The 111,943-nt window shown below is 32.3% G+C and overlaps 4 protein-coding genes and 1 long non-coding RNA gene across 6 annotated transcripts; 3 read left to right on the plus strand and 2 right to left on the minus strand.

Moving 5' to 3' along the window:
- Positions 1 to 552: 552 nt before the first annotated feature.
- LOC127702337 (uncharacterized) lies at positions 553 to 9,166 on the minus strand. The gene is made up of 4 exons (XM_052206512.1): positions 9,031 to 9,166; positions 5,545 to 5,641; positions 3,474 to 3,612; positions 553 to 1,241 (listed from the first exon to the last, which is right to left on the minus strand). The coding sequence occupies exons 1-4, from the start codon at positions 9,118 to 9,120 to the stop codon at positions 887 to 889; spliced, it is 681 nt and encodes a 226-aa protein (XP_052062472.1). The 5' UTR covers positions 9,121 to 9,166; the 3' UTR covers positions 553 to 886.
- A 9,198-nt stretch (positions 9,167 to 18,364) lies between these two features.
- On the minus strand, positions 18,365 to 52,627 carry LOC127700280 (coiled-coil domain-containing protein 178-like). Of its 2 annotated transcripts, XM_052203727.1 has the most exons (22): positions 52,463 to 52,627; positions 50,056 to 50,176; positions 48,766 to 48,825; positions 48,102 to 48,299; positions 47,595 to 47,759; positions 47,171 to 47,374; positions 44,679 to 44,829; positions 43,404 to 43,473; positions 42,517 to 42,659; positions 40,342 to 40,495; positions 39,752 to 39,847; positions 38,482 to 38,618; positions 34,673 to 34,856; positions 30,093 to 30,224; positions 29,557 to 29,676; positions 27,360 to 27,452; positions 26,631 to 26,744; positions 24,120 to 24,265; positions 23,337 to 23,422; positions 22,512 to 22,585; positions 21,263 to 21,412; positions 18,365 to 20,227 (listed from the first exon to the last, which is right to left on the minus strand). In XM_052203727.1, exons 2-22 carry the CDS (start codon positions 50,171 to 50,173, stop codon positions 19,928 to 19,930), a joined length of 2,895 nt encoding a protein of 964 aa, XP_052059687.1. In that variant the 5' UTR covers positions 50,174 to 50,176; positions 52,463 to 52,627; the 3' UTR covers positions 18,365 to 19,927. The 2 variants fall into 2 exon arrangements, with proteins under 2 accessions (XP_052059687.1, XP_052059765.1); XM_052203805.1 differs by lacking the exon at positions 29,557 to 29,676.
- Positions 52,628 to 52,677: 50 nt separating this feature from the next.
- On the plus strand, positions 52,678 to 88,052 carry LOC127700193 (putative Polycomb group protein ASXL2). The gene is made up of 12 exons (XM_052203631.1): positions 52,678 to 52,848; positions 57,208 to 57,290; positions 58,457 to 58,565; positions 58,943 to 59,042; positions 60,204 to 60,443; positions 63,718 to 63,884; positions 64,326 to 64,436; positions 68,554 to 68,663; positions 70,238 to 70,311; positions 79,849 to 79,925; positions 80,502 to 80,533; positions 82,029 to 88,052. Exons 1-12 carry the CDS (start codon positions 52,747 to 52,749, stop codon positions 83,914 to 83,916), a joined length of 3,093 nt encoding a protein of 1,030 aa, XP_052059591.1. The 5' UTR covers positions 52,678 to 52,746; the 3' UTR covers positions 83,917 to 88,052.
- Positions 72,614 to 77,928, plus strand: LOC127702921 (uncharacterized). Its single transcript, XR_007982579.1, has 2 exons — positions 72,614 to 72,886; positions 75,049 to 77,928. It is a non-coding gene; the product is annotated as an uncharacterized LOC127702921 (long non-coding RNA).
- Positions 88,053 to 94,987: 6,935 nt separating the features above from the next.
- LOC127701847 (peroxisomal biogenesis factor 3-like) lies at positions 94,988 to 111,151 on the plus strand. The gene is made up of 13 exons (XM_052205851.1): positions 94,988 to 95,191; positions 99,213 to 99,297; positions 100,581 to 100,627; positions 102,201 to 102,282; positions 103,036 to 103,079; positions 103,797 to 103,918; positions 104,730 to 104,802; positions 105,412 to 105,466; positions 106,124 to 106,277; positions 107,504 to 107,559; positions 108,116 to 108,226; positions 108,518 to 108,614; positions 110,392 to 111,151. Exons 1-13 carry the CDS (start codon positions 95,113 to 95,115, stop codon positions 110,479 to 110,481), a joined length of 1,095 nt encoding a protein of 364 aa, XP_052061811.1. The 5' UTR covers positions 94,988 to 95,112; the 3' UTR covers positions 110,482 to 111,151.
- The last annotated feature ends 792 nt before the right edge of the window (positions 111,152 to 111,943 follow it).

Here is a 111,943-nt window from a genome sequence, read left to right on the forward strand (position 1 = left end):
GAAAACGATCAAATCTTTGTTTAAACAAATGATAATTCATATTTGTAATTGGTATAAAAAAAAAGAATGGATTTGCATGACTTATTCCGCTTTACTTTGTTTGTGAATAGTGATGGTTCAATGCCATAGGATCTGATTATTTGATGATACCACACCGAATAGTTTCTTTTAATAATCTGTCAGTCCTGCATAAGTTTTATGTCGATTGAAAAGTTAAGATTCTCTCATCTGATTTCCATTAATTTTTATGCACAGTCATATCTATAAAACGAAGATCCTTGGTGATTTTTGTAAGAATTGGAAAAAAACATTGTTTAAAAAACCGCAGGAAGGAAACACTGGTAGACTCTTGTCGTATCAAGTGAGTAACTGCACTTTTATATTCTTTTGGGATTTGAACCAGGATCAACATATTATTAAGCTTATATGTGCATCCTCTCATCTATGGAACCAGACAACAAATTATTTTGAAAATAAAACCCAAGTCGCATCAAAAGAAAAGACCTTTAACATTTATAATAACAACAAAGAACGGATTGTATTTTTCCTGAATCTTGCAACATACTGTAACTAAACTTTTAGTCGCGATTTTGGCTTGGACTGATCACACAAAACAGAAACGCAGAGATAACTTTGATCAGCGGCGCTGGCAAATTTATATTATAGAGAAAAGCTGTGCGAAAAAAGTGATAATATACAGTTTTAAAATTTTTACATTCATCTATAGCACAAAAAATATGTTATACAGAAGTTATCAGATAGAATCACAAAGAATCAAATATCTTATTTCTAGATTTGTCAAAATCAAAATTAAACCAGGTGATCATATCTAAAATTTCTCTATCGTTTTACATTACAAATATACGTAGAAGTCATAGTTAACTTTTCATAAAAACGAAATTGGTTTAACTTTACATGATCCTCTTTGAGTAATGACTACTGCTTTGTTTTCCATTGTTCTATGCCAAAATCGACAATGTAGCCTATTTTGTGGATCACCTAAGTACCGGGAATTTGCTACATTGCAGGCCACAGCCAGTTCATCAAACACTACCATTGCACTGTTAGGACTTGTCATACGTAGATCTCTGATTTCTCCATGTCGGGAAAATATTTTATACAATGAAGACAAATCATAACCAGGTAATATTCTTTTCAGTTGCCATCGAACCGTTAGTGTTGCCAGGGGGCGCTGGTATCGTTCGTTTTCTTTGACAAGATTCTTGGTTTCCTTCATCCATCTGAAATCGGATACGGTACTTCTTCAGGTCAAGATAAAATATGCATATCTACGGAACTCCATAAATAGAAAAGTTTGAACAATTTAGGATATCAAATTTATATAAACGTGTAACATTAGTCTTATATTATGGCTTAGATATTTAGTTGTCATGGTGATATCGTGATAAATAACCTCTATAGGAGTCTTTGAATATTGCCTTTATCGGTATTAACATTGATTTTGTTTTTGATAAATTAGAATATAACAAACTGTGTATTGACATAAAGTTATGAAAAAATGTGGTGCTACATCCTGTTCATATAAATAAGAAAATACTTAGTTTTTGGCAATACAAGACGTCATGCATTCTGACGTCTTTACACTAAATCAGTAGTGTAAGTTGGTTGTGTAATGATTGATATTTCCGTTTATTTCGTAGTTGACATTGGAATTCATCTCTAGCTTTATGCTAAACAAATAGTAGACATTGGCCGCTTACTGGAAGGAGAAGTAACGTATCGGTATTGTTTTTTGTCTTTTGTAAACTTTTTTTTGCTGCGTGCCGATCTGATGAATTATGTTCCTTTCAATTGATTTTTACATTTCGTTCTTGGTTTGTCCAGGTTTTGACACCACAGATCCATGTTAGGGGACATTTAAGTTCACAAACATGTTTAACCCCGCCACATTCTTTATGTACCTATCCAAAGTCGGGAGCCCGTAAGTCAGTAGATAATTGTCGTTGTATAATATCTAATGAATTTTTTCGTTTTGCATGCATGCTCATAATGTTATTATTATATATACTTATATTGTAATATGGAGAAGTCGTCATAAATAAAAAAGAAGATGTGGTATGAGTGCCAATGAGACAACTATCCATCCAAGTCACAATGTGTAAAAAGTAAACAATTATAGTTCAAAGTACGGCCTTCAACACGGAGCCTTGGCTCACACCGAACAGCAAGCTATAAAGGACCCCAAAAAGACTAGTGTAAAACAATTCAATCAGGAAAACCAACGGTCTAATCTATATACAAAACGAGAAACGAGAAACACTTATGAACCATACCAACAAACGACAACCACTGAACAACAGGCTCCTGACTTAGGACAGGTGCATAAAAATGCAGCGGGTTTAAACGTTTTAACAGGCGCCAACCTTCACCCTAACCTGAAACAGTGGTATAACATCACACCATAAAAAGACACACAATAAAATATCATTTGAAATGGCTTAACTCGATCAAAAAGACAATACACATAAACAAGTAAATTTACATTGAACGAATAAGTTTGATCTTTGACACAATATAAATAAAAAAGATGTTTCAAAGTCAAAAAGACAACTTTAACCTAGGACAAAATGGCGTTAAATAAAGTAACGTACACAAGTAAATTAATATATAATAATTTTGTTGTTAGGAGTACAGAAACATTTTTTACAAAATAAATATGTTGTTCATAGTACGAGTACAGAAGTGAAAATGTTTTCGTCATATTAAATACTTATCAAAGGTGGCACATATTAAAAATAGTAAGACGAGATATAACACAAAATAAGTAAACATTGAAGAACAGAAATGCATTACAAATTGTGTCAACAGTTCAAATTAACAAGAAAGTACGATTTGAGAGTACTCGCAGTTACTGAAAGCTAGTTAAAAGCCAAAAACAATTAATAATAAAAAATCATGCATCAGAGACTAAAATCAATTAAACACATCCCAGGCAGGGATTTAATGGACAGTCAAAGAAGACATGACTTGTGCAATGCCAAATAAAAGTAACGACAGGCAGTAGGATAGTAGGATTTAACCTCATAATAAATATGTATGATGTTATGTATAGATAAAACAATTTCTAAATAGAAAATAAACGTGGATGTGTACATATACATCCCAAAAAAAAAAACATTCGAAAAGAATACAAATTTAGTTATGTTTTAATTTGTTGATGACAAAATCGATGTTAGTGCCAAAGAAAACAAAGTATGATTAACTTGTGTCTCATCCATTTTGCTGATATTTAGCAAATAAAATATGTTTAAACTAATTGTCGTTGGTTGCTGTTTGCCATAACTTTATTTTCGTTTATAGCTTTTAACATAAATCACGGGCCGTTGTTTTTTTTTTTTTTTTTTTTTATTTTTTCACATTTTGTCATGCTGAGGTCTTTTCTATCTTACTACACTTATGGGTTTTGCTCGTTATTGAAGGCTGTACGGTGACCTGTTTTAAGAGTTTTCTACCTATGGGTTTGTTGATTTTTCATCAGTCTATTCATCATTGGTGGGGTGTAGCGGCATACCTCACGTACAGCATGTACTACATTATCAAAACACGTACATTTGAATCCTTGTTTGCTCGGCACATCAACTGTTGGTATATCTACAAAAATGAATTAATATCTTATAATTCTAAATTTGACGAGAAATCGCATCGTATACGTATTTATACTAAAATGCAGTCTATTTTGTGCATGAGGAGAGGTAACAAGATATTGAAAACGGGAGTCGGAATATATTAAGTCGCAGTACACCTTTTCTCATTTGTCTAAAGAAAATAATATTATTTATACTATTGGCAACATGTTCAGCGTGGTATTCCTGTTTGTGTTAAAAGTTTTAAAATAAGATATAAATATTTCAAAATAAATGATCATAAATCTGTTAGATTTATTACAGATATGGGAAATAGAACTTCTGTGAATTTTAATGTACTAAATAGCATTGTTTTTTTTAATGCAGAAAATAGAGTCAAACAACTAAGACTCAACCATGTACGTAAAATGTTTTATAACAAAAGCCCTTACTACATGCAAGGCAATTTTACTAAGATCAAAGATTGTTATCATTATTCAACAAGATCTAGTAAATACATTTTTTTTATACCACCTATACAAGGGCAACAGACTTTAACATTTTATTATGCTATAAAGGATTGGAACTTGTTGCCAAATGAATTAAAGAGCAACACAAATTTTGAATCTTATAAATCTGGTGTTAAAGATTTTCTGTCAAAAAAGGAAAGCAACGATTTTAATAGGAAATTTTTATTTTATTGATTGGCTTCAACATTCTAGCCATTGTCATCGTAAATTTTAATTTTAACATAATTAGTATAAAACCTGCCAAAGGCATGATTTCTTATAACTATTTTTAATATTTTTAAGAATGTAACATAAAGGGACCCCATTGGAAATAAGCCGTATGGCTTTCATGGGCAATCCTGTTTAGGTATCAGCAAATTGTTTTAAGATTTTATGATTTTAGTATGTTTACATGTCTGCCATTGTTTTATACTACTTTTGTAATCAAATAAATCTTTCTATCTATCTAGTCTACTGTGTGCTAATGACCGAATACGTTATATACGGGGGAAGTAAATTCCATATGGGGCGAGAGCTAAAAGTGTATAAGAGGTAAGATAATGGCTCATATAAAGGGATGGGGTGGATAAGGGGATGAAAAAGTATACAACAACATCATCTTACTAAAACACTTTTATGTAATCATTCATTTAATTCTATAATAATTGTTTGTAATGATATATGAAAGAAAATAAAATTTTATATTTAACGTGTCACTGTATGTTGACTTACAATGTACTTTTTCACAGGTCTTTCATCCATGTACATAGCTTAGGTCACTAAACACACATAAATAACTGTATTTGTTTTATTCTTTTCTTATTCTATGTGCTAGATAATTGGACAGACTTACACTTTAATAGAAGAAACCCTTCATTGGAGTATTCTTCACTTCGTATTGGTGGACCGAGGAAAATGTATACTTGCCCAGACGACACTTTTCTATGGAGTATTCTTCACTTGGTATTGGTGGACCGAGGAAAATTTATACTTGCCCAGACGACACTTTTCTATGGAGTATTCTTCACTTGGTATTGGTGGACCGAGGAAAATTTATACTTGCCCAGACGACACTTTTCTATGGAGTATTCTTCACTTGGTATTGGTGGACCGAGGAAAATTTATACTTGCCCAGACGACACTTTTCTATGGAGTATTCTTCTTTTACTTGATGATATTGGTTGACTAAAGTAGACTTATACTTATAACGGATTAACCCTTCATTGGTGTATTCTTATCTTATTTGGTTGATTTTTTTGGTTGACCTAGGTAAACTTATACATTTATGTACTTGCCCAGAAGGCACCTTCCATTTGCGTATTCTCCTCTTGATTCGTTGCATGGTATTGGTTTACTTGGGTATACTTATACTTGCCAAGAAGACGCTCTCCATTGGAGTTTTCTTGTCGTATTTCGTTGGTAACGGTTGACCGAGGTATAATTATACTTACCAAGAAGACAACCTTTGTTGACGTATTTTTCTCGAAGTCTAGGCACTGGTTGGTTGGGGTTGACCAGCCGTTTGTATGTTTTCCATGTATCTGGAAACTACAATTCACAAATTGATAATTAGGTTAGTATGGAAGTGCAGAAGACAATACTAACTACGCCTTCTATCGATAAAACGTAAAACAAACTACGCAATTCTTTGCCTTCTTAGCGACATTATCTATCAATGAGGTTGATTTGTTCATATAGCACTCAAGTGTTTAATCTATGTACAGACCTGCCAACTATCCCGATTTATTGACCTGAATTTTGAAATTCTTTATTATATGAACTGAACACCTCAAAATAGGCATTCACATGAGTTAGAAAAGTTTTTAAACACATATATACTCATTAAAAAAGCATAGTAGTAGAAAAAACACTTATGACAAAATAAGAAGAGCATTTTGTCCTCTTGCGATTAAAATCCCCCATGGAGATTTTGAAAAGTTAGTAGGTATGTATGTAACAGGTGATTCATGACATTTTTGTCATTGTTGGAATCAATTAACACAAAAAAAAAGGAGAAAAAAAAACACGTACCATACGTTACAGACTTATCACCGGGTTTTTATTTACATGAGCAACACATGTGGAGCAGGATCCCCTTGCCCTTCAATAGCACATGAGATCACCCCCGATTTTTAATGGGGTTCGTGTTAATAAGTTTTTAGTTTTCTATGTTGTGTTTCGTATACTGTTGATTTTCTTCTGGTAGTTTTTCTTTTTTTGCCATGGCATTGTCAGTTCGTTTTCAACTTATGAGTATCCCTTTGGAATCATACGCCTCTCTTTTACAGCAGCCACCAACGGTTACTGGGGAATAGAAAGACCGACAATAAAACCCTTGCCAAAGTGGGGCGTCTCGCCGTCTGTTTGACTGTGCATGATAAACAAGTAGGCAGATACGTTCGGTCAGAATGGGGACAATAAATCCGATGCCCCATTTAGAGAGAGCTATAAGCTCTCTGCACGATGAGAACACTTGCAACAATGCTTTAAAGGGTCCGTAGATGACTTGGTGCAGGGCTAAATATCTGTCCCTAACCAATATACCCTCATTTTCCAGTGGCAGTCAAAGTTTGCCCGACCTTCATTCAGGACGAGCTCTATTACAGGACCTACCTATTGTATTAATTGTTAATTTTTTCTCGTCCTGAACATGCATTAAATATTTGCCAATGGAAGTTAAGCAACCAACAGAAGTGTGGCTGTCAAAATCGTTTGTTTAGTTTTCCCAAATACCAACACTGTACCAGCCAGGTTTTGAACCCGGGACCCTAAGACATATATGCCACCGCACTACCACAACGTACTAATTAAGAAGTTGGTATGCATGTGACATATTGTACAAGGCGTCCCGGATCGAGACTGGTAATTTGTAAAGATTTGCATTCTCTAATTTTATGCATGTCACACCTAACAAACAAAAACAATTTAAATTTTTGTAGAAAATACTCAGTCAAACAGTATAGTAAAGCTGTAATTTGAGAAAATGCACTAGCAAGGATATGTAACACTGCATAATAGTATAAACAACAGAAGCCGCTCTCCATTTCTAAACCTTTCTTCATTTGTACTGTTTATAGACCACCAAATTCCCTTCAGTCCTGGATAGATCTTTTTGTGGAGGAATTTAATGCAGCTCTTTCAGAAAACAAATAAATCATTTTAATGGGGGACTTTAATATTGACTTGATAAAAATTGAAAATAAAAAATGGATGAATTTCATAAACCATTTTAATCTTCAACAATAAATTTGTACTGCAACACGTATTTGTGACAAATCAGAAACTCTTATTGATCATATTTACACTACTAATCCTGAAAATATTGCTCATTGTCATGTTATATAAAAAATGTTACATATCGCTCAATCAGGTTTCAGGCAAGGTAATTCATGCCAAACAGCGCTGACTAAACTAATTGATGAATGGTTAAAATATTTAGACAATGGAGAAATAGTTGGTACTGTGTTTTTAGATTTCAGTAAGGCTTTTGACCTTATTAACCATGCCATACTTTTAGAAAAGTTAAAATTTTATCATATCGGAGAACATATGATAGATTGGATAAAATCATATTTGTCTGAGAGACAACAAGAAGTTCAATACGCTAACATTAAATCTGATAAATCGTTTGTAAAATATGGAGTGCCTCAAGGTTCTATTTTAGGTCCTCTGTTATTTTTAATTTATATAAATGATTTACCACTTCATGTTAAACAATCCGACATGGATTTATATGCTGATGATTCAACATTGCATTTTCATAATAAAAACATTGAAAAGATAAACAGCATATTGCAAAATGATTTAAATGCTATACAATCTTGGTGTAACAATAACAGTATGAAAATTAATGCACAAAAAACAAAGTGTATGAAAATGGGTTCAAAACAAAAACTTACACAACTATCAGAATTATGTATTACCGTCAATGAAACATGTATTGAAAATGTCCATTCTTTCAAATTACTTGGAATTGACATTGATGAAAATTTAAGCTGGGAGGATCATGTTGATCGTATATGCAAGATTATCTCATCTAAAATATCACTTTTGTTTAAAATTAAAGTATATTTGCCTAAACACACAAGACAACTATTTTATAATGCATATATTCTACCATATATAGACTGTTGTAGTTCAGTTTGGGGAAATTTATTACAAAAAGATTCAGATAGAATCATTAAACTTCAAAAAAGAGTAGCAAGAATTATACTTGAATGCGATTTTTCTGTTCCATCTAATTTTATGTTTTCATCTTTAAAATGGCTATCTTTTACAAAAAGAATAAAATACCAACAATCAATTCTAATGTATAAAATTGTAAATGGACTAACACCTGATTACTTAACAATGCTAAATATTAATGATTTGCAACACCACAACTTACGATCTGTCTCTAATAATGATCTATTTGTTCCAAGACCAAATACAAATTTTTATAAAAAATCTTTTCATTATTCTGCAACAAAGGTATGGAATAATTTACCACTCAAAATAAAAAAAATGTCGAAATGTGGAATTATTTAAGAAACATTGTTATAATCATTTTCTTGAAAATTCTATGCAAGTCGAATAATTTGTTTTCTTTCTTTTATTGTAAGAATAAGAAAATTTAATCAAACTTTACCAATTATTGCCATTTATTGCCATTTGTATGTTTGAATGATTGAATTGTGTATATATACTAGTAATATATATTGTATTTTAATGTATGAATGTATGAATGTTTACTGTATACATGTATTTTGTTTGAGGGCCTCAATGAAAATTAGACTACTTCTAATTGAGTTACCCTCTTTAAATAAAGAATTTATTATTATTATTATTATTATTATTACATGAGATGCTTACGATATTGAAGAGTTATAAGAAAAGCCCATATGAAACACCGAAAAATAATTATATCAAAATACACTGAAGTACTTTTTCATACAAACCTGACTTGATTTTGTATGTAATCTCTTTCCTATCTTTGGCACAACTTTTGGAATAACAACATCAAGTTTCTTTGTGTTACCCACCAGCATCCTGCCACATTTTTATCTGGAGTCGGAATTGTTTGTCGTTAGTAACATACTCTGTGGTATTTGTGACGTCCCATATAAAATATTATGACGTTTCTAGACCTGAGTTCTCGATGCACTGTCTTCGTAGAAAGTGGTGGTTCAAATGGGAAAAGAAGAAAGAGAAGAAAAATAATCTTCTCAAGAACACCAAAACTGAATTAATTTTGATATGACCTAAGGCCAAAAAGCTTTTTTTCTTTATTTTGCTTTCGTTTGCTGGTATGTTTTTGATGGTCCGAGGTTAAAAAAAAGACTCAAAATATATTTAAGAAAATACTCAATATATATTTAAGAAATCATTTGACCTCAGATAGGCATATACCATGCCAATGATACAACTATCCATCAAACGTACCAAATGACAAGAATGCGAACAATAACATGTAACCCTATGTTGTAGTCAAAACCCATACTAAACTACATGTTACCGTATAGTAGCCAAAACCAATATTGAACCACATGTAACCGTTTATAGTAGTCAAAACCCAAACTGAACTACATGTAAAAGAGGGACTAAAGATACCAGAGGGACAGTCAAACTCATAGATCGAAAAACAAACTGACAACGCCATGGCCAAAAATAAAAAGACAAACAGACAAATAATAGTACAGATGACACAACATAGAAAACCAAAGACTAAGCAACACAAACCCCACCAAAAACTGGGGGTGATCTCAGGTGCTCCGGAAGGGTAAGCAGATCCTGCTCCACATGTGGCACCCGTCGTGTTGCTTATGTTATTACAAATCCGGTAAATAGTCTAATTCGGTAAGTCACATTCGTGAAAAGGGAGGGTATTGTAGTTACGACATAACCGTATATAGTAGTCAAAACCCATACTGAACTACATGTAACCGTATATAGTAGTCAAAACCCAAACTGAACTACATATAACCGTATAGTAGTCAAGCCCCATACTGAACCACATGTAACCGTATATAGTAGTCAAAACCCATACTGAACTACATGTAACCGTATAGAAGTCAAAACCCAAACTGAACTACATGTAACCGAATAGTAGTCAAACCCCATATTGAACCACATGTAACCGTATATAGTAGTCAAAACCCAAACTGAACTACATGTAACGGTATATAGTAGTCAAAACCCATACTGAACTACATGTAACCGTATATAGAAGTCAAAACCCATACTGAACTACATGTAATCGTATATAGTAGTCAAAACCCAAACTGAACTACATGTAACCGTATAGTAGTTAAACTCCATATTGAACTACATGTAACCGTATATAGTAGTCAAAACCCATACTGAACTACATGTAACCGTATAGTAGTCAAACCCCATATTGAACCACATGTAACTGTATATAGTAGTCAAAACCCAAACTGAACTACATGTAACCGTATAGTAGTCAAAACCCATATTGAACCACATGTAACCGTATATAGTAGTCAAAACCCATACTGAACTACATGTAACCGTATAGTAGTCAAAACCCATATTGAACCACATGTAACCGTATATAGTAGTCAAAACCCATACTGAACTACATGTAACCGTATAGTAGTCAAAACCCACAATGAATAGTAAGCTATAAGACCACCGCCCTATACAGTCTGATTTATACTAGAGCAATAAACAAAAACAAAAAAAAACGTATGAAAGAAAGCAATTAACGACAACCACTAGCTGAGACAGGCATAATAGATATTGCGGATTTAATATAGAAATAAGGAGAAATATTTTAATTACCCCCCCTCCCCCCCCCCCAAAAAAAAAACAGTTGCTATTCACCAGAGTTTAAATGACGTAAATGTATGTATCTATATGACACCATACGTCCTTCAACAATGAACAAACTCATACCGTATAGTCAGCTAAAAAAAAGCCCAGACATGACAAAATGTGAAACAATAAAAAAAGAACCCCAGCAACAGCCTAATTTATGACAAACCAAAACTACAAAAACAAACAACTATGGCAAATAGAACCAAAAACAACAGCTGAATTACAGGCCCCTGACTTGGGACAGGCATATAAAGAACGTGGCAGGTTTACGTGATCCTAAATCTTAGTTTCTGTAGGACTCTTTTGAAAATTGTCATAGTAAATTCTTTTGACACATCATGAATATGTATACTAGGGGTTGATTCATGATTTTTCATAGGGGGCGTAATTCTTTAAACGTGACAGAATAAATACCGCCGAGCGTAGCGAGGCAAACATTTTGTTGGGCGATTTTGTGTTAAAAAATGGTATACATTTTCCAATCAAAGAGAGCGTACGCCATCTGCGCCTCCCCTGAATCCGTCTCTGTATACGACTAAATATATCACAGTTCACATGTTTGGGTTGTGATGCAAATACATCTGGAGGTAATCACCGATGGTAGCTAATCGTCATAAATAAAATGAACTGGAAAGCATTTTTTTCTGATTATCAGATACAATAAATGTCAAGCGGTAAAATCGAGCTCGTCCTGTAAAACCTGGTCATACTATGAAAAAGTATGTTCCAGTTACGTATAGGCAATTTAAAATAATTATATTTACTGACAAACAAAGGCCGATAATTCAGAATAACGAGTGTAAGTTCAGCCAAATCGATTTTATAGCTATAAATACGTTACCATCATAAATTCTGAGTGTAACCCCAATTGCGTCATAGGTCAGATGGAAAATCCCGACTAAAAATAAACGTACTCTCACTGGTCCTGTTTGCCCATATTCTCCCATTCAATTTCCATCTGCGACATCGGTCACACGTGCAAATTATTACAGATTCAACAGAGAAGTGTTTAGTTGTTTGTAAAGTTTTTTGAATAGCTTAACTGCTTTTCATATATTGTGTATATTATTGGAAATTTATTCCCTTGTTTAGTTTGAATTTCTAAACAAATTATTTGTGTTTTTTTTTACTAAAGTAAATTTTATTATGGACTTTAATTTGAATAGTCCTTACTTAAATATTCCCGGTTCAGACTATCTCCTGGATGGGTCACTACCGTTAAGTCCCCCCAAACTACCAGTACATTGACCGGAGTCTCGACAACGGTGTCTGGTAATGCGACCTATCCGACCCTTTCACAGTTTTTTGCAGTAGCTCCTTTTACCACCGTACCTGACTCTCGAGCTCAATCTTCTAGCTCTTCTCATGGTACTCAGGGTTCTGAACATGCATCATCTTTGGATGGTTCTCAGAAGTTACTTTTGGACATTGATGAGTCTTTCAAGGCTGAATTTAGTACTCTATCCAGTCGTATGTCTCTACTGGAGAATACAGTTTCTTCTCATCAACCTTCTCCAGCTAAGTCTGTAGAATATGATGAAAGGGAGGATGACGAGCTTTCTGTTTCCACTGGGAGTCATGAAAGGGCTTTCCTCACTGATGAGGATGTTGAAAGTTCTTCTTCTCCCAAGGTATCGAAGACGGCCCCTGAGCCTTCTTCTAAGTCAGCTCAACAACCTCCCACCAAGGAGACTGAGGATCCTCCATCCTTGAAGGATCCTAGGGATAAGGTGTTTACCTTGATGAGGGATGAAGCACATATCCCTTTTGCCTCTCCTTCCAAGCCCAAGAAACCTTCTTCAACTTTTGAAGCTTCCTGTGGTATTTCTCAGGATACTGTGACTTCTAACAATTCTTTTCCTGAATCTGGCCATATGGCATTTGCTTTACAATTTATTAATGAAGGTATCGCTAATTCTGCTAGTGAAAAGGTTGCTAATAACAAAATCTCTGGATTTGGAATGTCATCCTTTTCTGATCAGGTTAAGTACAAGGATTTTGATATCTTTGATCCTTCACTGGGTAGACTTGTTCCCAGTTGTGACAAATCTCTTTCATCTTTATTGGGAAAAAAACCAGTAGATGGTCTTCGTCTCACTCAACTCAACCTGTTTGGTCAAAGACTAAGAATCTCCTTCGTAGTGCTTCTCAAGTTCTTGGCACAGCCGAACATTTTCTAGCTGCAACCGGACATTTGCTTAACAGCGTTTCTTGAAAACATTTCTGTTGCTGAGTCTTTGAAAGATTCTTTACTGAAATCTCCAGTTACTGACAAGATGTTTGGTTTACCCGTACAGCGGGTTCAAGAGGAACTCAGCAAAAACCCTCCTCCCGTCAAAGTTAATGTACAAGTTAACAATGACAAGAGGTCGGTTAATGCTACATCTAGTTCTACTAGTACTTCTGCTTCAGGTGGTCCTCCTTCTTCTGCGAAGAAAAGGAAGAATAACTACGGCAAACCGCAGAACAAATCCCATAACTCCGGTAAAAGGTCAGGTAAGCCTTCTGGTGGTTTTAAAGGTCCCAAGAAACCTGGGTCTAGTACCTAGGTTCTTGCCCCCTCGTACGTTATTGACAGCTTCACCAGGGGAAAATTTACAACAAGTTCCTCAAAAATCAATACCAGTAGGGGGGAGGTTAAGTTTTTTCCTAAATCAGTGGAAGAAAATTACCCCAGACTGTTATGTGCTGTCAATAATTCGAGACAATGTTACAAAAATCTACAATAGAGGAGGTGTCGCTCTTAACTCTGTCTCCGGGATTTTATTCCCGTCTTTTTCTTGTTCCAAAGAAGACGGGAAGAATGAGGCCGGTCATAGACCTATTTGTTCTGAACAACTTTCTTATTGTTCCCCATTTCAAAATGGAAACCAACAGATCAATCAGGACTTCAATCCTTCCAGGAATGTGGACCACTTCTTTGGATCTTTCAGATGATTATTTCCACATTCCCATTTCCCATACTTACAGGAAATACCTTCGCTTTGTTTGGAACAACAAAGTTTTCCAGTTCAAGGCTCTTCCTTTTGGCCTGTCTACAGCCCCTTTGGCTTTTACCAAAATCATGCAGGCAGCTATAGCTCACCTACATTCCCTGTCTATTCAGAATCAATCCTACCTGGACGATTCCCTTCTCAAGGAATTTTGCCCAATCAAATTGAGGGTTCAGACAGATGTGGTCATCAATTGTTTTCTGTCTCTAGGCTTCCTCATCTCCTGGAAAAAGTCAGAGATGGTTCCTTCTCAAGGCTTTGTTTTCCTGGGAGAAGAACATTTCCTAACCAATCTAGGCCTAGTTCTCCCACCGGAGGAAAAATTTACAAAACTATGTCAGAAAATACATTTATTCCTGACGGTTCAATCAGTTACAGCACGTCAATTCTTGCAACTTCTGGGTCTATTGAAGTCTCTGGCAGATGTAATTCCATTGGGACGCCTTCACATTCGTCCGCTTCAGTTTTATCTGCACAAGTTATGGATTCCAGCTTCACAAGAATGGGAAGCATTGATTCCAATCACTCAGCCTTTATTTCCACATCTTCAATGGTGGTTAGTACGGAAAAATGTAATGAGGGGCATATGTCTGTCCCCTCAAGTTCCCAGTCTAACATTATTCACAGATTCCTCCACCCTCGGTTGGGGAGCATATCTGGAGGAGCTTACAATCTCGGGAGTCTGGAATCCAAATATTTTGGAAGAGCATATCAATGTATTGGAAATGAAAGCAGTTCTGCTTGCACTGAATCATTTCCAACTGTCTCTAAAGAATCAGTCAGTCATTCTGGCCACGGACAACACAACAGTTGTAGCTTATCTAAAGAATCAGGGAGGAACTCATTCACCTTCTCTTTATCAGATAGCCAGAGACATTCTCCTTCTGTGTTTTCAACTCCAGGTTCATCTAGTGGTGAGACATATTGCGGGCACCTCAATATTCTAGCCGACACTCTATCCAGATCCCTTGCTCCAGTAAACACGGAGTGGGAACTACTTCAAGTAGTTTTCAAAGCTGTGACTCTTCATTGGGGGTCACCTCAGATAGATCTGTTTGCGACCAGTCTCAATCACAAACTTCCAACATTTGTGTCTCCAGTTCCTGATCCAAAATCTTTTGCGGTAGACGCAATGAACATATCTTGGAAAGGAATGTTCGGGTACGCCTTCCCTCCTTTCAAGTTTCTCTCCCCAGTACTTCAGAAAATAGCAGGAGAAAATTGCAAGATCATAGTTATTGCTCCAGCATGGCCGAAACAGTCTTGGTTTCCAGACCTTCTGTGCCTATCATGTGCTTGTCCTCTAGTTCTACTTCTGAGACCAGACCTTCTGTCTCAAATCAAGGGCAAGGTTCTTTGTCAAAATCCAGAAAAACTTCATCTACACGCCTGGCTTCTCTCAGGGTAAGCCTCAGAAAGAGAGGTTTTTCTGAAGGAGCAACCAAGCATCTCACAAAGTCTGCCAGAGACTCCACTAGCATTGTCTATGATGCAAAATGGTCAATCTTCTCAGATTGGTGTAGTGAGCGGGAAATTGATCCTTTCCAAGTCACTGTACAACAATTAGCAGACTTTCTAGTTTTTCTTTTTGAATCCAAAGGATTATGTCCCTCTACTATTAAGGGATATAGATCAGCTATTTCAAGAACTATTCATATTTCTGGTGGCCCAGATTTTGGAAACAATGAGCATATTTCTCTTTTTGGTTCGTAGTTTTAGTCTTGAAAGACCAAGACAAAAAACTTTAGTTCCTAAGTGGGACCTTGGACTAGTTTTATCCTTTTTAAAACTTCCTCCTTTTGAACCAGCAGAAACAATAGATTTAAAGTTTCTTTCCTATAAATGCTGTTTTCTTTTAGCTTTGGCTTCTGGACGGAGAAGGAGTGAAATTCATGCCTTCTCTATTTTTGATGCTTGCCTTCGATTTAACAGGGATAAATCTTCTGTTACTCTTTTAACTGATCCTGCTTTTTTGGCAAAGAATCAGATTCCGGATAAGGGTGCAGAACCAGTCGTGATTCCTGCAATCCCTAGCGATTCTATTTCTGTAATTTTATGTCCAGTAAGAACCCTTTCTATTTATCTGGATAGAACGAGTAGTTTACGTTCTGTTTCTAGCTCAAGACTCTTTATTCCTATTAAAAAAGGAATCTCAGATCTTTCTGTTAAAACTATTTCTACTTGGATATGCAAATGCATATCTTTAGCTTATGGTTCTTCTAAGGCAGAACTTTTGAATGGTTTTAATGTTAAAGCTCATGATGTTAGGGGTATCTCTACAGCCTGGGCTCTGTTTAACAGTGCATCTTTAGAAGAGGTACTGTCTGCAGGTTTCTGGAGAAATGAGAACTCTTTTATCTCTCATTACCTCCAATCGATGGCTACTTTTGCCGAGAGTTTATACTCTCTTGGACCTGTAGTTTCAGCACAAAGATTGAACTTTCCTCCTGTTTTTTTCTGTTACAGGGGATTCAGCTTTACGTTAGATTCTGTTACTCAGAATTTATAGCTATAAAATATTCAAATTTTAAAGTAAATTTTGATTTTATTAGATAAATACTTACCATCATAAATTATAGGTCTCACCCGCCTCCCCTTCATCCCCTTTCCTTACGTTTCTGTCTTGAGGAAATTGAATGGGAGAATATGGGCAAACAGGGGTATACAGTATGTCCGGACCAGTGAGAGTACGTTTATTTTTAGTCGGGATTTTCCATCTGACCTATGACGCAATTGGGGTTACACTCAGAATTTATGATGGTAAGTATTTATCTAATAAAATCCAAATTTACTTTAAAATTTGAATAACTCATCATTTAGTTAAAGACCCATACTATATACCATGATTTTCAGCGTGGAAGTGTCGGGAGAAAGTAAGCTAACCGTGACGAGAGAGTGCTTCAATTGGAATAAATAAAATATGAAATGATTTGAGATTCTTCAATGAGGCGGCAATCCAGATAGACAGGATATTTGAAAATGAGCTTCTGCATGGAGTTCAACATATGACAATCAACAATGATCTAAATAACACCTATCAAGGTTGGGCAAGTTGTAATTTATTTCAACTAAGAAGACAGAAGATATGACACTATAACAATGAATTTCGTAAATGCCAAAATAAGTGACTTTCGGTATATCCTGACTGCTTTTGAATCTTATAATCATGAAGGGATTTATAGGTGATATGTAGGGGAACCGAGTGCTAGATGGTACCAGTTCCACCCTGCTGATGTTGAACAATGGTCTGTTCCAGAGATTTAAAATACTTGTTCTAATTAATGACAACTTCACACTAGCACTCTACAGGTGTACTAGTTCGAGACCAAAAAAATATAGCAATGTTACTGTAATTCGAAGCATCCAGTCACATCTATGTTTAATGATTATTCTAGTGACTTCACTTTAGACCTTTGACATCGAATAGGGTTATATGATTCATTTTGTACAGAACTATTCATAGTATGATGTCTAAGACAGATTGGAAACAGAAGTCAATATTTCTGTGAACTTTTCCCCCTGATTTGAATTAGGTATGGTTAATGCCTTAGATTACTATGAACAAGGATTCTATTCAGTTTTGATATAACTCTGACAAACGCTCTTTAACCTTGCTGTAATAGAACATTTTACTTTACACAGTTTAGTGCCTATCTGTAGTAAGATATCAGATTGCATTATTTTGTTTTGCTTCAGGTTTTTACCCTTTATGTCTGCTAATTTTTTGCTTCAGGTTTTTATCCTTTTAGGCCTGCTATTTTTTTGCTTCAAGTTTGTACCCTTTTAGGTCTGCTATTGGTAGGCTATTTTATGCTTCATGTTTTTACCCTTTAAGGTTTGCTATTGGTATGCTATTTTTTTGCTTCAGGTTTTTACCCTTTTAGGTCTGCTATTGGTAGGCTATTTTTTTGCATCAGGTTTTTACCCTTTTAGGTCTGCTATTGGTAGGCTATTTTTATGCTTCAGGTTTTTACCCTTTTAGGTCTGCTATTGTTATGCTGGGCAATTAATGTTTAACTTTTAGGTGTCAAAGTAATATTATGGTAAGAGTTTTACAAGCAGCAAAGCAAAATTTATTTTCTTAGTCATGACATTGCTTGATATTTTGTATGATCTTGTTTAATAATTTTTTCCACATTCTTTCTTTTCCAATTGTGTGTTTTGTTTGTATCTAGTTTTTTTTTACCTCTTACATGTGACTGTATAATGAATATAAAAAGATATTCTTTTCTGCTAGTTAGTTTTTGCGAAAACAAGATGTAGTGTGAGCCACATCTCACTAATTCATACCCCTCTCTTGATTTTGAGTGAAAGAAAATACATATAGCAAGGAATGGTAGAGGTAACCTAGTATACCCCACTCCGTTGTTGAAGCTGGGATTTATTGGCTTCCAATCTTACATGCATTGTGATTGAGGACAAAACTTGAGATTCCAATAATAAGAATATAACACAATCAGACATTTTTATCTTTTTATTATTACATATCAACATTAATAGCACAAATTTATCACAGAATTCTAAGTGTTGAAACACTCATACATTGGCAATGCTTGAAATAAAGGAGCACATAGTAAAAAATCACAATTAGGCACTTTCAAAAATGCTCAAAGGACGGAACAGTGTAAAAATTATTGATTGTTTTAAAAATTATAAATTAGACATTTGGTTCATTATGAAATGGTTGATAGCTATCAACTTTATAACCAATCAGAGATAAAAAGTCAATCATCACTTTTGTACAGGAATCAATAATCCACAGTTAAATCATGTATAAATATAAATTGCTTTGTTTATTTGTAAATATTCTGAAATTCAAATAACACCATCTTTTCTATTAAAGTGATAATAAATATTAAATTAATACAAATAAGTTTTAAAAAAACTAATGTTCTAACTTAATCTGGTTGTTTCATAAAATACTACAAACTGTTTCAAAGAACTAGAATTTCATAGGGAAATATGTGCACTTTTATCAAAGAACACCATTATTATCAGAACAAAAATATAAAATTAGCAGTTGTTTGAAGAAAGATTATTCATATATCTCACAACACTCTAAATGAACCCAGTTTCATGTAAGCTTGAGGTATATAATCCTGTGACAGCAGTTGCAAGATTTTTTTATTCCTTCACAAAATATATTTCATATAGTATATATATTATAATTGCACAAACATTGTTTCTGAGAACCCTGATAGTACCAAAAAAGTCTTAAGAAAATACATACCAACAACTATAATTAATAATTCTCAGAATAAAAAGTTCTTATGAATACAAATACATGTCCCTCGGGAGCAACATTACAAAGGACAGATAACCATGCATGCATAAGAAACCCAGGATATCTTTAAAATGCTCCTTTCAATTTTTTTTATAATTTTTCTTTATCCTAACCAACTTTCTCAACTATTCCATTTAATATGTTTCTATAAGATATCAACAGCAAATATTCTTAAATATATACTGTACATACATTGTCGAAAAGAAATTTATTTATGTGAGCTTCTAAAACAGGAAGAAAAGCAAGGCTTGCAAGGCTTTTTTCTGTTTTGAACAGAGTACAGTTTTCGGACATTGTCTGCATATTGTGTTATCCTCGGATAAATGATATGTGTTACAATTCCCTGTTATCTATTTTTTTTTTTCTAAGAAGTCAACATAGCCTTTGCAGACACAATAAAGAGGTCACAAAACATGCTTCATAATTTGAATATGATCGTTCCCTGACAATAGAAGCAGGATACATGAAGACAATATTTCTATACTATACAAATTTTGTACTCCTGCTTTGAATAGTAAAAATGGCCTTTGCAGGATAGATTCCATTTATTTTGTTTCATATAAGATTTTTTAGAAAATATATGTATAGTTCAATACTACTAATATTTGAAATTTGGACAAAGCAGACTGTCAACAACATATTTCTAAAAGTATTTCTGAAAAAAATAATGGCTTTTAAAGCCTCAGTTTCACACAAAATGTTTGATCACATTTCAGTATAATATTTAAATGCTATAACTTATGCTTCAACAACAGTTGGTTGTCTACTAGGAGGCTGTGAAAGTCCAACTCCTCTTGAAGTTTTCCCTACAGACCCCCATGCCACACGTTTAGCTGCAGCACCACCTTGCACTTGAGTCTGGAGGAACTCTGTGATTTGTTTTATAGCCTCGTCCATCTTGACCTGTAGATGTTGTACTTGTTCACTGTTTTGGTCTGTCTCTGTCTCCATTCTGTCCAGTTCAGATCTGTTGTAGAGCCCTCTATACTTCAAGTAAGCTAACATGGCTACATGCATCCTCCTCTGTAATGCTTGTAACTATAATAACATTTAAAATTATGTAGAGGTTTCTTATCTATTAAACAAATAAAAATGATGAGAGTATATGTTCATGAGACAGCAACCCAACAGCAAAATAACACCAGATGTTTTTAGTGACATTGGGTTTGTGTCTCATTGACGTATACACACCTCTTTTTATTCATAACTAGGTTAAATTACTATATATTTGGTATTTATATAAATTGTATATAATGAAGAGACTAACTATCAATTTTATAGGCAATATTGATGTTACAACACAATAATCAATACATTATTGCTGTTTGGTTTTGTATTATAATAAGTTTCCATAGGTATCATAGTATGCATATGAAAATTTACATTCCAATGAAAACTGAAATACCTGTTTCTGTTCTACAAAAAATTAATCTAACAAAAATAAGTTCCCTATAATCTATTTGATTCAAAGATCATTTTAACAGAAAATTAAAACACAATTCAGGAATTTTTTAATTGGCATAATAATTAAATTCCCTGTTTTCAGAAAAAAAGCAATTAATTAACTTTTTATGTGTTTGATTAAAGCCCCTTTTGTTTCCCTGTCTGGATGTTTTGTTTAGTTTAGTAAATTAGTAGATAGTAGGTGTCTAGAATATATGATTAAATCAAATACCAAAATATGTATTTCTCTAGATGCCTTTTTTAATTATATAGGTTTATTATTTGCTTTCTCATTTACACATGTTAACCGTCCATCAATTAATCAATCATTTACATGTACCTGACTCCTATGTAATACTTAGGTAGGTAAAAAAGAATGTGTGGTAGATGAACATGAGACCATATCTATATATCAAAGGAACAACACTTTTATTGGGAGTTCTTCATTTCGATTGTTATTTGATGGTCTTCAAACATGACAGATGCTAGCAGTGACTGGTGGATCTCTTTAAGAATAGCTGCTATTAATTTATGTTTTGTTTAATACTAAAATCAATGTTATGCTTATCATAGTATCGTTGAAATATAGTCCACAATATATTTCTTTTTTGTCAGAATTATTAAGCATACCTGTGTTGTGTCTTTAATTTGTACTTCAATCTTAACCCTGTCATCAAAATTATTCATCATTTTATCTTTGACAATCATGTGTTCATTCTGTAACCGTCTATATTTAGATGCCAGTTCTTTATTAATCTCTAGTTTGTGAGATTTCTGCACCTACAATAGTATTTTATAATATGAAAAGAGGGGGAAAAATAATGAGGATAAGGCCAAGGCCAGTTGAACCTTGTCAAATCATGGAAAGATACAACTTACAATAGTTCTATAGACACATTATAGTTTAGCTATAACTTATAGTTACTGTTAAATTGACCTGATAGCAAAATCTTAAAATAGTTCAATAAACCATGAAAATAAAGTCTATATCACATGAATCCAGTCAAACAGACATATTCAGCTAACAATTGTTCTATTACTTTACAGTCCTTTACCATAACAGTTTTGGATATTTACAAAAAAGTTAAGGTAATATTTATTGAATTCCTTTCTACAAACAGACAATTTTGGTAGTCAGTATATAGAGAAAATGTAAGGTGCGCTTGACCAATGATACATTCGTTACAAGAAAGTAGCGACATAGAAGTTAGTTTTGTACACCATGTCTACCTTTTGTTTTTTTTCTACATTATATAGGTAAGAAAAAAATTATTTTGGGATGAGTGAAACGAGGCATATAGATGGCCTATTACTCCTAGCATTTGAAATTATCCCCAAATAAGGAAACTGAATGTTGATCAATAAAACTTGAAAATTGTGACTAATGTCAGTTGAAGTGTTGTCAGATGAACACATACACCTTTTAATCAGTATACAGAAAAATACAGTTGATATTTTTTTAACAAGAACTGAGAACCAGACCGTACCATAAAAAACTTGCTGAGTATTGAACCAATAAAATAAAAGCATGATCATGTTTCCCATATGATATCAGACAGACATCTACACCTTAAAAAGATTCTTTTGATCAAATATGGTTAAGCTTTTAATTGTAGTACCTGAATGAAGCACAAAATTTGGAAACTTGTATATTCTTGTTATTCAGTTATTGAACCTTCAAAATGAGGTCAAGGACATGAAACATATTTTGGACAACAACACCAAACTATAAGGTATCTGTATACAAGATATGAATTACCAAGCTGTTCACAGTTTGAATGTAAAGTTTTATAAAATTGGTTTATAGCAATGAGCAAACTTCCTCCCAAAAAAGAAAAAAAAATCTTCCTAAAATGAATACACTTGTGTGCATATTTACCTCTGAATCCCCTAAGAATTTCTTTCTTTCCTCTATCAATTTTCTGTGGGAAGCTTCATTGTCTCTGATTCTTCCTAAAATTAACATAATTAATTATCAAGTTTTATATTATTTGTAATACATGTTATATAATGGACATAAAAATACGTAATAAACTGTTGAGACAGAGATATGTCTCCCTTTTTGATATTTTGATAGTATAAATGCATGCAAATGTTGAAATTAAAATGGCAATATTTGAACACATAAACTGCAAATCATTCAAAGTCAATGAACCATGACTGAAGGTTCAAATAATCTCCATAGAAATGTGAAATGCCAATGCTTATAAAACTGCTTATCAAATACCATTGACTCATCGTATGTGGTTCCCTTTTAACTAACCTAAACACAAACTTTAACTTGTAAACTATGTAAAAGTTTCAAAGTCAATGAACCATGATGAGGGGGTGGGGCCATTTAATCTCCATGGAAATGAGATTTGCAAATGCCAATATAACTACATACCAAATATCATTGACTTAACAGGTAAATAATGCAAAACATTCAAAGTTAATGAACCATGAATGAGGGGGAGCCAAACAATCTCCATGAAAATGAGATGTGCCAATGCTAATACATCTGCATACTAAATATCATTGACCTACCACTAATAGTTCCCCTTAAACTGACCTAGTCACAAACTAATACATTGTTGATGCTGCCTCCATCGGAAACAGCACGCCTTTGTCTCACTTTTTTTCGACTTCATAGACATGAGATAAAAACAAAGAACATATGAAATGAAAAGATATACACTACAAAGACCGATTTAATTTAATTTACCTAGGACTTCTTCATAGCTTTTCTTCAGGTCATCTTCAATCTTTTTTAAAGCTTCCATTTGTAAATCTAGTTCTTGTCTTCTTTCTCTGAAAATTGAATCAAAGGAGCAGTTGAAAATAACATTAGCTAATCCCCTAACCTAAATAATAACATAACATGTATCAAAATAAAATAGATTAGTTTTTTTTAAGGTTTTCATGACCATGGAGGATATCATTCATTTACATATTTGCTGCTTAAATATGCAAGTCGTTAGAATTACTTGTTTATAAAATATAGTATCAACTAAAAGTTTTGAATGCAGTACTTCACTGCTTTCCATTTTAGCAGATAGTTTCCCTATGAGCTTATATGTACATTGTACCTTCAAAACTTTTAAAGATGTTGCTATTGACAAAATGATTACCAGAACTCTATAATTTTTGTTGCTTATATTTGAACTGTAATAAAAAAAACCATTCAGAATGTAAAATATACTAGTAGTCATGATAACCAAGTTTAAACATGGACACCATCATTCCCCAATAAATTGTAATTACTTGAGCGTAAGCCAAAGAAAACAGGTGAACACATGAACAAAGAAATCAACAAATTCAAGCAAGACAAAAATGCTATTCATCCCTCCCTCAACCCTTAAAGAACATGGGACAATACAAAATATTGCTGTTGCACATAAATAATGCTTTAATATATATCTTAAAACACATATATCATTATAGCTTGTTTCTAGAAGTTGATGAACCATTATGAGGCAAGTAAGACATAAATAACAAATAAACCTACTCTAAGTCAACTATGGCTTTTTGTGCATTGTCCACCAGTTTTTTAAAGGTAACCTCTTCCCTGTCCATATCATGTATTTGTTTGTTCATCTGTTCTGTCTTCCATTCCATATAGTCTAATCTCTTTTCTAACTTTGTCACATCATCCTATTCAGAATTAAAACGGATTTAATTTAAAGATCAAAATGAACATATAAAACACATCTGAAATTATACATTCAATGTATTCAAATTATAGTGTTAGGGAACTACTTTGAAAATTAATTCTGTACTAGAGTATCAAATAATTTCCAAATTTTGTTAAACAGTAAACACATATTATTTTACATTTTTCATTTAACTTTGTGACTTAAAATAGCAATATCAATAAGTTTTTATATAATCAATGAATTCCTTTAATGTATATATTTTGAAAAATTAGAATTCATGCACTCAAAAAATAATTCAACGGTAACTTGATATATGTAATAAATGTAAGCATTAACAAATAACTCAAATAGTTTAAACCAGGAACAAAATTTAAACTGTAATCCTCAATAAAAATCAAATCAAGCAGGAAAACAGATTTGATAGATTTTTACTCAAATCTCAATTAAATACTTTACCGTGAATGTGGGCTGTATTATAAAAAAGTATATTTTTTCATATATATTTTTTTTTCAATATTCTGAGTATAACTCCTGCATCTTACTTCTACACATCAACACGCCACTCTTATAACTTGGAATACATGACTTTGCAGAACTCAAATGAAATGTTGTAACATCTATTGACTAGTTAATATTAACAACCTTTTTCAAATATTATACTTCATTAGAATAAAGTTAACAATCCATTGCAGTTAGAACACTGTTTCTAAAATGGTCATATAATTGCCATACTTGTTCTGAAAATTTCATAAATATTTGTTTGAAATTGAGGCCAAACATACCCAAAAAAGATGGTTTTAATTTTTTTAATTGAATCAGTCATTAAAAACAAGATTTGACAAATTTGGACAGAAAGTACTGTTTAGACATAAAAAAACATCATTGTAGGCTGTTTTCTTTAAATTTTTCAGTTACAGTTTAGTTAAAAACAGATACTACAAAAATCAGTACATGTACAATCCTTGAATGGTCATTCTTGGTTTTTTTCAGTCTACAGAAATCAATATGTGTACTTCAGTTATATTTGGTGTGAAGATATATGATATAATAAAAAATAACTTTGAATAAGACATTTCTATGTTTCAGACTCTCTTTATTTACCCACTAACTTTACAACATATATAATGGGGCAAGCAATTGGGGAAAACATAGATAAGTGTAATTGCATGGTTAAGTAAATTCTTTAACATGTAATAGATCTCTTGGATGTCACATATTCTGTTTCTGTTATTTCTGTTATCTCTGACATTTCTGTACTGACATAAAATATCATTCAGGCTGTCATTTTCTGTCAGTTTACAGTTCATGAAATGTTAAAATCATTCGAAACACTAAGGTTTTTCTACCACCAGGCAAAGATTGATTGATTGATTGGTGTTTTAACGCCACTTTCAACACTATTTCGTGGCGGTCAGTTTTTATTGGTGGATGAAGCCGAAGTGCCCAGAGAGAACCACCAACCTTCTGTAGGAAAACTGACAATTCTAGTCAATTAAGATTGGAGTCAAGTGCACCTGCCCTGTGCAGGATTCGAACTCACAACCTAAGTGTTGACAGGCTAGTAATACAGAAGTTCGACTACTAAGACCACTCACCTACCAGACAAAGATGACCATAGACTTTAGAGATAATTGTATTGTATTTGAAGCTTTGCAGACGTCCATCGGCAAGTCATTCAAGTTTAGTCATTATTTCAGTGTAAAATATTCATTAAAAGAAAATTCCGCGAAATGATGTTATCTTCTTTGGCGCCTAAACTAGGTGACGTCAAAAGTATGCTTCCGGCATCAAACGTAAACAACGGACGTTTTCTGGCTTCTTGTCCGCTTCAGAATATAATAAAACTTGATAAAAAGAAGATTTCTAGGTGCAAAATGTGAGTTTTTTGGCTTATTATTGAAGAAATCACCTGTCAATACATTCGGGTATTCAAAATGTCGGCTTCCTTAGTTACAGACAGGGAGATAGAAAATTTTACGTTTATTGTCATCAAATCAGAACCATTGATACAAAATAATTGCATTAGAATAAGTTTTATCTACCTACCAGATCAGGGATAAGCACCCATTTTTTCTAGTGCTTTATTGAATTCAATATACGAAAAGCACACACTGAACAAGTCTACTAATGTTCTACACTGCATGTGCTGTCAGTTAAGAGAACCCTTATCTAAACAAGTTAGTCATTTCCATGTGTGACCAAATTCTTCGATGTTCCCATGGTTACATTGGTTGACTTGATGTTTGTTGTGGCAAATGCAAAAGATAGAAAAACATGATAGAAAAAAAAAACTTGAATAAAGAGCACCAATATTTAATTTGATGATATACAATCCAAAACCACTATACTGCAACTAAATATACCTTAAGATGAGTATGGTGAGGTTCCAAGTTATTAATTTGCTCCATAAATTTATTCCTTGATTCTTCTTTTTGTTTTTCTGTCTCTTCCATCTGTTGCCTTATTTTGTCCTTGGCCTGAAGAAAAAACATATAAAGTTCTGATAATCAAAGAAACAATTTGTCACATTGCACATTTGTAGGCAAATGAAATGAATGGAATGTAAAGTTCAAAGGCTAGTATAATATATAAAATTTCATCATTGAATTTCCAGTAAATGTTACTTTTACATTTTTAATGCCGTATAATCTACAAAATATTATTCTTTCAATAAATGCAAATACATAAAAATACTAATTTATTTTATTATTATGTCATATATTGAATGACAAACTTATAAATGCAAGTAAATATTGTCTATATACATAAACTTTAAAGCATTCATGGTTCTAAAAAGTCCAAACATATTTCAACTCTACATTTAAAACAATCTATTTTTATTCAAAAAGTTTTTGGTCACAACTAAAATGAAACAGAAATAAAAATATAAAAAAAAAAAATTCAGATTACTGACAAGCATCATATGTATATGAAAATGTTTGCGAAATACAGAAGTATAATAAAGAAAGTATTCATAATATAAATTATGTTTAGTCCCTTGAAATTTTTGGTTGTCTTTATAAAGGTCATTTTGAAACTGTCCATAACATCAAAAATTGTAACGAAACAAACAAATCTGTTTGAGTTTTTACCTCTGTTTTTTCCTTCTTTGTTGATCTGAGTTTTTCTACTTTAGTTAAAACAGTATGAACAGCTGTCTGCACTTCATTGGCTACTTTCTGTGCCTGTAAATATATATATCATATGTCTTTACTTCATTGAGACACTAATTACTGCTAAATTTCTTGGACTGACAATAGAGGTGAAATAGCCAAGTTGGAACCAAGGTATTTGAAAAACAAATGTTTAGTATTTTATTTGCACCAATAACAGCTCCAAAAGTAAGACAAATACCTTTCTCCAATCACATTTTGAAACCAAAATGATAAAATATTTCAGTTATTTGTAGCAACTTTGGCCATGATCTTTGAACTAGTTAGCTCAAACTCCGCAAAAGTTTTCATCTTCTCATCAACATTATCCATTAAAATTTGCTAAAGATTTGTTGCATGATTCAAAATGTACTATCTATTTTTAGCTAGTGTGCCCTTATCCTTAACCTGGTAACCTTGAAAAAGGGAGAGGTCTGCCTCTCTTTGTAGAAAAAAAGATTAAGGGTAAAAAATAATGACCCATGCCCTCCATGTTGACACCTGGACTGACATCATTTATCATATTACAAGGGAGATAATCCATGCAATTTTTGAAATGATTCTGAATTCTTTCTTAATAACTTTAATAATCCTCAATCTTTAAGTACATTGTTCAGAAATTAATATGAGGTTTTTATTAATGCGAATAATGCAACTCCTTGAGTATCGCAATACATTGTAATAAGAACTCGCATTCTGATCTTTGATACATATTTATGTATGAAGCTTTTCCTAAAATCCCAATAATTAAACTTACGTTTTTGTCAATTCTTCAAAAATCACAATAATAAATGCACGCAATAATTTCTGAATTTACAGTAATTCATTCAATGTCAATACCAAAACAAAACAATATTTCAATTTTCTGTAATATTGAATGATTGGAATAGAAACAAAAAAATGAATGATCAATATAAAAAAAAAAACATGTGATAAGTATTTTCTATGAACAGTAAGAAATTTTGAAAGCATAAGACAATAATTTTTATCAGCACATTTAATAAAAATTGCAGCCTTTGAACAAAAGTATGCACACATAGTTAATACTTCATAAAGAAAGTGTTAGTCATAAATAGTTAATCCATGTACTGCCTTCAATGTATTAAAACCACTAAATCAAACCTGAATCTTATCAAACATAACAACAATTCACACATACACATGTATAACAAGTAAAAAGCTGGCAATGCCAACTAATGCTTCACAAACTGCACATTTATTGAGAAAAAACAATTCTATTTTATAGTTTAAAATATTAGTATGCTCAGAGGGACAAATAAACATGTTCTATTATTGCTTATTTTTCGCCTGTATAAATGTGCTACAATTCATGGTGGGATACAATCACGAAACTAACTTTAAATATATTTCTTTTAATAACAGTGACCTTGACCTTTGACCCCAATATCAATAGGCTTCGTTCCATTCCCTATACCTTCCATCTGTACAAGTTTCAGTGCAATCAAGTAAGGGAAACTCAAATTACCATCTGGAACCCAATAGTTTTTTCTTCTATTTTTAGAAACAGTGACCTTAACCTTTGACCCCAAAATCATAAGGAATCTTCTCTTCTCAAACAAAGGAAACTTAAGTTACCATCCAGAAACCGTTATTCTTAAAATTTTATTTTTGGTAACAATGACCTTGACCTTTGACCCTCAAAATCAATAGGCTTTTCCCCCTCCTTTTATATTCTATCATTATACATTTTCTCCAGATGAAGCAAGAGATACTCAGTTATCATCTGGAAACCGTTTGTTTCAGACAGAGCAATTACTTAATGCTCCCAAATTTTTTATGGGAAGCATAATAATATTCTAAACAATCAATCAATCTCAAGTCTTTCTATAAAACTGCTACTGTTTTCACACTTGACAAAACATACAATTGTTAAAACACAGACAAGGACATCTTATAAAATTTCCTAACAGCAGATAAATCTAAATACTGGTTATACAGCTAGGCATTGTTAGAACACATCTACCCACAACTTGCCCATCCCAATAATACAGACAGACATAGTTATAACACAATTACTGAAAACTGCCCAATAATACAGCCAATGTTATAACACAAACGCCTGATCACAGTAATACAGTTTGTCATAATTAAAACACAGATCAGCATTTTTTCCTACTTTAGCTGCCTCATTATTCATTGAATCAATTTGTTTTTGAATTTCATCAACCTCCTCTTCCTCCTCATCACTTTCCTCAGAGCTAGATGCTATCTCCTCTAAAACTTTTCTTCTCCTGAACTAAAAGTGTCATGCTAACACTGTCAGTTTTAAGTTCAATAATACAGGTATAAGACTATCGTAACAATTATGTTCCTAGGAAAGAAGTAGTATTCAGACTTATTGATGAAATTTTACATGTGCAAGGTCAGGTTTAAAACATAATGTAAATTATCACTAATGCTGACTGAGCAATGTAACTATCAAGTCTGGTTAAATGCTGATTCTCAAGATTATTTCATCACTTGTTCACTGTCTGAGGGGATGTGCGAAATTTTTGTCTTTTTGAAATCTAATTCTGCATTTTGTAATGGAATTATTATCCATAATAAAAAATATCATTTTAGAAATGGGAAAAGAAGAAAATATTTTAAAAACAAGTTTTTCCAGTATTTCCTGACATTCAAATACTGCATACAAAGAAAGCAATATTTTACCTTATCTCTCTTTTGTGTTGTGTCTTTCTTATACTTGACTAGATCAGTGGAATCAGAATTAATCCTGGCTACAAGGACAGATTTAGTGTGTAGTTCATCCTTCACTTGTCTCCTTAGTGTTTCAGCAGTAGCCTAAAATACACAGTGTACACACAATTTATATAGTTTTTATACACAAGATCTTTTTTTAGTTGAATGATTAATAATGTGTAAAGCAGTGCATGATATTGTTAATACCATGTAAGGGAATAGTGCAAATTATAATGGCAAAGTTATAATTAACTAACTTTAATGATACTAAGAATCATTTACAATTGGAAAAGGTCTATCTATAGCAGTAATGATTTAATGTATTTGGCATATAATGTTCTTTGTAAAAAAACAGCAAAACTAAAAGCAGTTTCTCAATTAAAAGTGTTTTGAATAAAAATGGTTTCCTGAAATAGTAAGTTTAATTGTATAAACTGTTCTAGATCATTTTTTTTCCTGAAAACTATTTACCTTCCATTATTTCTGAAACATCATAACATATGGAACATAGACATTAAATCGCTAATCCTTTACATGGAGTAATTTTTAAAATATTCACATGAAATCACATATAAAATTACACTGAATTGTAAAATTTAAAATAATATAAGATATTTCAAAACCTTTAATCTGCTATTTTTGTGTATCTAATTACATGTATTATTATTCAGTAACAAAAAAAATGGTACTACCCTAGAGTATAACAAGTTATACATGGTTGTTGGCCAAGATATAGAACTTAATAACTGATACCATATATATGTAGAGAGATCTTTATCAAAAAGATTGTAAAACTGAACCCGTCTTATTACATGAGACAAACTGTCACTAGCAAAGATGATCACACAAATGTCAACTGTTTATAATATATGTGTAAAACTGCACAGAAAAAGGGTGTGTAGTAATAAACTGAAATGGAAGAAAGTCAGCAAAACAATGACAACTGATGTCAGGTTCTTAGAAGAGTATAGCTTAGGAATAAATCTGTCAAATTCAAGATCTAGAAGAACAAACAACTGGTGTCAGGTTCTTAGAATAGTAAAGCTGAAGCATAAATCTGTCAAATTCAAGAAGAACGGGAAACAGTCAAAATCAGACTAAGAGTAATTTTTAGCATTTATACACTTTTTCGTGTCATTTCTAATGTCTAAAATTCAACCCCTGGTGATGACTAGGAAAATCTTTGCTGCCATTTAATATAAAATTAATGGTCATTTCTGAGAATTCTTAGTTGAACATTTTTGGACAGAAGGACATAAACAATAGAGAGAGGCCATGTGGAGATCAAGACTTTCAATAAGAATTGTCAACAACTGGGATTAGTTGTAAAACTTGAGTCTGATCCATTTGTCATTTTAAAACAATAAAATATGTTTAAACTAACTGGGATAAACAAATCATCCTCCTGATAAACACCTATCATAATAATACCTTATATTTTGTAAAATATCTCTGTTTAAATAGACTTCTCTTGTTATCCACATGTATACATATATATTTGAAGTCATATACTTATTTGCTTTTGGTAACTGAAGAAACAATAAATAAGTGGTATTTTTTCACATTATTTGACTCTAAAACTCTTTGTGAAATTTTAGGAAAAACAGGAGTTTCAAAAGAAACAAGACCAACAAGAACATCATGACCAGTACATCATCACTTTTAATCTTTATACCTTAGGAAACGATCCCTCTCAAACTGACAAGACTGGATGTTAAAACTAAAATTTTAAAATTTCAATGATGTACAGATTGAAACTTTCAACTTACTTTCATATTAAAAAACTTTTACAGAAAATTGCTTTGTTAAAATATTATTCTATAAATTTTGTTGAGTTATCTAAAGATTACAGGTAACAGTTTTCTTTCTGTTAACCAGATATTTAATATGAAGAATATGCAGATAAGTATAAGGATTCAGCAACATTCTTTGGTTGGGATTATAGATTTACAATACAGAAAGGCATAAAGAAAAAGAGAGTTGTATATTTAGATACATATCAATATCATCATTTAAATAAATCTATTTGCCAATGCTAGACCAACCTTTTTCTTACTCAAAAGAAAACTCAGAAAGCAAAAATAACTATTGAATAAAGACAGTTATTACAAACTATCAGTGGTCAAGATGAGGCAAACAAACATCATTTTATTCTTTGACTAAAAGCAGATTTTATCATGCATAGATGAAAGAAAATCAGTATTAAACTTAAACTTTACACTTCTATTGTAAAATGAATAAATCTAATATATCTGTAGTTACTAAGATGTCTAACTTTAAACATATCACATAATAAATAAAAGCAGTGGATATAAAATCTAAATTAATTCACTTCTATTAAATTATATTCGTCATTTCTAAAAAAAAAATTTACAAATATGTGTTTTTTTAAAAAAAGTTCTGAAATAAAAGAGTGTTAAAAATTTGAAAGGCTATATTTGAAGCAGATCTGGTCATACATACCCTTCTATGCTGTTGTATATATGTATTAAAATATAAAATTAAAAATGTGTGCCTTTGTGCTGTTTGACTTTTCCAGAAATATTTCTACAGGGAATATAGAAGGCATTTAGTATCATGAATTGGATAGTAATAAATCCCTTTTTTAAACCAATTATCTTTAAAAATGTTGTAAATTGCCTTCAACTCCTGTAAAAACCTTTTCCCTGGAAAAAATCATATCTTTTCAACATGAAATATAATAGCAAGCTTTTAAAATACTGAAAATGATATCTAAACATATATTGATTGTAAAAAATTTCTATATGACTGGTAGGTTTTCCTTCATGGGCTAGTCAACCCCATAGGTTAAAGAAGACGTTTTTAAGTTGAGAAACTTGTGTCTGAACAGTTTGTTCTTTAGAACAATATAATATTTCTAAACTAACCCTATAAGTTCCAGAAAATAAAATTAATAATAATAACATTATAAATTGATTTTTATAGAATATTGCCAAAAAAACCTGATGAAGCTAATGAGTATAGTGAAAAGAACATACAGGGATGATAAATATATATACCGTAGGTAAACTTTCATCTAACTGATTATATCATAAGTAGGGAGAATATTATGGTAACATAATTTTTTTATGATATATTTCTGCTAAAACAGTTATGTATCATATGAATAATGTATAATTCCTGTGACCTCCATGTTACTCAATTTTTTTCAGTATGACCTTATCTTTCAATGCATGTTTAGTGTGGTTATTTACTTCTCATGGGATTTACTTAAAAAAAATATGTATTTGTAATGTATTGTTAGAAGGCTGAAGTTATTGAAATATTGAATACAGTTAATGCTTATTTTCTTAGTTCACATTCTTTAAATAGAAACATCTTCAGAAGCTATGTATCATGCATTCATGTGCTTTGTACCATGTCCTTTAAGCTGGCAAGAGAAAAAAATCTAGGTACAAACAAAATGGTAAGTGTATTATATAATACAAATAATTTTTTAGAAAACTGAACTCAAGAAAAGATCTTAATTTTTTTTTATGCTGATCAGCTATAATGCTTGTAACTATGAACAAAGCAATAATTCATGTGCAACTGACACTATATAGCTTTGTTGTAAAGGCTAGTTGTAAATGGAATAAATTTGCTTCTAAAAATAGCTACAGTAAAAAATTATAGGATATCATATTCTCTTTCTGCTGTGCTTGCTAAATAGGCAAAATGATGTACAATTCAGTACTTTATAAGTAAATTTCTATTCTACTAGTAAAATATTAAGGTCAAAATAAGGCCTAACTTTAGAAACCAAATTTAGTAGAAGATAAAAAAAATATACTTAAAATAAACAAAAATAGTTACTAATGCATTAACAATAGTGTCAATACCTCATTAATTTTTTTTGAAAGTTGCCAAATATTTTCGGTATTCCTGTACTTTTCCGAAAATTGCAAAGTTGGGAAATTGCTTCTGTATATGGGACAAGATCAAACATTACAACATTTTATTCTTCAAAATAAGATGTATCCACCTAAACAAAGCATAATCTTTAATACCAAATATACAGTTGTTTCTCAAATGTGGAAGTAACTTTACAACCCAATAGGTGTAAAAATAGACAAAAAATGTACTTTTGTACTTACTTCTATTTCTATGTCATTTTGTTGTAATGACAGTTAAAAGAATGTGAATATTCTTTTCTTTTTTTTAAATAAGTTGTTTTAATCTTATGATAACAGCTGTTTCATTACCTCTTTCATTTGGAAAAAAAGTCATGTTTTGGACCAAATAAGACCCTTACTGTCTCTTATCATTTTACAGTTTAATTTAAAAGTTATCAAATCGGTTTAAAATAAATAATAGAATTCTACAGAGAAATTGTCAGAGCTTATTACAAGAACTGTAGTCATACATATATATGTTGAAAAACTATTTAGAACTTTTATAAAAAGTTATCATGCATATATATAAAAAGATTTCACGACAAACTAATACTGCACAAAAAATATACATTGTATGTATTGAATTACAATTTTAACAACAGTCTTGTCCAGAGGAAAATATCTATAGAAGGATAAATAGTATGATTTGTATACCTTGAGCGATTCCTCCATTTTAAATGCTTTTTCCTGTTCCCCTAACAACTGATCTCTAACAGCAGAGTTAATGATTGATATTTTTTTATATTCATCCTCTGTCACAGCCATTTGTTGTTGTAACCTTGCTTGTTCTTTGTGGATACGAGAGATGTTCTTCTCATCAGCCACCTTCTGTCTTTGGCTGTCAGAAAAAAAAAGGTGATTATGAATATTTCAGGTTTATCAATTTTGTTTAAAAAAAAATTAATTGGGACTTTTTTTCTTAAGGAATGAAATAAAATGCAACAAAACAATGCACAAGAATAATCATTAAAATGGGAAAAATTGTTTTCCTTTGACCATGGAAGTAATATTTAAAAGGAATAACACCGACTAATTAGCATGTATTAACAGCCTGCAGAGCTCTATACTAAAGTCACATGATTTTATCCAATTATAGTCTCAGCGGCAAGACCCCTTTGGTTACTATCTGTGATACTGCGGTTGTAAAATGGTATCTGGAATTTCTTATCAGTCACGTGATTTTATCGAGTACGGTAATTATAAAGCACCTGTATGAAATCCGAGGTTTATTAATAAGAAGGTTGCACTGTATCATATAAAACCTCTACCTTCAGAAAGAAGTCGTATGATGTAAAAAACTTGAAAAACGGACGAGAATTGTTCAACCTACAACAGTTTAGCAAGGAAAATTGTATTTAATTTAGCATATTTTTGCTTTTTACCGTTTGTTTTAAACTGTTCTAAAAGTATTTTCCGATTAAAAGCGGATCCCGAGTAAAACAGTTAAATATCGATGAATCGATCAGGTTTCACATGATTTTTAACAAAATAATGTAGACAAATCTAGACATAGATTTTTTTACTGTTGAAATGTGCAAAGTTTATCGAGAAGTATTCTAAATTTATGTATATGTCATAAATGTCATTGATTACATTATTGAAACTGGACAGCTAAAATAGGGATAATATGTTCGTAAACATATATTTTTTTAAAAAGTGTTTATTGTGGAATACTTGTATTAATATAACAAGCTAAAGCAAAAATTAAAACAAACCGACAAAATGAGCTTGACGCTATCTGTCTTACGGCAAATTTATTTTTACACGAATTAGTTTATGTATCAAGGACTATAAATTAAAGGATAGAACCGTTTAGAATTGTGAATATTTGAATTGACTAATACACGAAAGACTTAGATTATTCGTATTTAATAAAAGGGGGTCCAAACGTATTTTTGTACAATCATCTTCTTAACTTACGGTAATGGCTTTTTAACTGTCGGTAAATGTTAAAATTGAAAATGACCCAGCCTTGTTCTCCAATTTCATATGTGATAGCTGTCGGTACTATAAAGATCGAACTAACCAGAAATAGGAAAATCGGACTAAAATAAAAATTGACCGAATGACTATATTCGGCAGCGTACATCAACGGAATGTAACGAATGGACTATTGGGGTTACTTCGCACGTATATACGACAAAAACTTGTCTGTTCGTAGTTTTCCGTGAACACGAAAATGACCGAAAAGTGTCAGTGATTTGATCGATCACATGCGGAGAATCAACTTCCATGCCAGATATTAAACCAATTAACAGGTTATTGAAAGATGGGCGGTAACGCAGATGAAACCTTAGAAGTGACGACGTTGTTATTCCTTTTAAATATTACTTCCATGCTTTGACCAACCGTCATTATGTCTAAAATGTTGACACATGTTTCAGTGACTAAAGTCATTATGACTTTTGATTACTGTATATATTATGTTCTACAATTGTTAAAAGACCAAAAATATTTGAGATATTTTTATTTTTCATTTTTGCAATGAAAGTCAGATGGGGTCATTGCATTAAAGAATCATCCATACTAAATTACCTCTAAGGAAAAAAAATGTATTCTACAGCATTTGATTTCTTATGGCAACCGAAAATAAAAATCAGACGGCTAGCAAATAAAATTTAAGTTTTTCAGAAAGATTGTAATAAATTCTAAAAATATAATAGAAAATGCTACAACTGAAATGGTCATCAGTTTTAAACTTACATTAAAAAATAAACCATTCTACAGCTATTTGACATCCTACATACATTAATTTGTTTTTTTATCAGTACTTTGGCATTCACATTATTTGATGAATCTATTTTGATCAATTGTTGGTTAACAGAGGATAACGTATAATAAGAATCATTATTTGGCCCCTGTAGTTGATTGATTGATTGATGGTTGCTTTATGCAGCATCAGCACAAAAAGGCTATATTGCGTCTAGCCCTGTATCAAAAAATGGATCATCTAGTTCAATCTCTTTAGTGCAGTGCTGCCATTTTTTTACATCACTGTGACCTTATAAACATGACTTGATGGTCATATCTAAAGAAAGCTGGTTGTTTTACACAGTGTTGGTCTACTTTCAATATGAGCAGTTTTACAAAGATCAACATTGCTGTATTGAACATATCTTATACGGTAAGATTGATGCCTTAATCAAACTATCATTGAGACGGTGTCATTTAAGGAAATTACATTAGTATTTGTAGATTTAAATTGTGACGTTTTGAAGACTAAAGTAATATCAAGACAAAATTTACATATTACTACTGATAGCAGATGTCTTGTGAACATCTGATGATATTTTGTTTTGCAATATTTTTTAATTTTCTAATTTTAAGAACAAATGCACCACTTATATGAACTTTGGCTTTTCTTATTTTGAAAGATGTGTACATATTCTAAATTCGTTCATTACTAAATATAAACTATTTAACTATAACTCTTGTTGAAATTATCCTAGTAAGGAAGCTGTACCATAATTGACCCAATGACCCCTAAAAAGACCAGGATGTAAGTAAAAAGTTCATGATTTCTGTAAACTTGGGATTTCCTGAAAAAAATTGAAACATTTTCTACAGAATGTTAATACATGTGAATCTATTTTGTTATGGTAAAGTGAAATCTGCCAATGCTCATAATCTCTTATGTTCCAATCTTTTTCATTATGGTACAGAACCCTTAAGAATCTAAATAAACAAGTAAGAGATCTTACTTAAGTCACACATCTACTTACGCTTCTATCCTTTGATTGGAAAATTTTTCAATTTATGATATTTCAGTTCATTAATTTCATCAATATTTTTAATAAAAAAATCCCTGAATATTTTTAAAACATTTGTGGAATTGTTTTTCTTAATTTTTTTCTTTTTTGTTAGCATCATTAAATCAGATATTAAAAATTTGAAAATATTGAAAACATTGAAAACATTCAGACAATCTTCAAAGGCCAAGATAAAAATCTGTTCTGTTTCCAATCAGATGAAATGTGGATCAAACAAAGTTGAGAAAAAAATGTCCTTTGTTAGAGATTATAATCGTTATGTATTTTATCATGTAAAGTACTATGCACAGCTGAAGTCCAGTTGAAAGTTTTTGTCATCAAAATCTTATATCATTTTATTTAATATTGGCAGTTGTAACAGATAAAAAAAATTATCTTGCTTTAGCAAGACTGATATAACTGGCATTTTTTTCATTTTCATAATCTTCATAAAAAAAAAGTTTTAGTAATAAATTGATATCCCATCAAACAAATAAAAAAAAAGAGTTGGTTGGGCAACTATAAACACCAAACATTGTGACACTGTTATTACCCTTTGCAGGGCTTAGCAACTTAAAATAATTCTGTACCACACTGACTGATGGATATGCTTGGTTTTCAAACAAATCAGTCTTCAATTTAAAAGAAGCTGATGGATAAACTTGGATTTCAAACAAATCATTTTTCAATTTGAAAGACATTACTTAAGCCTACCAGTCACTGATTTTATCCATATAATCCTGGACTTCCATTTCAGCCTCTTTATTCTTTAATGTGATGTTTCTTAGCCTAGCATCTCTAACATTGGCTCCTCTTTCTAACTCTGATATTCGTTTGTTCATTTTATGTTTCTACAATGTCAACATATAAAAAATATAAAAAAGTCTGTCTTATTCACATTTGAAGGAAGCAAACAAGAATAACAGAAACAAATTTGAACATTGCAACTATTGATGGTAACATTTTCTAATATATGAAGTCTCTAGGCAATACTGGGACTTTGATTGGTTTTTAATTCCTTGACATGATAAGAAATGTTAAAGTGTTTTTATCTTAATACCATATTTTTTAAAAATAAAACAGTGCATTATAGTATAAGTTAAAAAAATGTGCCTTAGTCCATATATGATACATGTAAATCTGTCAACAAACTTTGTAACAATAAATTGATGATACATAATTGCTTGTTGCACGAATCACTAATCAAAGCTTTCTTTTCATTTTCAGAGCATTTAGAGAATATTCCCCCACATCCTCTTTTACTCATATTCAAGTCTTTTAATATTGATATCTAATTACAGATCATTGTGACTTATTTTTAATACATCAGAAGATTCATGTCCTGAACACTAGTTCATATACAAAAAAATGTAGAATGTGTCCATGGGACACAGATGATGCCCCCGCTTGCATATAAAGTTTTATAGGGACATAACTCAAGAACGGTAAAAGTGACACCACCACAATTCGAACTTAATCTGAGTTTTGTGGTAAAAAGCATTGTGTATAAGTTTCATAACATTTGGTTGAGGCAAACTTAAGTTAGAGAACTGAAACGAAAATTCATCAATTTTTCCATTTGTAAAGAGGCATAACTTTAGAACAGTAAAAGTGACACCATCCACACCTTCATAGCATTTGGTTGAGGCATACTAAAGTAAGGGAACATAAACCACTTTAGATGTACGTATGGACATACAAACTGTCAAGGGTAACACTTAATGCCCCCTCCGGTGACTGCTCCATCACAGCAGGGGCATACATATATTTTGTACTGTATTTCTTTTCTCTGCGTTAAAAAATCATATAGTGCAGAATTGTTTTTGTAGTTTTATTTCTAGAATAGTGCAAATGTTCATGATGATCTATTTTTAGTGGAGTGACTGATTTCCCTGACATTTCTTCTTGGGATATAAATGATAAACTTGAAGTAGACTTATTTCATTAACCTATCTTTACCATTGAGAGCTATACAACTACTTACTCTAGTATCCAGTTCACTCTGTAACTGTAAATTTTCATTATCAAGTCGATCATGTTCAAATTCAGCTTCCGTGATCTGTGTTTGTAGTTCCCTAACCTGTAAATCATTAATTTGCTGACTTTTAACCTTTTATACATATTACAAACAGATTGTACCTTTGCAAACAGGCCTTAACACTATACAAGAAAATTTAAATTAGACTTAACTCAAAATATATTTAGTGATCTATGTCATTGATAGAGCATGAGGATTAAAAAATAACTTCAACTCTCCTTCTTTTACATATAAATATATGAAATCACGCCTGTTATCCTTTTTAAAAAATGATTGGACCAGAATTCCAAAATCTAAACAAGCATTCGTATCATGAAAGGAAACAAAATGTTTTGAAATCTCACAAGGACTGGTTTAACAGAACAAAAGTTTTTCCATGAAAAACCAGTATCCATATACGAATGACAATGTTGTTGTCAACAAACCAATACCATATTGTCATTGCATATAAGATCATATAAACATTATTCATTTTTTTATCAAATTGAAAATTAAAACACATTCAAAATACACTGAAATATTTCCATTATTTTTACCTGTTTGGCCTTCATTTCCTCAGCAACTTTAGCATTTTCATTTTTGACATGAAGGACTTTAATTTCCATATCATTTGCGATAAGTTTGGCTTTGATGTCATTGATCTGTTTGATGTATGTATCATATGTCAATCTGGACTGAGCATAATCATCACTGAAAAAAAAAGGTCTTTGTATTGATTGCTGTTGATAATAGTTGTCTCCCTTGTTCGTTTTGGGAGCAAAATCTTGTTTGTTCAAACAAATTGTCTTTGTTTCTAACCAGATGTCTGATAGCCTCCAAGAAAAATTTACAATCATCGGATTATCAGAATTATTTATCTTTTCAAAAAATCTTTATGCAGTATTCCATATTTTTATAACCTTTCCCCTCTCAAAGGTTATTTTTTATGACTTTCATCCATGTGCCAATGTAGTAATGGCTTGAAAAAAAATAGTGAAGCAGAGTGAAATGCAGGTTATATAAAATAAAATTATAATATTATAGAAATGCTTTGTACTAATGTTGTTTTGTTTTATCAACTTGAACTATTATGCAAGAAGATATGTTGTGAATTGCTTTTGAGAAGAAAAAAAAAAATAGCACAAAATCTGGTTGGACATGTTGTTATAAAAACTCGTAAGGGTTCCACAGAACCCAGTGTCTCGCCTACTTTTTCTGTTAATCGCAGGCTCAACAAAAATGAGGAAGTAAATCAATAAAAATATTCCTCTTGATACTATCTTTTGATTGAAAGAAGCTTCTGTCCAAGTTTGGTAAAAATCCAGGATAGTTTATGAATCTAATAAATGTTTAAAAACTTTAACTGCAGACTGAATGTAATGTTAACTGGAAGAAAACAAAATTTCCTTCTAGATACTAGCATTTGATCATAAACAAGCTTCTGCCCAAGTTTGGTAGAAATCCAGGATAGTATAAGAAAGTTATTAAAATTTTAAAAACTTTAACCACAGAGTAAATATGTTGTTTCCTGGCAAAAAATCGAAGTCCATTTAAAAGTAAAATACGGAAAAAATGGATTTATTTTTTTACAAAATTTCCTTCTAGATACTAGCTTTTGATCATAAACAAGCTTCTGTCCAAGTTTGGTACAAATCCAAAATAGTATAAGAAAGTTATTAAAATTTTAAGAACTTTAACCACAGAGTGAATGTGTTGTTTCCTGGCAGAAAATCTAAGTCCATTTAAAAGTAAAATAAGGAAAAAATGGATTTATTTTTTTACAAAATTTACTTCTAGATACTATCTTATGATCATAAACAATCTTCTGTCCAAGTTTGGTACAAACCCAGGATAGTTTAAGAAAGTTATTAAAATTTTAAAAACTTTAACCACAGAGTGAATGTAATATTTCCCAGTAGAAAAACTAAGTCCATTTATAAGTAAAATACGGAAAAAATGGAATTTTATTTTTACAAAATTTACTTCTGGATACTATCTTATGATCATAAACAAGCTTCTGTCCAAGTTTGGTAGAAATCAAGGATAGTTTAAGAAAGTTATTAAAATTTCAAAATCTTTAACCACAGAGTGAATATTTGTGGACGCCGCCGCCGACGGAATGTAGGATCACTATGTCTCGCTTTTTCGACTAAAGTCGAAGGCTCGACAAAAATACAATGGTAAACTTTGGAGTCAAAGTTTAAATGGTTAAAATCATTTTATGGGAAAATCACTATCAAAGAAGTACCAAAATCTGTCTATAAACAAGGATGTGTCCATAGTACACGGATGCCCCACTCGCACTATTATTTTCTATGTTCAGTGGACCGTGAAATTGGGGTCAAAACTCTAATTTGGCATTAAAATTAGAAAGATCATATCATAGGGAACATGTGTACTAAGTTTCAAGTTGATTAGACTTCAACTTCATCAAAAAGTACCTTGACCAAAAACTTTAACCTGAAGCCGGACAGACAGACGGATGGACGGACGAACGAACAGACACACAGACCGAAAAACATAATGCCCCTAAGTGGGGTATAAAAATCCAAACTCTTTAATATTGAACTTTTTGAGAAAAAAAGGAATACTATCACAGTGTAAAGTCCTGATGATATCCAATTTCTTTAGATGATTCCCTTTCAAAGCTAACAAACTAGCAAATGACAAGCTTTATTCTTATATACTCCTTGCTTTAAATATGTAGAATGAGATTATACAGCAGTACAAACCTTATTTTATCCAATGATTCTTTAACTACATCAAGTTCTCGTTTTATATGATTTCTTTCTGTAGTAGCTTTTTCCACAGCATCATTGGACTTTGCTTCTGTTTTATGCCTTCTCTTTTGAGTATTATCTAATTCTACATAAGTCTAGAAGATAAAAAGAGAAACTATAATCAAAATTATTTTGAGCCTCTATATCCAATATAGTATAATTTACATTGCAGACTTGATTTCTGTTAGTAACCACCATTTCTTTATATAGTTTTCTTAACTAAGACTATCATTTATCAAATGGAGTAGGTTCATGAAGGGTCAATATTGGCCCTATAATTCAGTTGAAGTTAACTTCAGTAATAACAAAAAACATCTGATGACATAATATTTAAAAATATCTGACAAATACAAAATCAATAAGTTTTGAGGCACTAGAACACTAATGGTGTCATTATTGTGCACACTTATGAAGAAATCATAATTTAGACTTGTTTATGGATAAATTTTCATAGTTTTTTATTCAAACAACTATGGCCACATGCAAGGACCACCATGATTTATTGTTAGGATGTGTATGTGATCCATACAGATCTTTGTAAATCTAATTTTTTTTTGAATGAAGTGGCCAATGTTTTTTAGAAGGAAATAGAACTTGCAAATGCATAAAAACAGTCAATCTGGCTAAAATCCTGCAAAATATCATACTTTTGAAGCAAGCTGTCAATATATTTAAAACAAACAGAAAATGTAATATCATAATTATAGGTTTTTTACATATGATATTACAAAGTTCAATTTTAGGGCCAAATTAAGGCCTTTGTGGCCCTACTCCTTTTTAAAATGCAGTTTTATGTACTAACTACTTCAAACAGACTAAAGTATGTTTTGCTAACTTACCTTTGACTGTGCATTCTTGATACTTTCCATTGCCTGTATCTCTAACTGTAACTTTTCTTTTACTAGAGGTCTATAAATAGATAAAATCTTTTATGTATACTAGTTCAACACTGTATTTTTTTCAAATATGTGTGTATGTTCGAATGACTCGGGAATTGACATTAATAATTGAGATGAATTCCGATAGTCCTGTATGAATTGTTAAAAACCTGTTAGCCAATCCCGTAGATGCAGTTGAAATTCCACGAAATATAATGACCCTTGCATCAAATAGTTTCATCGAGAGCAAATAGTTGGAAACTATTGACCGTTTAAATAGTTCGTTTGCAGTTTGAAAAATAGTGAAAATATTGTGTACTTATTTTATATAGAAAATGATAACTGAGGTGTAATAAAATGTAAACAATTTATGCAAACAGTGTAGGTCATTGGTTACTATCCAAAATGTGCTGCCTGGCAAAATATCATTCCTCTATGACTTATTCTTTATAAAATGAACTAAATGTAAAACTTCATTTATTTTCTTTGTTAAATAAGTTAGGAAATCTTTTTTTTCAAAGACCTGTGTCACTATCAAAGATGTGTGTAAACAAAGTTAATATATTCCATATTCCTCTATGACTAGAAGTTGCTTAGATCTTACCATTTACACAAAATTTAACTCACATTATATCTATTTACAGATTCTAAAAATAATTGCAATTTTGACTAAACCAGAGAAAATCATGTCAAGATTACCCAGTTTTTGCATGGATATTAGGTACTAATAAAGATGAGGGAACTGAAATAGTAACACTTTCTTTGACTTTCAATTACTTAAATCTGGACCTTATTACATAACTTAGCACATATATATAATTGCAACCTTATTCCCTCTCCACCACAATATGGAGAGGAAGGGGTCGATTGCATAATTTTTTGTTGTTGATTACATTACAAATGCATAGTTTTGAATATTGTACAGTTTTATTCAGTCATTCGTATATTCAAAGTATGCTCACAAATTTTAAAGGGGTCTATACGGTATTATAAAGGGCCAGTATACGTGATATGCATATGTGTCCTACTAGTTATGTGATATCTAGAGTTTATCTATGTTTGTCAAGACATAATTTTCTGTAAAAAAAATGCAGTTTATTATACAAATATATTGATATGTGTTTTATAATAAATTATTTCTGGGCCAATACTTTGTATACTTTTGACGGCACCAGAAAAATCATATTCACTGAAAAAGACCACTACTTTTGCATTATCTTACTTGCATGTACTTACATGTGTCTCTGTACAAAAGATATTTCTTCATTTAATCTTTGGTTATTAACTTCAGCAGTATGAGTTCTCTGATGTATTCTTTTCTCTGTTCTACTACTGTAGGAAACATGCCATGTTAGTTCATTCAAGTCCATGATGCATGCTTCGTGCTCTGAAATAATTCACAAAATGTCTAATGTGTAAAAGGTTGTCCTTTTCTAAAGAACATATACTAAGAAAAATATGTATTTTTGCTTTGTGTTGTTAGGTTGCTATTTCATTGATGTTTACCACAACTCCATCTATTAATATATCAGGATCTATATTTGAACTTCTGTTCTTCCGTTTATTAACACTGATCTTTTTTTTTTATTGAAAAAAATATATTTGTAAATAATTTAAAAAATATATCATGAAACTTATTTTAAGTTTACCATGTATGCCATAACAGTGAATAATCTAAAGTATAACATGAATCAATAACACCTAAAAAATCTATTTACTTGTAAATCTGCCTCATTTTTATATATAAAAAAATGTTACTTTAGTCAAAAAAATTTAAATCTGTGTTTTTTAATCCATTAATATATGCAAATTCCATCCAATATCCTTTCTTCAATTATTATTGTACATTAAAATTAAACTAATTCATCATTAGGGTCAACAAATAAGTCTACTGTAATTGAGGGTGTTGTTGTCTTCAATTAGTTTATTACCCCGTGAAAGACAACTATGAATACCTTAAATTTGCACCCAGAATATACCCTACCACACCAGGTGTTGGTTCACCACATGAAATTACAATTCAAGGTAGATCAGGTGTCTTCCGCCATCTTGGATTGTAACATAAAGGAAACAATCAGTCTAGATCTTTAATGAAATGGGAAAATTCGAGAGATGAATGTAATTCATTTATAAAATTTTCAAATAAATGAAGAAAACAATTTGTTTTATAATATTTTTACCATTGTTACAACTACAGAATATTTTTTGTTTGATTCAATTTTTTCCAACTTTTCCATTTAATGTGCTATGAATTTACCTGTTTTGTTTTGTAGCCAGCAAACAATTCCGGTGACCCCAATTCTAATTTTTATTTTCTAAAAGCACATTATTAGAGTTGTCTTCTCATATTTTATCTTTAAATTCTATGGTTTAGTTTTCTTTTCATCACACAAAATAGGAGTTTCCATGCATAATCTATACAAAGTATGACAATTTTGCACAACCTGTAGCTTGAAAAGAAGCCCTATGACCAAGGCTTCCAAAACAGTCATATATTCCGGACATTTGTATAATGTCCGATAAAAGTCCGGCTGGGCAAAGCATGAAACGGACATCTACTTTTTAGTTTTCAGGGCTTAAGAGACGGTCATTTTAACATAATTTGCGATCTTTTTGACCCAACCTTTTGCCTTTAACAGCCACACATTTCCGGTCATAAAAGTGACATGATCATTAAGTACTATCAAAACAACCCCTACTTTAATACCTTCTCATTTTAATCAAGGCTAATTAGTTGTCGAACAGCTGAAATTTACCTGTTCAGGTGACAGGTAAACTATTTTGAACCGGACATTGATTGGTCTATTCAAAGTTATTTTCTTACATTTCAACGGTTTGCATCTAATTAATTTAGTTAAAAAGATTTAAATTATCAGAAATACGTTTACAAATATGATTTGATGAAAAAATTAAAAAGGTGAAAATGAAAAATCGTCATAACCACGTTGTTTGAACCAGAGACAAGTCTCTGTTTGAACTAGTACACGTGTGCGCAGGTGTGAAATTTAATTATGCATCCTAATTTCTTCAAAAAATGCTTAAATTGTCATTGATACCTTTATCTCACGTTTATTTCGAATATTTTCTTGAAGAAATAACGTAGAAAGAGCTACTTACACTCATTCATGCTTTGCAAACGTACAAGGAATTTACGTATCCGTCTCTGGTCCGTGTTTTACCATTGTCAAGATAACATCCGGTTTAGATTTAAAAATGAAAGTAAAGTTTTTGACAACGTTATTTTGCACAAATAAAGAGTCTAAGCAGATATAAGTACGCTGATGTTGCACACTTCGAATGATGCACTGCCAATTTAACAGTTTACGTCAGAACTTCGAATTTGAATCAAAGAAAGTTTAATATCGTTTTTTTTTTAATGTCAATCATTGGGATGGCCAACTCAGCAACTGATTGCCATAATTGCCTTTAATTTATTTAGTCTTAAGGGATTAAAATCGGGATAATATATTAAATGTCCGGCTGGCTAAAAATAATTTTGGAAGCCCTGCCTATGACCCATACATTTTATTATATTTTTGAAAAAAGCATGATATAAACTACATTTTGACCACTAATAAAAAAAATCTATGGATTTAAATTTAGACACCCATTTCTACCTTAATATTAAATTTAATCAATATAAAATCGTGAAAGTAAACTCAAAAGATTTATGCTTTGACAACAGTGGGAATCTGAACATCTTTGTTATAACCAAAAAACATTGCTACCTCTTTGTACAGCTATTGGTAATTCCCTCATCCTGACTAAACATAGGTGGTCTATCTTGTCATTCAATCTAACAACTTTTTCTTTCTCATTTTCAAGTGATTTTAAAATTTCTACTCTATCATTTTCTAATCTGGCAAGTAGGGTAACGACTTCATCCAACACATCTTCAGCTCCTAAATATGGTAATAAGGCACCATCCTCTTCTGAAAATACACACATACATATATAAACATGAAACTTACATGCCACTGTTATCTGATAAATCGTGTTATAATAGATCAATTATAATGAATATAAATTTTCATGCTTTTTGTGATGACCAAAAAACAAACTGAGAGAGACACCACTGAAATGTCTCGAGACAAAAACTGATGCTTTCAATTAATTCAAATTTAATGCTTTATAAGTTATTGCATGCTTCACCTTTAATGGCCCCAATGCCTGTGATTGAAAGTTGATTGGCTGATGAAAGTGATATTGTTGTCCGACCTGATGCTGCACTTTGTCTCCCTTTAGCACTTCCTATTGATTTGATGACATTATGATTTCCACTAGCACCAGAAAATCTCAATTGCTTCTTACTTGCAACTGTGAAAAAATATCAATATTTTCAATAATTATACAGTTTACTGATATAAAGGAAAGGGTATGAATGATGGCATGTGAGAAACAAATTGTTATAGTTCTATCAAATATCCAATTGCCATAATATTTCCAGAAAACAGCATATAATTGGATTAATTTGGTCAGAATCTTTCAATTCTACAGATAACGAAATATTAAATAAGAGAAAAAAAAGAGAATTTTTATTTTGCACTAAGTGTCAATAGTCTAGCAACTTGAAGTGCTTTTTAAACTAAAATTTTCCAGAATGATGTGTAAGATATCAGTTAAAAATAAGACAAGATAACCTGGATAATCAGACATTACCTGGTCTTACAGAAGATGGTCTACTCTTCTGTTCCTCGTCTCTTTCTCTGAACCACTCTTCTATTATGTTTTGTATAAGTTCTAGATGAGAAACTGCCTTCTTTACACATGGTGAGGTGGCTTTTGTTAGTTCACAACTCTTACGACGGAAAATTTGAGGTATCTTTGGCCAGTTTTCAGGCAGTGGATAAACTTTATCTATGAAGTGCAATATCATAAATTATTATGTCATTATATAGAGTAAAGAAGTTAAGATCACATTGTTGTATAAAATGCACGGTGTAAAGCCATAATGTGACCTTTTGATCTGTGTTTTTTAATGCCTTTTGTTGCTGTATTATGTCCCACCGACATAAAATGTACCTGCTGTAAAGCTTATTTAAAGAACAAAATGAATCACATCCCTTTACTTATCCAGTTCCAATTTGGAGGGATGTATAAATATGTAAAGACGTAAATGTGCTATTTTTGGCTAACATCTTAAATAAATGAATAATACATGTAATTCTAATTTCCTTATAAATATATCAAAGTGGTATTCCTGTTGAACTTAAAAAGAATATTTTTTCAATCACTTAGCAAATCTGTTAATTTCAAATAAGATTTCCTGCACTAATTTTTGAGTTTAAAGCAACTGACTAAATTTCTAGATTGATAAATTTACCTGCAGTTTCTGAAAGCTCCTCCTCATTTAGACCATCACCACTTGAACCAATAAATGTTGCTTTAAATATAAGGACAAGGAGTTACAGAAAATCTAGGTCCTCCTATATCATAGACCAGGAGTAAAAAAAATATGCCTTAGATCAAGGATCTTTTACCTCTCTAGATGAAAGGATCTTTCGTAATAATTTGTAAATAGAAGTCCTGAAGATGTTTGTTAGAATTCAAAAATTCTTTTATGCCACATCAAAATATTTCACTGACTTTTCATCAAAAGAGGACTTATTAGAATTAAATGTGAACTTTGAGGCCAAACTTCTAAACCCTGATCAATATAGAATGTCTCACAAATTGTGCAGATGCAAATTTCAGGGACTTAGTTTCAGTTTACTTCAAATGTTCCAGACTGTAATGTCTAGAGTTAAACAAATAATTACATTGTATCATAAGGAAAAAGTAAAATAACAAAAATATCGAACTCCAAGGAAAATTCAAAACCGAAAGTCCCTTATCAAATGGCAAAATCAAAAGCTCAAACACATTAAATGAATGGAAAACAACTGTCATATTCCTGGTTTGGTACAGACATTTCCTTATCAGCGGTCGGGTTAACGCAAAATTATACGTTTCTCATGCAGAATTTAGAAAAAATACGCAAAATAAATCAAGTCCTGCGTTATTTCCAGCCAAAAAAAATAAAACTATAAAGGCATCATTGACTTTGTTTTTCTTACATTCTCTGTTTCTTAAGCATGTCCTTTCTGTTGAAACGTCAAATTTACGTCAATTTAAGATCTTTTACATCCATTTTATTCCAGCCATTATAGCTTCAAAATTATTTTGACACATTCCCTTTCTTATTCAGTGTGTTTGATTGGACAGCATAAATGAGGTCATCCAATCAAAAGCACCTGATTTGAATACACAACTTTTAGTTTGTTTACCAATGGAATACACATCTACAGGTTATAAACACAGTGACTGTCTTCTTAACCGCGGATAACAAGGATGATAATTTGCATCAGAAGTTGACTGACAAGAATTTTTAAAAGTTCTTAACAAGGTTAACCTACAAAATGGTTCTTTTTGTGTCCATTACGCATTTTTTTTTGGTGGACTGCGTTTTTTTTTCAAGCAATAAAAAATATTCTACCGCGACCGCAGCTTATGTAGAAAATGGTGGATTAAACCTGGTTTTATAGCTAGCTAAAAGGAAGTCATTTCTTCCTAACAATAGCAATACATGTACGTGCGTGATGTTATTTTATGGAATGAATTAAATTAGCGTTACCCTCAATTTCTTGAACTGCATTATTAAATTTTTCTTGACTTGAAAACCTTTCTCCCAGTGAATATGAATCTGGTCGTATCTCAACTTCCTCAACTTTTACTACTTTAGTCTGTGACATAGTCTGAAAAGTTCAACAAGTAATACATCAATATCTAAATATCTGTGTAAAGCCAATCCACAGTCTTTACTTAAAAAATTTAAAACCCTGTTTTGGATTTAATGGAAGTCCATCGAGTTTCACATTGTATTGTCAATTTTGTTAATTTCATTTTTCTGAAACATAAAATGCACATAACTGATATGTATTTAGGCCCTGCAAAACTTTTTCAGCGGTATAGATTTGTCTTCACTCAGAATAAATTTTGAAGTGAAAACAGCCATATTTGCAAAAAAGTTATCAACAATAAACAAGGAAATAAGTAAATTTCTTGCTCCACAACTTTGTAAAGAACCATAAACTAAAGCACACAGTTAAATCAAAGTGCTTGTGAACACTGAAGGGTAAAGATTGCTTTCATTTTGCAATTTCGTGAATTTCTAAATCAAACATTGAATGTATGCAAATTAAAAATTTTGAGGTTGAACCTATTTTTATAACAGATTCATGCATCATGCATTACTTGTAATTTTTAATTAAAAAATGTTTTCTTGTCAAGTATGGTAATTCAAAGACACATCATATTTTAACATAAATATCAAAGTATAACATATTATCAATAAATTGCCTGACATTGACTGGATAGGATCAAAATAATGATCACTTCACTGCATTATTTTGTTCAAACTATCAAAGTTATTGGTAAACCTTGGAAGATATAGTTATCGTCAGGGTTTTGATTGCATTTCATGCAATCTTTACCCAAAAAATGAAGGCTATTTGACACCTTATAATATTTTCACATACAAATGCTGTCCAGTAAATTTGCCCATCTAAGGTTCTCTTTTAGCTATTTGCCTTGACATTGTCAAAATGTTTTGTATAAAATATTGTACTATGTGCTTTATTGAAATTACAATTCTATCAAAATCATAATATAAAATAATGACAAAGTTTTTTAAAACATCCAGAACACAAATGAGCTAACCATGTTTCTATTGGCATGGGAAGTACCTTGTTTGGTGAATCAACCCATACATAGACCTGATTCAATAAAAGTTACGATCACTTTATTATTCTCTACACGGATCGTAACTTTTGGCTACAGATCACCCCCAGTTTTTGGTGGGGTTCGTGTTGCTTAGTCTTTAGTTTTCTATGTTGTGTCTTCTGTACTATTATTTGTCTGTTTGTTTTTTATTTTTAGCCATGGCGTTGTCAGTTTATTTTCAATCTATGAGTTTGACTGTCCCTCTGGTATCTTTCGTCCCTCTTTTGGCTAGAGTAGATGTTTTTAAAATTTTAAATGATGAACCCATGACTGTCTCTGCCTTGATGAAAAAAATAGACACACTGGGTTTCTCAGGAACTGGATTGAACGTAAAAGTTAACTTTACAAAATCGTTGGTCACACGTAAGCTCAAATAAGCAAACAAAAAAAAAAAGGAGAGAAAGAAATTTGAACCAAAAAAAAAAAAGCAAAAACACACACACACATTCTTCTTAACAATGAACAGGGACTATATATATATTGCTAGCTACATGTGTACATAAATTGAGTCCAGCGTACGTTAAAACAATCGCAGTGAGTACGGCGTACGTTTTAATTGTTTTATTGAGTCCCGCAAAACTTTGTATCTGCGTACGTTTTAACATAGAACATATATTTTTTTCTGCGTATGGTAGTACATGTACCGCGTACGCTCTAAAAACAACCCCGAATCCTGCGTACGAAAAGTGGGGTTATACCCAAATACATGTACTGTACATGTTTCATGAATAAACCAGCGATGAGAACGTTCAACAGATTTGATCAAATGAGGCATGCATGTTTAAAAATTCAAAAATATAACATCGAAATAACAAACATGCAAGTATTATATTTAATAAAAACTGGCATTGTCAAGACTGTCATCCTTATTGCTGTCCTGTAAAGATCCGAGTTAATTGCTCACAAGTGTGGTAAAATGAGGTGCTCCAAAAGGTAGGAACATGCAGACTGTGTGATCGAAATTGCCCCAAAGTGTGACCGAAATTGACCGATCATTGATCAAATTTAGTCGAAATTAGATCTCGGCATCTATTGCTCTTTTACCGTTACTACTTGGTAAATAAGGTAAAACGCAGAGAAGTATGCATGTAAAGTAAAGCGTCTTTCCGACGCAATTTGGTCATTATAATTCGAACATGTCAACTCTACAGAAGCCATCTCTAAAAACACACAATTGATTATTGATCGAAATAACCCGAATTTCCCCTATATATTTTTTTTTTATAAAGTACACAGTTAACAAAGTTTTTAACACCTACCAAGATTTTCACATAATTATTTTATCAGAAAGAACTGTTAAGCATTAAAAGTCTTGTATGTTATGTTGATTGCGCTAATTTTTTTTGGTCATGAGAAAAATTCTATCGAGAGAAATATTTTGTTTGTGATAGTTCCACCATTTTGACGCCATTGCAGTTTCTATGGACAAATTTGTAACGTGACTTTTCATTGGATTTTGGAGGAATGTCACGTGACCAAAGCAAAATGGCGAAAAGTATTTTCTTTTTGTTGATGAGTTGAATTTTCGGCTGTTTATTCCCATATGTCTGATTATGACAAATCAAACATAATGCAGACGGACCCAAATAAAGATAAACAATTTAAAAAGAAGAAAAGTAGAACATGGATTGAGGCTGCGAAAATCGTAAGATCAACTTATAGACAGAATTTAGATTTTATTTGATCGATTTTCATCATTTTACTTTCTTTTATAATTGTAAGTTGTACATATCCATAATAATTATAATATACTGAAATTCATATAAGATAAGTATTTATTTGATGAGATATTTCAAATCTGTTAGTCTAAGATGGTGTAACAATAAATAAAGGTGGACTCTTTAATACAAGAAATTCAATTTCAAATTCTGAAAATTTATCTAACAAAATGCATACCCTGCATGTGTATGTTAAGGTTGGATTACAGCCAAGTATATTGATCTGATGCATCTTCTTTTGTTACTCATTGGAATTATTTCGTTAAGAATCAATGACATATTCAAATGAAACTTTGAAATTGTATGGAATGTGAGGTGGGAAACCTCTGTCGTTGCCGTTAATACTATATTTTCTCTCTCCCCTTGTATAAGTCCCATGTGCCCAACCACAGGAGATCAGGTTACACCTTTATATTAGCATCATCATCATCATCATCATTGTGACAAATAATTAAAATAATTTCCGATATCTTGGGAGTTATCTTGCAGTACAAGCATCTTTCTTGATGATGCATGATTGTTTTTTCCAAGACCTAGGAGGCAATCAGAATCAAAAGATTATTTACTTGATGCTTTACCAAATAACAAGAAAATTGTTAATCCTCAATAATATTTGAGAAATAGTTGGTTTTTACTTTGGCAATAAAACTTCACCCCCCATATGACTGGGCTGAGAGTCGGGACATGCTAGACTGCATTTTGGGATTTGTTTACATTGTACTCCTTCATGAGAATGCACAAATTCTTCATTGAGAGGGTCATAATTTGACATATAAATACGAAAAAGATTTTATTCCTCAGCTGACAAAATTATTTAAATGCAGTGACATTAAATTATGACTTTTAACGTCTAAAGATTGAAAGTACAAGAAAGCAATGTTGTATTTGAAAGGTATTACAACAGAAACTGTATTTGATGAATAGAATTGTACCTGTTTGTAAATCACTGTTTTTACATCTGTTTAATTACGGCCTCCCCCCCCCCCTGAATGGCAGACGCCCTATAGTGATCAGTCTGTCCGTCTGTCTGTCTGTCCGTAACAAATTGTGTCCACTCTATATCTAGAGAACCGTTATGATTTCAAAGTTTATACTTGACATGTATATTAACCAACACCAGAGGGTGTGTCATAATTTATGTACAACTTCCTAGGTCAAAGGTCAAGGTCAAAAACTTTGGTTTTAGTTTACAACCCCATGTCCTATGGTAAAGATCGTGTCCGCTCTATATCTTGAGAACCGTTATGATTTCAAAATTTATACTTGACATGTATATAAACCAACACCAGAGGGTGTGTCATAATTTATGTACAATCTTCCTAGGTCAAAGGTAAAGGTCAAAAACTTTGGTTTCAGTTGACAACCCCATGTCCAATGATAAAGATACAAATTTTTTACCACACATTATTCACAGCGGGGCCCACAGAGATGGCTCCCATCTCAATGATTTCTAGTTTTTTTTCCTTAGGATCTCAAAGATGTATACTTACATAACTAAGCATTATTGATAATGTTTGTCATTAATATGATAATGTTTTGAAATGTTTATTTCTGAAATCATTTAACAGAAAGTGTTATACATTTTATGTAGATGGAATAGACTCACTAGTAGACACTCAGGCCATAATCTTGCCGGCGAAATGACGATTTAAGTCGCCAAAGAATTTTATCTGAGGATGTTGCGTAATCACTCAGCTGATTTGTTTTATTTTTATTTATTACGAGTCGATGTACTATTCGGTAGGTTAAGGGTGGGAATTAAAGGTAGATTTATTATATTCATTGAATAAAAATTGAAATATAATAGGTAGAAAGACAGCTGATGGATAATGTGATTGCAAACGTACAACACTCAACCAGCTGTGATCAGCAGTGGATTTTTTTTTCACGACCATTTCGTTGATAGGGAAGATATCTTTAAAAAATGAAAGAAATTAGCTCTTTATCGGTTAATTAATATGTGATTGACAGATATTTTCATTTATAGGCTTACAATCTTTAACAAGAATCTCAATTTACAACTACATGTAACATGATGTCCTGGACATTCAATAATGTTTAACAAAATAATGACAAGTGGTGATATAAATTAAATTCCCAGTCATGTGAAATTCATCAGGTAAACTGGGAGTCATATTTTTCTGGACATTTAAAAATAAATTGAGGCAGATGCACATGAATTTAATGCATCATAATATTACTAGGCTACTCCCTCATGTCCCAAGCAACACATTTTATTTAAACTTAAATTCAAGTTGACAGTACAAATGGTATCAATGAATAAATAACAACTATATTGTCTAAACCTTTTTATTAAGAACTTTCTATATATACATTTTGTACAATAACATGAAAAAACTGCAAGTATATTTTTTATTGCATATAAAACAATTTCCTTAGTGATAAGCACGAGAACACTATGCAACCGAAACGGTAATGGAATCTCACTTCTCCAAGAAATTGATCACTTCTCCCTTCTCTCTCATGGAAGGAGAAGTCACTTCTCCCTCTCCAAAATCCTAGATTAGGCCCTGGACACTAATTCAATAAAAATAGTTCTTTCTACTGATGGTCTTACTATTTAGAATCCTTTAGCTGGCCTCTTACCATGCTGACAAAATACTCTTGATTTCAATTTATTTTGTGATGAGACATCATGAAACCTGCTAGGAGTGTTGTTTCTGATTTTTATACGACCGCAATTGCGGTCGTATATTGGTATGACGTTGGCGTCGTCCAAAGACACATTGGTTTTCGCACTCTAACTTTAGTTTAAGTAAATGGATCTCTATGAAATTTTACCATAAGGTTCAATACCACAAAAGGAAGGTTGGGATTGATTTTTGGGGTTATGGTACCGACAGTTATGGAATTAGGGGCCAAAAATAAGCATTTTTGTAACTTCAAGACATAACTTGTGTGTTAGTGTATGGATCTCTCTGACATTATACCAAAAGGTTCCATATCACAAAGGGCATGCTGGAATTGATTTTGGGGGTAATTGCCGCAAAATTTTAGGAATTAGGGGCCAATAAAGGGGCAAAAAACAAGCATTTTTCTAGTATCATGACAAAAACTTGTGTGTTAGTGTATGAATCTTTCTAAAATTGTACTACAAGGTTCCATATCACAAACGGAAAGCTGGAATTGAGTTTGGGGGTAATTGCCCAAAACATTTAGGAAAAAGGGGCCAAAAATAAGCATTTTTCTAGTTTCCAGACAATAACGTGTTCAAGTGTATGGATCTCTCTGAAATTGTACTGCAAGGTACCATACCTCAAAGGGAAGGCTGGGATTGATTTTTGGGGTAATTGCCTCAAAATTTTAGGAATTAGGGGCCAAAAAGGGTAAAAAAACAAGCATTTTTCTAGTTTCATGACAATAACTTGTGTGTAAGTGTATGGATCTTTATGAAATTGTACTACAAGGTTCCATATCACAAAGGGAAAGCATGGTTTGAGTTTTGGGGTAATTGCCTTAAATATTTAGGAATTTGAGGCCAAAAAGGGGCCAAAAAACAAGCATTTTTCTAGTTTCCAGACAATAACTTGTGTTCAAGTGTATGGATCTCTCTGAAATTGTACTGCAAGGTACCATACGACAAAGGGAAGGCTATGATTGAGTTGGGGGTGATGAATCATAAGTGGGTTCAAAAAATTGGGGGGGGGGGGGGGATTTTTTTTACCCTTTTTTTTCTTTAAAATTTTCCATTTTAAATTGATTATTTCTGATTTATATATAAAAGCAAATAATAATGATATGGTTTGAATAGGTAAATTAAAAAAATTTAAGTTCTTAGACCACATTAATTCTGTGTCAGAAACCTATGCTGTGTCAAATATTTAATCACAATCTAAATTCAGTGCTGTATCAAGCTTGAATGTTGTGTCCATACTTGCCCCAACTGTTCAGGGTTCGACCTCTGCGGTCGTATCAAGCTGCGCCCAGCGAAGCATTTTATTTGTTTTCTTGAGAGGCTGTCGCTGGCAGTATCCAACCAACAGCCGTAACTTCCTGTAGTGATGTCATCCTGTTGGTAGCTGCAATGTTATTTTATCACAATTAAAGAAAGACATATGCATATTACCGTAATCACATGACATGAAAGGGAATATGATGTCAAGACTGCCATAAATGTGTCAAACATCATTTAAGGATAATTTTAATCATAGCTTAATGAAGTAACAAATTTAATTTGTTGAAAATTACATTTGTTCATGTACACTTGTTTCCTTTGAAATAATATTACTTGGTTAATGTCATAAACTATATTTTTTCTATTTCAGGTTTTAGAAGGTAATCCACAGACTCCTATGAATTGTAAAACAATCCTGCAAAGAATAAAAGATGATAATCTAAAGGATATAAGGTAATGTCTATGTATGGATTGACATACAAAAACAAATATTTAGTAAATAATAAATCAAATTGAATAATGTAGATTTGAATATAAAAATATACAGATCAATTTCAATCTCTGTAGACTTTACAATTTCTTATGTAATTTAAGCACAGTAGGTGCTAATGCCAATGAAATATTGTTTCTTAACACTTCATTATAATTTTGATGGGTATTTTTATTTATTTGCTTATTAAGGAGTCTGTTGTTGGGGATTTGTGTGGACTGTTGTACTGTCCAATATTTTTGGTAATTCCTGCTACCCCTTTATATGTATAATACATGGTGTCTAAATTCATTTTCATGATTTTGGCAAATTACGATAACCTTTTGAACATAGTAATGTTTCCCTATTAGGTCAGTATGAAGATAATCATCTGAATCAATCTATTTGAAATTTACCACCAGAACTAGCTTGAAGACTCAACATATTGAAATGGGATATATTTGATAAATATCCAATTTCAGTATGTTGGGTCTTCAATATCAAAAGAAAAGTACACATAGATATGATCAAAATCATTCGACAGGATAAACAGTCTGCCACATACCATGGAGTTAACCAAAACTGCTGAGCGGAACACTGTTTATTTTTCCATTCTAGACTACATAATAGAAGTTGAATGACATCTTGAAGGGGAGATAATTGACATGACATATTCATTTAATTTGATTTATGTAAGCTCATCTTCTCTGTAACTGTCCTCAGGATTTAAATGAAACATTACAAAAGGTCCTTCGTTGATTGAAGGTGTACATAAAAATGAACCTTTTCAATATCTTGGAGAGAATACAGTTGAACTTGAGCATTAATTAGTTATTTGATTGAAAATGAGATCACAAATCATAAACCAAAGAACAAGGATGTGAACAACTAAGTCATGATATGTTTTTGACCTCTTTTAAAAATGCAAGATGGTTTTCTATCAAAATTTAATACAAAGGTAGTAATTCCCGTCACATCTTGGGAGGAAAAATTGAACTTGCTGACCAACATCTTTAAGGGGAGATAATATGATCCAGGATATCATTTAATGAGATTGCTCACAGAAGTTTTATGCCATTATTATTATTAAAGCAGTAAGTATTCCTGAAGACATCAACTTGAAACATGTATTTATGTTTTCTTATTTCAGTGGTTCAGTACCATTAGCATGTTTAAACTCCTGTCTGGATACTAACTCAAGAGGCAAAGACAGTGTATTTTATAAAGTATATGGAAGGTCAGACGTTTATGGATTACGAGTAAGTAAAAATTGATTTAGATTCTTTTTTACAGAATATATAATAAGTGTAGTAAAATGAAGCATCACATATTTCTGAATACCGTCAAAAGTTGTGTATAGTCCATATGCATAATCTGCACTCCTTATATAATTTGCCATGAGAATTTATGAAAAAAAACATTCAGCACTTGCAGAAAAGACTGATGAAACTTCAGTAAATTTAATGTTGTATATGTTCACTTACTTTTAATTTATCTAATTATACTTTATTTACATTTTCTTACAAGTTTTTGAACTTATAGTACAAGAAAATTTCATTTGTTTAATTATGATTATAGTACAAGAAAATTTCATTTGTTTAATTATTATTCACCCTTTCTGTGTATTCTTTTTCAGAGTGATTTACCAGAAGGTTCTGAAATAATCAGTGTAAAAGAAGAAGATGAAGATATACAGATTACAGACAGTACATTTCCAGATCAGAAAAAAGAAAATTGTAAGATTATGCTTTTACCACCAATGGTGTGGAAATGGTCATATTTGCCAGTCTTGACCAATTTAAAATACAAATGACTGAAATGAAACAGATTTTAAATTTATCATGACCAGACATTTTCAATACTTTTTGTCAGAAAGTGCTATTTTTGGTTATCAATAACTAAATTCTGCAATGAAACTGCCACTTGGTATATTGTAATCAACAGTACCAGCTGAGTTACTGTTTTAATGTCCAAACATTGTAATAGTTGTCTATGTAAAAATAAGGAGACGTGGTATGATTGCCAATGAGACAACTATCCACCAAAGTTCAAATGAAGTGGATGTAAGCAATTATAGGCAACCATACGGCCTTCAACAATGAGAAAAACCCATACCATATAGTCGGCTATAAAAGGCCCTGACATGAAAAATAGGAAACAATTCAATTGAGAAAACTAGCGGCCTAATTTATAACAATACAATTTATGAAAAACAAATATGACAGACATGGAACAAATGACAACCACTGAACTGCAGGCTCCGGACTTGAGACAGGCACATATAGAATGTGGCTTGGTTAGACTAGTTTGCTGGTGCCAAACTCTCTCCCTAACCTGGGACAGTGGTGTAACAGTACAAAATAAGAACAAACTATAAAAATCAGTTGAAAAGGGCTGAACTCATCAGATCGATACAAAGCAGAAAACATCTAACGAAAACACAGACCGGACGTGACAGCATATCTATACATCCCACAACAAAAAAGACACTAAGTAAAGATCTGAGAGTACTCACAGTTACTGACAGCTAGTTCAAAGCCAATAACAACTAACAAAAAAATCATGTATCTAAGAATAGAATATCAATCAGTACACATCCAACATCCAATGAAGTTAGTTTAAAGACCTCATTAACAGTCAGAGAAAAACATGACCTTGTGTAACGCCAAAATATAGGTATTGACATATTGCAGTACCATAAATGTGCATATGTGTATAACAATCATTTTACTGATAACAAAATTAATATTTATACCAATAAAAACAATATTCAAAGATATAATAACAGTGTTGAATTGGTAACCTTTTAGAATAAGTTTCTTTAGTGAAGATTTAAAAAAAAAAATGCTTTAGTAATGTGTAAATATGAACATTGTTAACTTTATATTTTTATTCAGTGGTATATGTCAAATTACCCATTGGTATAACAACTATACCACTGAAAGATGAAGAAGAAAATGAAGAGGATGATGATGTTGGTGAAATGGATCTACCCCCTCAAATTAATGGAGAGAACAAAAATAACACAGAAACCACAAATTTGCGACGTAGCATAAGACAATCATTAAGACAGAAGAAGAAGAAACTAGAATATCCAAGGATTATCATCAAACCCATTCAACCTCCTCCTAAAGAAGGTAAGTTTTATATTTCACATCTTATTTATTGTAGGGAGTTTCCTAACATGTATATAGTGAATGCAATTGGTGGGAAGATAATTAATTTGACCCCATCAGGGATCTCCATGACCTTTTTTATTATGGCGCACCGTCATCGTTAAATTATCTTCCGCCATCGTCAAAGGATCCCTGCCATTGTTAAAATTTGTTTTCATTTTGCTAGCTGCATCCATTTTTATAAGCCCGTCAAAATTTTGACGGGACGTATTGTGGTATACAAATGTCCGGCGTCCGTCTGTCTGTCCGTCTGTCCGGCGTCCACAAGTGGCACCGTAACTTGAGAATGACTTATCCAAATTTTATGAAACTTAACATAGTTGTTTCTTATGATGGTCAAATGATCTGTATACATTTTGGTGAAAATAAGATGAAAGCTTTTTGAGTTACAGGACTTTGTAACTAAAACAGGGGGGTGTTTTTTTTCACGTCGCTCTGTATCTCAAAAACGATTTATGATTATTGCTTAAAACTTTACACACTTCTTAGTTATATTAATCTAAAGATCTGTATACTTTTTGGTGATGATTCAAAATTTTATTTTAGAGTTATTGAGTTTTTTGTAAAAAAAAGGGGGGGGGGGGGGTTTCACTTGTCACGCCATATCTCAAAAACAATTTATGATTATTGCTTAAAACTTTACCAACTTCTTAATTATATTAATCTAAAGATCTGTATACTTTTTGGTGATGATTCAAAATTTTATTTTAGAGTTATATCACTTGTTGCGCCGTATCTCAGAAACGATTTATGATATTATTGCATAAAACCTCACACACAAAACAACGGGTGTATCATGCGCTTGTGGCGCAGCTGTTTATTCTTAGCTATTATAAACAATTGTATGTAATTGCATAATCCTTATTGTATTATAATCTAAAGGATCCTCTTGATTACAGTTGTAAAACCCTGAGGGATATCCGCCTTAAGATCGCTAATCACTTGTACAGGTAGATCAACACATCTGACAGGAGAACACTTTATCAAGATAGACAAGTCAATTGTATTTGGTTTGCAGTTGTTTTAGCATTGGCACATCTCATTTCCATGGAGATTGTTTAGCCCTGTACCTTCAGTCATGACACATTGACTTTGAATATTTGCACAACTGTTAAAGTATTGCTATTTTAATTTCAACATTTGCATTATCAAAATAACAAATAGGCGAGACATATCTCTGTATTAACAGTTTATATATTGACTCATGCAATCAGCATCCCCCTTTTTAAATGAGTACAAAATAAGATGTAAAACAGAACATAATTTCATACCAAATAACACAAGTACAGCAATTATCAATATTACTGAATCACTTTACAATTTTACAAGTAAATAGAATACATGAATATTAACTGCAACTTGATAATATGAAGAAATTGCGTATCTTAATTCCGAATTCATTTCGTAGCTTACAATCAAATGAATACATCCAGTTACATTCAGAATCTAAAGATGTATGTTGCATAGTCTATTACTATGAAAGTCATTAAAACCATTTTAAGTTGTAAAAGTTTGCCCTCGAAATCTTTATTCAATGTTTTACAAAACAGGTATGAAACTTCTTCAGGGTTCTCGTTAAAACGCATATACGCATCCTGGACGCATGAAAATCGAGCTGGACTCGTCATTTTTGAAACCCCTGAGTCCCTGGGACGCGTCCGCATTGTATCGCCTGAGTCCCAAACACATCCTTTTGCCTTAGAGATTCATGATCTCCGACTTTGTTGACAAGAAACTGAACCGGGAGTCGACGTTGAAAAATTAACGTGATGCGTAGATCAATATTTTTGCATAAAATAGATTGTAGAACAGTGAAGATATAAAAAATTTACGGTTAAAAATAATTTTACTCTTAACATTTTCTCGTATTGTGCATGTTAAACATCGCGATCGTAAACAAAGGTGAAAAATGTTTTGAAATTGAAACAGATCGGATTAAAAAATGATTAAGCAAAATCAGTATCATGAACAGTGTTCACATTAGATTTGCTTGTTTTTATTAAAGACTATAATAATTATAATGATAAAAACATCAAAGTGATTATTAACTCAGTTATAAGATAACAAGTCCCTTATTTAATATAATTAAAATTAATTAATAATAATGAACTGGGTACTAGCTTGTCTAACAAAATGACATCAGTATCACAATGAGTCAGTCAAAGTTAAAGTCCTTCTTCAAAAGGAAACCTGATGACATTGAATCATCAGTTCCAAGTAAAAGACCAAGAGTCAATGATCCACTACACCAAGAATTGATAGACATAGGAAGAAGTCTGTTATATATGTTGTAATGAAAAAAAACTATTAAGAGATCATAAATTTTATTGATATAATAAAAACTACCAATCCAACACGCGTCGTTTTAGTTTTAATTCGTCATATTTCATTAAGACATCCTGGACTCATCAAAATTTAGTGGGACTCACCATTTCTAAAAGTGATGAGTCCCAGGACTCACCATGAAAAATTCCTAGTGAGAACCCTGTTCTTGTTGTTGATGCTGCAAATCGTCAATACCAGTTCATGAGATTGACTTCTGAATTTGACAGTGAAAAAAAGATCCGCCCGATTTTTAAGTCCTAAACAATTACCAAAATAGCAAGAAAAAGACTTGGGACCTTAAGTATAGTTTGTGGCCATTCTTGACTAAACAGGAGCCATGCAGGCTTGACATTGAAATAGTTACAAATGACAATTAATGAAAATATTGGTTATTCTATAATGAAATAAATATAGTAAGCAATATATCAGTCTGTTCACCATTCCTTACATAAAAATTGAGGATTGAAATACTTTCGATCACGACACGGGGTAGACACAGGGTTTTGTCATGGTGAAAGTTCCTCCATAGTTAAATTTTCATCCGTGGAGATCCCTGCCTATATTATTATTAAAACTTGTTACTTTTCATGATCATTTTCAACAAAAGATACATAGTTTATGGAATCATTTCTTTAGTTATCAACCAATATCATTCACACTGATGTGTACAGGAAGTTGTTTGAAACTCCTTATATATATATGAGTTATTTGACCTGATACAATAGATTTGTTCAACAGGATTGTATTTGAAAATTTCCTGTTCACTATGATTCTATTGGTACAGTGGATATAAGTGACTAAAAATCGTACAAGAATGATATATTGTCTGTGAATGTATATGTTAGAGTGAAATCAAATGTAATATAGAGAATTAGCTGTCTCCAATGCATTCCTAAATTTCAATTTATAGAGAAAAAAGAAGAACCAAAGGAAGAAATTATAATTGATGTTACTGATGATATACCACAACAGAATGGTAATCAAAACTCAGAAGACTCGGAAACAGATAGCTCACAATCTCAGAGACCACAGACAATGAGGGAAATTTTAGCTGGTATTCCTGGTTTTAGTATGAGGGTAGCGTATTATTTGTATTACTTTTGTAGCTCATTTAGCTTGCATGACCATTGCGAATTATTTCCAGTACAAAGACATTCTTTGTTTATGCGTATTTGTCCATTTATTCCGTTGTAAACTTAGGTGATGACATCTTCTCTTTCAAGGATTTAGTTCCTCCTCTAGCCTATATATTATTAATGTGTTTGCTGTGTGGTATTGTACGAATAAAAAAATTTAGTAATAAAAACTGCTGTATAAACTAAATACTTTGATGTCATTTTTTTAATTATTTTACACTAAAAATTGTAAATGAAGAAAACATATTATTAAACTAATTCCAATGTACATGACACAAATTTTCAGTAAAAGACAATTATTTCAGTTACTACCAATGTTTTAAAAATAAGAATAGGTACGAAGCTTATTTATGATTAATATATTATCTAAATTTTCTTCCAGCCAAGGAAAAGAACAAAGAAATTAAGCCATGCTGCTCAAATTGCCCAAACAAAAGAAGGTTGTATAGACTTAGAAACTCCTGATTCGATCCTTGTAACAACAAATCTTAGGGTAGGTTACTCAGCTTAGCTGAAGAAAGGAAGAATATAGTCTCAATACTAGGCTGGAGAAAACTGCTTGACACATTACATGTCATTCCTTGCTTTTATACGACCGCAAAATTTTCGGTCGTATATTGGTATGATGTTGGCGTCGTCATCGTCGTCCGAAGACACATTGGTTTTCGCACTCTAACTTTAGTTTAAGTGAATGGATCTCTATGAAATTTTACCATAAGGTTCAATACCACAAAAGGAAGGTTGGGATTGATTTTGGGGGTTATTGTACCAACAGTTAAGGAAAAAGGGGCCAAAAATAAGCATTTTTGTAACTTCCAGACATAACTTGTGTGTTAGTGTATGGATCTCTCTGACATTGTACCACAAGGTTCCATATCACAAAGGGAATGCTGGGATTGATTTTGGGGGATAATTGCCTCAAAATTTTAGGAATTAGGGGCAAAAAACAAGCATTTTTCTAGTTTCATGATAAATAACTTGTGTGCAAGTGTATGGATCTTTCTGAAATTGTACTACAAGGTTCCATATCACAAAGGGAAAGCTGGAATTGAGTTTGGGGGTAATTGCACTAAAACGTTTAGGAATAAGGGGCCAAAAATAAGCATTTTTCTAGTTTCCAGACAATAACTTGTGTTCAAGTGTATGGATCTCTCTGAAATTGTACTGCAAGGTACAAAACCACAAAGAGAAGGCTGGGATTGATTTTGGGGGTAATTGCCTCAAAATTTAAGGAATAAGGGGCCAAAAAGGGGCAAAACAAGCATTTTTATACGACCGCAAAAATTGAAAATTTTTTGGTCGTATATTGGTATGACGTTGGCGTCGTCGTCGTCGTCCGGCGTCGTCCGAAGACACATTGGTTTTCGCACTCTAACTTTAGTTTAAGTGAATGGATCTCCATGAAATTTTACCATAAGGTTCAATACCACGAAAGGAAGGTTGGGATTGATTTTGGGGGTTATGGTACCAACAGTTATGGAATTAGGGGCCAAAAAGGGGCCAAAAATAAGCATTTTTGTAACTTCCAGACAATAACTTGTGTGTAAGTGTATGGATCTCTCTGACATTGTACCACAAGGTTCCATACCACAAAGGGAAGGATGTAATTGATTTTGGGGGTAATTGCCTCAAAATTTTAGGAATTAGGGGCCAAAAAAGGGGCAAAAACAAGCATTTTTCTAGTTTCATGACAATAACTTGTGTGTAAGTGTTTGGATATTTCTGAAATTGTACTACATGGTTCCATATCACAAAGGGAAAGCTGATATTGAGTTTGGGGGTAATTGCCCTAAACGTTTAGGAATTGGGGGCCAAAAAGGGGCCAAAAATAAGCATTTTTTTAGTTTCCAGACAATAACTTGTGTTCAAGTGTATGGATCTCTCTGAAATTGTACTGCAAGGTACCATACCTCAAAGGGAAGGCTGGGATTGAGTTTGGGGGTGATGAATCATAAGGGGATTCAAAAAATTTGGGGGGGGGGGGATTTTTTTTTTCTTATTTTTTTCCTTTTTTTTTTCTTTTAAAATTTTCCATTTTAAGTTGGTTATTTCTGATTTATATTTAAAAGCAAATAATAATGATATGGTAGGAGATACACACCAAACAGGATGTGTAAATTATTATATAATAAGTATTGTGCAATAGCAAGAAATTTTCAATTGCACAGTATTGCACAATAGCAAGAAATCTTCAATTGCACAGTATTGCGCAATAGCAAGAAATCTTCAATTGCACAGTATTTCGCAATAGCAAGAAATATCCAATAGCACAATATTGCGCAATAGCAAGAAATTGTCAATTGTACAGTATTGCGCAATAGCAAGAAATATTCAATTGCACAGTATTGTGCAAAAGAAGATACTTCGTATAAATTGCTTATTTCTTGATCAATTTCAATGGGGTTTTATTCTTGAATTCTTGGGGTTCTCTAATATGCTGAATCTAACCGTGTATTAAGTTTTTGGATTTTGGGCCCCGTTTTTAAATTGGTCCACATTGAGGTCCAAAGGGTCCAAAATTTAACTTTGTTTGATTTCATCAAAAATTGAATTATTGGGGTTCTTTGATATGCCGAATCTAACCGTGTATTTAGATTCTTAATTTTTGGTTCCGTTTTCAAATTGGTCTACATTAAGGTCAAAAGGGTCCAAAATTAAACTTAGTTTGATTTTAACAAAAATTGAATTTTTAGGGTTCTTTGATATGCTGAATCTAAACATGTATTTAGATTTTTGATTATGGGCCCAGTTTTCAAGTTGGTCCAAATCGGGGTCCAAAATTAAACTTTGTTTGATTTCAACAAAAATTGAATATATGGGGTTCTTTGATATGCTGAATCTAACCATGTATTTAGATTTTTGATTTTTGGGCCCCGTTATCAACTTTGTCCACATTGAGGTCAAAAGGGTCTAAAATAAAACTTTGTTTGATTTCATCAAAAATTGAATTCTTGGGGTTCTTTGATATGCTGAATCTAACCATGTATTTAGATTTTGGATATTGGACCATAATAGGTGAATGTCCAATTTAAATTTTTTAAGTTCTTAGACCACATTCATTCTGTGTCAGAAACCTATGCTGTGTCAAATATTTAATCACAATCGAAATTCAGAGCTGTATCAAGCTTGAATGTTGTGTCCATACTTGCCCCAACTGTTCAGGGTTCGACCTCTGCGGTCGTATCAAGCTGCGCCCTGCGGAGCATTTTATTCTAGTTTCCGGACAATAACTTGTGTGTAAGTGTATGTATCTTAATGAAATTGTACTACAAGGTTCCATATCACAAAGGGAAAGCTGGGTTTGAGTTTGGGGGTAATTGCCCTAAATGTTTAGGAATTTGGGGCCAAAAAGGGGCCTAAAAACAAGCATTTTTCTAGTTTCCAGACTATAACTTGTGTTCAAGTGTATGGATCTCTCTGAAATTGTACTGCAAGGTACCTGCCACAAAGGGAAGGCTGGGATTGAGTTTGGGGGTGATGAATTATAAGGGGGTTCAAAAAATTTGGGGGAGGGATTTTTTTTCCCTTTTTTTCCCTTGTATGCCTTTTTGAAATTTTAGGATTTTGTTGAAATTTTTGGCAGAATGCTAGATTTTTATGTGAAGCTGCACTCAGTGGTGACCAAATTGTAAGACAATTTCAGGGGTAAAAAGAAATGCTTCTGTCTCTTAGTCATTTTGTTACAATAGGCAAAAATGATAAAAGTCACAAAATTACCTCAAAAATTGCCAATCAAAAAGATGACAAAGTACTATCAACAAAACAATAATAACAAACAATCTTACTAAGAATGAAAGTTTTCAGACCTTTGGTTTAAAATGAGTTGTTTTCACAAGGAGTCAACCAGCTGCAATAGACCCTTAATGGTTAAAGTCCAATAACTCATTCAAAAATTGTCAAATAAGAAGATGGTACATTTTGTAAAGTAATCATAATGGCAAACAATCCTACCAAGTATGAAAACTTTCAGGCTTATGGCTTGAGACTCTAACCCTGTGTTGTACCACATATAATGATAAACAAAGCATTTTAATTTTAGGTTTCATAATTAGTTATCACTATTTCTCCTATGGTAAACTTCTCTTTGCGTGACTTATTTTGTTGTCATTACATGAGTGCACACTGGCTCCTTTGTAGACCACATCTCAAATAGCTGAAAGTAGATAAGGTAGTCGTCCTTTGCTTGTATTTTTTTACCCTACAAATAGCATGTTATCTCAAGTTTCTTTAAAATTGCAACGTAGCCCAACCAAATTAACAAATGTGGTATCACATATTCCTATCATATTCCTTTCAGTGTGACACGTTAAATATTTCTTATGTGTGAAATATGCCACAACCATAAGATAATTCATTTCCACAGCAACTCCAAATCACAATTTCTTGGTATTTTGCACAACACTTTTTCAAATTGGGCTATACAATGTGACCATTTACTCATGCATTTTCCTTTTGTCTAATTTATAAATAAATCATCTTAGATTAATAATATTCCTGACCCACTTCAAACCATAGCTACTTAACCTTGTTGTTTATCTTTTTTGTATTTTTATTATCTTATAAGCTTACTTTAAATATGAAATGTATTTTAAATCTTTTTTATGTTTCAGACTTTGATTGATCGACATACCTTTGATTTGTTACCACCAAATTACCAGTACAAATTACTTCAACTGTTACCTGAATGTGATAGATGTATAGGCAAAGACAGTGGAATGAGGTAGATACCAGTTAAAGTAATTTCATCCCTTACAATGTAACTTTACACTGAATAGCCAGTGATTTTGTTACTTCAATCATATTCCTTTTCCTAGATACAGATTGATAAAAATTATAAGTATTTAATTAGCTGAAAGAACTTATGCAAGAAAAATACACCATAACCATAAAAATGCATGTAGAGAATAACCATAGTGCATGGAAAACTTTTTACGATCTCTAAAGAACAAGAGAGACAAACTTTTAAAATGATAGAAAACTTATATGGGAGTAAGATATAACCAGCCTAATTAAGCTTATTCAACTACTTTATGGCCCCACTGTGGCGGAGGGGGCATTAAGGTTTACCATTGTCCGCCTGTACGTACATACAGAAATTGGTTTCCGTTCTCCAACATACTTTCCCTTGACCTTAAATGTTATGAAACACAAAGCTTATTACCACCAAACACACAACAAGTTCAAATTTGAGTGGTGTCACTTTTATCATTCTGGAGTTATGTCCCTCTATAAAGGAAAAAAATGCTGAAGTTGTCATTTTCACACACTAACTTTACTTTGCTTGAACCAAATGTTCTGAAACTTAAATACAATGCTTAATACCACCAAACACAGATCAAGTTCAAATTTGGGTGGCGTCATTTTCATGGTTCTGGAGTTAAGTCCCTTTATACAGGAACAAAATGCTGAATTTATTGTTTTCCCACTCTTTTTATTTACTTTGCCTCATCCAAATGTTATTAAACTTATAAACAATGCTTAATACCACCAAACACAGGTCAAGTTCGATTTTGTGTGGCATCATTTTCACCGTTCTCAAGTTATGTCCCTTTATTAATGGGAAAATTGCTGAATTTGCCGTATATTTACAAGCAGGTGCATCTGTGTCCAATGGACACATTCTTCTTTTATTGAAATAGACATAAGTCTAATAGTTTAATTTAATTGAATTACCATTTTGAAGAAAACTGTTTGAGAAGTGTATGATTTATGTGATAAACAACAGTTTTTGTTGCATTTTAAAAAAAATGATAATTATAGGTTTCATAACGAGTGAGAATTGGATACTGCTTTATATCAACTTGATTTATTTAATTTCAACATAATAATAAACAAGCCTTTGAGGAGTTTATCATTACTATTTATATGGAATAATGAGAGTTTATATCAAGCAATATCAAATTCTCAGGAGTTGTTAAACACATTCCTCTTATAGTCAACACTCTCATTGTGTTGAATAAAAAATTCCGCGAATCCTTGATCTAGCCTTTTGCACATACTAGTATGACGTCATATGAACTGTTCCAGTGTCAAACTTTAACATCAGACATTTAAAACTTTTTGTACGCTTTGGAATGTAATGAAATATGACAAAAAGGAGATGTGAGAGTGTTTTGTGTATCATTGAAGAAATCATAATTGAAGAAATCACATATGTCGGTTGCATTGGACGAAATGTACATCATCATGAAAAACAATGACCTAACGAATAGCCAATGGTATTACATAGCTACTTTATTTAGATTATAGCAGTTTCATGAAAATACTAATTTTATATTTATATTTCTTTTGTAGGTTAAGTTGTACAGCTTTTAATAATGAATTTTTTGCCAAAGCATGTCAAGAATGGACGCAAAGATTAGCAGATGGTTAGTAAATTTTAAACACTGGTTTTCATTTATTTCACATTTTGAACTGAATATAAGTCAGTGCTAAAGATTCATTAGTAATGAGATAGACATTTTGCCAACATAGTATTTTTTTCAGCTATAATTGGATTATTGACAGATGTCTTGAAATAAAGAGAATAGCAGTTTTACCTGTTTCGCTACCAAAATTCTAAATTAACCTATTCTGAAAAGTTCAAGTATTTGCTTTTAAAAATCTTCAATTCATGAATTTCATTTCAAGAGTTTTAAGATATCAATTATATGGATTTTAATGAGATAACTAATAACATGGAAGGCTTTATTTATACGTGTCCACTCATATAGTGGTTATATAATGCATTGATTTGATTTTCAAATCTGATATATGTGCATCTACTGTCTTAATATAAAATATTCATCAAACATTCTTAACTTGTATGAAAGAGAAAGATAACATAATTGAGCATGAATTTTATAATATTATGATGTACACCACATGATATTTTTCATATCAAGTGCACTGTCACTTTCATGTTGTTGATACTTATTAACAATAATGTACCTACTAAAATTAGCTTATATGACTTTCTTGTTCCTCTGTCTACTCTCTAAGATCAATGATGCATTTCAGGCCATTATGAAGAACAAGTGGGATATATACTTAACACAAATTTGCATGGAATTTTATGATTTGTTTTCTGAAAAACGAAATTCAGAAAATGTTTTAGATTTTTATCATCTGTCCACCATGCACTTGTATGACTTGTATACTGTAAACAATGATGAATTCACTTGATACGTAGATTTTTTATGCCCCCGCAGTAGCATTGTTTTACCCTTGTCCGTCTGTACGTCTGTATGTCCGTACGTCCCAAAATTGGTTTCCGTTCTCATACTTTAGTTTGCCTCAACCAAATGTTATGAAACTTATACACAATGCTTATTACTACAAAACACAGATCAAGTTTTAAATTGTGTGCCGTCACGATAACGGTTCTTGAGTTATGCCCCTTTATAAACATAAAAATTGCTGAGTTTATCGTTTCCGTTCTCTAACTTTAGTTTGCCTCAAATAAATGTTATGAAACTTATTCACAATGCTTATTACCACATAATACAGATCAAGTTCGAAATTGGGTGGCGTCACTTTTACCGTTCTTGAGTTATGCCCCTTAATAAACATAAAAATTGCTGAATTTTTCGTTTCCGTTCTCTAACTTTAGTTTGCCTCAACCAAATGTTATGAAACTTATACACAATGCTTATTACCACATAATACAGATCAAGTTCAAAATTGGGTGGTGTCACTTTTACCGTTCTAGAGTTATGCCCTTTACAAATGGAAAAATTGGTTAATTATTATATCAAAAAGTTATTTAATGATGAGTTTTTATACGACCGCAAAAAAATTTTGTGGTCGTATATTGGTATGACGTTGGCGTCGTCGTCGTCGTCGTCCGGCGTCGTCGTCCGAATACACACTGGTTTTCGCACTCTAACTTTAGTTTAAATGAATTGATCTTTTTGAAATTTGACCATAAGGTTAAATACCACAAAAGGAAGGTTGGGATTGATTTTGGGGGTTATTGTACCAACCATTAAGGAATTAGGGGCCAAAAAGGGGCCAAAAATAAGCATTTTCTAGTTTCCAGACAATAACTGTGGAACAGTGTATGGATCTCTCTGAAATTATACTACAAGTTTCCATACCACAAAGGGATTGTTAGGATTTGCTTTGGGGGGTTATGGCTCAAACCGTTTAGGAATTAGGGGCAAAAAAGGGGGAAAAACAAGGTTGTCCTGGTTAATGGACAAATACTTTAGTACAAAACATAATTTAAAGCAGTGTAAGGGAGATAAATCAAATTCATCATTGAAATTATCTCCCTTACACTGCTTTTAAATTATGTATAAAGTAATGGTTAATGAACAATAAAGATAATTTAAAACAGTGTAAGGGAGGTAATCCAAATACAACGTTTTGGTTACTTCCCTTACACTGCTTTTAAATTATGTTTAAAGAAATGCATATTTATAAAGGAAGACCAGTAAAAATATCTGCAAATGTTGCATCTTTTTTTTTTACAAAAAAATCCATATGAAAGATTTGACACTATATTTTTAATTCTATTATAAAATAGATTAAGTTAGCACTTTGGTAAATTTAAATGGGTAATTATGGTTGCCAACTCCATTGGAAATTTGAATTGAGATTATGACCATATCTTGAGGGAAAGAATTTTTTTGGGGGAAAAAGGGGGGGGATAAAAAGAAATTGTGGGGGGTCAATTTTTTCCTTATTTCAGATTTCAGAAATTAAAAAGAATTATTCTTCAAATATTATTTTTTTTTCAAATTTCAAATATTGAAAAATTTCAAGAAGTAATCTTTAATTGCACAGTATGGTGCATTAGATTTGTAAAATCTTTGATCACATTTATTTATTTGTTATGCCGAATCTTACAGTGTATTTAGATTTTTAATTTTGGGTCCAGTTTTCAAATTGGTCTACATTAAGGTCCAAAGGGTCCAAAATTAAACTTTGTTTGATTTTAGCAAAAATTGAATATATGAGGTTCTTTGATATACTGAATCTAAACATGTATTTAGATTTTTGATTTTTGGCCCAGTTTTCAAGTTGGTCCAAATTGGGGTCCAAAATTAAACTTTGTTTGATTTCAACAAAAATTGAATATATGGGGTTCTTTGATATGCTGAATCAAACCATGTATTTAGATTTTTTATTTGTGGACCCCGTTATCAAATTGGTTCATATTGAGGTCAAAAGGGTCCAAAATTAAACTTTGTTTGATTTCATCTAAAATTGAATTATTGGGGTTCTTTGATATGCCAAATCTAACTGTGTATTTAGATTTTTAATTTTGGGTCCTGTTTTTATACGACCGCAAAAAAATTTTTGTGGTCGTATATTGGTATGACGTTGGCGTCGTCGTCGTTGTCGTCGTCGTCGTCGTCGTCGTCGTCGTCGTCGTCCGGCGTCGTCGTCCGAATACACATTAGTTTTCGCACTCTAACTTTAGTTTAAGTGAATGGATCTCATTGAAATTTTACCATAAGGTTCAATACCACAAAAGGAAGGTGGGGATTGATTTTGGGGGTTATGGTACTAACAGTTAAGGAATTAGGGGCCAAAAGGGGCCAAAAGGGGCCAAAAATAAGCATTTTTGTAACTTCCAGACATAACTTGTGTGTAAGTGTATGGATCTCTCTGACATTGTACCACAATGTTCCATATCACAAAGGGAATGCTGGGATTGATTTTGGGGGTAATTGTCTCCAAATTTTAGGAATTAGGGGCCAAAAAGGGGCAAAAAACAAGCATTTTTCTAGTTTCATGACAATAACTTGCTTGTAAGTGTATGGATCTTTATGAAATTGTACTACAAGGTTCCATTTCACAAAGGGAATACTGGGATTGATTTTTGGGGTAATTTCCTCCAAATATTAGGAATTAGGGGCCAAAAAGGGGCAAAAAACAAGCATTTTTATACGACCGCAAAAAAATTTTGTGGTCGTATATTGGTATGACGTTGGCGTCGTCGTCGTCGTCGTCGTCGTCGTCGTCGTCGTCCGGCGTCGTCGTCGTCCGGCGTCGTCGTCCGAATACATATTGGTTTTCGCACTCTAACTTTAGTTTAAGTGAATGGATCTTTTTGAAATTTGACCATTAGGTTAAATACCACAAAAGGAAGGTTGGGATTGATTTTGGGGGTTATGGTACCAACAGTTAAGGAATTAGGGGCCAAAAAGGGGCCAAAAATGAGCATTTTCTAGTTTCCAGACAATAACTGTGGAACGGTGTATGGATCTCTCTGAAATTATACTACAAGTTTCCATACCACAAAGGGATGGTTAGGATTTGCTTTGGGGGGTTATGGCTCAAACCGTTTAGGAATTAGGGGCAAAAAAGGGGGAAAAACAAGGTTGTCCTGGTTAATGGACAAATACTTTAGTACAAAACATAATTTAAAGCAGTGTAAGGGAGATAAATCAAATACATCATTGAAATTATCTCCCTTACACTGCTTTTAAATTATGTATAAAGTAATGGTTAATGAACAATAAAGATAATCTAAAACAGTGTAAGGGAGGTAATCCAAATACAACGTTTTGGTTACTTCCCTTACACTGCTTTTAAATTATGTTTAAAGAAATGCATATTTATAAAGGAAGACCAGTAAAAATATCTGCAAATGTTTTCATCTTTTTTTTTTACAAAAAAATCCATATGAAAGATTTGACACTTTATTTTTATTAATTCTATTATAAAATAGATTAAGTTAGCACTATGGTAAATTTAAATGGGTAATTATGGTTGCCAACTCCATTGGAAATTTGAATTGAGATTATGACCATATCTTGAGGGAAAGAATTTTTTTGGGGGAAAAAGGGGGGGGGGGGGGGGATAAAAAGAAATTGTGGGGGGGCCAATTTTTTCTCATTTCAGATTTCAGAAATTAAAAAGAATTATTCTTCAAATATTTTTTTTTTTTCAAATTTCAAATATTGAAAAATTTCAAGAAGTAATCTTTAATTGCACAGTATGGCGCATTAGATTTGTAAAATCTTTGATCACATTTATTTATTTGTTATGCCGAATCTAACAGTGTATTTAGATTTTTAATTTTGGGTCCAGTTTTCAAATTGGTCTACATTAATGTCCAAAGGGTCCAAAATTAAACTTTGTTTGATTTTAGCAAAAATTGAATATATGAGGTTCTTTGATATGCTGAATCTAAACATGTATTTAGATTTTTGATTTTTGGCCCAGTTTTCAAGTTGGTCCAAATTGGGGTCCAAAATTAAACTTTGTTTGATTTCAACAAAAATTGAATATATGGGGTTCTTTGATATGCTGAATCTAACCATGTATTTAGATTTTTTATTTGTGGACCCCGTTATCTAATTGGTTCATATTGAGGTCAAATGGGTCCAAAATTAAACTTTGTTTGATTTCATCTAAAATTGAATTATTGGGGTTCTTTGATATTCCAAATCTAACCGTGTATTTAGGTTTTTAATTTTGGGTCCTGTTTTTTAAATTGGTCTACATTGAGTTCCAAAGGGTCCAAAATTAAACTTAGTTTGATTTTAACAAAAATTGAATTCTTGGGGTTCTTTGATTTGCTGAATCTAAACATGTGTTTAGATTTTTGATTATGGGCCCAGTTTTCAAGTTGGTCCAAGATAGGGTCCAGTATTTAAACTTTGTTTGATTTCAACAAAAATTGAATATATGGGGTTCTTTGATATGCTGAATCTAAACATGTATGTAGATTTTTGATTATGGGCCCAGTTTTCAAGTTGGTCCAAATTGGGGTCCAAAATTAAACTTTGTTTGATTTCAACAAAAATTGAATATATGAGGTTCTTTTATATGCTGAATCTAACCATGTATTTAGATTTTTTATTTGTAGGCCCCGCTATCAAATTGGTTCATATTGAGGTCAAAAGGGTCCAAAATTAAACTTTGTTTGATTTCATCGAAAATTGAATTATTGGGGTTCTTTGATATGCCAAATCTAACCATGTTTTTAGATTTTTAATTTGGGTCCCGTTTTTTAAATTGGTCGTCATTGAGGTCCAAACGGTCCAAAATTAAACTTAGTTTGATTTTATCAAAAATTGAATTCTTGGGGTTCTTTGATATGCTGAATCTAAACATGTGTTTAGATTTTTGATTATGGGCCCAGTTTTCAAGTTGGTCCAAGTTGGGGTCCAAAATTAAACTTTTTTTGATTTCAACAAAAATTGAATATATGGGGTTCTTTGATATGCTGAATCTAACCATGAATTTAGATTTTTTATTTGTGGGCCCCGCTATCAAATTGGTTCATATTGAGGTCAAAAGGGTCCAAAATTAAACTTTGTTTGATTTCATCAAAAATTGAATTATTGGGGTTCTTTGATATTCCAAATCTAACCGTGTATTTAGATTTTTAATTTTAAGTCCCGTTTTTTAAATTGGTCTACATTAAGGTCCAAAGGGTCCAAAATTAAACTTAGTTTGATTTTAGCAAAAATTGAATTCTTGGGGTTCTTTGATATGCTGAATCTAAACATGTGTTTAGATTTTTGATTATGGGCCCAGTTTTCAAGTTTGTCCAAGTTGGGGTCCAAAATTAAACTTTGTTTGATTTTAACAAAAATTGAATATATGGGGTTCTTTGATATGCTGAATCTAACCATGTATTTTGATTTTGGACATTGGACCATAATAGGTAAATTAAAAAAATTCAAGTTCTTAGACCACATTCTTTCTGTGTCAGAAACCTATGCTGTGTCAAATATTTAATAACAATCCAAATTCAGAGCTGTATCAAGCTTGAATGTTGTGTCCATACTTGCCCCAACTGTTCAGGGTTCGACCTCTGCGGTCGTATCAAGCTGCGCCCCAGCGAAGCATTTTATTCTAGTTTCATGACAATAACTTGTTTGTAAGTGTATGGATCTTTATGAAATTGTACTACAAGGTTCCATATCACAAAGGGAAGGCTGGGATTGATTTTGGGGGTTTTCACTCAAAATTTTAGTAATTAGGGGCCATAAAAGGGCAAAAAAAACATGCATTTTTCTAGTTTCAGGACAATAACTTGTGTGTAAGTGTATGGATCTTTATGAAATTGTACTGCAAGGTTCCATATCACAAAGGGAAAGCTGGAATTGAGTTTGGGGGTAATTGCCCTAAACGTTTAGGAATTTGGGGCCAAAAAGGGGCCAAAAAACAAGCATTTTTCTAGTTTCCAGACAATAACTTGTGTTCAAGTGTATGAATCTCTCTGAAATTGTAGTGCAAGGTACCATACCACAAAGGGAAAGCTGGGATTGAGTTTGGGGGCGGTGAATCATAAGGGGGTTCAAAAAATTGGGGGGGGGGGGATTTTTTTTTTCCTTTTTTTTCTTTAACATTTTCCATTTTAAATTGGTTATTTCTGATTTATATATAAAAGCAAATAATAATGATATGGTTTGAATAGGCATACATGTGAACCTCCCGACGGGAGTACAATAATCCCGTTTTCAGGGGTCTCCTCCCGACTTCCTGTTGAAGAGGAAAAAATCCCGTGTATGAAATTTTTCATGAATGAAAAATTTCTGCCCAACATATCATCTCAGGCATCTGGTGTAACTGACATTACCTGAAGATATATTTTACCTGTAAATCAATTAACATGCATAATTATATGGCTTCACTTGTCAGCTTGGGTGTCAAACATACTGGTAAGCAACGATTTTTACCTCAGGCTAACTGCCGTTGTGTAACAAAAACTGTGTATTTATTGGGTTACTTCCCTTGATTTATCCTGTTTTAAGTTACTTTCCTTTTAATAATGAAAATTTTTAAAAGAATATAAATAAAATATAAATTGAACAAATAATCATAAAAGGATGGTTATTAAATGATTTTAAATGTCTTAGGACAAATAAAAAAATAATAATTTGAAAATTATTTGAGGATTCTATACTTCCTTTTAAGGCTTAAATTGAAATTTATATAATAACTATGACCCTAACTTTACAGATAGAATGAATTTCTGAGTTTGCAAATAAAAACTATTTGCAAGAGAAAAAAAAAATAAATAAAAACTATTTGCAGACAGCTAAAAAAATGTTCTGGTTGCAATGATTGTTTTATAGAATATGAAGTAAAAAATTTAAAGAACATACTGGAAAAAAACAATGTTAGATTGAACATGTAGAATATAAAGATGGAGAAACTTTATAAGTACAAGGGTACTATAAACATAATAAATTGGATGGAAAGTTGAAGAAAACACACTTTAAAAGACCATTTTTACAGCACACGGTTGCATTTACAACAAAATTAATGTCGATTAAAAACCTCCTGATCTGAGTCCTAATCTCCTGACCAAAATGTCCCAATCTCCTGATCTGAGTTTCACAGTCCATCACATGTATGAATAGGTAAATTGAAAATTTTTAAGTTCTTAGACCACTTTCATTCTGTGTCAGAAACCTATGCTGTGTCAAATATTTAATTACAATCCAAATTCAGTGCTGTATCAAGCTTGAATGTTGTGTCCATACTTGCCCCAACTGTTCAGGGTTCGACCTCTGCGGTCGTATCAAGCTGCGCCCCAGCGGAGCATTTTATTTAAATTGGTCTACATTAAGGTCCAAAGGGTCCAAAATTAAACTAAGTTTGATTTTAACAAAAATTGAATTCTTGGGGTTCTTTGATATGCTGAATCTAAACATGTGTTTAGATTTTTGATTATGGGCCCAGTTTTCAAGTTGGTCCAAGATAGGGTCCAGTATTTAAACTTTGTTTGATTTCAACAAAAATTGAATATATGGGGTTCTTTGATATGCTGAATCTAAACATGTATTTAGATTTTTGATTATGGGCCCAGTTTTCAAGTTGGTCCAAATTGGGGTCCAAAATTAAACTTTTTTTGATTTCAACAAAAATTGAATATTTGAGGTTCTTTGATATGCTGAATCTAACCATGTATTTAGATTTTTTATTTGTGGACCCCGTTATCAAATTGGTTCATATTGAGGTCAAAAGGGTCCAAAATTAAACTTTGTTTGATTTCATCAAAAATTGAATTATTGGGGTTCTTTGATATGCCAAATCTAACCGTGTTTTTATATTTTTAATTTGGGTCCCGTTTTTTAAATTGGTCTTCATTGAGGTCCAAAGGGTCCAAAATGAAACTTAGTTTGATTTTAACAAAAATTGAATTCTTGGGGTTCTTTGATATGCTGAATCTAAACATGTGTTTAGATTTTTGTTATGGGCCCAGTTTTCAAGTTGGTCCAAGTTGGGGTCCAAAATTAAATTTTTTTTTATTTCAACAAAAATTGAATATATGGGGTTCTTTGATATGCTGAATCTAACCATGAATTTAGATTTTTTATTTGTGGGCCCCGCTATCAAATTGGTTCATATTGAGGTCAAAAGGGTCAAAAATTAAACTTTCTTTGATTTCATCAAAAATTGAATTATTAGGGTTCTTTGATATTCCAAATCTAACCGTATATTCTAGATTTTTAATTTTAAGTCCCGTTTTTTAAATTGGTCTACATTAAGGTCCAAAGGGTCCAAAATTAAACTTAGTTTGTTTTTAGCAAAAATTGAATTCTTGGGGTTCTTTGATATGCTGAATCTAAACATGTGTTTAGATTTTTGATTATGGGCCCAGTTTTCAAGTTTGTCCAAGTTGGGGTCCAAAATTAAACTTTGTTTGATTTTAACAAAAATTGAATATATGGGGTTCTTTGATATGCTAAATCTAACCATGTATTTTGATTTTGGACATTGGACCATAATAGGTAAATTAAAAAAATTCAAGTTCTTAGACCACATTCTTTCTGTGTCAGAAACCTATGCTGTGTCAAATATTTAATAACAATCCAATTCAGAGCTGTATCAAGCTTGAATGTTGTGTCCATACTTGCCCCAACTGTTCAGGGTTCGACCTCTGCGGTCGTATCAAGCTGCGCCCTAGCGAAGCATTTTATTTAATTTCTGTTTTTTCCTTATTGCAGGAGAATTAACTCCAGAAAATCAAGGCAGGTTAAAACAGGATGAGGAAAGAGAACAGAGTAGATTAGATCCTTGGAAGGTTTGTTACTTGTTTAAAGTTTGTTAAAATGTACTTATTTTGAAGTTTTGTTTATTACTTGAAATTTTTGTACCAAATGGCTCACATGTTGTTTACTGTTTCATAATTATTATTTAATTTTTTTTTGCAGTTTGAATATCCAGTAACAGTGTCCTCACTATCCCAAAATACAAGCATTCTGTTACTTCCGCCTTTCAGGTTATGCCCCTTTGTCCTTACACTTGTAAAATTGACCTTTGTTTCCTTTACATTGACAGGAGGATATATGGTTTATGTCAAATACAAACTTAGATTTATTTTAATTTATATTTTGAAGGATTGTGTAAACATTTTCTCCCCTAATACTATAGAAGCAAAGTTTGGGTTTCCCACAGCATTTGAAAGTCTTGATCCAGTCAGATATTTTTGTTGAAGGCTATACAGTGACCTATAGGTGCTTTCATTCAGATCCATTGGTCTTTGGTAGAAAGTTGTCTCATTAGCTATCATACCACATCTCCTTATATTTATATGAATATATCTTTAATAATAGATATTTATGATAATTTTTGTAATAATTTTATTTGTCATTTTCAGGTCAAACACTTTGAACCAGTATGGGGTAAAAGGTATGTATTGTGTCTTTTTCTAAATTAAATATATATTCAGAAATTACTTTGACATTTACATTTTTTTTAAATCTCAGTACGAGAAAATAAAACTGAAATTTATACATCGTTATGCTTAAGCTGGGTCCCCGCTGACTTTTTTCGTTCAGTATAATTCAGGCGGATTCCAGTTTATTTTATGCAATGCAGTGAAAAGAAATGAGAAATTTGTAGTGAAGCTTTTAGTTTTGAAATTTATCAGTTTTTATTAGATTTGGAATAAAAATTGCAAGATATTGATATGGATTACGTAAATTATTAGTTTTGAAAATGATGAGTGCCCTCTACAATCTTAATAACAAATATGGATCAACGTAAACAAAACTTGCGAAATCAAGTTTTTCTCTTATTTCTTGCTTATTGTACTCAATAAACTGCACCCCTGTCTGGCAGGCTCAATTTTGGTGAATAAAACCGCAGACTATACAAGCCTGAATTCGGTACTTCTGGATGATATCTTGATTTTGCTTTTGAGTAATGCAGGAAATGCAGGACTGCTGCAATTACTGTTTCAGAGTTATGCCCCTTTGAGTTTTCTCAGAATGGTAAAATTCATGGTTTCATGATGACAGTACTATTGCTAGTTTGCTATGAGTTATATATTACTATCAACCGTAAGATGCAGTTTAAATTTGATTTTCTCCTTTGTTCCATATACTATCCCAGAGCAATGCACCTTGAAATGGCTATAAATCATAAAATTGTTGGTTTCTGCATGAGAGTTATTTTGACATGAACTATTGTCATATTTTAGAAACAGTCAACACAAAACATATGCATATATATATATATATATATTACATTGGTGATCTGTTTATTTGGCAATTGCCAATGGCAGTCAGCAGGGTTTAAGAACATTTGTTGTTCGACCTGTTAGTCAAATGCGTTTGTTAAAATATACTTTTTCACTATTTCGGTCTTTTGGAAAATGTTGTTTGTGCTGTATTTAGACCCCTCTAACAAGAAATTTGTTTTGCATGCACACGTATAAAAATTGCGGTTTTTATCCAACGCAATCATAGGTTTGATTGTTGTTTTCAATTTAGACTTTATATATAAAACCATAAATGTTATCTTGAAACCTGTAACACAAACTAGATATAAAGAGGTAACCAGTGTGGCAGCAACCAAATAACACTAAAAACCATGAAAGGCCTATATGCATACTAGATGAAAATAAGGAGTTGTGGTATGATTGCCAATGAGACAACTATCCACCAAAGCTCAAATTAAGTGGATGTAAGCAATTATAGGTCACCGTACAGCCTTCAACAATGAGAAAACCCATACCATATAGTCTGCCATAAAAGGCCCAGACATGAAAAATATGAAACTATTGAATTGAGAAAACTAACAGCCTGTTTTGAATTATGCTTCATATTTTTTTTTTGTGATTAACGAGAAAAAAAAAATGCTCATATTGTACCTTTGTTAATATCATACAAATATTTTACAGGAGAATCAAGCACGAAGTTCCTAAAGCTGATATGCCTTCACCAACATCAGAGGTACACCCAGTCGTTAGTAGGAAACCTCAGATTAAAAAGGCTACTATTGTAGCTAATATGTTGAAACAAAGGTCAATTTTTCAGACTGTCAACAGATTTAAAGACAACCATGACTCTCCTGGAGGACTGTTATTAAAGGTTGTTCATAAAGAGCATAAACATGAGCCACATGCAGTCAAACGGCCTGTGTCGCCTTCAATAAAACAGGAGGATGATATTGCTAGTGTTAGTCCAATCAAAAAAGCAAAGACTCCTCCTCCTATTGTAACTTCAAGCATAGGCACGTACAATCATCCAATAGTTATAACAGAAGTGTCAGAAGCAATTTCAACAAAACCTCAAGTTTCTTTGTTGACATCGGCATTGACTACCTCTCTATCACAACCTCCTATCATCAAACATACCTCTCTTCAAGCTTCCTTGAGTCAGCCTCCAAGAACAACCTCTATACTGCACAATATTCCAATTATTCGACCCCCAGCTCAGACACGAACGCTTGCTCAAATAAAAGTGACAAATGCTGTGCGTACTCAAGGAACAAGAACATTAGCTCAAATCAAAGCTCAGACAAAGGCAAGAGTGCAGATGCGTAATGTTCAGTTAAGTCCCCAAAGTGATCACAGTCCAATACAGAGTCCACCAAACAGACATATCCCAAATATAATGCTAGGTAAAAAACTATCTCCTGTTAATCTTGGCAGTAAATCATCAAACATCCCAAATATTATACTGGCTAAAAAACAATCGCCTGTTAACAAACCTGTTCTTCAACCTGGGAGTAAGACACCTGTAAAATCATCAGATCAAGAGAAGGAGGAGTTAACAAAGGATGGAATCAACTTGAGACGGTCGATGGAGATATGTAAAAATACTGGTTTGAGTGGAATAAATATCAAACGCTCAATGGAAATATGTCAGAGTGTTATACAAAAAACAATGGCTCAGTTTCAGTCTGAGAATCCACAACAAAATGCTCCAGAAATGTGCAATATAAACTTGAAATCTCAATCACCAGTTAAACTGGTACCTTTAGCTAATCACATAAGTGCCTCAAAATTACTACTGACCACATCTTCAAATCTTCAGACTTCTACAAGTGTTGTAAATACTAGTGCTTCAAATAAACAGACATCAGGTGCTAAAGAAGGAGGGTATGTGGTATCAGTGACACGTGTGCCATCAACAACAGTAACACCTGCAAGTGTAGTAACTGTACCAGGAACCAACACAAAGTTCCTGATACCAGCAGGAAATACAATGACAAACCAAGCATTAATGCAATTGATATCTTCTTCCCAGGGTTTAAGTACTGTTTCTTCATCACCAGCAAGAGCATCAAGTGCTCCACCAATAAATAATGTGCAGATACAAAATCTTGTACGTTCTGCTAGTGTTGGTTTGAATGAATCAAGTGCACCTTTACAACCAAAGACTTCTGTTACTGATACTACTACTTTAAATCTAACGCCAGAACAGTTGAATTTTTTATCCAAGAGTGGCACTGTTACCACATCAGGTCATAAAACGCCGCAAATATTGATTCAGAGACCTGCTTCAGCCAATCAAATCAGTCAATCAGGTGACAAACAAGTTACAAAAATTGTGGTTTGCAGTGCCGCTCAACTTGTTCAACAGCTCAGTGCTAAACATAATACCGTCAAGTTGTCCACTCAAACCACGTCTAATCAAAATATAAAGGTGGTACCAAATAGTGTGTCGAAGGATTGTGCATGTAATCTTAAGGCTATGATTATGTGTAACAAATGTGGAGCCTTCTGTCATCATGACTGTATTGGATCATCAAGACTTTGTTTAAACTGTTTAATAACAACATGACACAGTTTATGAGTCTATGATAAAGAACTTGTTCCAATTTTTGGTTGCATTCTTTATTTTCTATTTTTTATTTTATTATCTTATCTTCTTTTAATGTTTCTTTATTATTTATTTTACTGTGACTTGACTGTAAGTGTTGCTCTCCACCTTTTGCAGTTTATTAAAAATTCCTACCAAATTGCCATTTGTTTTATCAAACCAAAATGTTCAGCTTGTCAGAAAATTTATCACCTTGCACTTTCACGACTTGACTGATTTTCTACAGCAGTTTAAATTTCTGACCAGTTAAACAGTTTGGTTTGATATAATAAATGGCAATTTGGTCAGAATTTTGAATAAACTGCAATAGGTGGAGGGCAACTCTTACAGTCAAGTCACAGTAACAGAGATATACTTTTTGTCCCAAAAATTTCTCATCAAAAACATGCCTTGAAAATGATATTTTGTTGTTCAAAAACTTATTTTTTTGGGAGCATATTACTGCCGCTTCTGCGTTTATATTAAACAAATGGTTTTTGGTTTGTAATTTCAAATTGTTTTGACATATTTTTTTACTGTTTGTGTTTCATAATATGTATAAAAGAATTGTGAGACAGCATACAGATAAGTACTTTCTTACTTTGAAATACATGTTAAGTTTGATTATCATAATGGCTGATGTGGTCCATTGAAAATTCATGATTCCAGGCTCAAGTTATACAAGGAAGGGACATATCTTTTGAACCACATAAGCTATTGATACTAAAAAACTGAAGCAGCTTTCTAATTATGTTACGTACATGTGACTTGCATGTGAGGCTGTTTGCTAATCTATTACCTTAGTTTGGATTTTAGTTTGCTAGTTATTAATGATGTAGGAATAGAAATTGCATTTTCAAAATATCTTGAGCTTTTGGTCAATGAATAATAATTTCAATTCAGAATATTGGCTGGACATATCAGTGATCTTCTCCTTGTTATCATGAGTTCCTCTGACTTTTTCAATTTAACATCTTTCAATAATTGTGCCTGGTAACCTCCAATTTTCTTTTTATAATTTCACAAAATAAACCTTAAATTAAGTTAAATGACATCCCTGCAAAATCTGGTTAAATCTTGTTAATTTTTAAAAGATTTTGACCCCTTTATACAAAAAATATGAAAAAACAAGAGCTCCTGTTTCCTGTAAAAATGTTAAATGCTTATATCACAAAATCATGCACACAAACATATAACTTTTCTGCCTTTAAAACAAAATTATGAACTTTAGCAAATGTCTTTCAATATATAAAAATTATTTTGGAACCTTGTTACTTTTGAACCTCACTAAATACTTTTATATTTTAATTGAAGCATATGAATCATTTTAGTTTTATGCAAGAAGTTATATTGTTACGTAAAATTTCACTGAAGTAAATAATGTCTCCAATTATATACACTATATAATATTACCTCATTCTCTCTCATGACTATGCATTAGAAAACATTTTTTGTAGAAGAATATTGCAAAAATTGAAGAATGAAAGTAATAGTAAAAATCTTTTGTATGAAATGGTGCTTTTGACAAATATGGCCACATTGATTTTTATCATTTGAAAGATTATATTGTAATTTATCATAGAATCATTGCATCATTTGTAGTATATATGAAATAACACACAAGTGCACAACTATTCTGCCATTAATTTATACCTTAGAAATAAGTTGTTTTAATAGTGGCCCTGCCACCTTTGTTACTGGTATATTTGATTTTGCCATTTACCATACATGTATGGGTTTATATGGTAGAAAAAGATCTCCCCATTTTACCTGTTCTTGTATTTAATGATGATTTACATCATACTACATTGTACTAGGCAAATAGTTTGAATTGCAGTTCTCTCTCTTAATTTATCGTTACCACTATACCAGTTAGATGAATATGTCTATATAATTGATAACATTAGTTACCTCGAAAATCTGTATGTTCATCATAAATGTTTTATACTGAAAATGCACCTGATGTTTTCATTAGAGCAATATAAAATAGTTTTAACATGACAGATTAAAGAATTGCTCCATAATATGTGCAGTTGTGCATATGGAAGTTTTGTGCCATTGGTTGATTTTTTTTTCTCAGTTACTGCCCTTTGAGATTTTTGAAGAAGACAGTAACTAGATTTTTTCCATTGCTATCAGTTTTATTTAAACACATACATTCAAATAGTTTTGGAAATATATTAATCAAAATCTTCAGGATTCCACTGTGGTTATTTTGTACATAGTAATTATGAATTGTATTTGAGTTATTGATGAAATAGTTGACATTGTGAGATTTTAAAATCATTTTTACACATGATAAATTATAGATCACAGTTGATGCATAGAGTAAGGTATGTCATTTAGAATCATTTGATGTAAAACAAGCTAATGTGATCATGAGTACCCTTGTGCTTTTATTAACGGTCAAAGTTGACAGAGTTGTAACATTTTGGGTATGATGATTAAGTGGACAGCTGATTCTAGGCACTTAGCAGATATCATGAATACTGTAAAGCTGATGTTTATCACGATAAAAGATTCACATAGTTTTCTTGTTTTATGTTTAACATTTGATATTTATTTTGGGTTAGTAGGTCAATACTATAAGAAGAATCACATATTGATTTTTCTGAGTTCTTTTTACTTTGACATGTATAAAATAAACCTTTTGGGAATAGACACTTATTAAGTCAGCTCATCAACATTTAATGTCACAAAAGTAATTGTTACTCAAAATATTAAATTAAATTTTTATCATTAAAATTGACTGTTTCCATGAATGAAAGAACACTATATTTGGTAAATCTTATCAGTAAATTTTTCTCTCAATTGTCTGGTAAAAAATAAAACTAACCTGACATTGTGTTTTAGACTAACTCTATTTTTTCCACCAGTTAGAAAAATAAAGATTTATTTTCAATTGTCAGGGCCTTTGATAGCTCGCTCTCAATTGTCTGGTTGAAAATAAAACTAACATGACATTGTGTTTTAGACAAACTCTATTTTTTCCACCATTTAGAAAAATAAAGCTTTATTTTCAATTGTCAGGGCCTTTGATAGGTCACTATATGGTATGATCACTGTTGATGGCTGTATGGTGACCTATAGTTGATAACTTCTACTTCATTTGGTCTCTGATTGAAAAATAACAGTCCTTTGAGATTTGTTTTTCCTGAATCAGAAATTCATCCTTTTAATGATTCATATATAGAAGTAGTCATAATTTCTTATTAAAAATGCAGATATCCATTTGTAACTGATTTTTTTAAAAATTTTGTTGGTGATAAATCATAAGTCAAACAGTTTGAATTAACTCCCTTTAATGTCCCTCTTAAAAACAATTTTCAAAGAAATTTCATTCCATCAATTTTATAGTAGTAAACTTTTTACCCTGGATAAGTATTGGATTTTTTTTGTTGTTGAAATAATTTTAGATTTGAACAGTAAAACTAACAAAAGGATTTTGATAGGAGTGAATGTAATATATTTGAGTGTTTGTTTTTTGGAAAGATATGAAATTTATTATCAAATGGGATGAGAGAACCGTTTTGAATATGAATTTTTATATTACATGATTCATTTGTATATATGTATGTAAATATGTGAGAATGATATTTATTTTTTATTCTCTCTGCCATATGTGTTCTGAACAATACGATTTCTACAGCCATGTGTGATTGAGTGTGCACTCTATCTTTTTAAAGTTAATGCACACTTTAACTTTGCTGTATATCAATAATCAATAATGATATAGTAATTATTTGTATATCTTTCTGGTAGTAGATTTTTTTTCCCAAAATAAAAATATAGTGAAGACTTTGAATTTAAAAATGAATTTACATGAATAAGAAATATTTTATGGCATTTATGGAAAAAACCACATCAATATGTTATGCAAACCTGGAAATGGTAAACATTTCATTCTATTTACAATGTTCATTTACTTGTTAGAAGACACAACAGTGTAATCCTAACATAATCATGAAGTTTCTTGTGTTTTACATCAATTGATTATTTTTTTTCTCATGTGCAGGGGAAGTTTCATGTACAATGCACATGTTTTCAAGTGCAGGGGAAGTTACATGTGCATGTATTTTCCATTGATAATTTGTGAACATAAAATTATTACAAAGAGAGTGTTTTGTCTTTTATATTAGTATTTAGTAATAGTAATATGTTGTCTAAGGAGCATCTTCGGAAAGTGTAATTTGAACAAGTATGTTATAATTGAAAATAAGATTGGTTTCTGGTCAAGTAGTATCACCAACTTAACATAAAAAGTCAACAATATTTTACAGTAAAAAATGAGAAGATAGCAATGGGACAATTAATATTTAACAGACACAATTTAGCAAATGTATTAGAATAGATTAACCGTAAGGGCTATTCCATTAAAATGTATGTGGGAGGGTAGGAAGGGAAGTTTAATTATTGAATGTGGGTCATGGGTCTTTTTTCAGTATGCGTCTATTACCATTATGGAAAATTATCTAAAAAATGGTTCTTGGTTGTAGGGATATTTTGAAAGTCCCTTCCTACCCTCCCATATACATTTTAATGGAATGGCCCTAATGTATTTAATACTTGCCAACTTCAAACCTAGATTTTCAGTTGCAAATATCCTTTTCTGGCTCTGCCAAAGCATTGCCGGAAAACTGAATTTGCAACAGTAAAATCATCAGTTGATGTCAGCAAGATAAATAAAATGCTCCGCTGGGGCGCAGCTTCATACGACCGCAGAGGTCGAACCCTGAACATTTGGGGCAAGTATGGACACAACATTCAAGCTTGATACAGCACTGAATTTGGATTGTAATTAAATATTTGACACAGCATAGGTTTCTCACACAGAATGAAAGTGGTCTAAAAACTTAAAAAATTTTAATTTACCTATTCAAACCATATCATTATTATTTGCTTTTATATATAAATCAGAAATAACCAATTTAAAATGGAAAATTTTAAAGAAAAAAAAGGGTAAAAAAAATCCCCCCCCCCTAATTTTTTGAACCCACTTATGATTCATCACCCCCAAACTCAATCCCAGCTTTCCCTTTGTGGTATGGTACCTTGCAGTACAATTTCAGAGAGATCCATACACTTGAACACAAGTTATTGTCTGGAAACTAGAAAAATGCTTGTTTTTTGGCCCCTTTTTGGCTCCAAATTCCTAAACGTTTAGGGCAATTACCCCAAAACTCAAACCCAGCTTTCCCTTTGTGATATGGAACCTTGCAGTACAATTTCATAAAGATCCATACACTTACACACAAGTTATTGTCCTGAAACTAGAAAAATGCTTGTTTTTTTGCCCTTTTATGGCCCCTGATTACTAAAATTTTGAGGCAATTACCCCCAAAATCAATCCCAGCCTTCCCTTTGTGGTATGGTACCTTGCAGTACAATTTCGGAGTGATCCATACATTTGAACACAAGTTATTGTCTGGAAACTAGAAAAATGCTTATTTTTGGCCCTTTATTATACCCCACGCAATGAGTTGTGGTGGGTATAATGTTTTTGATCCGTCCGTCCGTCTGTCCGTCTGTCTGTCCATCCGTCAGTCCGTCAGTCCTGTTTCTTGTCATTGCAACTCCTCTCAAACTACACAACAGAATTTCACGAAACCTTTTTAGATAATAAGGACATACTATGTAGTTGTGCATATCGACAGGAAATTATGATTCAATTCTTTTTTTAGGAGTTACGCCCCTTTGAACTTATTTGCTTTAATGTACTACTGCAACAGTTTGTCATCGCAACTCCTCTCAAACCACACAACAGAATTTCATGAAACCTTTTCAGATAATAAGGACATACTAGGTAGATGTGCATATCAACAGGAAATTACGATTCAATTTTTTTTCCAGGAGTTGCGCCCCTTTGAACTTATTTGCCCAATATACTACTGCAACCTTTTGTAATTGCAACTCCTCTCAAACCACACAACAGAATTTCATGAAACCTTTTCAGATAATAAGGACACACTACGTAGATGTGCATATCGACAGGAAATTACGATTCAATTTTTTTCCAGGAGTTACGCCCCTTTGAACTTATTTGCCCAATATACTACTGCAACCTTTTGTCATCGCAACTCCTCTCAAACCACACAACAGAATTTCATGAAACTGTGTAGACAATAAGGACATACTATGTAGATGTGCATATTGACAGGAAATTATGATTCAATTTTTTTTTCTGATACAATTTTTTTTTCTTGCACTTATTTTATTTCTCCAATGACAATGTGGGGACATGGGGTATGTGAGCGTGCTCACTAAGGTTCTTTCATTCCTAAATTTTTTGGGCAATTACCCCCAAACTCAATTCCAGCTTTCCCTTTGTGATATGGAAACTTGTAGTACAATTTCATAAAGATCCATACACCTACACACAAGTTATTGTCATGAAACTAGAAAAATGCTTGTTTTTTGCCCCTTTTTGGCCCCTAATTCCTAAAATTTGGAGGCAATTACCCCCAAAATCAATCCCAGCATTCCCTTTGTGATATGGAACCTTGTGATACAATGTCAGAGAGATCCATACACTTACACACAAGTTATTGTCATGAAACTAGAAAAATGCTTGTTTTTTGCCCCTTTTTGGCCCCTAGTTCCTAAAATTTGGAGGCAATTACCCCCAAAATCAATCCCAGCATTCCCTTTGTGATATGGAACCTTGTGGTACAATGTCAGAGAGATCCATACACTTACACACAAGTTATGTCTGGAAGTTACAAAAATGCTTATTTTTGGCCCTTTTTGGCCCCTAATTCCTTAACTGTTGGTACCATAACCCCCAAAATCAATCCCCCCCTTCCTTTTGTGGTATTGAACCTTATGGTAAAATTTCATTGAGATCCATTCACTTAAACTAAAGTTAGATTGCGAAAACTAATGTGTCTTCGGACGACAACGACGACGACGACGCCAACGTCATACCAATATAAAAAAATTTTTGCGGTTGTATAAAAATCTATTAAGGACTTCATCAAGGTAGTTTTTTCAGTTAAAGTATCGATTTTTACTTATTGGTTTAAACAAAAGGAAAAGTATGTACAATGTATAGGTCAATGAGACAACATCTCAACAAAACAAAACTATGGTACACAAATTAACAGTGAAACCATTTACCTAAAAAAAGACCATATACCAAGCTCTGTATTGCTGTGAGTAGAGAGTAGCTTTGAATAAATGATCCAAAAGTACCAGAAATCTTCCTTCAACAACAAATTCCATAAAGGGTAAGAAATGCTCCAATGTAAACAAAAATTACAGGGGCGCATTAAGAAAAAATGTTACAATTTTATATTGCAGTCATATTAATGATCTTGGCAGGGTAAAATTATTTTTGTGATTTGAATTTTTTTTCTTTCTGTAAGAAGTTGAAGGTCAACTATTTTGATAATTAGAGAATTGTTGCAAGGTGCACATGTTTGACAGGTTTGACCACATTTTCATGATTTCTTTGATTTTTGAAACTTACAATCTGGCACACCACTCTGGATTTCATGGGAACCTTGTATACAGTTTTAAACCAAGACAACCCATATATAGTTTGTTTCTTTGTTCCAACTAGGCCAATAGTTTTAGATAACATGATTTTCACAAAGTTAATGATGCAGAAAAGACAACTAATGCTATGTGATGAGCAAAGCTTACAGTGACTAAACCTTTGAGTTAGATAAGCTAAAAATAAGTGGCTGATAGATATTCAAAACTCATCTTAGATCACCCCTGGTACGAGATCTATAAATAAATATTTTAACTGCTAGTTTTTACCAGATTATAAAATATAAACAATAAAACTAAAAAAAGAATCTTTCAAAAATCCAAAAAGAGGTGGACGATACCAAAAGGACATTCAAAAGTCAAGAGAAACTGACAACACCACGGAAGAATTGAAGATGACAAAAAGACAAACAAGTTCATGAAAACACGACATAGAAAACTAATGACTTAGCAATACAAACACCACCAAAAACTCAGAATGATCTCAGCGATATTTTGCAGGTGGAATTATCATTTTCAGTGTTTTGCTAGACATGCTTATTGTTTTTTTTTATTTTTAAGTCTCCCAAACGAAGTTTGGGAAGACTTATTGTTTTTGCTCAGTTCTTATTATTATTATTATTCTTCTATTTCTTCCTCTTCCTCTTCCTCTTCCTCTTCCACCGCTTTTAAATTTGAACTTGTCCGCACCCGTTCTCCAAAACCGCTTGTCAGATTAACTTAGGGTTTCACAATATGTTAGACTAACATGTCTAGTGGTGCAATCAGGGTTTTGTTTGTGCAATGGGGTTTATAAAAGGGTACTTTGAGGGGCAAAAAGAAAGGAGGGTTTTACTATAGAACCCTATGGGATTTTATTTTTTAAAATTTTCGAATGATTATAAATTGAAAACCGTTTGTGAAAGACACAATCTTTTTTATTGAAAATGTTCTAAATGATAAAGCACATTAAATGAAATACAGGGTTAGTCCCTAGGGGTCACCCCCACCCCCTGCCATTTAAGAAAGTTCTAATACCTTGTAAGTGGTCAAGATCCCCACCCCTAAACCATATATATTCTGGTTTGTGATGCGAAGATGGTTTGAATGATATACAGGGTTAGTCCCCAGGGGTCATCCCGACCCCCTAGCATTTGAGAAAGTTCTAATATCTTGTAAGTGGTCAAGATCCCCACCCCTTAACCATATATATTCTGGTTTGTCATGCGAAGATGGTTTGAATGATATACAGGGTTAGTCCCCAGGGGTCACCCCCACCCCCTGCCATTTAAGAAAGTTCTAATATCTTGTAAATGGTCAAGATCCCCACCCCTAAACCATATATATTCTGGTTTGTCATGCTAAGATGGTTTGAATGATATACAGGGTTAGTCCCCAGTGGTCATCCCGACCCCCTGCCATTTGAGAATGTTCTAATATCTTGTAAATGGTCCTGATCCCCACCCCTAAACCATATATATTCTGGTTTGTCATGATAAAGCACATCAAATGAAATACAGGGTTAGTCCCCAGGGGTCATCCTGACCCCCTGCCATTTGAGAAAGTTCTAATATCTTGAAAATGGTCCAGATCCCTACCCCTAAACCATACATATTCCTGTTCGTCATGTCTCGAACATTTGAATGACGTATAGGGTTAGGCCCCAGGGGTTCCCCCCACCCCCAATGTTCTAGTATCTTGTAAATGGTGGAGATCCCCACCCCTAAACCATATATATTCTGGTTTGTCATGCCAAGATGATTTGAATGATATACAGGGTTAGTCCCCAGGCATCACTAATGCATATAACTTTACTGGACCAAACCAATTTTCACTGGACTTTGCCCAATGTCAGGCGACCCTGGGAATTAGGAATTATGGGAGCTTCGTTTGGGAGACTTCGTAACAGCATCATTTCTTGTTAACAATTATATCCTGCATTTTTTCAATGTTTGTTGGGCAGAATTTTCAATTTCACTCTGTCTTGGGCAAGACTAGCACTTTCAGTTCTACAAGAGGGCAGACCAGACTATTTATTTGCAACATCCCAAATCCCCATCAAATTACCACAACTATACACATTCACAGTGCAAATAAAATGTTACTGTATTAATTTGGTTAGATCAATACTAGACACTGAGTAGTGAATAATTTGCCAGGTTGATCGCCTGAAAACCTCTATTTGCAAAAGAATCAAACTTATAAATCACCAGTCATCAAGAAATGGAAAATGGCCATGAGAGTTTTTGCAATCACTTGGCGCCCGTCATGAAATTTTTTCTTACTGGGCCAATTAAATGTTACCAAACTTAACCTGAATGTTCCTTTTGTAATTTAGTTTTAAAATAGAATCAGGTGAGTTGATCCATCATTAAACATGGCCATTGTTGCTTAAAACATAACAAAGAGGTAAAATGCATTTTTTGGCTCATATCTGTAAAACCTAAGTGGTTAGAGTAAAACTAACCAGGGTAAAAAAATTACCAACAAGGTTAAATTATTGCCCTTGAAAGATGTTTTTCACCCATTTTTGCAGAAACCATATAGAAAGAAAGGATGAAATTTGAAAAAAAGGCAGGACAGGAGTTTTGAGTAAAAAAAAAAGGCAGGATGAGCAACTTGGCCAAAAAAAAAAGGCCGCGAGGATGACAATTTATGTAAAAAAAGTCAGGATAAACTAATAAAAAAAGGCAGGACCAAATAGAGTGAAAAATAAAAAGGCAGGACAGAGATTACAACTTAAAAAAAATGCAGGACAAAATTTTTTATCCTAAGCCCCCCCCCCCTATAAAAATCAAATGGTAGCTCCCTAAGCCATGATAGATAGAGAGAGATTGTTTTAGCAAAGATGTAAAGCACAATAAAATGTACAATGCCATGGCAAAAAACGAAATACAGACAAAAACACAAACAATAAAACAAAAGTACACAGAACACAAAGAAAACTAAAAGACTGAGCAACATCAAATGAACCCCACCAAAAACCGAGGGTGATCTCAGGTGCTCTGGAAGGGCTAGCAGAACCTGATCCATATGTGGCACCCATTGTGTTGCTTATTTTAGTACAAACCCAGTAATAAGTCTAATACAGCCGTCACAATTGAGTTTGTGGGTTAATAATGGCAACTGGAACGTCATCTGTGAAACAGAAATTTCATATCAGTCAGCAATTTCTTACTCGTGTTAGTGTCCTTAAAAAAATTCAAATTTATAATCTGTAAACAGTAAAAATGACCATCAATACAAGATCTACAAAAATGCCACTAAATAAGATTAATACAAATATAAAGCACTGATTGCTACTAAAATAAAATAAATATCAAAATGGCATATTTTTACCAGTTTAGAGGATTCAGGCTCTGGGGAGCCTCTGCAATATTTTCCAACAAAACATATTCTTTTTCATCCCAAACGTTTTGTTTTTATTCAATTTGGAAGAGTGGTCCTAACTTCAGGCTTGTATATTTCAAGCAAAAGATAAAACAAAGCGGAAACGAAACATTTCCGTATCCAGCATTGCAACACATTCTATTTATTATTATGAAATCACTTCAGTGCTTTAATCAGAGTAAAGCCTCAATAAGAATCAAGTTCGTACTCAACATTGAAAGAAAAAAATAGGAGTTTGATCACGAATTAAAATCGCACGACTTTTGAACAAAACTGTCGATAAATCATTGGCCAGACATTTCTCTACTTTAGAAGATGTTAGGAATTGGAAGTTTGTGGAATTTTATTAAGCGTCACAAACGAAAATTTATATTTGGTGGCATTCTTGCCGGAGGTAAATTTACACATTAAAGTCGTTCATCCATCATAATCTGCACAAACAAATATATACATGTATATATATACATGCATCTGGTCTTAATGTGTCACTAGTATTCTATAAGACCGTAGCTGATAATCTCTAGCAATGGTTAAACATGTCATGACAAGACATGTCAAAAAGCTAATCTCTTTTGCAGAACTGCTAACTTTTCTGAGATTTATAGGTGAGTTCCCCCATGAGAGGTGTTGACCTGACAATTGTAATTCTTAATTATATAAACTAAATAGCACAAAACAGGCATTCACAGGAGTTTAAAATACATTTAAGCAGATATATACTCATTCAAAACCATTGAATATGAGATTAAAAGACTTATGACATGTGAAAGAGATGAATAAGGTCCTCTCATGCTTCAAAAAGTTGGCAGGTATGCTTTTTGGATTATGAGCCCAGAGTGATTTTCTGTTTTGGCTGCCCACACAGTGGCGGATCCAGGAGGGGGGGTTCAGGGGGTTGGAACCCCCCCCCCCCCCTTTTTTTTGACGATCAATGCATTTGAATGGGAACATATATTTGGAACACCCCCTTTATCCTGGGTTAGGAACCCCCCCCCCTTTTATAAATGGCTGGATCCGCCCCTGCCACAGAAGGGTACACCGATAACTTTCCGAAAACTGATTGATATACCCTGGAAACTCTAAATTATAAGGTGCAATAGTGCTAATATTGATAGATATATGTCTCTAATACATGGTAAAAGTCACACTAAAATTGTTTGAAATTGTATTTAGTAAATTATATTAAATGAATAATGTTAGAATACTTTTTTAACATTTACCTATTGATAATACAGATTTTAGTAATGAGATAAATGTCACTTTTACTCAATTAAAGAAAAAAAAAATTGCCGAAATCATATTGTGCTTCTTCCTTGTATTTTAAACAAATTGCTGAGAGAAATATTACTGGAAGGGAGAAATGATACCAGAATAGATTTCTGCACAAATGCGAAAGTCTGAAAAAAAGTTAACTAATTTGGACTCATTAGTATATTGATTTTTCTGCTGTTATTTTGGACTTCATCCTCATATAAACTCTTTTAATGAAAATTTCTACAAACTTTTCATACCTTGAACTGGTCCTTTTAGGCATACAGCACCATTGTATATACCGAAAGCATGTAAAAAATAATAAGACATATTTCCTTTTTTGGATCAATTACTTTTTTTTAGATACCTTACCTTTTAAGGCTTTAAACAGTTGAAAAGACATATGAGTTGCCATCTATGTCTTAGAGCTTGAATTACCACTGCTTTAAGACTTGAGAAATTAATTGACATTTAAATTCAAGATGGTTTATAAAGTTAACAATCAGTATTTGTGTAAAGGGTTTCCTGCATGAGGAAAAACACAAGTAGGTAGGTAGGAATCTTTTTTATCCACTGTGGGAATGTCTTGGACAAAATTCGAAAATCAGTACCGATGAACTGTTTTTAAAAGAGTTATGCCCCTTGGATATATTGATTTTTATTGTCGAGTCTGCGACTTTTGTCGCAGAAAGCTCGACATAGGGATAGCGATCCGGCGGCGGCGGCGGCTACGGCGGCGGCGGCGGCGGCGGCGGCGGCGGCGGCGTTAGCTAACTTCTTAAAAGCTTTATATTTTAGAAGATGGAAGACCTGGATGCTTCATACTTTGTATATGGATGCCTCATGTTACGAAGTTTCCGTCAGTCACATGTCCAATGTCCTTGACCTCATTTTCATGGTTCAGTGACTACTTGAAAAAAAAGTTCAGATTTTTTGTAATGTTAAATTCTCTCTTATTATAAGTAATAGGATAACTATATTTGGTATGTGCGTACCTTGCAAGGTCCTCATGCCCGTCAGACAGTTTTCACTTGACCTCGACCTCATTTCATGGATCAGTGAACAAGGTTAAGTTTTCGTGGTCAAGTCCATATCTCAGATACTATAAGCAATAGGTCTAGTATATTCGGTGTATGGAAGGACTGTAAGGTGTACATGTCCAACTGGCAGGTGTCATCTGACCTTGACCTCATTTTCATGGTTCAGTGGTTATAGTTAAGTTTTTGTGTTTTGGTCTGTTTTTCTTATACTGTATGCAATAGGTCTACTATATTTGGTGTATGGAATGATTGTAAGGTGTACATGTCTAGCTGGCAGGTGTCATCTGACCTTGACCTCATTTTCATGGTTCAGTGGTCAAAGTTAATTTTTTGAGTTTTGGTCTTTTTTTCTAATACTATGTTCAATAGTTCAACTATATTTGATATGTGCGTACCTTGCAAGGTCCTCATGCCCGTCAGACAGTTTTCACTTGACCTCGACCTCATTTGATGGATCAGTGAACAAGGTTAAGTTTTGGTGGTCAAGTCCATATCTCAGATACTATAAGCAATAGGTCTAGTATATTCGGTGTATGGAAGGACTGTAAGGTGTACATGTCCAACTGGCAGGTGTCATCTGACCTTGACCTCATTTTCATGGTTCAGTGGTTATAGTTAAGTTTTTGTGTTTTGGTCTGTTTTTCTTATACTGTATGCCATAGGTCTACTATATTTGGTGTATGGAATGATTGTAAGGTGTACATGTCTAGCGGGCAGGTGTCATCTGACCTTGACCTCATTTTCATGGTTCAGTGGTCAAAGTTAAGTTTTTGAGTTTTGGTCTTTTTTTCTAATACTATGTGCAATAGTTCAACTATATTTGGTATGTGCGTACCTTGCAAGGTCCTCATGCCGGTCAGACAGTTTTCACTTGACCTCCACCTCATTTCATGGATCAATGAACAAGGTTAAGTTTTGGTGGTCAAGTCCATATCTCAGATACTATAAGCAATAGGTCTAGTATATTTGGTGTACATGTCCAACTGGCAGGTGTCATCTGACCTTGACCTCATTTTCATGGTTCAGTGGTTATAGTTAAGTTTTTGTGTTTTGATCTGTTTTTCTTATACTATATGCAATAGTTCAACTATATTTGGTGTGTGGAAATATTTTATGATCTATTTGGCAGTCACGCAGGTTTTATTTGACCTTGACCTCATTTTCAAGGTTCATTGCTCAGTGTTAAGTTTTTGTGTTTTGGTCTGTTTTTCTTAAACTATAAGCAATAGATCAACTCTATTTGTTGTATGGAAGAATTGTTAGCTGTACATGCCTGCCTAGCATGGTTCATCTGACCTTGACCTCATTTTCATGGTTCATTGGTCAATGTTTAGTTTACTTGGTTAATGTTAAGTTTATGTGACAGTTGTAATAAAGCTTTATATTTAGGACTATCAACATAATATCAATGATTAGTAAAGAAGGCGAGACATTTCAGCGTGTGCACTCTTGTGGAATATTGCATTGTAAGCGCTCTCACATGTACAATTTTTGCCAGATTTTTATCAAATTTATATCAAAGTTTTATATAAGCAACATCTCGGACAAGTTTGAAAAACAGTGCCGATCAAATATTTTAAAAGAAGTTGTGCCCCTTGGAAATATTAATTATATTGGAAACTGCATTGTATTTGCTCTTAAGCCCTTGGATAGATAAAATCTGTGCAATGCGGGGGACATTGGAATTCTGTTCTTTTATTGTACTTGTTTAGTTTTTTTTTTCTTTGAGTATAAAACTTTAGGTAAGGCATATTTTTGGGGCATTGAAAATAAGCTTTAAGGGTCTGTATGGAAACCCTTAACACAATTATTTTTGTTTCTGCGGTAGTCACAATCTAAATTTATCTTTTACTAACACAAAGCAAAAAGCTGTAATTTATGAAATTTTGTATTTAAGGCAAAGTCGAAACTTTTTTACTTTTTATTTTTAAGAGGAGGGCTTCTTGTATTTATTTCAATCATGAAGAGTTTTCCTATTTATATTTTGTTCTGTATTTAAAAAAAAAAGAGAATTCAGATATGAAAAGAAATCCATTGTCAATGAAAATCTCCTGATGCCTATGATAATTTCTACAAAATACTAATTGGAGATCTGAACTGCAAATAGCATTTTTTATGTTTTAGGTGGAACATATTTTTACAGATATTTGCAAGAAAAAGTAAAAGAAATACAAGAAAAGGAAGCATCAGAATGTTTAGCCCATGCCAGGTACATTTATTTGATGCACATGTATAGGCTATTAAAAATGGCCCAAGGCCTCGTGGCTTGTTAAGATAGTAATGAAAATTAATGTACTACATTTGTAATCATGGTAATGTGATAAGAAATAATGTACATTTGTAATTTTGACTAAGTAAATGTATTGTGTTGGTGAGGTGTTTCAGAGCATTAAAAATATTTACTTTTAGATCTAAGGTTTGGAGCAACTGAGCAAGGTATTCAAATATATTTTTAAAGTTTATATCATAATATAAAGCATAACTTAATCTATCTAAATTTATCTTGGAGCCATCAAAGATTTCTCTTGTAAAGTCTGCTGGCTTGTTTGTTACTGGTATAGAAGTTTCAAATATATATGATTGTCAATTTGAAATGGCAGAGTTAAAAACCATGCAGGTCTTGAATAAAGATATAAAGGAGATATGGAGTATATATCAATGAGACAGCAACCCAACAACACAAAAAAAAATAACATCCAGAGAGCTTAACATACAATTTTATCAAAAGATGAGTGCCTATGCAATATGTTAAGGTCTTCAACATCTTGAGTCAAGAAAAAATGTGAATAAATTTAATACACTACCAAAAGTTTGACATTTGTCTTACTGTCAAAATAAATTTCACTTTTCTGCTGTGGAAGACCTTGCAGATATTTAGATGGCTGCAAAGAAATACAAAGAGATGAAATTGAAGAATAAACATTTTTTATCAAAATTAACCAACTTGTAAATAATAAGAAAAAAGTAAAATAACAAAAATACCGAACTCCAAGGAATATTCAAAACAGAAAGTCCCTTATCAAATGGCTAAATCAAAAGCTCAAACACATCAAACAAAGAGAAAACAACTGTCATAATCCTGACTTGAAAATACTTATTGATGTCTATGTATGATATATGAGGTCTGTACTGTCAATTTTGTTTTGGGGGCCTCGGTGGCCGAGTGGTCTAAGTAGTTACTACTGTAATCACTAGCCAGTCAACACTGAAGTTGTGAGTTCGAACCCCGCTCGTGCGGGTGCACTTGACTCCAATCTTAATTGACTAGGATTGTCAGTTTTCCTATCGAAGGTCGTGGTTTTCTCCGGGCACTCCGGCTTCCTCCACCAATAAAAACTGGCTGCCACGAAATAGCCCAAAAGTGGTGCTTAAAAGTGGCGTTAAAACACCAAAAATCAAAATCAAATCAAATCAATTTTGTTTTTGTTGGTACATATGTACATGGATTATCATCTTAATGTATTATTCCCTAATGTATGATCAATTTTATAGAAAACAGCACCATTTTGACAGTAACCAGAGAACTTGTAATATGACAGGTTAGTATAACTTTTACCTGATTGTCTATACAAATAAAATTTTTGCGGGTGTATAATGCTATGAAATTGTTGTCGTCATTGTCGTAGTCAGAAGACATTTTATTTCCACACAATAACTTAAGTAAAAGTGTATGGATCTCTATGAAATTTTACCACAAGGTTCCATACCACAAAAGGAAGGTTGGGATTGATTTTGGGGGTTATTGTATCAACTTTTGTTTAGGAATTGGTGGCCAAAAGCAAGCATTTTTCTTGTTTCAGGACAATATCTTGTGTATAATTGTACAGATCTCTATGAAATAATACCACAAGGTTTCATACCTCAAAAGGAAGGTTGGGATTGATTTTGGGGTTATGGCCCAAATGATTTAGGAATTAAGGGCCAAAATACAAGGATTTTCTGGTTTCCAGACAATAACTTGAGTATATATGTATGGATCTCTATGAAATTGTACCACAAGGTTTCATACCATAAAAGGACGGTTTGAATTGATTTTGGTGGTTATGACCTTAACCATTTAGGAAAAGGGGCCTAAAACAATACTTTTCTTATACTCTGTATAAATTGCTTATTTCTTGACCAATTTCAATGGGGTTTTATTCAAAGTCTTTGAATTGTTGGGGATCTTTAATATGCTGAATCTAACTGTGTATTTAGGTTTTGGATTTTTGGACCAGTTTTTAGATTGGTCCACAGTGAGGTCCAAAGGTTCCAAAATTTAAAAAATAATGGATTGGTGGGTACTTTGATCTGCTGAATCTAAACATGTTTTTAGATTTTTGATTTTGGGCCCTGTTTTCAAGTTTGTCATAATCTGGGTCCAAAATTAAACTTTGTTTGCTTTCAACAAAAATTGAATATATGGGTTTTTTTGATGCTGAATTGAACAGTGTATTTAGATTTTGGATTTTGGGCCCCATAATTAGTCTACATTGTGGTCCAAAATTAAACTTGCTCAGTTTGATATCATTAAAATTAAATTCTTGGGGTTCTTTGATATGCTGAATTTAACCATGTATTTAGATTTTGGATGTTGGAACATAATAGGTAAATATCCAATTTCAAATTTTTAAGTTCTTAGACCACATTCATTCTGTGTCAGAAGCCTATGCTGTGTCAAATATTTAATCGCAATCCAAATTCAGGGCTGTATCAAGCTTGAATGTTGTGTCCATACTTGCCCCAACTGTTCAGGGTTTGACCTCTGCAGTCGTATCAAGCTGCACCCTGTATGCATTTTATTCATGTATATTCAGGATGAGAACCATATAAATCAATTTGATACCTTCTGAAAGGTTAAAAAACCTTGAGTCTGAAGATGAATTTTTAAACTTCTTTTTTTAATAACATTATTTAGGAAATTGTTTGTATTATCTATCAGATCAATTAGTTTTTTTGTGTTATTTTCATAAGAAAATTTACAATGTTTTCAATTTAATTAAGATTGATAGAAATTTAGTTTTAGATTTGTTTTTTAGAGCAAGATTACTTCACAGACATTTTGGTTGAAATGAAATGATTAACACATTGAATTGCATTTCTAATGAGATCATAAATTTATTAATGTTTCAGTTTTATCGATGGTGTCTACGCTTCGTGAGGCGTTGATAAGAACATTTAACACTGAAGAGATAACAGAACAACTGAAAAATAAGTATGTAAAAGTATATAATTGGCTTCATTTTGGTGTTTGATTTCATAATGTCCAATATATTATGTCTTGTCTGTGATGATGGTCATAGAGTCATGGTGTGCAGTTCCAACCATTGTTAAAGTTTTTGAATGAGTTAGAAAGGCGAGAAATATCTCAATAAGACTGTAATAATCTTTTTTTTATTTCATATGTGAAACACTTCAAGACACAATTACCATTTTGCACATATACAGTCTTTTTTAGGATAATGAATCAAAACTAATTTTAGGGTTTGATACTTAAAGATTTGGTTTTCAGAATGAAATCAAAAGGAAATGCTTTATGCCTTTTCAAGCTAGATTTTAAGGCATTTCTTCATAAAACTTAGTACAATGCTTTTTCTCAATAAAACCACAGTTTCAAGACAAGAGATAAAGATGAGATCAGAGAAAACAGCCCTCCTATTAATATGTTCAAATTCAGAATTAATGCTCTGATTTGCAATAGCCTTGATTCATTAAGTTCCATAACATTTCTGTGAAATGAAGCTATTGTTTCAAAGATTGTGACTAGTCAAATAATGCTTTATTATTCAATTTCATGTGTCAAGTAGTGAAAATTATCTAATATTTTTTAATAATTAGTGTTAATCTGTGCAATTTCCTGTATGCCGTTCAAATTAACACAAGGACTGAAATACATGTTATGAAACATTTCTCTGTGGTTGTTAAATTATACTCTATAATGGAAAAATTACTTGTTTTTCATTTTTAGCCCAGAAAATAAAGTACAGTTATGGGAAGACTTGAAAATAATGAGTAAGTAGGAATGAAAAAAGTTTACAAACTCTAAATTCCTATGTTTGGAATATGAAAATTAGTTCATGTAGTTGCTAGGAAATAATATTAAGTAGATGATTTGATGTTTTCATCATTAAATTAAAATGATTATATATATTAATCATGTTAATATATTTATTTTGATTAAGACAATCAAATTCTTAACCATGAGTGGTATAATTGCCAATGAACAAAACTCATACCGCATAGTCAGCTAAAAAAGGTCCGTAAATGACAAATGTAAAATAATTCAAATGAGAAAACTAACGTCCTGATTTATGTGCAAAACAATGAATGAAAAAAAAAGTATAGCTTTCTGTACAGTATGGATTTTGCTGATTTTTAAAGGCTTGACAGTGAGCTACAGTTGTTTACATCTTTGTTATTTGGACTCTGGTGGAGAGTTGTCTCATTGGCAATCATACCACATCTTCTTATTTTTATATTATAAAAGATCCTTCCATTGAGAAAGTCCAGGTATCCAAATTAGACGCTTCAGATGAGAACTGTTTGAGTTATTATATTATTGACTGATCAGAATCAACTGTGACTCACCATTTCAAATAGTGATGAATCTGAGGACTCACCCTATAAATTTCCTAGTGGTTAGCATGATTTTACTTCTACCTAAGAATATTTGTTGAACACTGTTTCTCTTAATATATTGAAATTATATTTGTAATAATTTTGTTTTAGGTTTTGCCAGAACCGTCAGTATTGTATATAGTTGTAGTATCATGGCCTTACTTTTACGAGTCCAGCTAAATGTGATTGGTGGTTATATGTTCATAGATAGTATGCACCAGCAAAATGGGAAAGTAAGTAAAATTTTGATATACTGTTGTTTTTTTTAGGAAATTTATTTTCTATGAATGTTGACCTCTTGATGTCTTTTTCTGTGTCAATAGATTGTGGTCTCATTGACATTTTTCAGTATCTTCTTTTAAGGATGTACTTAGGTCAGGTTTAGGAATTTTTGTCAAATGTTCGGACTCCTTGGTTTTTTTCCTACGATACAGGGTAAAATATTTTGCCCCATAACACCCATTTTTCTTTTCATATAAGACTTCAATAGCTCATAAAAGGTCATTTACCAAAATTTAAGCAGATTCTAGATTTCTTTCGATTTGAGACCCAAATAATACCAATGCAAGTATAAGGTAAAATTCAAAGTCAACCTTTTCCTTCTATTTTAAAAAAATTAAATAACTCAAAAAGGAGCTCCATAACCTATCAATATTTTTAGCTTATTTTTTTTCCTTAAGTAATGCTCTTCTGACTTTTAGTATCAATTTTGAATTCTAGATTTTTTCAATTTCACCTTAAGTACATCCTTAAGTGTATTTATGATAAGTATGACATAAATTGTGACCTGTCACTAGATGAATGAAGAAATTGTTGCATTGTCCAGGAATATATTTTGATTAAATTGTGTAGTTGGATTGTTGTGTCAATAATTCGAACAAAATGAATCCAATTGTCAATTGTTGAAGAGCACCACCCCTAAATAAACTATGGCAATCCCCGATAGTAATTAACATTTTCTTATAAGTAAATTATGTTATAAATGTGTATGGGAGGAAAGAGGAATATTAAAAAAGATTAATATTTTTGTTTTTTTAATTGTAGACTGAAAAAATTTTAATTTCTAAAGAACTTCAGCAGAAATATTTATCAGATATTCAGCATTTCTTTAGCACAGGTTAGAATAAATATGTATATCTGCAACAATATATTTCATAATTTCCCCTAATGTAAGGACCATGGATTTTGATTGATTAATATATTAGAGTATAGGTCAGGGCCAGCTACTGTGACTAGTAACCATCACCTAGCATATTTTCCAATTGCAGACACTTTCATAAATACAGCATACTGCTGTTAACATAAAGTACACTAATTTCATTTTTAAAATTCTGTAATGTTAAAGTGGACTAAGAATGTTGGGTTCTCTAGTTTTTCCCTTTAATATTGTGTAACCCATCAAATTTTTTCTAAGCTATTACTTAAAAATATATATTACTATTTTTTTTATTAGTGTACATCTCAAATACACTTTTAGTCAAATATTTTGAATTTTGATTTATATATGATATATTTTATTACAGTTTAAATTTCAGAAATTAATGCCTGCATTTAATTTTGCTAATTACTGAATGCTAGTAAAAATGTGAAAATCATTTTCCTTTCATGAGAAAATTCCATAAACATCAATTTTTTATCACCCTCCAAAAATTAGTTTTTTTCAATGTTTGTATCTCAAAAATAAGCATATGGACATACCTTTATTTTTTTTTTTACAATTTTTAAGGATTAACAGAATTGACAGAAACAGTGCAGCATGTTGTTAGAAAGGAAATATTAAGGTAGGTTTATTCACAAATCAGTCCGTGGGAATCTTGATTGCAGTGCTTTTGCTCTTTGCTTTATTGGAACTACATTTAGATTACACAAAACCACTGTGTATTGTTTAAACAAAATTTTGATGAAGAAAGTTGAAGGTACATTTTTGGGCTTATATGGCATTGTAAATTGACCTAAAAATACTACGTTTGATTGATTACATTTGAATCTGTAAGAAATAGGCCTTTACTGAAATGTAAATAGTAGGTAAGTCTTGATGGTTTCAATTTGACTGATATCATATGGACGATTTACTCAATATTATCAAAGAACTACTTTTTATTAAAAATGAAATGTGTTATGATTGCCAATGAGACTACAATTTCCAATAGACCAATGAAAAAGGAAGTAAAAATCTATAGGTCACCCTGCAGCCTTCAACTTTGAAAACCCTTATCAAATAGTAAGCTATAGAAAGGTTTATTTCCATAATTTCGGTTACATAGCTATGGTTTTCTTTTTTCTTCCAACATGGGAAATAACTTTTGTCTATTTATGTAGGTCTTCTCATGAAAGCTGTAGATTGTTCATTTACCTGTGGTTTTCACAGTATTTGTTGCTGTTATATTTTCTCTATATGAATTAAGAATGATACACTTAATAGATATTTTCTGTTCTAGTATATCCTTAAAGGAGAGATTAACGATAGATAATTTACAAGCAATAATCCAGCAGATCAGAGAGAGAATAGAAACGAGTCCAGATATATCAGACTTATCACCGACCTTTATCTTATGTAAATATATGGTACCTTGTATCCTGATTTCTCAGCAGGTAAGAACAATTCAAACATTCAAACCAAGAAGTTTTCCAATATACTGATTTGTATAATTATATACCATGGCATTGTGATTGTCTATGCTAGATGTCATCTGGATCATAATGTATGAACTGGGGTTGTTAAGTTCATTGTTAAAAACTTAAATGTTAAGTTTAATGACACCAATGAATGCAGCGTTGTTGTTTCAGTTTTTGGAGGTATTGCTACATCCACCAGGTATCCTGTCTACTTTTATAAATGCAAACAAAGGATAAGGCCACTCTTTTGTCCTCTTGAATATGAAATCAAAAAGTATTATATATCTATCAAATAACATGCCTCAGACATTACTCTGTCTGACATCAGTATTCATATTTTTTGAATTTTGTCTTACCTTTTTGCATTACAGCTGTTATCATAATGCTAGCAAGTTAAAGGTTTGGTTGGCTTGCTTGCTTTGTTTGTATTAATGTTTGCTCAAGCATTGTAATTAAGATTGACATCTGAAAACAATATATAAAGGCAGAGTTAAACTTGTATACATTATACTTAAATTTGATTGGACACTATCAAATAATCAAATTTACCTATATACAGGTTTAACTCCGCCTATTTATATTGTTTGTAGTTGTCAATCTTAATAACATTGCTTGAGCAAACTTTAATACAAACAAAGCAAGCAAGGCAAGCAAGGCAAGCAAGCCAACCAAACTCTTACTCTGCATGCATTAGTAAATCGACTGTAGGGCTTCAAACTTCTCATTTAGTGTAAAACAGCAAAAACTGCCAAAATAACCTCCTTTTGAGATCTTGTCATTAATATTTAGATATGTGTGTAAAATACTGGTATATCTTTAGGTAGAACTGTTGCTCATATATATTTTGACCAAGAACTGTGTGAAACAGCCATTTAGGTCATATACTTACATTTGTCATGTTTATGACTTTATTGTGACATTACTAGGGACTTTTTTGCCCTAAAGTGTATATTAACTTGTTCAATTATCAATAAAATTAATATAAATTTGAAAGGCTTGAATGAGTTTACTGTTTTTGCAACTTAAGGGGCCAAATAATGGCTCTTATCATGCCTCCTCGTTTATAGAAAGATCTTTTAGAAATATTTCTTATCAATATTTATCAAGAAATTTGTGAGGAATTTAAAGATTTAATGAATCCAATCATATTAGTAATACCTTATAAGCATATTCTGACAGCAATATTATTTATTGTATTAAAGGAAGAAGATGCCATGTATACCAGGCTTCATACAGAAACGAAAGATATAATAGAAAGGTATGTTAAATTATTTCATTACTACATTCTCCCTCTGTTGGAAACCCTTGTGTTTTGTGTTATTTATAAATTTAATCTAGTTATTTCAATTCCCCATTTAGAAATACCAAAAAAACACTTTTTCTTGAAAAAATAGAAATATAAGGTAGATTACATGAACAGTTGTAAAAATGAAATGAACACTGATTATGTTTGTCTGTTGAAAATATGCATTTATAGACACTTATGAAAAATATGTCTGAATGAGAGCATAAAAACAAATTTCAATACGACAGACATTTTTTTTGTCATAATCCCTCTTTACTTGAAAATCCTGTGACACAAAATTTTTTTTAGATTCATTAATTGATATAACTTATTTCCTAGATTTTATTCATCAGTTTATTTCTGTTTATTTTTTTCATATTTCAAAAATCACATGTACATTATTATTTCCCAAATGATAATTAAAACACCTTATGAAACTTCATAATGAATGGCTTAATATTGATAGAAATTTTTTGTATGAAGATATCTTAATTCTCATCACTTAGAAAATGTATATATATATTTACAGTGCTGATTTCCATAGTGTATTAAAGTTATGTTTGGACCGAGGGTTTGCCAAATTACTAGACAGTTTAGCAGACCATTATAAACACATGTTAGAAGATCAACATAGACAAAAGTATGTAAAACTCCAAATGTTTAACAAATCTCAATACAAATAGGTTGAATAATGAAATAATGAATTACCTGGTTTCCTGTACATATTTTCATTTTATCAGCTATAAAGTGATAAAAAAAACCCCAGAGAGACATGTGAAAAATTGGAGTGTCTGTTTCTTTGTAATATAATATTCTAGAGATAAAATGAAGTCATGCTACTTGTTGCTCAAGATTTAAGGGAAACTTATTAGTCCTCTTTTGTAAACATAAAGAGATCATTTTAATATCTATTTTATTTTTTTGATTTCAGTTTCCATGAAGTGGCATTGCCTATGGCCAAATTAATTCCTATAGTGAGTGGGCTGTTACATAAACTTTGTAGTGATGCACCAAATCCTTTAATACAGGTAAGGTTTGACAGACCATAGTTTTCATTTGTCATATTTACTCATACCATATATGATTTTCAACAGACATTACAACACTAAATAGTACAAAACCATATTAAGAGGGTAACAGAGTGAAGTATTTTATGCTTTTCAATAATCCTATTCAAAAATAGTTGGTTAGGGAAATTTTATCTTTTTCCCCTCCTAATGAGTAGTAGATACTCTCTAAATCAGTATATCAAGCAGTAGAATATGATGCAAGTGAACTGATCTTTATGCCCCTGCAGTAGGCGACAGGGGCATTAAGTATTACCCTTGACCTTCCGTCTTTCCGTCCTTCTCTTTCCGTCTGTCCCATTTTCGTTGCAAAGCTTGAGTGGGGGCATTGTTGTCCTCAGACACATCCTTCTTTTATTAGTCTCCTACCAATGAAGTCGAATGGGACTATAGGTTTTGTTCTCCGTCCGTCTGTCTGTCCATCCGTCAGTCCGGCAAATCAGTTTTCCTTTTTTTTTTTCTGTGCTTGAAAATATTGATTTGAGGCAAGTAATCAGTTTTCTGCACTTTTTTTTGTCATTCTTGAAGATATTGATTTGATATTTGGTATATAGTTTATCATGACCAGTTACAGATCAAGTTTGAATTTTATTCCGGTTTGATGATTTTGTGCAGAGTTATGGTCCTTGGACTTAGAAAATTCAGGCAAGTAATCAGTTTTCCACATTTTTTTCATCATGCTTGAAGATATTAATTTGATATCTGGTATATAGTTTTACCATGACAAGTTACAGATCAAGTTCAAATGTTGTTTGTTTTTTATGATTTTGTGCAGAGTTATGGTCCTTGGACTTAGAAAATTCAGGCAAGTAATCAGTTTTCCGCATTTTTTTTCATCGTTCTTGAAGATATTGATTTGATATCTGGTATATAGTTTTACCATGACGTTACAGATCAAGTTCAAATGTTGTTTGGTGCAAATGATTTTTTTGCAGAGTTATGGTCCTCGGACTTAGAAAATTCAAGCAAATAATCAATTTTCTGCTCTTTTTATACGCCCATTTACGGGACGTATTATGGTATACCGTTTTACCCATATCTATCTGACATTAAAAGCACTCTCACACCTACAGTTCTCATCTGGTTAATCAATGTAATAGGTTTAGATTGGCAATATCTTGGACAGAAAAATCAGTGCTGATTGTTGGGGGAATTATTGCCCTTGGAAATGTTACCATTATGGAAAATCAACAATGCAAGCACTTTTGTGCCTACATTTGGTATTGTAGTTTTATGAAATGGATGTTGAAAAGGTAACATAAGCAACAGTTCAGAAAATCAGTACTGATATTAAAACTTTATGGAATTTATGCCTTTGAATTTTAAATAATTTGAAAAATCAACATTGTAAAAAAGGGGAGAAGGCGATAAAGGAAGCAATAAAAAACAAACAACATTATCCCAAAAGACAGAAAAAAGAATTAACATACAATTACATAATTAGCAACAGAAACTCAGCCCCAATTGACTATTTTTAAGAGAGTTTTCCCCTTAGAAAGAATATTTCACTGTATTAGCAGGGACATTGGTTTCTATATGGCAATCTTGTTGATATTTAAATTTTGGTCTTATACATATTAACATAGCTACACAGTTATTAGCAGGCCAACACAATCACTTTGATAATACATAATGATAACATCCAACAACCTTACAGATGCATGATGTAGATTGTTAGTGTCATATATATCATATTATGTTTTGTTTAACTTTTGTTTTACCATTTTCTGTTTTGTAGGAGATTTTATTGTTAGAACCAACAAAGACCTTTGCTGCCAATATTTATGAAGCTTTTAGTGAACAACAGACAGAACAGCTTGCAATATAACTGTACACCTGTGATAATTTATTAACTGTTGTCTCTAATTTGTTGCTTAAATATGAAATATATTCAGATGAAAGGCATAAACTATAGGCTCATATTTGCTCTTATTTGGTTTTTTAAAATTCTGAAAATAAAAGAAATGTATGATACAACTGATGATAGATTTAATGTCTGAATCAAGATTATATAAGGATTAACTGTGGCTTGATATACTGTGGATTCATTGGGTACAGGGGAACCACGAATTTAAATGTTCAACAAATAACAAAATTTCTAAAGGAATGTACGCAGACTTTGCCAAAACAACGAAATTAGATATCCACGAAAATGCAAGTTTTCCTCAATCCACGAAAAATTGGTACCCATGAAAAATAAATGAATCCACAGTAACAGTTAAAGCTATGACAGCATTAAAATGATGTCGTTAATTGGAAAGATGTTCCTGATTTAGAGCAAAAAGCCAAAACTAGGCAAGTTAAACATTAGAAAAGACATGTAGATAATTTAAAACAACAATAATTCTGACCTCAAATCTTACCCTTTCCTTTAAATTTGTTAAGTTTTTTTATAATTATTATTATTGAATATGTATATATTGTAGATCACCAAAATCATGCCATCTTGACTGTAATGAATAAAAAATTAAATGAAATAAAATTTTATATGTTTTAAATTGTTTGTTTTAATATGACTTTTATTGAGAAAATCATAGTACTTGAGAAAACCAAAAGACCTTGATGAATAATAAGCACTTTTCAATATTCAAGAATACAGATTATTTTGGTTAATTACAGAATTCTAACATTTCTACCATTGGGTCACCAGACTGAAGGAACCAGTGCTTGTTGTTATGAGTCATACGTTAGACATTTGCATGTAATCTATTGTAAAAAAAATCACTTTATGTGTGGCTACCAGATTTGCATCAAATGAGATTACTGTAAAAATCAGAATGTTTTACCCAAATTTTCCTGTAAAGATGGAGAACTGTTACATGAATTTTCATTGTATTGAGAAGATCCACTGGATTAGCATCAAAATAAGCATTGCTTTGTCATCATTCCTGTGAAAATAGTAAACATTTCACTTGGCAGTTTCAAATACTAGGAAAATAAAAAAAAACAGACATATCAAAACTTTAAACAATCCTGGTTGTTAAGTTTTATATCATTCATTTCCAGGTAAATAAAATATCTTCTGTATATGAACAGATATGTTAATGAGACAACCATCCAACAACCCAAAAATAAGAAGCCAACAATGTACCCTATGTCAAGCTCTTAATTAGAGTCAAGGAAAGTTGTAAATCTAACAGAAACCAACAATGTACTGTATGTCAAGCTCTTAATCTTTAGAGTCAAGGAAAGTTGTAAATCTAACAGAAACTAACAAAGATCTGTCTTCAACAACAAAAAACATCCACGACAAATTTCTGGACTTGCTGCAGGCACAAACACCTTTTTAC

The sequence above is a fragment of the Mytilus californianus genome, unplaced genomic scaffold (genome assembly GCF_021869535.1).
Source record: "Mytilus californianus isolate M0D057914Y unplaced genomic scaffold, xbMytCali1.0.p SCAF_1, whole genome shotgun sequence".
In the NCBI taxonomy this organism is placed as follows: domain Eukaryota; kingdom Metazoa; phylum Mollusca; class Bivalvia; order Mytilida; family Mytilidae; genus Mytilus; species Mytilus californianus.

Excerpts from the sequence above, each read along its gene's own strand:
- LOC127702337 (XM_052206512.1), bottom strand. The coding sequence starts at position 9,120 with ATGCTGGTGGGTAACACAAAGAAACTTGATGTTGTTATTCCAAAAGTT. Across the intron at positions 3,613-5,544 it reads CAACAAAGGTTGTCTTCTTG|ATATACCAACAGTTGATGTG; the intron begins GTAAGTATAATT and ends TCATTTTTGTAG. Across the intron at positions 1,242-3,473 it reads AAAAATCAACAAACCCATAG|ATGGATGAAGGAAACCAAGA; the intron begins GTAGAAAACTCT and ends ATCCGATTTCAG.
- LOC127700280 (XM_052203727.1), bottom strand. The coding sequence starts at position 50,173 with ATGTCACAGACTAAAGTAGTAAAAGTTGAGGAAGTTGAGATACGACCA. Across the intron at positions 44,830-47,170 it reads ACCAATAGCTGTACAAAGAG|AGCACGAAGCATGCATCATG; the intron begins GTAGCAATGTTT and ends GAATTATTTCAG. Across the intron at positions 42,660-43,403 it reads TCAAGAATGCACAGTCAAAG|ACTTATGTAGAATTAGATAA; the intron begins GTAAGTTAGCAA and ends TTTATCTTCTAG.
- LOC127700193 (XM_052203631.1), top strand. The coding sequence starts at position 52,747 with ATGTCTGATTATGACAAATCAAACATAATGCAGACGGACCCAAATAAA. Across the intron at positions 58,566-58,942 it reads CAGACGTTTATGGATTACGA|AGTGATTTACCAGAAGGTTC; the intron begins GTAAGTAAAAAT and ends ATTCTTTTTCAG. Across the intron at positions 68,664-70,237 it reads GGCAAAGACAGTGGAATGAG|GTTAAGTTGTACAGCTTTTA; the intron begins GTAGATACCAGT and ends TTTCTTTTGTAG.
- LOC127701847 (XM_052205851.1), top strand. The coding sequence starts at position 95,113 with ATGTTAGGAATTGGAAGTTTGTGGAATTTTATTAAGCGTCACAAACGA. Across the intron at positions 104,803-105,411 it reads TCAGCATTTCTTTAGCACAG|GATTAACAGAATTGACAGAA; the intron begins GTTAGAATAAAT and ends ACAATTTTTAAG. Across the intron at positions 105,467-106,123 it reads GTTAGAAAGGAAATATTAAG|TATATCCTTAAAGGAGAGAT; the intron begins GTAGGTTTATTC and ends TTTCTGTTCTAG.